Raw genomic sequence first — 128168 nt, forward strand, 5'->3', positions numbered from 1 at the left:
TATTGTCATTTCGGGGCCTTTTATAGCTGACAATGTGGTATGGACTTTGCTCATCATTTGAAGGCCACAGTGACCTATAGTCAAGGGTCTGGAAACAGTAATATATGCCAGACATGACCGATTCTGAAATCCACATGTCCTAAACGACAGATTGGGATTTAAGTCAAATTTTATTTTTTTGCAAAAATAATTTTGGTCATTTCATCGAGATTGGTTTTCATTATCGCTGTTATAATCCCGAGGGCCCTCCTAATAACTTTTGTAATGCCTTAGGGAAGTATTGGCTAATGATCGTTAATCTCTTTACCTGTGTTTTTAATTCACACCTGACTATTGATAACAAGCTCAGAACTAAAGTGTAAATAAACAAAATTCCATAACTGTCTTCATTATTTAATTGCAAAATGAAATTTTTGAACTAAGACAATTGATGTCAATTCTGATTTATAGTTTGTTAATTTCTTTGTCATTTTGGTCTCTTGTGGAGAGTTGTCTCATTGGCAATCATACCACATCTTCTTTTTTATATATAGATGAATAGTTTGATTGATTGATTGTTGTTTGCTTTACGTTGCATTAGAATAGATGAATAGGAAAATGAACCATACAGTACAACATACTAACAAAAACATGATACCAAACTTCAGGAGGCTCAGAATTGTAGTTCCTTACAAAAGTGTGACCAAAGTTTTAATGGATGAATGGACATCTGGACAAACTTTAACCAGTATCACTCCTCCTTTTCTTATCAGGGTTTAATTCCGGAGAAAAATTCGGTCTAAATATTTCACTTCCTTCATAATATACATTTGAAGTTCGGCAGATATTTTTTTCTACTTGATGTGTCTTAGAATAGCTTTAAGTTCACAACTTAATGTGGTTTAATGTGGTGTTAGCAAACATAAACTATGAAAAGGAAGAAGAGATACACGATAATCTTTCTTTGACAAGTTACCATCAAGTCTGACATACTTCAATTCTATGAAGGTACACCACATCATCTTAAACCAATCTTGAAATCTTTATATCCCAGAATATCTTTGTATTTATAATTGCACATAGTAGTATGCATTCAAAAGAGGCAGAATAAAGTTTACTATATATATATCAATATTTCTACTGTTTTATTGTCATTAAATATTGCATGTAGAAGAAACAAAACAATAATCCAGGAACATCTGATCAATAAGTTTTAGTATATATATATTCATGTCATTTGCTGGTATTTTTCTCAACAAAACATCAAATACTTAAATATATCATATTTTAACTGTGGACAAATCAACAAATCATCAAATATTCAAGTTATCACATTAATTTATCACAAATAACAATGCAAGTGACACTATCACATATCCTAAATAAGCTGGACTGTGTGCAATTAATACAATCCAAACAGCTTAATGGACCCATTCCTATTTGCAAATAAGATAAGTCACAATAGACTAACTCTCCAGAATGCTCGTTTGATTTATTTAACTAATATATTTCAGCAAAATTTATATAAAGACACATTTTTATATTTTTAATTGCATTTCTTTCATACAATAAATTAAAAGCACAGGACTAGAGTGCCACTATTCAACTGCCAAACTTGATTCCGATGTTACCATTTAGTATAGCTTGTTTACCTCTCCTTTTACCCTTTAACTTGGGCTTTAAGACCAAAATTGTTCATGAACTAAAATAGGTGTTCTACAACCCTGTTAAGTTTAAGAGGAGTTGTGCTAACAAGGCACATGAACAAAAAGATGAGATGTTTCCTATCTACCCCAAAAGTTTGGTTTGGGATTACAAAAATTAAATTGACTTTAATCTGTATAATTTAAAATCAACTATTTTAGACTGATCAAAGGAAAGACAAAATCATGCATAGACTATCTCTCAAATTTGACATTCAAATAATTATATTTATATACTAAAAGTTTATTGAATTCTCGATACTGTTTCTCCATCTGACATTGATATTTGTTGTTTTCTATGTCTGCTATCCTACAATGTCTATATCTTCTTCCTCGGGAGGGGGAGTTAACCGAGACATTGATAATACTTCTTCTTTGACAAACAATCCACTACGTTTTTCTTTAAGTATCTGTCTGTAATCTTTTCTCTGTCTTTGTCTATCAGCTCGCTGGCGGTTTTTCCTTTCCTGAGACATTTGTCGCTGAAATAGAATTTGAATATCAAATTGTATAATTTTGTATTAATTGCCTGCACTTGCTTTTATTTACACAAGGTTCTAAATTAGTGTTGCAGAGTGTAAGGAGGCTCGTGTAAGATAATAATCCAATGGCAGCACATCAGATGCAACAGTTAACTAAGATTTAGTCTTTGACAAAAAATTTAAGACTAGCATAATGGCTACATTTTTTCACTTTCCATTTCAGAAATAAATTCAAACTAGCACACATACACATCTGGGAAACAAATCACTGTTCAAGTCAGAAGCCTGTAATTTAGTAGTTGTTGGTTTGTTTTCTTGTTTGAATTGTTACCCATTTTTCATGTAGACATCTTTCATAGTTAATTATAGGTTTCTCAATTGCTGAAGGCCATATGGCATTTATGGTTACCAATTATCTTAGGTCCAAAATTATGTATATGCTGTTGAAAATAAAAGGCAATACCTTTTTACTTTTTTTGGGTGATGGCGTTGATACACCATTATCATCTGATTGGCAATCTGAACAAGAATGTGTCTTTATGTAATCTTGTATTTTCTCTATTTTTTCTTCTGTCATATTTGTTATATCTGCAAGCAAACAAGCAATGTTAATATAAGTATCAATTTCTGCACCCTCCAAAAATTGAGATTCATTCATTTTAGTAGTTTAATAGTTATTTAAATTAAGGAATGACAAATATTTTTCTGTTTATGAAGATTATTTTCTATGTTCAATAGACCATGAAATTCGGGTCAAAATTTAAATTTGGCATTACAATTAGAAAAATCATATCATAGGAAACATGTGTATTAAGTTTATCAGACTTCAACTTCCATCAAAATCTACCTTGATCAAAAACTTAACCCTGAAGTGGGAGACAGAAGATCCCACAGACCAGAAAACATAATGCCCCTCTACTATCAAAGGTAGGCATAAAAATATGGTGCACACTGAATAACCAAGTAGCCCATTATTCAAAATTGTACATCACATTTTTTTAGGTTACTTCAAATAGACAGAAAAATATTTGTCAGTCCGTATAATAAATTCTAAATCATAATTTTAAGAAGATTTATGAAAAAACGTTAATGACATCAAGGTCACATGACAAAATTATGTCCATGAGCTGACAGACCCTATACTTTCACCCAATCAGAAGATGTGTTACATCCAAAATTAAATTATTTTGAGATGAAAGCTGAATGAAGACCATATATTCTTAGTTTAAACAATATCACACACCCGTAATCATGCCATGGTGTAAATAAAATACTGCATAAATAGATAGTATCTCATTAATGCATATGGCAAAGGTTAAATGTAACGTATTTTAAATTACAAGTACTGCATGAATGTTGTCATATTACAAGAAATGTTCACTAAAAATATTGTAGATATTTGGTTAATGTGTTCCTGTTTACTTTTATGCTCCTTATGCTATACTAAAAACAATTTTTACATTAAAAAACACTTTTTTATTATTTTTTGGTGCAGCGAATTGAAGACTTTACAATGTGTGTTATCTTGCATTAAATCCACCAGTTCTATAAATACTGTTGGTCGTTTTTGAAGATAATTTCTGTGGCACTTAATCGAACCCTTGTCACCATGGTTACAGCAACAACAGCAAACCTTAAGTGCAGGTAAAAGACTCGTAAATCTTCACACTCTCATTTCTACAAGATTAATAAGATTTAAAAACCTGAAACAACTGTTTAACTTTTATTTTATTCATTATATTTTCTTTTATTATCCCCGTCATTCTGCCGTTAGTAATAGAAAATTAATTTGATGTAATATGTTATTTGAGTGTGATTGAAATAACTCATCTGTTCCCAAATTTGATGCTCTACATTTAAGTAACCATCACTTCCTTTCCTGAAATTCAATTTCTAAATCTTATAACATTTTTGCTATTTTGACTTTTTGAATTCAGGAAAATACAATGTGTGTTATCTTGCATTAAATCCACCAGTTCTATAAATACTGTTGGTCGTTTTTGAAGATAATTTCTGTGGCACTTAATCGAACCCTTGTCACCATGGTTACAGCAACAACAGCAAACCTTAAGTGCAGGTAAAAGTAAAACAAGAGGCTCTCAAGAGCCTGAATCGCTCACCTTAATTCTTTTGGTTAAATCTCGCATCAATGATTATTTTTGCTTTTCAATTTATTTAAATGTTTTTTTGGATCGTCCAATTTTCTTCAAAAGGCAAAAAAAATAATCATTTTCTCCTATGTTCTATTTTAGCCATAGTAGCTATGTTTCTTGACATACAAGGAAATAAAATATAAAATTTATACTAAATACTCTGAAACTCATTTAGCCTAAGTTTGGCTGAAATTGATACAGCAGTTTCAAAGGAGAAGATTTTTTAAAGTAAGTCAACATGATGAACAAATTGCGAAAAAAGTCCTTAAAGGGCAATAACTCCTTAAGGGGTCAATTGACAATTTTGGTCAAATTGACTTAATTGAAGATCTTACTTTGCTGAACATCATTGCTGTTTACAGTTTATTTCTATCTATAATTATTTTCAAGATAATAAACAAAAACAGCAAAATTTCCTTAAAATTACCAATTCAGGGGCAGCAGCCCAACAACAGGTTGTCTGATTCATCTGAAAATTTCAGGGCAGATACATTGTAGATCTTGACCTGATAAACAATATAGCCCCAGGTCAGATTTGCTCTAAATGCTTTGGTTTTTGAGTTATAAGCCAAAAACTGCATTTGACCCCTATGTTCTATTTTTAGCAATGGCGACCATGTTTGTTGATAGATCATAACTTCGGATACAATTTACAAACTAGATACCCTAAGGAACATTCAGTTAAAGTTTGGAAGTATTTAGCCCAGTAGTTTCAGAGAAGAATTTTGTAAAAGATTTTTAAGATTTACGAAAAATGGTTAAAAATTGACTATAAAGGGCAATAACTCCTAAAGGGGTCAACTGACCATTTCCGTCATTTGACTTATTTGAAAATCTTACTTTGCTGAACATTATTGCTGTTTACAGTTTATCTCTATCTATAATAATATTCAAGATAATAAACAAAAACAGCAAAATTTCCTTAAAATTATCAATTCAGGGGCAGCAACCCAACAACAGGTTGTCTGATTCATCTGAAAATTTCAGGGAAGATAGATCTTGACCTGATAAACAATATAGCCGCAGGTCAGATTTGCTCTAAATGCTTTGGTTTTTGAGTTATAAGCCAAAAACTGCATTTGACCCCTATGTTCTATTTTTAGCAACGGCGACCATGTTTGTTGATAGATCATAACTTCGGATACAATTTACAAACTAGATACCCTAAGGAACATTCAGTTAAAGTTTGAAAGTATTTTGCCCAGTAGTTTCAGAGGAGAAGATTTTTGTAAAAGATTACTAAGATTTACGAAAAATGGTTAAAAATTGACTATAAAGGGCAATAACTCCTAAAGGGGTCAACTGACCATTTCCATCATGTTGACTTATTTGTAAATCTTACTTTGCTGAACATTATTCCTGTTTACAGTTTATCTCTATCTATAATAATATTCAAGATAATAACCAAAAACAGCAAAATTTCCTTAAAATTACCAATTCAGGGGCAGCAACCCAACAATGGGTTGCCTGATTCATCTGAAAATTTCAGGGCAGATAGATCTTGACCTGATAAACAATATTACCCCATGTCAGATTTGCTCTAAATGCTTTGGTTTTTGAGTTATAAGCCAAAAACTGCATTTGACCCCTATGTTCTATTTTTAGCAATGGCAACCATGTTTGTTGATAGATCAAAACTTCGGATTCAATTTATAAATTAGATACCCTAAGGAACATTCAGTTAAAGTTTGAAAGTATTTGGCCCAGTAGTTTCAGAGGAGAAGATTCTTGAAATAGTTTACAACGACAGACGACGGACGCCAAGTGATGGCATAAGCTCACATGTCCCTTCGGGACAGGTGAGCTAAAAATATACAGCTAGTATATAGATGAGATGAATGTGCACAGGCCTATAGTTAGGATGTCTTTAAAGAAGGTTTATCTGGGTCATAGAGCTCCTACTTAAATATGAATCTTTATGTTAATAGTAGCTTTGTTATCATAGCTATATTAGAGCCAAGACTGAACCCAATCCCATGGCTAGGACTATGGTGCTATTCCAGAATAAAGAGAATTTCTCTAGCAAGTAAGGGGTGGGATGTAATATACTCACTGAACATCTTGAGTGATAAGTATTCTTAACCAGATGTTTAAAAATGCTTTGAAGTTTTATCATAGGACGCAGCCTTGTAAAAATCCACATACCAATATTTTTTAAAAGCTCCCTCTAAATTATTTTTCTTGTAGATAATTAAAACCCAAACAGCTTAACAAAAATACCTTCATTTCTCAAACTTAAATATAAGCTGTGTTTGATTGATCCTTTGCTAAAACTGATAAATTTATTGATGCATTGAAAAAAACAATTTAGGAGCAAAAAGCATCATTAATGTAATTAAAAATCTGTTACAAACCAAAAAGCATAAAACTAGTCTTACCTTTATTCTTTGATTAAAAAAATGACAATATGAAAGGATATTATTTCATAAGTTTTCTTCCATATTTGCAGCTGAATACAGCTATGCGTTATATATATGCCGCGAGGGCATTAGCCAGAATGGGTGTATCTAATTTAAACCAAGATATTATTGTCAATACAGAATGATAGTTTTCAATAATTTAGGGAAGGGTCTTTTAGCAATTTTATCACATTATTCAAAAGCATGATAAATGCAACTTTCATTTAACAATATCATGGTGGAAGTATGAATGTATGGAACATATACAATTTGTATCAAAAACTTATAAACATCTATTTCCTCATAAATTCTTTATTTATGCACACATAACATGAATAAGAGTGCATTGAAGAATGTATTCTAACAATTAAACTCCTATATGACAATTTACAAACCTATCAAGAACTGTTTATCTGTGGGTGATATTCGTGATTTAGGATCTATTATTCTTACAACTTCTAACTGTTCTCTAATTCCTAGATCACGACTAATTCTCTGACTTAGCTGGTCAACAACTATCACTTTCTCATCTTCATTTAATTCATTCCTGTAAATATATAATTTTTTAAACTTTAATAGTTTGTTGATGTTTATCATATCCATTTTTCTTCTTTTTTTTGTACATGAATTAAACCAGGCTAAATTATCTTGTTGTAATTGTTTAATAATTTTCATTCCAGAACCTTTTATTTATAGAATAACTAATCGAAGATTGAAAAAGTGACCGGACAACACATTAATTAATAAATGTGCATAGCACATGACTTAATTATCAGTATTATTTGGTCAAGAATTAAATATTTTTTTGACTTTTATTTTAAATCAAGATTTACACAGAGTAAGATTACTTAAATGAGAATGTATAAAAAAACATATGATAACTTTTCCTACCATTTCTTGTGTTTTCTGTTTTTAGAAGAATAATTAGAACAACTACTACAAGATAAATCTATACTGGATGGTTCAGCTGGAGGTATATTTCTGTCACAATTATCACATGATGAGTCAAGGTCGGTGTCAGTTATATCTTCAAGAACAACTTCAGAAAAATCTACAAAAAAAATCAAAAGAAATTGTATTATAAGGGAGACAACTCTGTTTATTCAAACTTTAAATGATACACATTGCTGAAGGATTTTTTGTCTTCAGGCTATTGTAGGAAAAAAATGTGCCAGAGCCTGAGGACACCACATGATTTTTTCTTTCTTCTGTTGGTGTAAAAAAACAAAGATCAGCAATCAGACTGGGGCGGAATATAAAATCCATCATTGATATTAGGATAATGTCCAATCATCATGTTGCTGTTATTACCAAGCTATAACAATAGGGTCAAAATAAATTCTCCATTTTGGATAAGAGTGGCACAGCATTTTTGAGATTTCTAAGAACACAATTGAAATAAAAATTAAATCATAACATTTGGTTGAGTCAAAGCAAAGTTGAGAGAGCAGAAAAGAAATCAGTATGGTTTACTTTCAAACAGCACTGTGATAATCAGTAAAGAAATTTATTTCTGTATCCATATGTTAAAACCAGAGTATAACATATCTATACACAGGTAGTTATCACATGGATAATTATTGTGGCACATTTTACACATACCCCTAATACTACAAAGTAAAGGAGCAAACCAAATGTGCTAAAATTAAAAATTGGTATTTGAAATATTTATTAATGTAAGTGTTTCTGCTGTAAATTTAAATGCAAAAGATTTTTTGTATTTTCACCTGGCTACTAATTGTGTCTAACAATTGTTTTATTTTTTATTTTAAAACTATCAGACAAATCTGTACAAAATATGTCCAGAATAATTCTTTATAGGAATTTCCTGGTAGGAATTATACTTTATGACCTTGAAAGAAAGTATTCAAAACCTGTAGAAAATTGAGGTCAAACACTACTAATATTTATTTCCTTTGTAACTTCAAGTCAGATTAATGGCATTGAACTGGTCAAGTAATCCATCATGACATGGCCATCTTTAACTGTCTACAGGCTATTGCAGAGGGAAACAATTTATGGGATGGTTTGATACCACACTATTTTTGTTGTTGAATAAATAGCCAAACTAACAGAGACCTACAAAACAAGCCATTCTGACATAGCAATCATCAGCAATCAGACTGGGCGGAATATTAAATCCATCATTGATACTAGGATAATGTCCAATCACCATGTTGCTGTTATTAGCTAACTATAACAATAGGGGCAAATTCAATCCTTGGTTTTGGATAAAATTAATGACACACCAGTTTTGATTTCTTGGAAAACAATTGAAATGAAAAAAGTTTTATAACACATGGTTGTGGCAAACCAAAGTTAAGAGAGCAATAACAGTAAATTCAGCAATTTTTAATCTATAAAGGGACATAACTAGAGAACAATAAAAGTGAGAGAATACAAGTTAGAGAAAGGAAAGAGATTTGTGGATTTTCATACAGACAAAGATAAATTTTTATGCAGTCATTATTTTTAGTTTTTTGTTTGCTCATGATTGATCACCTGGACTTATTGAAGAGCAAGTTAGTGCATTTCAAATATTGTGTATTTTATTTTTAACTATCATGCAAATCTGTACCAAATAAGGCCTGAATTATTCTTAATAGGACTTTCCTGACAATGTCATTGAACAGGTTGATTAACATGATTAATCCCCTTTCCAGAAACCATTCTTTTTCATATATAGCAATGATCAGCAATCAGACTGGGGCGGAATATTAAATCCATCATTGATACTAGGATATTGTCCAATCATCATGTTGCTGTTATTGCCTAGCTATAAAAGGGGCAAATTCAATTTCCATTCTCAATTTTATCTTTTTCATATGATTAAAAGATCGACGCGAATTTCAATTTGACAACCACTTATGAACAAATAACAATTCAGACGAACAGATTTTGCAGTAATGTTCATATACTGGTTCTTTTTCAAAAGCTTTCCACTTAAAATGTTTAGAAAGCAATATATGTCAAAAGAAAACATTAATGGTGTTATTTCAGGCAACATAAAAGAAATTTAAAATTGTATCCACGTGTTAAAACCAGAGTATAACATATATCTATACACAGGTAGTTATCACATGGATAATTATTGTAGCACATTTTACACATACCCCTAATACTACAAAGTAAAGGAGCAAACCAAATGTGCTAAAATTAAAAATTTGTAAAAAAAAAATTTAAATGTTAACCTCTCTGTTGTAATTGCAATAGATTTTTTCTTTGCTCACGTGGAATTATTAAATGCAGATCAAGTTATTTTGTGTTTTTGTAATTTTGTGCTTTTATTTTGAAAATTATCAGACAAATCTAGAACAAATATGGACAGAAATATTTCTAATAAGAATGATTTTCTATGGCTTGAAAGAAAGTATTTTACTTATAGAAGATTGAGGTCCAAAATTACTAAAATTCATTTCCTTTACAACTTTCAACTCAGCTGGACAATACTCATAAACCAAGATTTTTGCCAACCGCGATTTAACAGCTGGTCAATTTATTCCATTTCCATAAACTGTTATGACCACCTTTAACAACCTATTTGCTATTGTAAATAAAAATAAAAAATGTTTAAAATGGTAGAACAACACATCATGATCGATACTTTTACTGGGGAAAAAAAAGTCCCAACTAACAGAAACCTAGAATCAAAACAAGTAATTATAACATAGCAATGATCAGCAATCAGACTGGGGCGGAATATAAAATCCATCATTGATACTAGGATATTGTCCAATCATCATGTTGCTGTTAACACTCTTTTTAACTTAACTATAACGGTAGGGTCATATTCAATTTTCTGTCTTGGATAAAATGGCACAGCATTTTTTAAATATCTTCCAAAAACAATTGCAATGAAAATAGTTTCATCACATTTGATTGTGGCAAAGCAAAGTTGAGAGAACAGAAACAGCAAATTCAGCAATTTTGCATCTATAAAGGGACATAACTAAAGATAGAGAAAGTTCAATGTTTATGCTGTCTATGGATTCTAATTCAACATGTTCAATGTCCATCACATATCATGCCCAATTTCACATGATTTAAAGATAGAGGTGAATTCAAATTCTAATGGACAATACAGACACACAGATTTTGCAGGAACGTTATAATCTTAAAATCTTTAGGAATCAAAATATATGTCAAATGATTGCAAACATGTAATTTCAGGCAACATAGTCGTCAGGAAATCTTATGTTGTATCCACGTGTTGTTAAAACCAGAGTATAACATATCTATACACAGGTAGTTATCACATGGATAATTATTGTGGCACATTTTACACATACCCCTCATACTAAAAAGTAAAGGAGCAAACCAAATGTGCATATGATTGAAATTTGTTTATTTGAAAGAAGTATCCAATACAGGCCACTATTACAAAACATTGAGGACCAGCACAACTAACATATATTTTTTGTCATAACTGAAACCATGGATAAATGTCGTTGAACTGGTCAATTAATCCCTTAAGGGGGTTTGCGGGTCTAAATCATTTATATAGGATTTCTCTATATTTTTCTGTAAATGAACTTTATCTTATAGTTAATAGAAAAATGAAATAAAAAAGTGGGGTCATCGTTCGATTGCGCTCACAATCTGCCTTCGGAAGAAGCATACATTTTTGTAAAGGTGGGGATTTTCTGTTGAAGTGATAGGAGAAATGAAAGGTAATATCGAAATAAAAAATGAAATTTATTACAGAAATCGCTCAAATTTTAAAATAATTTAGTTTAAGTACAGCTTATATGGAAATTATATTAAAAAATATAGGTCACAGATGAGTTAAAAAAGATATTTCAATTTTAAAGCAAAAAAATGGCATTTTTGCACCAAAGGGAGATAATTTGGAGCTTTTTCAATGATATATACATTTTAAAAGTCACCTGGGGCCAAAACGAATTGATTTTTTGGAATAATTTTTTAACCATATGATTAAGTAACAACTACTAAAGGCAATTAATGAAATTTGTAATGAAAAATAAATGTTTGATATTTTTCTGAAAATCTTATACCCTCGAGCCTCCTTAAGCTTCTCATCAATCATTATGACCACCTTTAACAGCCTATTTGGTCCCTGAAAACACTTCTTAATTTTGAAAGGATTTTGTCAAAGTGTTTTCATGTTAATGAACAGACATGCGTTGACAGCTGCTTGCCGTAAATCTCCAAATCTGTAACCAATTACCCCTTTGAAATTTGGTTGTCAAGTAACTATGATATAGCAGTGATAAGCAATCAGACTGGGGCGGAATATAAAATCCATCATTGATACTAGGATAATGTCCAATCATCATGTTGCTGTTATTACCAAGCTATAACAATAGGGTCAAATTCTGTTCTCAGTTTTGGATAAGAACGGCATAGGCTTTTTGAGACTTTATGGAAAAATTCTATCAAAATGAATAAATGCAAGGTAACAAAAAATTGGTAAATTAATGTAAAATAAAAGAGGTTGTGTCCATGGTCAATTAATCCCCTTCAAACTTAAATACTATGACCTTTTACAAAAGTATCTAACAATTGTGACAATTATCACTATTTTACAGAACATTTGGGTCCAACATCAATAAATTGTTCATCTTTGTTCCTTCAACATAGATTAATGTCCTCATTTAATCCCCCTTCCACCAACTGGTATAACACACTTTAGCAGTGTATGGTCTATTGCAGGGGGAAACAATGTATAAGAGAGTTGGACATTAATCCCCCTTCCATCAACTGTTATGATACACTTTAACAGTGTATGGTCTATTGCAGGGGGAAACAATGTATAAGAGAGTTGGACATTAATCCCCCTTCCATCAACTGTTATGACACACTTTAACAGTGTATGGTCTATTGCAGGGGGAAACAATGTATAAGAGAGTTGGACTTTAATCCCCCTTCCATCAACTGTTATGACACACTTTAACAGTGTATGGTCTATTGCAGGGGGAAACAATGTATAGGAGGGTAGGACACCACATGATATTTGTTTCTGTAGGTGTAAAAAGCCATACTAATGGATATCTACAAAACAAGTTACTTTGACATAGCAATGATCAGCAATCAGACTGGGGCGGAATATAAAATCCATCACTGATACTAGGATAATGTCCAATCATCATGTTGCTGTTATTGCCAGTTATAACAGTGGGGGCAAATTCAATCATCGGTTTTATATAAACGGCACACCATTCTAAAGATTTCTTGGAACACGATTAAATTGAAAATAGATTAAGAACATTTTGTTGCGGTAAATCAAAGTTGAGCAGAAACAGGTAACTCAGCATTTTATTCCATCTATAAAAGGACTACAGAACAATAAAAGAGACAGCAAACTAAAAATTTAAGAAAGGAAAACCGATGATGGGATGTACAGACTGACAGACAACAGTAAATATTTATGTTTTCTATCTAATTCACTGACCATCACATATCATGCTCAATTTCTAATGATTAAAAGATAGAGATGAATTCCAATTTCACAACAACTGGTGAACAATGCAGATGAACAGATTTTGCAGGAACGTTATAAAGTGGTTCTTTTTCAGACATTCCAACTTTAAATCTTTAGGAAGCCATACATGTCAAAACTGCCTAAAAATGATATAATGTCAGGCAACATAGCCATTATGAAGGAAACTTTATTTTGTATCCACATGTTAAAACCAGAGTATAACATATCTATACACAGGTAGTTATCACATGGATAATTAGTGTGGCACATTTTACACATACCCCTAATACTACAAAGTAAAGGAGCAAACCAAACGTGCATATGATTAAATTGGTTATTTCGAAAAATTTAAATGTAAGCCTCTCTGTTATTATATTGTCAATGCAACAAATATTTTTTTTTTGGCTCACCTGGAAAAAAAAACCGTATGGCATTTTGAAGGTGAATAACCCACTAGGCCAAACAAAAATATATGTCTGTTTCCTGCTTCCAAGGCCAAAAAATCAGGGTCGGTAGGTCGGGATTTTTTTTTTTTTTTTTTTTGCACTTCCTGTCAGATTTGCAGTCGGTTATATGTCATGTTTGGTTAGGGTCCTGTACCCCTAAATGATTTAATCCCTTTAAAGAAGCTTTAATCGAATAATCCTCCAAGTGCTGACATTTTTAAACTCGCTTATTGTGGCACATTTGTGCTGGGAGCAGCCATTTTTTGTTTGGGCATAGTAAAATACGGATCTGGTTCGGACCGGAACCGATTTTTTTTTCCGGATTTGAATAAAAAGATTTAGGGTCGGGGGGTTTGAGTTGTCGGGAAACAGGAAACAGACATATATTTTTTTTTGGCCCTATATATTTTTCTTGGTGTTAAAATAGACCAACTAACAAAAAGCCTTCAAACAAAACCAGTAACTATGAAAGCAGTGATCAGCAATCAGACTGGGGCGGAATATAAAATCCATCATTGATACTAGGAGATTGTCCAATCATCATGTTGCTGTTATAACCTAGCTATAACAACAGGGGCATATTATATCCTCTGTTTTGGAGAAGAATGGCACAGCATTTTTGAGATTTCTTGGTACACAATTGAAATGAAAATAGTTTCAGAACATTTGGTTGGCAAAGTTGAAGGAGCAGAAACAGTTAATTCAGCATCTATAAAGAAACATAACTAGAGAACAATAAAAGTGAAGGCAAACTTATGATAAAAAAAGGTTCCAATTCCAGGATGTACATACAGACAGATAAGGGAAAATGTTTATGCTGTCTATGATTTCTGATTCCACATTAATCTCATATCATGCCCAATTTCATAACATTAAAAGATGAAGGTGAATTAACTAATGAATAATGCAGACAAACAGATTTTGCAGGAACATTGTCAACTGATTCATCTTCAAAACATTTCCACTTCAAATGTTTAGGGAACTACATGATTTTTTTTTCTTTAGCATAAAACGCCCTACCAACAGATACCTTACAACATAAGTAACTTTGATATCTTTAGCAGTGATCAGCAATCAGACTGGGGCGGAATATAAAATTCATCATTGATTATAGGATATTGTCCAATCATCATGTTGCTGTTATTACCTAGCTATATAATAGGGGCAAATTAAATTCTCTGTTTTAGATTAGAGGGCACAGCATTTTAAAGATTTCTTGAAAAACAACAAAATGAAAATGTGCATGGTTAAAACAGGCATAACAATTTGGTGGTCTGCTTCTACCATCCATGATAAAATTAAAATATAAGACTATGACAATGGGAAACAGATGTCAATGATTGTAAATATGCCCTAGTCCATAAATGTAATAGGTCCAATTTCATATGATTAAAAGCTAGAGGTGAATTCCAATTAACAACTACCAATGGGGATAGGTTGAACAGTACAGATTTTGCACGATTTTTTATAAACTGGTTCTGATTCCCACTTAAAACTTTTATGAAGTAGTACTTTGTAGAAATATTCTTATGTTGGTTTTCTTTTAAACTGACAATCTCACCAAAATTACTTGAGGAAACAATGAATGTCTAGAGAATGAAGAATGATGAAATTTCAGGCAACATAGCCATTATGAAGGAAACTTTATTTTGTATCCACATGTTAAAACCAGAGTATAACATATCTATACACAGGTAGTTATCACATGGATAATTATTGTGGCACATTTTACACATACTCCTAAAACTACAAAGTAAAGGAGCAAACCAAATGTGCATGTAAGTAAAAGTTGAAACGTTCAGTATTATGTAGTAAGCCATTGTGTTTTTTATTCAAATCTTTTTTGAAACTCTCAAGACCATTCTGTACCAATTATAGCCATAATCAATTATCCTTTGAAGGGCTTTCCTGATAAGAATTATTTTCTACTAACCCTCAACTCTAATACATTTCACTACATCTTTCAATAAATAGAGGATTGGGATTACATATTAATATTTTCTTTGCAACTTAACAATTTCATATATTAAAGTTGTAAATAAACTGATTATTTAATCAACTAATATGGCCACCCTTTACAATATACTACAAAAAGAACAAAAAATAAATCTAAATTCTGAATAAAAGTTAACATATCAAATGTTATATTGTAAAATGAAGGAGGTAAATCTCAATCAAGCAGCAACATATGAAATCCAAAGCAGACAAACAGATTTTTCTCTAATATTTCTCAACTGGTTCCTTTTCAAACTGACAATTCAGAAAATAATCTCTAGGAAGAAAAGAATACATCTTAGAACAATTCAAGGCAAACTTGACAGTTAGAAAGCCAGATTTTTATTTTTTGTATCCATATGTTAAAACCAGAGTATAAAATATCTATACACAGGTAGTTATCACATGGAGAATTATTGTGGCACATTTTACACATACCCCTAATACTAAAAAGTAAAGGAGCAAACCAAATGTGCATCACAAGACATGTACAGCTGCACACGATAGTTTTCTTCAACTTTACAAAGAAACATTCTTTCTATAGTGACACAAATATGTATGACTGGACACCAGGAGTGCAAATGTATCTTAAGTCTGCCTACTGAAATTGTTGCAATAAATTATCCACAAATACAATATTGAACCAGATGCTCCGCAGGGCGTAGCTTTATACGACCGCAGAGGTTGAACCCTGAACGGTTGGGGCAAGTATGGACACAACATTCCAGCTGGATTCCGCTCTAAATTTGGATTGTGATTAAATAGTTGACACAGCATAGGTTTCTGACACAGAATGAATGTATTCAAATGAACTTAAAATTTTTGTTTTCTCTTAGAGCAATTCACTATGCTGTTGAATATTATTCCTCTCAAAAAAAGGTTTGAAGAAATTTTCTTTTTATTTATGAAATTTCAAATGAGAAAAATTGAACCAAATTTTTTAATCACATCCCCTTTCCCTTATTCCAAAACTAATTTCAATTAAAATATTCTTATGGAGTTTGCAACAATTACTACTCATTTAAATACATCATAAAATATTAAGATGTAAAAAAACTGCTTGTTATCACTGAATGGTAAAGATTATTTAAATTTATCAGTTGGTAGTAAAAAGTGAATATAACAAAGATTTAAGTTGATTCTGGACAAAGAAAGATAACTCCAATTAAAAAAAATTATTGCAGATATTTCTTGCTTACTATACTGGACAAAGAAAGATAACTCTTAATTAAAAAAAAATTAGCTATTTCACAATATTGTGAAATAAGATATTTCTTGCCATTGCACAATACTGTGCAATTGAAAAGACTTGCTATTGCACAATACTTAATATAATAATTTTAGATCCTGATTTGGACCAACTTGAAAACTGGGCCCATAATCAAAAATCTAAGTACATGTTTAGATTCAGCATATCAAAGAGGCCCAAGAATTTAATTTTTGTTAAAATCAAACTTAGTTTAATTTTGGACCCTTTGCACTTTAATTTAGACCAATTTTAAAACTGGACCAAAAATTAAGAATCTACATACACAGTTAGATTTGGCATATCAAAGAACCCCAATTATTCAATTTTTGATGAAATCAAACAATGTTTAATTTTGGACCTAGATTTGGGCCAACTTGAAAACTGGGCCAATTATCAAAAATCTAAGTACATTTTTAGATTCAGCATATCAAAGAACCCAAAGGTTTCATTTTTTGTTAAAATCAAACTAAGTTTAATTTTGGACCCTTTGGACCTTAATGTAGACCAATTTGAAAACGGGACCAAAAATTAAGAATCTACATGCACAGTTAGATTCTGCATATAAAAGTACCCCAATTGTTCAATTTTGATGAAATCAAACAAAATTTAATTTTGGACCCTTTGGGCCCCTTTTTCCTTAACTGGTGGGACCAAAACTCCCGAAATCAATACCAACCTTCCTTTAATAGTCATAAACCTTGTGTTTAAATTTCATAGATTTCTATTTACTTATACTAACGCTATGGTGCGAAAACCAAGAAAAATGCTTATTTAGGTCCCTTTTTGGCCCCTAATTCCTAAACTGTTGGGACCGAAACTCCCAAAATCAATACCAACCTTCCTTTTGTGGTCATAAACATTGTGTCAAAATTTCATAGATTTCTAGTAACTTAAACTAAAGTTATAGTGCGAAAACCAAGAAAATGCTTATTTGGGCCCTTTTTGGCCCTTAATTCCTAAAATGTTGGGACCAAAACTCCCAAAATCAATACCAGCCTTCCTTTTATGGTCATAAACCTTGTGTTAAAATTTCATAGATTTCTATTCACTTTTACTAAAGTTAGAGTGCGAAAACTAAAAGTATTCGGACGACGATGACGACGACGCCAACGTGATAGCAATATACGACTAAAATTTTTTCAAAATTTGCAGTCGTATAAAAAGGAATTCAATCAGAGGACAGCAAAAAAGATCTGGTTGAAAAACTGACAGAATATCCTGTGTGCCTATGAAAAATGCCCAGGTGTTCAAGTGTTCTTCATAAAGCTTTGTTATATGTCTCGTAGTTTATAAAAAAATATAAAATACCTGTGTCTTTTATATCTTGTATAATACTGAGAACCGATGATGCAAGGTCACCAAACAGGTCAGCCTCTGTATCAGCATCAACATCAAGGTAAAGGTCATCACTACATTCAGAACTAGCAACACTGGTTCCTGTTGACAGGTTACAGTAATCATTGAACTGTCGTACTCTAAAATAAATAAACATACATTATCATGCATAAATATATTATGTAGTTAAAAACTTTAAAATTTACTATCTTAACAACATACAGAAACATATGTTTTTGTTTTATGTGATGACCAACATAAATAAAATCATGAAAATACAGGTCATATCCGACATTTTTTTGTTGTTTGTTTAAGATGCTATTTAGGAAATTATAAACATTTAGAACATAATTTTTTTCAAACTGCACAGGTTTGTTTGTACTTTTGTGTAGTTTTGAGGTGCAAACCCAGCCATTTTTGTCAAGTATTAGTTCTGGTGAACCTTAAACTAAATGGATACTGTGTGGACAGTCCGACACAATGCAGCAAAAAATTACTCAGCATCATCATGATCATGAATTTTCAAAATAAACATAACAAGAATGTGTCCTCAGTACACGAATGCCCCACTCGCACTATCATTTTCTATGTTCAGTGGACCGTGAAATTGGGGTAAAATCTCTAATTTGGCATTAAAATAGAAAGATATCACAGGGAACATGTGTACCAAGTTTGAAGTCGATTGGACTTCAACTTCATCAAAAACTATCTTGACCAAAAACTTTAACCTGAAGCGGGACAGACGGAAGCACAGACCAGAAAACATAATGCCCCTCTACTATCATAGGTGGGGCATTAAAATTGTTTTACATTGTCTTATTGGGGCCTTTTATAGCTGACTATGTGGTATGGGCTTTGTTCATTGTTGACGGCCGTACGGTGACCTATAGTTGTTAATGTTTGTGTCATTTTGATCTTTTGTGGATAGTTGTCTCATTGGCAATCATACCACATCTTCTTTTTTATATACTTGTATCTTGGTGCCATAATTTAATGGATTTTATGTAGAGTTCAATGAGAGTGAAGATCCGTTTGATCAATATGTCACATCTCTAGTTTTTTGGGGGGTAAAATGTAAGAAATTTTATAAGAGCATCTAAATTAAGAAAATGCTCCCGCTATAAATTTCTTTTTCATGTTGCATTACTACAAACCCAAAACTTAACATTTAAAGTGGTGGGTCTACTTGTAATGCTTCTAAAAAAGCATCAAAAAAAGTTCTTCTCCATACTTAGGTAGATATATTTTAAAGAAGTTTAGTGATCTAAAATAAAGACTGACCCACTTACAAAATAATGAGTGACTTCCTTACAAATTAAAATTTAAATTATGTGGCATTTACAGCAACAGTTGTAAAATTAATACACTGACAAGTCATGTATTACAGGGGTTGACACTAACTTTTGTAGGAAAAATTACATTCAGCATCTATTAGCCCAGTGAATGGGCCAACAGCTCTATGGGGGTCTGGGGTTGAAATTTAGATGCAAAATTCTGCATTCTGAGGCCCATTAAGGAAGATGTTTTCAGTCTGAAAAATAAGTATTTCATACTTGTTTTATCTTCATAAAAAAATTATTTAAGACCAAAAAAATCTGTTTGCAGGAATTTGTTTATCAAAACCTACATTTTTACTGTTTATGAATGATTGGCATAAGGCAGATTTTACAGTATTGTGTTCTGTCTCCTACTTTCATGTTGCTAATGTGACGGAGACAAAAATGAGTAACGTTAGCGACATTTGGACATGTCACATGAGCAACAACATCTTTAAAAGATAAAATGTATGCACACAGTGATGTTTAATATATGCCTGGAGTAATAAAATTGTACAGTCTGGTTTAGAATTTCTAAATATACAGAATGTCATTTGCAGGTGTACTTTATATCAAATGAATACACAAGAAACCAAAAAATTAGTAACGTTAGCGACATTTGGACATGTCACATGAGCAACAACATCTCTAAAAGTTAAAATGTATGCACACAGTGATGTTTAATATATGCCTGGAGTAATAAAATTGTACAGTCTGGTTTAGAATTTCTAAATATACAGAATGTCATTTGCAGGTGTACTTTATAACAAAGGAATACACAAGAAACCAATTTGTAATAGTAACATTAGCAACATCTACTATCATGACATTACGTTTTGTTGCTAACGTCTTTTTGATGGACGGAATACATTTAAGGTCCTCTTGTAACAATATTACATACAACTTACCTTCTTTGCTTCCCCATCATGTGAAGGAACTGACTCCGAATCTATTTCTGCAAAGGGCGATATCGTAACTCCTATACAGGAGAGTTACAGATCTAAATATATGTTGCTCATGTGACACTGATTTGGACAGAAACCTCGAGCAGTAACGTTCGCAAAAATTAAAACAGCCAATGATATTGATTCCTCAAGTCCTTTGACCCCCTTACGTCATCCAAATTTAATATGATTGCTATTTTCAATTATTTAAAAAACCCGGGGTAAAAATAACTACAATGGGCTGTCTGAGAACCAAAAAGAAAATTGCGATCGTGACATATCACAATGGACGGAAAAGACGTGACGTTAGCAACAATATTATTAAATTACCTTTTTTAGCCTTTACCAATAAAAATCTGCCTTAAAGTAATGATTAAAACACAAAAGAAGACTTTTTCTTAAAATATAAGTCCATGTTATTAGGCTCCACTTATAAATAATGCTTCAAAATTCCACTCCAAATAAGCTGGATGTCAGTAAAGTAGGTCATGATGTCTATTCCATGTCCAATATTTTGAAATTGAAAACCCTCTAATTCTAACATAAAACACAAACACAGAGTAATTTTTATGTTTATTTACTCAGAAAGACACATTTTATTCATTAACATAATGCATTACTCCATTACACAGTCTGTTTCACAGTTTCAGCAATTGCTTTTTTGATGGATACAAAAAAACAATAATTCCTTCTTATTGTAAAATCTGCCATAATTAACCTAAAGATTGATTGTGTTTACATTTTTAGTCATATTCAAGTTAGTTTCATTTTATGAAAAACTAAAAATTATCTCAAAGCATTTAATATCAAGACAACATTTCTTGCAATAATTTGAAGGATTTTTGCTGTAAAGTAATCAGGTCATTGGTTTTGTAAAAAAAAGTTCATCTTCTTCACCTTCCTCCTCTGACATGAAAGTACAACAGATTGATATTCAATGACAATTAAATTTACTAGCTCCTCAGGCTACCGTGCCACGTACATTTACTAGCCTGACACAAAAGTTACTACTAATACTAGTCTCGGGCTAGAGTTAGTGTCGAACCCTGTATAACAATTCATTGCAACAGTCAGTATTTGTAATCTCAAATCTTTTAACTATATTAGTTCTGAGAGTGTCAATGAGTTAGTATATTTTTTTTTATCAAACCTGTCTATTCCAGCTTCCTCAAATATATAGTATTCTGCATCATTTGTATTTCTTTCTGGTGAATAATTCCATGATTCTGGGGAGACATCTTTCAGTAGTATATTGTCCAGACACCAGGGACTGTAAAATATTATATTACTATTAGCTTTAATAATGCTGATCAAATGATATTTTTATGCTTTACCTTCTGATATTAAATAAACTTAATGGTTAAGCACAGCATTACTGAATTTCATCATGACTAGGAGCAAAGATTTATATTTGCAAAGACAACATATAAGGATCTAATTGCCATAATGTTTTTAATGTCAAGTTCAAGATTCTCAATTGGTCACATTCCTAGTTTGTATATTGAACAGATATCATAGATAAACAATTGTTTTGATAAAATGTTAGAAATTATTGAAGAGCATCTTAATTACTAAAATGCTCAAGCTATAAATTCTTTTTCTATTGCATTACTACAAACCCAAAACTAACATTTAAAGTGGTGGGTCTACTTGTAATGCGATGATCCATGCTCTGTATCAAATGCCTCTTTTGGACTTAAAGGAATAGATGCCTTTTGATTTGAAGGGGTTTTCTTGTTTTTGTAATAGAGGCAAAATATATTGTGCTGGAACTCAAAAATAATGCTGTTTTTTTTTAGTTTTCTTACTGTATGTTTGTGCATGCTCCTTCTTTCTTCAATTTTAAGAGAGATTTGGGGAACACATGCATTTTAAATTTCAATGAGACATCCTCAATTTTATTGCAGATTTTGATGTCAATAAAATCAGGTTTACCAAGAGGAGATGATGAACAAGAAATAACACTAGGTTTGTTAATTGTTGAAAAGCCTTATGGTGACCTCACGTAGTAAGATGTTATTTTCATTCGTCTCATTTGTTGGTGCATGTAGTTGCGAGACAGGATTGCTTCCCTTAGTAAATGTGATGGATACTTAGTCAGCAGTAAGCGGTTGAACTAAGGAAGTATTTCTATAGCTCAGTCGGATCATATAATAAACAGATAAAGGCAGCAGTGGTATACGGCTGTTCAATATTCATTTTCTGGAACCAATCCATTTTCTTTTTTAATAATTTTTTTTAACGACTTTGACTACCCATTAGAATCTTGTACAGTCAGGTCTGGTAAAGTTGAAGGGACAGCACTCTGATAGTTACATTTATAAGAGATATTAGTCATTACCGAATTTCTATATTTTTACAAAAAATATGAAAGTATTAACGTATTTCATGGAAAACACCATATTTTAAGAATGCAACTTAGCCGAATGTCATGTGTTACCAATTTCTAAACATGCCTTAAATCTAGCCGTTATAAAAGCAGTATTGGCAGTAACTATACTATATTATACATGTGTTTTACACGTGCAAGACGGGCACATATGATGCGATATATTTTTCAATTTGAATGCATGGGTGTCATAAATAAAAACCTTGGCATTGCCACTACGTTGTCTGTGAACATCCTGTAAGGCTGTGTGTATACTGTTATCTAAAATTCCTGGTTCAACATAGTAAAATTAGTTCTGTATTCAAACAACGTTGTAAGCACTACCACGGCACCGGTCTGAATCACCACGTGTAACATGTGAATAGTTATTAAGTCAACAATTTTCTGATTGGTCAATACACCTTCGTGTAATTCAGAGGTAATTTGCATATTTTCTTTTATATTATTCAATCTTGTTGAAATAAATGTGTATCCTGGCAGAATTAAAAGAATGTGAAAAATATATTAAACAAATCATGTTTTTATAACAATAATAAAGAATGAAGGACTTGTAATTTAGATCACTTAATTTCCTCTTTTTCGCGGAATATTTTCCATAGCCATTCAAATTCGTTGTTACAGATAATATATTTCTACCGTAGGGAGGCTATCGAAAGGGATGACAATACCCAAAAAAATAAATACCGCTCACATATTTTATATAACAAAGAGATTTTGCCTCATTTGAAAACTGCAAAATTTTATTTTGAATTGATGCATTATATTAAACATCTAAAAATATTTTTAGGAAAACTTTCAAAAAATGAATTTCTCTTCATGACGGGTTTGGTTTTGGTTTTAGAAAAATAGTCGTCATCTTTTTTGCGCTTAAAAAAATCACGAGAAATGCGTAAAATATCAAAATCAACATTGACATTGAAGAACACTTTCCAAAACATTTGAGCAGAACTAGAACAAAATGTTTGGATTGCTGATACCAGGACGTCTGGTAATTTTTTTCTTCATATGGTTTCTCTTGGACATGCTTTTTCCTGTACTTGAGTTAACGTCGTCATCAAATTTGTTTCTTGTGTGCATTATTCATCTTCACTAGAATGGGTTTTCCAGAAATTTCCAGACTCTTTCAAGTCTTTGGTATATCTCATAGATACCATGCAAACATTACAGAAAAGGGTCAACATCCACAGATCACCAAATCAAATAAAATTTATATTTCAACCTCTATTGGCCCTTATTTCACAAATAACACCTGTCACCTGGTTCTGAGAATCCGTGTCCGTTTGCGCCCATTCACATGCGCACCCACTCATGTTCGCCCCCTTTCACTTTCACACCCTACATGTTCGCACCCAACATGTTCGTGCCCAATTTTAATTGGTTTTATAGCTTTGTAATCAAGTTTTGGCAAATGTATTCTTATATTTGTTGTCATTGATTGTCTCACAATAAAGTGTAGAATAAATCTTAATCATGTTAAGGATAGTTTATTGTTAAAAAAAAATCCGTTTTAAATAAAGTGGGATTCTGTCAACTTTTTATTTTGTGTTGAATAACTCTTAATCATGTCTTGGTAAGTGTATTGCTATATTTTGTTTCATTCTGACTATGTTTTTTTTTGTGGGTTGAATAAATTTTATCATGTTTTGGTTATTATAGTGTATTGCTATATTTTATTGTTTCAGATCAAAGGGATCAAGCTGTTAAAAACAATTATCTGTTGTGTTTTTCATTTAAAATCTTGAATGTTTTACTTACATCAAAGCAATTTATAACAACAATCATGATTTTCCAATTATTCAACTGGAATTTGAATTAAAATTGGGCGTGAACCTGTAGAGTGCGAATGACCTTTGGTGCTAAAGTGTATTGGGCGCAAACGCACCTGATACTGGTTCTGCAACCTGGTTCTTGGTTGATCAAATTTTGTTTTGAACTGCAATAACCTGTGGCAGTTATTTTTTTACACAGGAGTGCAGCTGCCATAGTCTTTTCATCCATACTGCCAATTCTTGCATGTTTGGTGAAGTCGTTTCAGCAGTGATTTTGATGTTATTAGGTCTTGTAACTGTGTAAAGAGAGGAAAATATAATTGTTTTATAGAATCGGAACCATTTTATATTCATACACCTAATTGTTATTTGTCCACCATGACTGTACATCACAAAAGTTCCTTTAAAATTTTGACGACATATTCCAAAATATTTGACACCACACGACACAATGCAAAAGTGATTTTTATGTATGACGTCAAAATTTGAAGTGGAACAGAAGTGGGACAGATTCTTGGTTCAAAGTATATATATATATAATTTTAGTTTTAAGTAACAAAATGACAAATTGATACAGAATTTTAAGATTTTAGTGATTAAATTAAAGTGAAAGAGAAAAGGATGCATTTCATCAACTATTTTCATGTAAATAATTAAGCTAAATCCAACAGACCAGAGGCATGTAAACTTATCGTTACTTTAAAAGAGCACAGTGCAAATTCATCATAAAAGTATTTCCTTTCACCATTATGACAATGTTCACACTTTAAAGTAGCTATTACACAAAGCACATGGAAACTATTTGTTGTTTTTGATACAGTGAATTGATTTCAGCTCTAGTTTTGACACATAGAGATGATACTGACTAACAAATAAACAATACATTTCTATTTACAGGTGCAAGCTGAAGTACAACAGATAAATGAAACACATTTTGTATTTAATGTAGAAGATGCTGACAGCATTAATCACATAGCTGTTTTTCTGACAGGACAAACTCCTTTTCCTGATGGATATGGGGGAGCAGGTAAGTGTGACCCATGTTTTACTTTAACTTCTAAATTGTGTATGAGTCAGTCTAAAGTCAGTTTGATTGTAACTGCTTTTGTCCATTAAATATTTATATCAGACATATCATTCACAACTTGAATATAGATGAGGCCTTGTCATATGTACAGATGTACATATCTATTTTGCTGTTTTCTTATTTGCTGAAAGATCTTCAGATCAATACCCTTTATTTACGTTAATGGAAGTTTCCTTACTGTGTAGATTAAGCTGATATTATTTTTTGTTTGTTAAGTTTATCATGTTTATGAAATACAGATATTCATAATTACAAGTTTTGTTTTTTATTTCTATTGTTTCTCAGGGTTACCTTAACCTTACCAGTACTGTAATTGAAGGTCATAATGATGTAAAAAATCAAATATCAACAATGATCCTTTTTTTCAAGTTTAGGAATTTGCATAAGATAATTTCAATTAATTAGTATTTCTCTATTTGTTTTCAGTTTATTTCTCCTTCCCTAATCCTACAGGCCAGCAGTGGATATTACTGGGTGTCATAGCTAACCAAAAACCAAGTGCCATCTTTAAAGTCACAAACCTCAAATCAGGTAAATGTATTTTGTATAAAAGTAAGAATGATAACCAAGGAGTAATAAGCCACTATTGGTAAAGGAATCAGAAAGTGTAAAATTCAAGTTATAATGCAGTTTTAACAAAGACTATTTTTTGGGGGATATTGAGATCATAGACAGCTTAACATGTGTTTTCCCAATGTTTCCAATAGATCAGCCCAATATTTGTGATCAAAATTTGGTTTATAACCCCTACAGCTCTCGTGTGTTGCCTTCACTGTCATGAAAAAAAAAAAAAATACTATGGATATGTTCAATTTTTTATACGTTCATTTCATCCATGAACAATCATAGGTTGGAATCACTTGCCACAACAAATAGTTTCATGTAATACATGTTATTTTTGAAATGTAAAAATTGAAAATTGAAAATCTGAAAGTCCATAAGCATGATTAGAGGAACTTTAGGATATCAAATAGGTCTTTAAAAAAAGAGGGGTGATAGATACCAGAGGAACAGTCAAACTCATAAATCGAAAAATAAAATGACAACACCATGGCTTAAAATGAAAAAGACAAGCAGACAAACAATAGTACACATGACACAACATACAAAACTAAAGACCGACCAACACGAACCCCACCAAACACTGGGGGTAATCTCAGGTGCTCTGGAAGGGTAAGCATATCCTGCTCTTAAAGTAGCTGAAAGTGGTAAATGAGAATTAGTTCAGGCAAGTTATACTGACTTTATTGAACCATCAAGTTTTTGTAACTATGGAAGGTACAAATAATCAAAGGAAAATATCTTTTTGTATGCTTGTAAGCATAAAAACACATATAGCCTATTGAAAATGTCATGGTTTTTCTTTTTCATTGCAGCTACTGATAGTACAAATCCTTTTGGCCAATGTATTCCACACATGTCTCACATGGCACAGATAGGTATCTCTATAGAAACTCTGGAGGAACTTTCTCAGCAGACACCATCACCACAAGCTGCAGTCTCCACAGCCGAAACTTTTGTTGATTATTCAAGAAAGATGTTAGAGAACTTTTTCAACTTTGCTACTTCATTTACACAAACTCAAGCACAAATGTCACCAAACCCCACAGAAACATATGTTCCATTAAGTACAGTGCAGACTTGGTATGAGAACTTTGAACGAAGATTGCAACAGAATCCTTTCTTCTGGAGGTCATAATACAAATGTACATATTCCTTTCATTCATTTTTGTTAACAAAAATTCTTGATACTAATTTACATATGTATTTTCTCAGGACACATGAAATAACAGTGAATGTATTTGAATTTGCATTTACAATTTCTGTGAATAAAATAGAACTGACTTATAATAAGAAGCAAGGGTCCGGAAACGGTCATATTTGCCAGTCATGACCTAAACTGAAACTATAATGTCCTAAACTTTTAATTGGGATTTAGGTCAAATTTTATTTTTCAACCGTAATAATTTCGGTCATTTCGTTGAGATCGACTTTCAAAATCGCCATTTTGAACATATTTTTGTTTTGTTATCGACTTCCTGTAATTAAACTTCCACTTCATTAAAGTGTTATAATCCTGAGGGCCCTCCTAATAACTATATTAATGCCTCGGGGAGCTATTGGCTAATGATTGCTAATCTCTTTACCTGTGTTTTTAATTCACACCTGGCAATTAATCACAAGCTCCAAACTATTATAATAAAGAAATAAAAATTCCATACCAACTGGCTTCATTATTTAATTACTCAACAGGTCAGACAATTGTCAATTATGATTTATAATTAAATTAAAACTTGGTTTAATTTACGTAGAAAAAAATATTTTTTTACTTCTAACACACGTGCTTTGTTTACTATGTAATACGCATGTTTGAAATTCTCTTCCACAGATTTAGACAATTAATTGTAAATATAAAATAATTTCATTCTAAATAAAGCTAGTGCAACTATTTTAATTAATATTCTTACACTATTAAAGGTAAAATATTAAAAAGCCGATGATTTCCTGTGATTTGGATAAACAAAACTAATCCCGGAAATGAGTCTGGAATTGTTCGTTTTAGTATTGACGCAGTACATCCGGTTTGAATTTTGACTTCAGAATCAAAGGAAACGTAAGCAATAACTGAGAATATTATCGTTTTGAGTCATTAAAATCATTTTATTTATAAACTGTTGCCTTCCCTTAATTGCTCTTAAACAATTTTTTGAAAATGGTAGGACAAATCATGAAGTAAATGCGATGCAACAGTGAAACAAGTTTGTTGATGCTACGAACATGACGATCGAGTATGAGCATACTCGTAATGAGTCTCATGCAGTAATGTGATTTTGACAATCATTTTTTGAAAAGGGGCATCAACTTTTAAGTTGTATGAAAATGACCGAAATTAGGTGAAAAAATTTCCGGATCCTTGATAAGAAGGATGAGTTAAAATATAATTTAAAATGTGGGTTGCATGCATGCTCTTGTATACATTTATACTAACCATGTAAATAGTAACTGAACAGTCAAATTCAAAAGGTCAAATGAGCACTGTTGACTTTGATTTTTGTTCTTGTTTCAAAATTCCAATAGGGAACTTTAATATATTATATTGTTGTAGTAAATAAACCATTTAGATTTTTTTGACAAAAAAACAAATTAAGTTTAAATGAATTAAACTTTTTTCCCCATGTTCTTGGAGTTATGTCATGATTTTTCGCAGACTCATCTTTGTAGTTTTAGACACAGGCATTTGTCTCAGAAAAAAAATCCTATATACCTTAATATAACACAAGGTACTTAACTTGCATTTTAGAAAAATCTCAGGAGGTGACAAAGTTCCATTATATGCGGCTTTATAGGCCGTCAACCCCACTAAAACTTGTTATATCATAAATCTAAATTGATATATATGGTGTATAACATGCCTTCATTTGTTGTCGGAATCATCCGTATCAATTCTACCAAAGTATGTCAATCGTAATAATTTTGCAAACCGCTGAAGAATTAGCAATAAACGCGCCATGTCTTCTTGTATATCTCGGTTTTCGATTGGTCAGTTCTATAGGAAAGTCTCAATGATTCTCTGAGTTATCTGATCTTGTTTCATTTCATACATAAAGTCAAGAGAGAGTCTGCATGACATTGACATCATGGAAAAATTTGTAACTTATTAGACATACATTTTTACCACAAACAACACTTGTTAGATTTTTTTCACAGTATATTATACAATTTTACTAACTGTATGATAAGTTCTATTCATACGAAAACTAACAGTTTTTTTCTGTAACAATTTTTATAATTAATCATTTACTGCGAGACGTGTATTGCCAATTTTGTGTAGGTTACCAAAATAATTACAGTGTGGGGTTGACAGCCGAGACACAGCATTTTTAATGGAATTTCGTCACCGCTTGACATTTTTCATAATATCCTGACTGACTTATAATATCCTGACTAATCATGCTCATAATATCCTAACTTTGTATTTATTTGGCTTTTTAACTATTTTGATCTGAGCGTCACTGATGAGTCTTAAGTAGACGAATCGCGCGTCTGGCGTATAAAATTATAATCCTGGTACTTTTGATAACTAATTGCAAGTCATTGATTGTTTTACCAAAATATTTAGGAATGACTTTTGTAATAAATCTTGTCTATTTTGTTAAAAAAGACTAATAAATCAAACTGTTTTACCAGAACAGTATTGCTTTTATAAAATAACTATTTTTTTAATTGTTAATGATAACATTTGAAGCAAACAAACCTGTTTCATTCATGTGAATGCTACCAGTATTTGTTTTCCTATTCTAGATATCATGAAGGTTTGCTCTTATTGCTTGAAAAGTACAAACTGGAGGCATTTGATTTGATATTTAATTGATTTATTCTGTTTTGGGATACATCTTAAGAGTTTTAAATACGAATCTCCAAATATAACTTGTTTTACATTTACAATTGCCAACAGATAATAAATGCCAAAATTTAAAAAAAACTTTATTAAATAGTATATTATGTTTTGTCTAATAAAAACTGCACTGCCATGGGAAATAAATTAACAACACAACAGTAAAAAGTGTCATGTTCAATGTGCTATGTTAACTTTACATATTATAATACAGAATATAATTGTTGCAAAAAATAAATTCTACAAAAATTCCCAGTAAATAAAGTATCCAATGGATTCATTCATGCAAGCACTTCATGTGTATGTCAAATCGATTTATGAATGAAAATTATAAAAGAGAAGAGATCATTTTAGTCATAGTTTTGTTTGGAGTGAATAAGGTGGTACCTAACACTACAGGGAGATAACTCTGTAAAGTCAACTAAACGTTTTAATTAAGTTGTGTTGTAAAGGGAATATTAAGATTCTCAATGATCAAAATTGCTTCATATTCAGTGTAATTTTTCTGACTAAAAGGTTGGTTCCAAATTTTTGAAATTTTTATATTTTTGTTAAAGGGTCAAAGTAAATACATTGTTAAAATTTTATGAAAATTAAACGAGCCAAATTAAATTTAGTGAAAGTGTTAGGTACCACCTTAAATTAAACTAATTTTGTATTTATATTTCTAAACTAAAGCAATAACCAACCACATTGACCACAGTATGTATATATTTATAACTAATCCATTATTGCAGTACTATGTACTTGTTTTGTCATCATTGATTGTTTTAGAGATATATTTGTTATTCAACGCCGCATTAACCAAATTAACAAACTTGATAAAAGCATATAGTATGTTACAGAAGCTTTTACTTTGGTAAAGCTAGACAGGTTGTACATAAAGGGAAAGACTTAGAATGTTGCCACTGAAATAGTTAGGTACTTGAACACGAATAAACAGTTTTTTGAAACAGATGCTTTGTGAATTATTGATGAATTGATTGAAAAAAGTATATTACATTAAAAAAAAGAAACATACACATTATGACCATGTTTCTATAATGGTTTATTTGTTTGTAGCTTAGATAATGTTTACTTATTAATGATTTAAAAGTTGAAGAAGATGTGTTCATATTTTTATATGTGTTTTGAAAAGTGCTAGATATTGATGTTTAGTTTTGTTTATTGTAAAAAATTATGCTTTTGATTAGCTTGTTGTTTAGACAGTTGGAAATCCAATGGAACGTTTTACTTCCAGAAACTGTAAGATAAAACTATGGTGCAAATTTATATTTTTATAATGGAATGGCAAATTACAAATGTAAAATGTTTCGTCCTGTACATTCATGAAAAATAGGAAAAAACATGTAAACTATTTAAAGCATATCTTATTAAATGGCTTCATTATTTAACTTAGGCTTGATGTAACTTTTTTTTCCTGTTTTCATAAAGACCTGGGTTGCAACTGATAAATATATAATACACCTCTTCGTATGAATAAATTTTGGGCATGAATTGTGGTTAAAATCATTAATTAGGAATAGTAAATTAGGGATGTTTAAAGGAAATATTTAAAAAAAATCCTTCTTTGACAAGGATACATTAATCTGTGGCGTTAAAAGGTAGAAAGTTCAACTTCAATAACTTTTTATTGTTTAATTACTACAGAGCAATAAAGGACTGTTACTTGTACTTGTTGAATAAAACCATAGAAGGATAAAATGAATGGTTGAACCTCAGGTTAAATGTTCTTTGTCTGCTTTAGTTGTTATAAGGGTCACTAAAAATTAATAAATGCTTGCCATTCTAAAAGGACAGTTCATAATTTTTATAATTTTGTGCTATATGGATAATTTAAGGAACATCATATTGGGACATTTAGTATTGCTAAATCAGATGAAATCTTTTTTTTGTGATCTCAATTATCATATTTGCAATGCAGTATCATACATATTTCACATCATGTTGCAAAAAATAATTTAAATAATGATTATGAATGTCATCTATCTGTTTGATATTTACTTTGTCAAATATTTTAAGGAAGTTTGCTTGTCATGTTTTGGGATTGTTGTAAGAGTTTCGGAATACTCTGGTTTTATCCATTTAAATACTGTAAAAAAAAAAATGCCCATTGACCCCCATTTTTCTTTTAATAAATATTTTACTTGTATAATGATAAGCCATACGTAAAAGTCTTATGAAATTTAAATTATTTTTTTAATAGTTTTTGAGAACTTAAACTTGTCAATGATAAAGCTATGAAAAGTCAAGAGTGAATATTTTCCTGCCAAAATTTCAATCGCTAATATTTTGAAAACAAGCACATTGACCTATATATTTGTTTTGCTTTTTTGCTTTCTTTATTTATCCCCTATCAGTATAAAGTAGTGTTTTAAAAAGTTAATTATTTTGAAACTGAGAGGGGAACTCCCTTAAGTTTATTTATTTGCATTATAAAATCAAACTTTGATTGTTTCACTTTGCCATATGAAAAACTATATTAAAAAATCATGTGCCATTTATTTAACCATACCAGTCTGCTTGTTTGTGTAAAAGAGAAGACAATTGTTATGAATCACAATGAAGAATTAATACAAGTGCTTTTATATGTTTCATTATTAATGAAATGTTTTCCCTTAAGGAGTAGTAATAAAACTATGTTATTTGTGAACTGACTTATTTTGTACTCCATCTGATTTTGATTTGGAATATATAAAGGAATCCTTCTTGATCTAGGTTTTGATATTTTAAGGTTATCTGATGTAAAATCTGACCAATTTATCATTTTTTCTCACTCACCCACTCACCCTCTTCGTATCGGTCTGCACATAAGGCTACATTCAGTTCCCTCCAAATATCTGTCTTTTGCCTTTTCGATCTCCAATGAAGTTTTTCCAAGGTCTTTCATGTCAATTTTCTACCATTATATGCCAGGTCTCTTTTAGCCTCTCTTTGTTATCTACCATTAGGTGTCCATTGCAAAGCAATCTTGGTAATATCCTCATTTCCTTTCCTCAATACAACACCAACCCAACACCATTTCTTCTTTTAATCTATGTCTTTATACAACACAGATTGGTTTTGTGGTACAGGTCTTTGTAATGTATTAGTAGTTTTTGTTATTGGATCAGAAGATCTTACAGATTTTCATCAAGCAGTTATTTTGAAATGAGGAAAGCCTTAACATGTCTGATTGGGCAATTCTCCAGCATTCTTCTCCATATAGGACTGACTTCACATTACTTATGTATATTCTGATCTTCGTTTTCAGAGTGATTGAACAATTTTATATGAGCTGCAATTGGCAGAATGCATATATGGCTTTCCTAATTTCCGCCTGTTAAATTGGTTGCTTCCAAGATACTGGTATATAAATTCCTCAAATTCTTCCATTTTAATGAGCTTGGTCTTCTCATTTATTGTCAGGCCTATACTTTGTTATGTTTCATCAAGTCTGATGTTTTGTCCTGAAAGTAGTTGCTGCTGCTGGAAAGAAGGCAGATATTATCAGCAAGTTAATTCCCAAAGAAGGAATTCATGGTAAATCTGATGCCTGTGTCTTCATTTCCCAATGATGTTCCCATACACCAATGTGATAGGAGATCGGAGTTGTTATACACCAAGTTGTGCTCAAGATGCTACTTCAAACCATATTTCTGAGTGTTGACTCTTTATAATACAAGTCGTTCATAGTTGTCGAAGAAAGTTTGTAATTAGGTAATAAGATTTAATGGTTCACAATATGTTCTAAATGATGGCCCACTAGCAACTTCTTTAAAAGCTGTTAAAGGCTTTACGAAAGTCTATAAAATTCAAAACCACTCTATCTTTTGCTCTATAATATTTCTGATGGTAAAACTATGGCCGATAAAACCTCTATCTTATATAAACCCTGCCTGCTCTTTTCTCAGAATTTCCTCATCTACTAGTATTGTGTTTAAAAGTACTCTCATTAGTATCTTGCTAAAAAGTACTGACAGCAATGTTATACCAGGCCATTTGTTGCAGTTAATTTCATCTCCTTTCTTGTGTAGTTTTATGATGAAAACCTTCGCATGGTCCTTGTGGATAGTTTCATGTCTTCAGATATGTCTTAATTTTTTTCTCTGACATCAGTCTACTGTTCTTACTGCAGTATACTTTGAGATCACCTGGCCCAGTGAGCTATTCTCATCACTGGGTGTCTGTCGTCTTCTATTCTCGATGTCGTAAATTTTTACATTTTGAATTTCTTCTAGAGAACCACTGAAGTGAATGAAACAAAACATTGCATGAATATTTCCTATGAGGTGCTGGCCAAGTGTTGTTACTTTGTAGCTGATCCATCGTTCAAGGTGGCTGCCAGCGGGGGACTTCGTTTAAATAAGACCCTTTGGATAATTCATTCAAATGTCTTCTTTTTAGAGAACTGCTGAATGACATGAGACCAAACATAGCACAAATTTTCCTACTGAGGTGTTGACGAAGCGTTGTAACTTTGAAGCCGATCCATCATCCAAGATGACCACCATAGAGTGAACTAGTTACATATGACCCTTTATGAAATACATACAGAAGACTTCTGTTGAAGGACACCTGAATAGAATTAGATAAAACTTGGCATAAATGTTCCTTAGGAGATGCTGACCAAGTAACTCTGTCGGCGATCAATTACACAAGATGATCGCAAGCGGGGAACTTAGCTTAACAAAGGACCCTTTGGTAAAACAAATTTTGAAAAATATACTTTTGAAGAAACGATGAATGGATTGAAACCAAACATGGTATGAATAACATTAACAGTACCAATTTTCCTGCACCAGATGAGCATTTTGACAATACATGTCTCTTCAGTGATGCTCGTGGCCAAAATATATGAAATCCAAATCTAATATAAAAGATAAAGAGCTATAATCCAAAAGGTCAAAAAATTATAGCCAAATCTGTGAAAGGAATCCGAGCTGTGCATGAGGGAGATACATTCCTTAATTTATAATTATTTCTAACATTTTGTTACAGCAAATTTTAATAGGATGTTTCTTTTGAGGTCAGACAAATGTTGCAACTTTGAAGCTAAGTTGTCATTCAAGATGGCTGCCAGCATAAGAAGACATAAGCACTATTGTTATTTGACTTACAGTTTCAATGAATTAATTGGTAATTTCTGTAAAATTTAAAAAGGTCTTCTGCTTTTGATTAAATATAAACAGAGTCAATATTAAACTTTTTTTCACAATTGATTCAGTTGATTTGAGATCATATTATGATATATACATTAAGTGTTACTATAACGATCTCCTTTTTATACGACTGCAAAAACAGAAAAAATTTTGGTCGTATATTGGTATCAAGTCTGCATTGTCGTCTGTGGCGTCCGAATACTTTTAGTTTTCGCACTCTAACTTTAGTTTTAGTCAATAGAAATCTATGAAATTTGTACACAAGGTTTATGACCACAAAAGGAAGGTTGGGACTGATTTGGAAGTTTTGGTCCCAACAGTTTAGAAATTAGGGGCCAAAAAGGGCCCAATTTGGCATTTTCTTGGTTTTAGCACTATAACTTTAGTTTAAGGCAATAGAAAAGTATGAAATTTTGACACAAGCTTTATGACTACAAAAGAAAGGTTGGGATTGATTTTGGGAGTTTTGTTCCCAACAGTTTAGGAATAAGGGGCCACAAAAGGGCCCAAATAAGCAGCATTCTTGGTTTTCGCATAATAACTTTAGTATAAGTAAATTGAAATCAATGAAATTTAAACACAAGGTTTATGAACACAAAAGAAAGGTTGGAATTGATTTTAGGAGTTGAAGTCCCAACAGTTTATGAATAAGGGACTAAAAAGGGGACCAAATAAGCATTTTTCTTGGTTTTTCGCCCCATAACTTTAGTATAAGTAAATAGAAATCTATGAAATTACAAGGTTTATGACCATAAGAGGAAGGTTGGGATTGATTTTGGGAGTTTTGGTCCCAACTAATTAGGGGTCAAAAGGGGCCAAAATTAAACTTTGTTTGATTACATCAAAAATTGAACTATTGGGGTTCTCTGATATACCGAACCTATTTAGATTCTTAATTTTTGGTCCCGTTTTCAAATTGGTCTACATCCAAAGGGTACAAAATTAAACTTAGTTTGATTTTAACAAAAAATGAATTCTTGGGGATCTTTGATATGCTGAATCTAAACATGTACTTCGTTTTTTTTATTTATGGGCCCAGTTTTCAAGTTGGTCCAAATCAGGGTCCAAAATTAAACTCTTTTTTTTGTTTGATTTCAACAAAAATTGAATTCTTGGGGTTCTTTGATATGATGAATCTAACCATGTATTTAGATTTTGAATATTGGAATACCACAAAGGGATGGTAAGAAGTGTATTTGGAAGTTATGGCTCTTACCGTTAAGGAATAAGGTTAAAAAAAGGGGGGAAAGGGTTTCCAGGTTAATGGACAATTACAAAACATAATAAAAAAGCAGTGTAAGGTTGGTTATTGAAATTCATTTTAATATATCACCTAAACTGCTCTTTAATAAATTATATATATTGGAAATTTGTCAAAAACTTTATTATTAATAAATTCCATTGGAAATTTGCCAAAAACTTTAGGTTAATGAACTTCATTTGAAATTTGCTAATATAAAATGTTGCATTGGAGTTATCTTTCTTTGTCCAGAATAGTAGTTTAATTAACTTAAATCATGACTATGACATTTTATGATTTCTGATGTATTTAAATGAGTAGTTATTGTTGAAAACTCCATAAGAAATTTGATTTGATATCAATTTTTGGAATAAGGATAAGAGGGGGGAGGTGAAAAAAAATGTTGGGGTTTAATTTTTCTTATTTCAGATTTCAGAAATGAAAAAGAAAATTTCTTCAAATATCAAAGGCTTAATATTCAACAGCATACTGAATTGATCAAAAGCAAAAAAAACCAACATTTTAAGTTCATTAGACCACATTCATTCTGTGTCAGAAACCTATACTGTGTCAACTATTTAATCACAATCCATATTCAGAGCTGTATCCAATTTGAATGTTGTGTCCATACTAGCCCCAACCGTTCAGGGTTCGACCTCTGCGGTCATATAAAGCTGCGCCCTGTGGAGCATCTGGTTATTACTGTGTTGGTCGAAGCTCGGCCATGCTTTAAAAATGCTTTTAGTAATGTTGACTATTCCCTGTATTTGATTTATTGTCTTTATGACGATTTGTGATTTCTAAATAATTCTTTCCTGTTGCTTCCACTTGTTCTTTACCAGACCCAAGTGATTGCCTGGTTTTATATTTGAGTTTAACCTTTGGTACTGCCTGTTTGCTCTTTTTTGTATCATATTCTCTAAGTTGGGATCTTTGTTGTGGTCTCTGCTGTGTGATCTCTTTAACAACTCCATTGTGTACAGCACTTTCATTATGTGGTTTTCATGCTATGTTGTTAGTGCTGTTTCTAGCCTTTTGATTAAGATTTCTATTATCATTATGATTATTGGCATTTGTCATCTGACGTGCAGCAGCAAATACATATCTTCATTAGCTATTGACATGGTATGTTTGCACCTTTTTTTATGAAGTAGATGTATTTTATTTGAGAAGTCTTTGTTTTGTTCTCTCTTTAAATGCGACAACCTGTTCGTTTTGCTCATTCGTGTCCTTTTTGTTTGTCTTTTTTGTCGAGCCTTCGACTTTAGTCGAAAAAGCGAGACTAAGCGATCCTACATTCCGTCGTCGTCGGTGTCGTCGGCGGCGTCAACAAATATTCACTCTGTGGTTAAAGTTTTTGAAATTTTAATAACTTTCTTAAACTATACTGGATTTCTACCAAACTTGCACAGAAGCTTGTTTATGATCATAAGATAGTATCCAGAAGTAAATTTTGTAAAAATAAAATTCCATTTTTTCCGTATTTTACTTATAAATAGACTTAGTTTTTTTCTGCGGGGAAACATAACATTCACTCTGTGGTTAAAGTTTTTAGAATTTTAATAACTTTCTTAAACTATCCTGGGTTTGTACCAAACTTGGACAGAAGCTTGTTTATGATCATAAGATAGTATCCAGAAGTAAATTTTGTAAAAATATAAATCCATTTTTTCCTTTTTTTACTTTTAAATGGACTTAGTTTTTCTACGGGGAAACATTACATTCACTCTGTGGTTAAAGTTTTTAAAATTTTGATAACTTTCTTAAACTATCCTGGTTTTGTACCAAACTTGGACAAAAGCTTATTTATGATCATAAAATAGTATCCAGAAGTAAATTTTGTAAAATGATAACTCTATTTTTTCTGTATTTTATTTTTAAATGGACTTAGATTTTCTTTAAGTTAACATTAAACACAGTTTGCAGTTAAAGTTTTCAAAACATTCATCAGATTTATTAACTATCCTAGATTTTTACCAAACTTAGACAGAAGCTTCTTACAATCATAAGATGATATCAAGAGGAACATTTTTATTTATTTTTTTCTCATTTTTGTTGAGCTTGCGATTTACCTCAAAAGAAGGCGAGACACTGGGTTCCGCGGAACCCTTACAAATTTTTTCTTACTTTCTGGTAGATTTGTGCATTTGGAGTTTGTTGTGTGTCAACTATTATGCTAGAACCTTTCACTGTTGGGGAGTGCCGTACAAGTAGATATTATTTACTAGTAATTGTTTCATCTCTAACTATGCTCGTCGATTGTACTTTTGGTGTTTCTACAACAGCTGATTTTACACACGTTTCACCATTCTAATGTGTTCTTGTATCTACTAAACTTTTCTCTATCCCTGTTGGCGACATTGTCTTATGTTTGTTTTATTATTTATGTCTATATATTCTACCTATTGTTTTTGTGAATCATTTCCAAAGTGATTACACTGGTCCAATGTGTTGGCTTTGTTTAATAGAGCATGCTACTTAAGTTGTAAGGATTTGTTTCTATGAAAGTGCCAACTTCACAATTGTCAATCGACACATCTAGATTTAGCTTACCTCCTATACAGTTCTAGGAATATGATTGGTTAAAAGCGTCCGCGTGGAGACCGTATATATTTCATATTTGGTTAGTAGGGAGGCGGGGCTTAATGTAGTTTCTTAATGCTTACGAAATTGAGTACGTGCTCATTTTTATAAGTCACTAGTCTAAATATAACACGTCACCCAATATATACCGTATAAGGTCACTAGCACACTATGTGACTAAAGGGGGACGAAAGATATAAGAGGGACAGTCAAACTCACAAATCGAAAACAAACTGACAACGCCATGGCTAAAAAGGAAAAAGACGAACGGACAAATAGTACCTTCTTTGTCAATATCTATTTCAGGAATAAACATACTAATTATAAAAAAAAGAAGATGTGGTATGATTGCCAATGAGACAACTGTCCACAAGAGACCAAAATGACACAGACATTAACAACTATAGGTCATCGTACGGCCTTCAACAATGAGCAAAGCCCATACCGCATAGCCAACTATAAAAGGCCCCGATATGACAATGTAAAATAATTCAAACGAGAAAACAAACGGCCTTATTTAAATTAAAAAAACAAACGACAACCACTGAATTACAGGCTCCTGATTTGGGACAGACACATACATAAATAATGTGGCGGGGTTAAACATGTAAGCGGGATCCCAACCCTCCCCTAACCTGGGACAGTTGTATACCAGTACAACATAAGAACGAACTATAAAAATAAGTTCATTAGGATCAAGATCTAAAATTTTGCATAACACACTCTTGTATACCATATTTTCGGTAACATATCTATATTTCTCATTAGTGACGTTTGAAACCTTTTATTTGAAATATGATAGTATATAACTTGAAAAGCAATAGTAAACGAGAGGAAAAAAACACCACTACAACTGATACCTGATAAGATACAGAGAAACGCCTATGTTTATAAGAGGTTTATCATTTGGTAACCTTACTAGCTGTAAATAAATTATCTTGTAGGTAGATAGCTATCAAAGGTACCAGGATTATAATTTAATACGTCAGACGCGCGTTTCGTCTACATAAGACTCACCAGTGACGCTCAGAATAATTTTTTTTTAAGCCAAACAAGTACAAAGTTGAAGAGCATTGAGGAAATTTATATGATGTCCACATAATCGGTATTCATATCAACACCAAAGAGCTGACTACTAGGCTGGTGATACCCTCGGAAAAGAATTTGTTTATGGTATCGATTGCTACAGGTAATATGTAGATTTCTGGTATTGATTGCTACAGGTAAAAGGTAGATTTCTGGTATCCATTGCTACAGGTAATAGGTAGATTTTTGGTATCGATGGCTAAGGTAACAGATAGATTTCTGGTATCGATTGCTAAGGTAACAGATAGATTTCTGGTATCGATTGCTACAGGTAAAAGGTAGATTTTTGGTATCCATTGCTACAGGTAACAGGTAGATTTCTGGTATTGATTGCTACAGGTAAAAGGTAGATTTCTGGTATCCATTGCTACAGGTAATAGGTAGATTTTTGGTATCGATTGCTACAGGTAATAGGTAGATTTCTGGTATCGATTGCTACAGGTAATATGCAGATTTTTGGTATCCATTGCTACAGGTAATAGGTAGATTTCTGGTATCCATTGCTACAGGTAATAGGTAGATTTTTGGTATCCATTGCTACAGGTAACAGGTAGATTTCTGGTATTGATTGCTACAGGTAAAAGGTAGATTTCTGGTATCCATTGCTACAGGTAATAGGTAGATTTTTGGTATCGATGGCTAAGGTAACAGATAGATTTCTGGTATCGATTGCTAAGGTAACAGATAGATTTCTGGTATCGATTGCTACAGGTAAAAGGTAGATTTTTGGTATCCATTGCTACAGGTAACAGGTAGATTTCTGGTATTGATTGCTACAGGTAAAAGGTAGATTTCTGGTATCCATTGCTACAGGTAATATGTAGATTTTTGGTATCCATTGCTACAGGAAAAAGGTAGATTTCTGGTATCCATTGCTACAGGTAATAGGTAGATTTCTGGTATCCATTGCTACAGGTAATATGTAGATTTCTGGTATCGATTGCTAAGGTAACAGATAGGTTTCTGGTATCGATTGCTAAGGTAACAGATAGGTTTCTGGTATCGATTGCTACAGGTATAAGATTATAAGACTTTGTCATTATTATAGAATAAGCTCAACTAAAAAAAGCTTTAATTTGTTTTGTAATGGTCAACATTTGCTTTTAAATATACCGTACAGCGGGTTATTTTCGCGGGGTGTAAATTGAACACAATCGCCAATATAAATTCCGCCAATTTAATGAATGTACATACAAAGGTATTAAATCCACCAAAAATTGTAACCGCCAAAATATTTCTTGTACCTAATTTAATGAAAATCGCGAAATTTTACACCCACGAAAATAACCCGCTATACGGTATAAAGTCTTATCCTCACAAAGAGTGAAACAATATAAATGACGGAAGCCATCACACAAAAGCTTAACTGCAACAACGTTCGAAGAAATAGATTGTTCATTCAATTAGTTAAAGTTGATGAAATGATATCAAATTTCAGAAGAATGAAACGATCTTCAAACAATGAAAAAGGTAAAAAGGATTTGTGTACCCTCGAGCCTCTTAAACACGGCCGACACTCGGCTAACCGAGAGATTGGTCAGTTAATCTTTATTGAGTATGCGGCTATATGGGCGATGGGTCTGTTAATCGGGTTGGTTATACGTCTGTTAAGAGTAAAACGCACAACTTAATGTTAAACTCTATAAAAGATACAGATTTTTGGCATATTATGAGAACCAAATCAAAAAAAGAAAAGTGTCTGACAAAATGATGTCGATAGAACATTTTCCCCCTGTTAAAACATTTCGTAGTTCGTGCAGTTTTCAGTAAAACTAAAAGGCGTCGTGCAAGTATGTAGTATTTATGCTTATAAGCATAGCAATTTTTAAAAATGAAAGGCGAAACAAACAATTTTAGATATCATTTAAAGGACACAAAATGACACTTTGCTTCTAAAAAATAGTTGACATTAGTAAATATTTCATAATTGTGAATATCACGTTAATAGTACCACGTTTTAGTGAAAAAGTTAAGAATTAGATGTTCTTGAGTAAAAAAAAATGACAATACGGTGCAACAGTATCTTTTTTTATTTATTTTGACTTTCTTTGCATTTTATTAAAGGGTGTGTCACTTCAATATAGCGTGATATAGTTTGCCCGCTGGAATAGGTATGAATCTATTATTAACCTTTTCAATCAGACTAAATTTACAACATCATTTTAAAGAAGTAAATGGAAAGATGCGAATCCAGCTACATTTGGTTATTTTTAATTTTAATTCATTTTATTCCGTTTAGTTCCTTTCTACATAAGTGCAGAGGAGAACTGCAGTTGTCCGCATGTAAACGTCTAGCATGTGTCACCAATATGAGTACATCCGCGGCAATCCATTACTGTTACAACACACAGGGGTGTTTCAAGTCTGTATTCTTAAACAATTATTATTTTTCTCTTTATTTCTAGCAATGTATCACTCTCTACTGTCCTTATCCATTATTCTATATTCTGCGTCTCCATCCAGATTCTCGTGTATATCATGAAGGTCCGGATTGTTGGAATATTTTTGTATTCTTTAAATTTCTATGTTACTTTTCTCTACATTTTATTTATTTTACTGATTATTCTTTCTATATTCTTTATATTTTAGCATCCCAATTTATTTTACTTACTGATGGTTTAGTTACATTACGACGTTTATCTCTGATTTATAAACTAGTAACCAACGTGGATGACATATTGGTGTCATTCATCACAACGAAACAGAATCACATGATATATGCGACCATTCTTGGATGAAATTAATATTACTTTAATATTACGCTTTTTGAAACCATTTTTATCAATTTTCAATGTTCATTGTCTAAATTGTTCATTGCTAATGTGTTGTTTCCATATATTTTATGTTTCATTCAATGCTCATGTGTTGTTTCCGTATATTTTATGTTTCATTGCGCATGTGTTGTTTCCGTATATTTTAGCCGTTCGTCTTGAGCCTATCCATTTGATACGATAACATCCCATATAGCAATAAAATTATACTATTATTGCCATTCACAACTCTCAACAGACCAATTAACAGACCGGGTTTTATACATCCGACCCATTAACAGACTAGGTTTTAAACAAAAATTGATTAACGTCACCAAAATACAGATTTTCGTGTAGATTTTTCACACAATGATATCAATTTGGTTAACAAACATAATGCCTGTCTTTTTTCGATGTTCAAAATATTGCATGCAAGTAAATTCAACCAACGTGTCATTTTGTGTACTTTTTGTGTGTGTAAAATGTGTATAAATTTATTGATGAGTAACACGCCTTTTCATTTTATAGATCGTACATCGAAGCTAGAAAAATAATAATTACACCACTGGGTTCGGTACATTGAATTGTTTTGTTAGACATAAATATTTTTTTATGATAAACATATATTTAAAAAGTTATACAATGAAACATGTTGACCTGTCAATGATGTTCTCGATAACACCTGATTAACAGACTTTAGCCAACCCTATTAACAGACCCACCGCCGATATAGCCGCAAACTCAATATAGATTAACCGACCAATCTCTCGGTTAACCGAGTGTCAGCCGTGTTAAAGCACCGCACCTTCCATGCACGGACTAACAGATAACATGAATTTTTAATTTTATTTGTGAGCTTCATAATCAGAATTAACATAGGAATTAGGATTTCTGTTTCTAATAAGAGTTTAGTTTAGACAAAATGTGAGGAGTCCTAAATTCAATTTTAGTTTAATAGTGTTTTACTTGTGTTTTTGTCGTTCTTCTGTTAATGTAAATACTATTGAACTAACTGTTACCTCGCCAGTGAATGCACATGAAGCGCCAGTTTACAAATTAAATTGTGTTTTCAATTTAGCAATTTTGAATACAATAAAGTTAATTAGATATATGTGTCTTGCACTTTTAAGAAATATTTAAAGAAGTTAAATCAGTCTGCAATTTATGGACAAAAAGAAGTAATAGTTTCAAACATTATTCGTACAATGTATCAAAACAGGAACTTAAGATAATTATTGTGGAGAACAGCTGATGATGTATTTATACGTATGAAGTATAATTCATATTGCTACTCGTTTTTTTTAATTTAAAAAAAAAAAGCAGCTGAATTTCCAAAATTGCGCCTATTGCTTTAAAATCATAGTTGTAATATGCATAACTGGTCGAAGGTGTAATTCGTTAAGTTGTTTAATTTATTAAAATTGTCATGAGAGGTGACGGCCCTTAGGTGACATACTTATCTCATTACCTGGACATTTTTATCGTCGTACATCATCAGTGACTTACAACTAATTAAGATCTAGTAAGATATTTACAGGTCTAACAAAGGTTCTTAGAGTACAGAATGTAGGATATAAAGGTGTTAGCTTGTCTAGTATAAAGGTAAGCAAATAAATTAATAAAATAGACAAACAAATATGGAAATTCAGAAATAAATATGCGAGAATCTGCAGGGAGCGTCATAACGATAAAGAACAAGAGTCTACCGTAAATACATCAAAATCAATAGCCTTACGGGAGAGTATTTAAGAGTAGAACGAAGCACGATCACTTCGTATGAAAAAAATAAATTATTTTCGTGTCCCGAGAATTTAAGTATGTTGTGATTGAACACTTGAGTGCGTAGTTCATGTATTTATGTCATGTATCTATCTATATATATATATATATATGGGAGTATTGGAGAAAAAATATATGGATCTACCTTAAAAAAAGTTAACCAGCCTTATACAAATCAGATGCGAACAGATATTAAAGGGTGAAGTCGAAAAGCATTTGCGGATCCAGGGGGGTCCGGGGTTGGAACCCCCTTTTTTAATGGGGTTATATAGCTGGAACCCCCCTCCCCCTTTATCCTGGGTTGGGATCCCCCTTTTTAAAATGGCTTGACCCGCCATTGAAAAGAGACCGTCATGATTTATACAAAAATTGAAAAACGACGAAAAGACAATCGACAGTTTACAAAACACTACATACGAAACCAAATCTTGCGCAAACCTATTACATATTCAGCTAATATTCTACATCAATGGAAACTGTATCAACCTTCATTTGACAGGAATTACCAATTCGAAAAAAAAAAAATTTGATTTAATTGTTGAAAAACTTGTGTTGCATTGCCGTTGAAGGCGCATTCGAACAGAAATTTGCACTCTTTGTCAGTATTTGTTTTGTTTTAATATATGCATTCAATCATACGTTATCAAATTGTTTTGATCTGTATAAGAAAGGCATGCACGTTAAAAACTGTTTTGATAAAATATTCATTTTTCGAGAAAGCCTTGCGATATAGAAGATATGTATGTCCATCAATTTCACCCTGTAAGTTTCCATTACCTTATAAATAATAACACATCGAACCAGTTGTACAGATTAAAAAATATGGGAAATGTCACATCAGAAAATAAATGCGAAATGGTTGTCTTCGTCTTTCTGTGGTATGTACGTACGTCCGAATAATTAAGGATTACATTATCTTTAATTCTGACCGCGGATATAAATGGAGAGTTCCTATTCGTATATTACTTCAAGTTAAAAAAAAATGAACATTTACATATTGGTTTCAACTTATTCTGTACCGTAATATTTATTTCTAGGGAAATTATATTTCCAGAATATTTTTTTCCTTTTGAAACTTACATTATGGAGAAACTTCTATCACGAAGGAACTTCTATTCCGTGACAGAGTACGATCTGTTATAGATATATAATCATATAATTATCTATGATTATAAGTCATCCCTGGGATATCATATGACTGGAATACGAACATAATCTCCAAACTACAACATGTGCTCTACAGATTAGACTGTACAAATGTAATAATCATATCTACATATCGCTCTTTGATACATATTTATTCAGAACCCCTTTATTTACGCTTATGTATGATGTGATGGCTTCGAGTTTCTTAAATGCATACTTAATGCATGTATACTTAAACATGCAGAATCAGAAATTGAAAAATATTTGAATATTGTTTAGGTTGACGTTGAAAACTGTGTCTATTCATCTAAATATACTCTATATTGTATACAACTGTATCATAACTGCCTCTTATGATTGGATAGACTATCTTTGAAGTGTTATTGATAAGCAATCTCAAGAATCCGATTGTAAGTAGGTAATCTATTGCATAACACAATTAAACCATCTCTAATTCATTTCCTTTCCTCCAATAATTAACTTTCCGATACATTCCACGTTTTATTTGTAAACATTCTCACTTCTATCGTCTAAGAGAAGGGAGAAGAACATCCTTAATGATCCTCATGACATTTATCGGAGGATAAAATATCACCAATGAGTAATATTAAGAATATTTTTCTAGAGGCAACTTGAGGGCATTGAAATTACTATATAATTACAAACGTCATTAAAGAAACATTAAATGATTAGATTTGCAGTAGTTTACTCCTTCCATGTGTTCGATATTTCGTCATTACTTTATTTTGGAAAATTCGATTTATTTAAATGCAACTCTATTGAAATTAACAATTTTTGAAGTCATATTCCGTTATTTTCACAAATAAGACGTGTTTATTATAAGAAGATACATATGTTACAGTTTTCCTCCTTAAATTCCAAATTATCAGACGATTCAGCTGATAACCCTCCTCAGCACGGCACCTCACCGAACTGATATGTATCATTTCTATCTATGTATTGTACACACAACAGTTGGCAGTGATCGTGTTAATTTCTACAGAGGCTACCTTCAAATTTATTCTTAACTGGAATATACTTCCTACATAATGTAGTCAAAACTAGGCTCTTAGGTAAGTTATAAAATTGCGATATATGTCTAAATATTTAATTTTGCCTCGAATTAAATCTATAGATTGTAACTTATCAAAACTGATTAGTTCTGAAGCATGTGCAGTATCAAAAGCTATTTAGCAGTACAGAAAGTATCTTTGTGAGAAAAAAACCAAACTGTCTGTTTTCTGGATTGATCTACAAAAAGTATGTCTTTACAAACTGTGAAAAGTTACGTAACTTTGGATATGAAAGTAAACACTTGCATATATTTTTGACATAAAACAGATGACAAAATTCCAGATAATACAAAAACGATGTATTTGAACTGAAGGCTGTTTTATGTGTTATATCTCATATGCTATCTCGAATATTTTTTCTTGGACATGGTAATATGGTCAGCTTCTGGACACAATGTAATTTAATCAAAATATTATAGACTTGTTGAAGGCCGTACGGTGACCTATAGTTGTTAATGTCTGTGTCATTTTGGTCTTTTGTGGATAGTTGTCTCATTGGCAATCATACCACATCTTCTTTTTTTATAAGTAGTTGGACATAATTATGTTAGTGTGTTTATAGTTGCAACAAAGTGCAACTTTTAATGAAAATATTTGATAAACGTTGATTGCTTTAACTGTTTGCAATTAAGCAATAAATGCATATGGTTGAGAATGTTTGCTCAGACTATTAGTTTTTATTGTTGTAAGTGCCCTTGTAATTTTCCGCTTTTGATAATACACCTCTCATTGTCAGAGTAAATGCATTTTACAGTCAGAAAGTTTTTGTTTTGTAAATATCAAACGGAAAGCAATCTATTTCAGTACTACTGGCATTTAACTAAAATTCTCAACAAATCTATTTTGCAACCTTTCCATTCTACCAATTATAGCAGCTAGAATATTTCATGTATTTTTGGATAGAAAATTTTAATGAATGAAAAGAATTAAAGCATATTGACTGTTTGGTATACACATTCCTCATCGTGCATTCTATACATTAAACACAGCAGAGCAACGTTACGATACGACACAAGACAGATGTTTACAGATCTGTTTGGTTGACAGAAATGATTTTATCTAACAAATATATACTGTACTTGTGAAAAAGATCTATTAAAGATAAAAGTTTTTACGGGCTGACTTTGGACATAAAGACAAATTTCTTGTTGCTATGATAAGTCTCATGTTTTATTCCTTCAAACCAATTAAATATCAGTTATACCAGAGATTACATACAATGGTGACTTGAGCTGTAAAGGAACTCATATTATTAATTCCATTAGTATATCGACAAAAAATGTCAAGGTCCATGATACTATATTAAGTATAAATGTCTAATTAATACAAATGTGTATTGTTTATTACATTGTCACATACCATATAGATACATAGAAATATTAGAGACATGTCATTTGATGATATATATGCTTGTCTTAACCATGCACCTCCTACCAACAAACAAGGTTATCCAAGTTCATAACAACTTACACCCCATGTTTATTGTTCATGGTACAAGATAAAGGCATATAAACATGTTTGAGAACGAACATCCCTTAGAAAAAAATATGTCTTCATAGAAACAAATATACTTTTACTTAATTCTACGTCATTTGGTCTCTGGTGAAGATTTGTCTCATTGGCAATCATACCACATATTCTAATTTTCATATTCGAAAATTCTCCGACCCATCCATGATAAATCAAGCACCGCATGAAGTACGGACTTCACAGAAGTAAATCGACTATGTGTATTCGTTCGATTCCTACAAACAAGGTTTGGATGCTTAGTAACATAAAGTGTGTTCCATAAGCTGATTTGAATGCATAGTTAGACATAAAGTGTGATCCTTAAGCAAGAATTAAAATGCATAGTTAGACATAAAGTGTGGTCCATAAGCAAGAATTAAAATGTAAAGTTAGACATAAAGTGTGATCCTTAAGCAAGATTTAAAATGCATAGTTAGACATTAAGCGTGGTCCCTAAGCACGGTTTAAACATTCAAAAATGTTAATAAAACATAAAGTGTGATCCCTAAGCAAGGTTCAAATGCATCATTGGACATAAAGTGTGATCCCTAAGACAGATTAAAATGCATAATTAGACATAGTTTTATGTAATCCCTAAGCAAGATCTAAAATGCATAGTTATACATTAAGTGTGATCCATAAGCAAGGTTTAAACATTTAAGTGCTTAGTAAAACATACAATGTGATCCCTAAGCAAGATTTAAATGCTTAATAAAACATAATGTATGATCCCTTAACAACGTTAAGACGGATGTTTATTAAATATATTGTGTCATCATTATACAAGACTTTAATGCTTAGTTTAAATTATAAAATGTGGTCCCTCAACAAGGTTTTGGTGCTACGTAAAATATGAAGTGTGGTACCTAAACAAAGTTTGAATGCTTATAAAACAGAATAGGTGGTATGATTGCCAATGGGTCAACTGACCACAAGAGACCAAAATGGCACAGACAATAACAACTGTAGGTCTCTGTACGGCCTTCAACAATGAGCAAAGCCCATACCAGCTATAAAAGGCCCAGATATGACAATGCAAAACAATTCAAACGAGAAAACTAAACTAACGGCCTTATTTATATAATAAAAAAAATGAACGAAAAACATAAAATAAAGCTGTCAATTCGCTCTCAAGAACTTTTTATGTATGTTCAAACCGGCGTTTTGCATTTGCGCCGATCTGCATTTCATTTGCGCCGATTTTTTCTTTCATTTGCGCCGATTTTTATTTTCATTTGCGCCGATTTTTTTTACAGGTAAATTACAGGTGAACAGATATAAGAAGATGTGGTATGAGTGCTAATGAGAGAACTCTCCATCCAAGTAATGTTATTTTTCATTCATTATAGACCTCTTCCGTTAGCCACTTGTACAAATTTAATGAATTATCAATCATAACATGTAAATAACTGATGTCCCCTGCTCACCACGGGGAGGTAGAAGAAGGCCTACAAGATACATCTCCAGACTTTTCCTTGACCGTACCCGTAGTTCTTTAGCCTCTGTCTGTCGGACATCTGCCACATAGTTATGCTCGTTCTGTGTTTTGACAATAGAATCCGTGGTGACTTTGGCTTTACACGATTTTATGGTACATTGGTAAGATATGTTGTTATGTTTCAGGACACTGACATTCCGGTATGTATGGCCGTCGATGATTAAATACTTGACTCATCGGCCCGTTTCAGTGTGCAATATGTCCATCGTGTTACAACGAAGTTCCAGAACAATATGAATCAAAATTAACATAACTGAACAACATTTATAACCAGATTGTACCAATGGTATAGTACAGTACCTGTACAAGTATTAACTTACCTGTAAATCTAATTAGGAGCAATTATAAAATCGGCGCAAATGAAAAAATGAAATCGGCGCAAATGAAAGAATGAATATTTTCAAAATCGGCGCAAATGTCATACGCCCGTTCAAACTTGGAAATTACTTGTTAAGAAATATCTGCTATTAGTGATTGGATTGATAGTTAAAACTTTGGTAAAACATTTAATTTGGTTTCCCGTAATTATGTACTGCCTCAGGGAAAACGTATCTCTCGGTTTTGGTTGTCCAGTTTTAGACTCTCTAATCTATTAATTATGTATTGGTATCTAAATTTCTTAAAGGTGATTTTTTGTGTTTTTAGAATAGACATAAAATTTACTTCGGACCAATACTGACTCCTCGTGAATCTTCACATTTGTATGCTATATATCTTGTGCTATTCGGTCTCTTCTGAGGCCAGAGGGTGTAGGCTGTATTGTGGTTATACCTCTAAATGTTCTTTCGTCATAATTGAATTTGGTAAAAAAAACTACCAGTAAACTTACAAAAAGGGGGAGGTATGTTTTTTCGTAAAATAACATTCTAATTCCCTATTAGATGATAGATATTGTGGTCAAGCACATGAAAAAAAATCAGACTTTAGATTTTCCCCGTACAAAGTTTAAATTTTCAAAAAGATAAAAATTTGATTGATATATCGTGGATAAACTAAAAAAAAATCTGACTCGGACACAAAAACCATTCCCCCTTGAAGTCAAATGGTTGCTCGCGTAAGGACAAAGCGGTTGTAAAAAAATGAGAACAAAAACCTTAGCAATGTACAAGTAGTCTGTAGCCATCTATTCAGTCTTGTTTTAATCAAGATGATTGATAATTGACCGCATGGTTATATTGTAGGTGTGCATTGTTTTCATTATATTAATTAGATACACAATAATAAATCAATGTACACACACTTAGACATTGATAGATAAACATCTTGTCCTTATGTCCTAAGGCTTTATTTTTTCTTATATATGTATATATATATATATATATATAAACTACGAAATGCAAAATTCAATCTGTTTAGACTTAAATCTGACAAAATGACTTTCATTTGAGGAAATATAAAACAAAATCTTTTAAACTAACACCATATTACCGGCTATCGAAAGGCAGATGCAATAGAACTATGTACATATGCAAAACAGATCAACACTTACGATTTCCAATGGCAAAGTCCATTGGATTTAAATGGCAAAGGGAAAAGCAAAAACAATATCTTCTTGTACCAAAATCAGTTTTGTCTGAATAGTGTATCTAATGGCAATAGGGAATACATGTTGTAGTGCTAGCCGGTAATAGGGTGACACTCTACATTATCAAATGACCCAGAAAAGTATCCTTATACAGACAATATTGCTGTCTGTCTGCAATGAAATGTCTGCAAATTTCTATAGAATTTATTTAATTCTAGAACGTCTGCGAATTATGCGGAAGCAGGCATATCATTGCTTAACCGAGAGATGGTTTTACCGTACAACTGATTTGTTTACATGACGTTGATAGGTGTGAATATTGACAGGTTTTCAAGAGACAATGACATTTCTTATACACAAGACGGGAAGTTTTATGTAGTAATCCATGCTGCTAATGTGTAAACAAGGAAACATAATTATCACAAGAACCTTAAGTTATCCTGGCATCACTGTTGGTCATACACAATTAAGAACTGGGGGCAGCTGATATACAATATAAAACAATCATATTTGTATTTTTTTCCCACAGGTATATGTTCATTTATGGAATCTTTAAATCTGCTATAGGACTAAAGTGCATGTAAGTACAATATTTATAGACATCTTTCAATTGGCTCTTGCTTATACCAAAACATGTATTACAATTATAAATACCAGTGACGGATCCGGGAATAATTGAAAAGAGGGGTGGGGTTGTAAATCGACCGAATTTTTTGGTCGGTATCTGTAACTAATTACCGTTGTCAAAACAGATTTTATTTATTGAAAAAGAACAATTGAAACAATGTAATTTTTGTTTTTTTGTCGATTTTTCTTCTTGTAATGGCTTTTAAATAGTAAATGAACAATTATCTGTTATTTGCCGATGTTTTTTTAAACAATAAAAACATATGATATTAGTAATGGTATAATGATAATACCGTTCTATTGCTGACGTCATGACAATTTTATATATATGGAATCTTGTAAATCGGGTTTGCTAATAGCAACTCGAAGCTATCAATTAAACGGATGATTTAGCTAAACATTCATTTCTTACACTTGGGAGTTGAATTCGAGAATCGAAGAAGCAAAAGTAAATATTATTAAATAGCACAGGAAATAGTATGTTTATGTGTAGCAAAATACATGAAATTAAGGTATGCAATTAAGCATTTTGTCTGTCATTCAGCATTATTAATTTGCTGGTTGGAGAGTAATTACTTCTTTTGATCATCGTGTTACATATGCACCAAAATAGACACACAAAACACCACTGCGTGCGATTGCTTTCATCAGTCTTTCACCATGTATACACCTTACATAAATGATACAAGTGGTAGATCAGACTCATACTCGGTAGACAAACATACTTAAACATCAAGTACCTTAACAATCATTTAAAACTTTTGCATGTTTAAAATGTCCACAGACAGAAATTTGTTCCCAGCAACGTAATTTAATTGGGAATATTACCAATATTTGAATAAAAAATGAACAGTTATATTTACTTTCGTATACTATTTTTAAGTTAAAATGTATGAACAGATGTTTACAAGTTGGGTGATGCATCACATTGTACCATTGCGTATATATTGAAACATATTATATTTGTGTATGAAATCTGCGATCACTACATGACTTAAAGCTTTAACAAATATGATATATCTGTAATAATGATTTGCGAATTAAGAAAACGATCATGATTTATTTCCAGTTATAAAACCTGAATATTTCAATAAATCCTAGTTCTTCCGATGTCTTTAGTTCTATATAGGGCATGTGATCTTGTTACATAGTTTTATATAGGGTTTTCATAGTACGTTGTCTTTCAGATGACTTATTCGAGATTATTTAAATCCGTAGCGAACTTCTCGCATCTAAATTCTTCTAATCAACAAGAACAACAATTAGGGTCTAGAACATGTATTTTGGTCGTTTGATTTCTATTACCTTGTTTACTGGTGTGAAATCCTCTTACTGATGTGCATTTACGAAACATACCAACTTTACTATACAAAATATTGTCTTATCCAATCAGAACACCGTTGTTCATGTTGAATTTTAGATAAGAAGGAAAGCAATAAATTCTGACGATGAATTTCCGCAGAAAACATTGTTGTAATGAAGACAATATCAAACATTATAAACAGAGGTGTACAAAAATACTTAACTCCAAAGTATATCGAATAGCTGAAAAGTAAAAAAACAAACAAACACCAACCTGACATAGCCAAACGTTTGGGTATATCAGCCAACGCCACGACAGGAAAACAACTGTCTTTTTAAAAGTTATTCATGACTTCGTGTCGGCATTTTCCCGAAAATACCAAGTAATAAAACATAATTTTAATTTTCGTTGTAATAAAAAACCTCCACCTAAAATAAAATTAAGCCCAACTTAGCAGAAAATCTAAAATGAGATCAGAGCTCGTGCGAACATCTACTGATGAATACGCACATCTGTTTCTAAACTCATGATCAGACAAGCTTTTTGGAAAGATTGTAGTTGGTAAATTTCTATGAATCAAATATCAGCACAAGATCTGCAACAATATACTTGCCTTTCTTATCAATGTGCTCTTTTTCAACATCTACAATTATGAAACAAGTGAAATGTTTACGAATAACTGTCAGTATACTGATTCCCCATATGTGTTGATTTTCGTTCCTCGGCAGTTATGCGAACAATGACAATCACATGCAATCATGACAATGGCATGTTTGTAACCGGGATTTAATGACAAAATAGTGTTTGAGGTCTACTAAAGGAGCATGTTGGAAATTTAAAGTTTAATCACAAAATATTCCGACAGTCTAAAGTCTGGTACTAAACTTATAGGTTACCAAACTCTATTCAAGGAATTAGCCTCAAGGTGAAAAAATTCATCAGCTGGTCATTTCATTATTGTTTTCGAATTTTGCCGTTCATGCAAATGAAACAGATCAACTTATTACTCATAGCTGCATAGATATGTCACTGTTAGGAGGAACAAAATTCATGTGTTTTCACTAATAGTAGAAGAATTAATGTTCGAAAAATATTACAAGAAGCAACTGTTAAATTTCGGGTTATTTCAATACAGCCAACCGAACATTCGACGACGGTTATGAACCTGCTTTACATGCACTCCTTTATATATACTAGACAGAAGATGTGTCTGGTTTTCTCATTTCATATAATATTCTTAGCCATCTTGCTACAAATACGTTACTGCGTAGATAAATAACCATCTTTTAATGAGTTTTACATTAGCTACCTGCAGACAAATGCATATAGTTATTTTTATTATAATTTCCGTAATTTTACCACCTACAGCTTCCAGATAAATATAGACACTGCAATATTGCACGACAAAATAACACGTGGATCACTTGTTTTTGTATACATATAATTTACGTTCAATCAGTTTAAAATGTATTTTGTCGTAACAATCTTTTCATTTATGTTGTACTTTAAATCTGTACTATACAGTATCAAGAAATCATAACACTATTTGCATACGTATGGAATAGATTATTACTTCAAAAATATCTTAAAGTCAAAGAAACTCAATAATTCATTTTTTTTCAATTTTCAGATACACCCAACATGGCAGAGGGAAATTGTGCGAAATGCTCCAGATATCTCCTTATTGTTTTTAATTTCTTATTTTGGGTAAGTTTAATCAGTATGCATCTATTGCAACAACAAACAGAAAATTAACTTTCAAGATAAAAGTTATCAAAAAGTCATGAAGATGAGATACATAAAAGGATATTATAGATACTTGGTACTATTTTTCCACATCACAACAGTGTGTGTCGCGAATAAGATTGACTTACTGTCTGTCTACACGGATTTGGACATGGATATTATTTTGTTAGCTTTACTCGCAGAACCCCTTTAGTGTTAACTTAATTTACATATAGTTTTTTATAACTATTTTTGTTCTCTGTGTTTACTGACAAACGCAAATTTTTTTTTAATAAAGGTATGATAACCAGGACTATTCATTACAATCAACAATGATCAATATATGCCTAGAGCAGATGTAGTCGCAAAAATAATGGCAAGAAATCATTCATTTGAATATTCAATTTTATCAATCAGAACAAGCAGTTTACATGAAGGGGCCCCATTAGAAACTAGCGTTAGAGCTTCATTGGTTATTCCTGATAAAATCTCAGCATTTTTTTCCATACACAAAAGATATTATACTCACCAAATGCTCTATTTTATCAAGTTTGTGTTAGTATGTTGTCTTTCTGTATCTTATATTGTGTACTGTAAAACATATATGCTTGATATTTGATTGAATAAAATATCAGTATTGTTATTATTGGGTTTTTTAAAAATAATTTCATAAAACACATTGTTTTTTAAAGGTATGCGGTGGAGGATTATTAGGAATAGGACTATGGTTACGTTTTGACAATGACATATATAAGAAACTTGAAGATACTGTACAGTTAGAGTTAGATCTACCATCTGACGTTATTTATCCTGCTGCTTATGCGTTAATAGCAGCTGGTGGATTTATATTTCTAACTGGTTTCTGTGGTTGCTGTGGTGCCATTAGAGAGAGCTTTTGTATGCTTGGAGTGGTAAGTAGAATTATAAGTGAACGTGTTTCCTCCTCCCAATCCAGCTCATCCCCTACTCCTTTTCATTATCATCATCATCACCGTGTTTAAAATCTGATCACGTCTATACTAAAAGATTGTCGTCGGTCCGCCTCATAGGTAGTACTTTTTTGTAATCAAATAAAAAATATACATTTTAAAAAGTTCGTTCTAGTTATTAAATTTGGACAACTTAATATCTACAACAACTTTTAAAATTGATTTGAAACCTTTCGTTGATGACAATCTTCTTATAGATATTTGTTAAAACCAATTTATTGCTGAACCAGAAACCAAAGAAATTCAAACACGACAAGAAAGTGTAACCTTTATCACCTTTTCAATGGACAACTATTGTGACAGCAAAGTATAGAGGCTTCTACAGATTCTATGAGTTACATAAGCCTCCTCTTGAAACCAGTGTAAATAGGTGAACGGTGCATTAGAATCTATTGCAGCGAATTTGCAGTGTATTCAGTTCAATGACGTATCTCTAAGTTTGTAATTTTATTTCAATCTGAAAATTGGTAGATAGAAACAAATTCTAACCGAAAAGTACATCTTAATCAACTGTTAATACTTAATCGGCATTGATCTTAATCTACCACTAAATTTTACTTCAATATTCACTGTCTAGCTTATTAGATAAAAAGGTGTCTGATCGCAAAACTGATTCAGTTAGTAACCACTAATGACGTCATAAGCTGAAAGGTGTCAGCTGTTAACATATTTTTATATATATTTGACGCGTTTATGAGAAAGAATTTGTTTAAATTAGTTTTTTCTTTTTTTATGTGTAAAAAATATCATTTATCTTCCACTAACACATTAATAAAAAAAAAGCGGAAATAACAGTTTTCAGGACATACATCATGTACCGACACAAACACTCAAACACACGCAAGCGAGACTCTCGCATGCACTCGTCCCCTCCCCCCCAAAAAAAAAAAACAAAAAAAAACCCAACAGGGATTATATTACGTCAAAAAAGCAAAAAGGCATTCGGGGAATTCTTATTTGTTTAATATACATTTGAAAGAAAACTGTAGAAGTCCCTTAGGATAATGAAATATGACAGAGAAACAACTAAATTTGCGCGAAGACAGCTCATGCAGCTGTTTTAATACCATAGTGTGACTTCCCATGTACATTATGTGTTTAAATCCTTCCAGCAAATCAGCAAATAGAGAATTAGAATAACACACGTTTCTATGTATATAAGATTTTTGTTTGTTTTTGTAGTTGGTATTTTGTTAATGTCAGTAACATTATTTGATTTGAATTATATTCAGCCCTTCTAACGATTACCAATTCTGTTTCCAAATTTACGTCTGCATTAAACAAATCCTTTATTTTTCTGTTTCAGTATATTACATGTTTAATTATTGTGATATTAGCAGAATTAGCAGCAGGGATTTATTTAGCTATTCAGAGAGCAGATGTAAGTAACAATATGTTGTTTTTCCAAATATACGTTTTTTTTGGTATTTTGAATATTTCAACAACGATTCAGTAACATCAGTATTGACAACCACTTGACGAGGTTAGACTAAATTCTTGAGCACCACCTTCTTTATCTTAATAAGTAGAACGATACAATTCACATATATAATGAAACACTAGAAATATAATAGGAAATATCAGGAACTCTATTGTATTTGTGTCAAGACATTTTAGGCTATGGGTATATTTGTTTATGGTTAGAAATCATGTTCTTAAAGTTTTCAGAGGCTTTAGAGGGCATCTTTTCGTTTGCTATTTACTCCTCTGTTATCATTCCATAATACAGCTTAATATTATAGTAAAGCGTTTTTTTTGTAAAGCGTTTTTAATGTGTATTGCCTGCTATCTTAAGGTTAGACATTGCAATAAAGTTTAAGTAATTATTAGATTAGATCTCAAGGAAATATCATTTCCCACTCTTTTGACAAGCAATTTGAACCATAGTGACGTGTTATCTCAAGTCACTGACGTAATAAGTATTTATCTTAAAATAAATGAGAATAGATTCTTTGGTTTATTTGACGTAATGGTCGTATTTGATTGGTTATCGGAACAAACTGATATTTTTCACATTGAAAATGTAGTTAAACACGTGTTAATCAATAAAGAAATATTAGAAAAGGCAAACTAACTGACATTCTGCATTTAACTCAAGAGATTAAAATACACTTTTTAATTTTCATGATACTTACATTTGACTATTCAATAAGTTTGATAGTAGGTGCATTTTTTGAGAAAAAGGATTTTAAGCTCAACTAAGTTCCAATTGTGCGTCGTTTGTTATTACCTTGGTTAATTTAGTTGGAAGCCACACTGTATTTTATTGTGTGTTTCGATTGTACGCAATACGGTCTTAGAGAGAGGAAGTTTGTTCACACATAACACTGGGAACGTATGAACATTATGTGTATGTAACAATTCATGATATATCCATTGTATTTTATAAGTTATATGTTTATTTGTTTGTTTTTTGTTTTTGTTTTGCGGAGGATTTGATATAAGTGGTATATGTTGTTTGTTGTACTCTCCGTTTTTTAAATTCCTCAATGCTCTTCTTGAATAAGATTTTCAGAGCTTAATCATGTTAACACAAAAGACGTTTGTCTGGCTAACTATTTGTCCAAAATACAGGACTCCGATGCAAGTTAGAAGAAACGTTAAGTTAATGCCCTTGTCTAACTATTCTCTTCTTTAAAATACATGTCTTATGACGATGTAGATTTTAAATAATTTGTGCATACCAATTAAGCGATTATAAATGTATACATGACTTTTGACCATAACAAGGGTACCTATACGAATGACAGAAATTAGGACAAACTAGCATTAGAACATATAAACTAAAGAAAGTCCATTGAAAAGAATGCTTACTAGTTTCATATCTGCAATTCCCCATACATGCCCTAGTGTGTCACAATTTTTATCTCACAGAAAGAATTAATTGTTCAAAGACGGCATTATACCGATTGACCTTGGGTTAACCGGTATAGGTAATTCATAAAAATCAACTCGAGATTGGTCAACTGGACAACCCTAAAAAATGTGTAAAAAATATTAAGAACACAGGATTCTGGAAATAAAGGCAACAGCAGTATACCGCTGTTCAAAACTCATAAATCTATGGACAAAAAACAAAATCGGGATAACAAACTAAAACTGAGGGAAAGCGACATTCTGAATTGCATGTTAACCTCTTATTATAAAAAAAGCAACAAACAAACAAAAAAAAATAATGTGGAACGATAAATTGCCTAGAGTACTTTGATGAAAAGTGGTTGATGATAACAATCAATTATACCTTACATTTCTGTGATATATTTTGTTTATTGGTTGTTACTATTATGACTAAGATCAAATAAAACTAAATTGTATATTAATTATATATCATGATATGTCTTATTTATTACGTTATATAATTACATGAACATAACAAAATGATGAAACAGGTATACATATATTAATTAAGTTTTATAACTAATTTTGATATTTCAGCTTGAAGATATGTTCCATACTCACTTATTATCAGAAGTGAGAAATTATACGATAGATAATAATTCTTCAATGGATTACATACAGAAACAGGTACTCGTTATTGCAATCAACTACAATATGTATTTATCAGAAAAGTGATTAGTTTTAAATTAGTTGCATCCTATGCGCTGTCTGGTGAACATTCAAAATAAAAATGTGAAGAAAATTGTACGAGTAAGAACAACATAACCTAAAAAGACCTATAAAAAGATATAGCAAAATCCAGCTAAGTTTAACTTTGCAAAAGTTGATCAGAATATTTTGATAAAAAGAAACTAACTGTTATATATTATTTATACTTGTGTTACAAGTAATGGTAAAACCAATTCACACAATACCCAAATGCAGGTAATGGATTTGTTTTGATAAATTATCCAACAACATTTTATCTTGCACATACTCATAAAGTAATTACAGTTAGTTTTGCATTCAAAACGTGTCATGTTGTATAGTTTATGCATCAACATTGATGACGTTATTTCTTTTTCTGTATTCTTTGCAAGTACATTCATCTGTGAAACGCCAAAATATAAAACAAAACATTTTGTATTGCAGTTCCAGTGTTGTGGATCAAGGAATTATTCAGAATACGAAGAAAGTATTCAATTCAGAACAGGACAAGAGGTAACGTTATTTACATTGTAAAACCACAATCTTTGCAGAGTAAATATGATTATTTGAATGCGGTTCAGTGCAGATGAACGACTTTAATATGACAGAAGCAATGACAAAGTCCAAACAAGTAATTTAAAAGTCTTGAAAGCTATGATGAAGGCGTAAAATAGTACGTCACTTATTTTTTAACTTATCAATCACCATGAAACTTACAAATCTGTTTTAATTACATAACTGTTTATGGCATAGCATAACACACAACACATTTTATCTCTTCGAATTGTTTAAGTGGCTACATACTAGAAGACCAAACCAACAATTTTTGTCTTATTTTTGAATAATAACGCGTACGGTCCTGCAATAAAAACCAAAGAACCTTTTGAAATTGCGAGAAAAAAAATATTGGTATGCAGTTGTAAGGAAACATAGCCTGCCAAAATGTTAAGTTCTGCATTTGAATCATTATTATGTCTTTTCTTTATCAGGTATTGCAAACCATCTTTTGACTCTAAAATCGATAACGACCTATTTTAACTGTTTCATATAGCGAGCGTTGAAGCTCAGGAACCGTTAATGTGAATAAAAATGTGTATTTTACTGCTTTAGTCAGACTTTTAGACAAAATACATATCCCAGAAGATTATTCACCCCATTTGGTTAGGAATATGACTATGCTTAAGTCAGGAATATGTCAGTTGTTCTTTTGCCGTTTTTTTTCAATGTTTTTTTTCAACAAGGATCTTTTTTTATGACTGTGCATAACACTTTACGGAAATCAGTTGAGCCAATCTAAACTTTAAAATCAAAATAAAATTTATGCAGACCAGACAGACAGACTTTTATTTTATAAGAAAACTAGCTGGTGTAGTATTATAAAATCATCAGACCCAATGGCATTGAACCATCATTCATTTCACAAACAAAAGTGAAACGGAATAAGTCATGTAAATCCAATCTTTTGATGTACCAATTACAAATATAAATTATCACTTGCTTAAAGAAAGATTTGATTGTTTTCATGGACTTTTAGAAATAACGAATAAGTGGCAACAAATCTTTTGAGATCCTTTTCACGATCATCAAAACGCTGTACATGATCGTTCACGAAATAAAATATGAAATTTTACAAATATAATTGTTCGCAAAAATTCTGAATAAAAAAACTTCTCAAAATAATTATAAGAACTAATCAAGCAGAATGATATTTTTTTTTAAAGAAAAAGACGTTTATGTATTAAAAATTTGAAAAAAATCATATTTGTTAGCTTTCCTTTTCTCTCAAAACTTTCAAAGATCAACCTGCCTTTTGTAGTTGTGTATAAACGGTGTATTATGTTAATAAGGTTTAGTGTGTGGTCAGTTAATTACAATTTTATCGTGTAAATCATTGGATTTTTTTACCAAAATTTGTATTCAAAATTGTTGTACAAGTTATAAGTGAATTTTGGTCAAATTTTGTACAAATTATAATTTGTACAGCCACGTTTTGTACAAATTATAATTTGTACAAAGTCAAAATACAAATTATAATTTGTACAAAATGATAACTTGTACACAACATATATATATATATGATACCAAGGGTTCTCCATTAGCTAACATGCAAGTCCTTTTGTAAAATTTAAAGAATAAACTTTTATATTTTATCATTCTACTGCATAATTATTCATTCCAGGATATACAATTAACCAAAAGTTATCGTACTTTTAAACAGAATTTTAAAGAGTCATTGACATAAAATATAGCTCTTTTGAAATAAAAGGAAAAAACCAAACTGAAATCATTGGCGATATATTATTCTTGAATTAAAGGCAATAACAGTTTACTGATGTTCCAATATATCAACGATGGATATATATTTTGAAAAACATGAAAAAGCAATTGTTAAGAATTTTTTTTATTTTATTTAACACGAGACGCTAAGATAAATTAAAAAAATAGAAAGAAACTGATAGTTTCAAAATCTATAATAATGTAAATATCTACAAATACAAAGTATCGAGACAGTAGGCTAAACAGTTCGTATAAAGTATCTCCTTAAGATGTTTTTAATTGTTATGTACTAAAAATCTATTAGCTGTATGACTCATTGTTGTAGAATGATCCTCGCCAATTGTATTGCTTCAACAGAGATTATAACATAGCGCACAGAGAAAACTTGAACTAAGATAAAGAAAGCAAACACGGTTTTGTTAATGAATAGTTAATTACTCGGAAAATATGTATCTCTTCAATATTGTAGTAGTTATAATCATTTACCACAGACAACACAACTGGTAAAAATGAATAAATACACAAAAGTCAACAAAGCACTATATACCCCTTTTAAAAAGTGGAGAGTGATCTTGGGTCCTCTATAATAGAGTAAGAAATTAATGCGCCATTTGTGGCACCTGTCGTGTTTGTAATGTTTGTGTTTACGTATTTCCATGTATACATTGATTCTATATACAGAAAAGAGTAGGTTGCCAATACAAATTAAAAAAACCCGCACTTAAATGGTTTTCAATTTATGTCTTTAGAATCATAATAGGGTATCTATTTCTTTTTCAGAGTTCATGGGTAGTTCCAGAGAGTTGTTGTAAATCCAATATCGCAAAATGTCAGAAGGAAGCTGAACTGCGAGTTGAATTTCCATCTCAACTATATAGTGAGGTATACAAAAGTTGTAAATGGACTCTTTAGCTAATACCTCTTTTTTTAATTTATTATATGGATTTTACGATACTATTATTTTGTCTTCGGTCAAGATGAGTTAAAGTGTAAAGTATCAGTTTTGAGGCTTGGTCTGTTGTTTGAGTATCAATACAAGCGTTCTTATAGACCAGTTTCACGTGGAAATTAAACAAAGTATTAGATGAATGTGCAATTCACAACATAACGTTTGTAATCTTTTGATTGGTTATCGAAAAAGGAATGAATAATATATTTTACAGAATGTGGACGTGTCTAATTTAAACATGATATTCCTTGCTAATTATAGGAATTTTATACGAATAATCTTATACGAATCAGAATCTATATTATTTCAATGTAAGTAAGCATCGTAAGGTTTAAATCAATGATCAACACTGTAGTGAAAGTCGAGTATTTCCACACATTGTCAACATAATAAATTATATGCGGCTGTCAAATAAGTGAGAGGTTTAGCTAGTTTTAATACCAGTTTTAATCCACCATTTTCTAAATAAGAAAATACTTGTACCAAGTCAGGAATTTGACAGTTGTTATCTATTCGTTTGATGTGTTTGAGCTTTTTGCCATTTGAGGAGGGATTTTTCGTTTTAATTGCTATGGTGTTCGGTATTTATATCATTAAACTGTTTAACAGCTCGATAATGACAATAATCGATTAATTCGTTTTTGGATATTAATTAATATTAATAATAAATCATCTTAACCGTTTTCTCGAAAACGAATATACCAATTGGCCAATAGAAAAATCATAAATGAATGTACAAAGATAACATTCCTGTCCAAGAGACATTTCATTTTGTCTTCCTAATGGAATATCATAATGATTTAGAAATATTAGTTATGTCTTATCATAAAAGAGGGGCGAAAAATTCCAACGGATAGTCAAATTTCCTTTCTAATGCTAATTAAGGGAGATAACAAATCGTTCCATCACATGACACTTGCTCTTCCATCAAGACAATGTAATATTGGTTAATAGCGATAAAACAAATGATATCGAATGTACTTTGTTTACATTGGTGCATAATGCAGAAGTCCATTATTCAAAACTTTCACAAGTAAAGCACTGATTACCATTAAAAAACAAAAAACCTTGAAATATTGACACAACTTAATTTGATTGTTTCTAAATATATAAAATCTTCTTTTGACAAACTATTTCTTATTTCATATATTTAAATGTATTCGAGTTATTTACCTTTGTATAGTAGAATTAACTCTTTACAGTGAAGATCGTTCAAACGATGATATTATTATTTCATCATTCGTCAACTGTGCCTTTTTCCGTCTTACACATAGACTTAAACGTATTTTTATGCATTTGTTTGCTGAATCAATAGTGTAGCATAATGGCAATGCTGATATCGACTTTGAAGATACCGTAGATGCCATATATAGATATAAGAAGATGTGGTATGAGTACCAATGAGACAACTCTCATCTAAGTCATTTTAATAAAAGTAAGTCATTATAGGTCAAACTTCAGTCTTCAACACAGAGCCTTGGCTCACACAGAACAGAAATATATATAAATAAAACTACGAGAAACGAGAATCATTTATGAACCACATCAACAAACGACAACCACTGAACACCAGGTTCCCGATCAAGGACAGGTGTTAACAAACACATCGGGTCTAAGTGCTCCAACAGGTATCAACCCTACCCTGAAACAATAGTGTAACGTCACAGAATAGAAAGACACTGTAAAATATCAATTGAAATGGTTTAAGTTAACTAAAGGAAACAAACAAGTGAACATGAGACCGTTGGTTTTCCCGTTTGAATGGTTTTACACTAGTAATTTTGGGGCCCTTTATAGCTTGTTGTTCGGTGTGAGCCAAGGCTCCGTGTTGAAGGCCGTACTTTAACCTATAATGGTTTAATTTTTAAATTGTTATTTGGATGGAGAGTTGTCTCATTGGCACTCACACCACATCTTCCTATATCTATACACTGAACAAACAAATCCGAATCATGACACAATGTAAACACAAAATCAACAAAACAACTGACATATGTTTGTTAGTCGGACATAGAATGCATATCGTCACTAGACATTCTATTAACCATTATGAAATGTAATTATGATTTAGCCTAATGCTGTAAGCTAGGTAAATTGTTAAACAGCATTTAGTGCAATAAAGATGATTTAATTGTTTAAAAAAAAAAAGTAATTATGATTATGATTTATGGTTAATGCTATTAAGATAAATAATTGTTTCCTTTACCCTGCCTTGTCTTTTTTTTTTCACGAGAAGCAAAATTAGCATGAAATATGAAACGTCAACATAAGTGCATACAAATCCAGTATGAACGAAATTATAGTCTTTTCGACCAATTGATGTATAACCCAATCCAAATATACTGTAACAAATGTTGTATTACTTTTATAGGGTTGTCATACGGTGATACTTGATTGGTTTATTACAAATAGCGCTGTGTTGGTAGGAGTAGCTGGCGGTATAGCATGCTTTGGGGTAGGTTTGACATATATTATGTAAAGCAAAAAAGAAATTTCATCTCTTTAAAGATGAAACAAATAAATATTAGGTATTACCATTGGAAAAAGCAAATGTATGGGATCGTTGATAAATCAAAAGGGCTTCATTAAAAACCCACACCAAATTGTACAATATTATCATGGTTATAATGTGAATCTTAACATGTTGAAAAATTATTCATTCTATGAATATGTGTTACAAAATAGATTTGAATTGATGACCAATAATCTCTTGTTTTTTTTTAATAATAATATTTTATACACGTCTTTTATCATGACTGGGACTATGCAATATCCCTGTAAAATCTGTTACAAAAAAGTCATGAACATCATTTGTACCGATACAGATTGACTCCGTGTATTAAGTTAAATGCGTATAATTTAATTTTGGATGTAACGCGTCTTTTGAATTGCTGACGTTATTTTGTTATCAGCCCATATACATAATTTAGTCATGTGACTGTGACGTCATCAACGTTTTTTCATGGTTTTCTACGGTTAAATGGAATCTAGAATTAATTTATAAGAAATGACTGTAATATTTTTTCTATTTATTCGAGATAACATAAAAAATGTGGTGCACACTGTTAAATAACCCGCTTCGCGCGTTATTTAGTTTGCACCACATTTTTTATGTTATTTCTTCATAGATAGAAAAAAATATTACTGTCTTTCCTTAATTAACAATATATGAACTCAAAATCATATGACCTGGAATTCGAAGTTGCTATCCATTGGATAAAATATGCTATGCACTGAAAAATTTAGCATTAAAGTTTTATCTATATTTGTCATGATATTTTTAACATAAACAAACTGTCACTATAGTGTATTCATGTAGTTTAAGCTCTTTTTCCAATGTTCATGGGATGTAAAATATTCCGACCTTAGTATAAATATATTTTAATTCTTTAAATTTTCTTACATTTTACAGATCCTTGGAATAATATTTGCGTCAATTTTGTGTCGGAACCGGACAGAATATTATGACTGGGAATAATAAATGTTAACAGTGTGTTCACAGTTCAGTTTATTTCTATTGTGAGGAATTTTCTTTGACGTTTGCTGCAATTAACATTGGGCCGAAATTTTGTACAACGATATCATATGCAACAAACAATTGATGCTATGCAAATGGTATTATAGAATACTATATATGAAGAAAATCGATTTGTGCAAGACATACTATATTAATCGTTTGATTATATATGAGAACAAAATATCAACATACTTATGGAATATTGATATGCAACAAGCATTGTTCATCGATCATCATGTAGTACATTATATACCTTTATTATTGAAACAAAACGAAATACTCATAATTGTGTAATAACAATAGAAGGCAGGTGTCTTGTGTTAAATTTAGAAGTGTTGGTGAGAACTCGATTGTCTATTTAAAATGATTCACAATGCTTTTGGTTAGTATCAAAAGTACATGTAATCTATACAGTACAGCCATGGATTATTTTCCAAGATAAATATCACTATTAGGTTTTAGTTAAAAAGATATCTTTATATTGATTTTGGTCAACCTATCTATACACACAATGCCCATTATAATCATATGTTGTATCAACATGATATAAGTTGAATTTTAGTTTAGTTTTGTTAATGATAAGATATGCAGGTTATACGCAGATGAGAGCCCCGCGTACTAAAAAGTATAAAACAACCATATGGTGTTAACAATAAACAAGTGCGTTTACATTATAATAAGTTATAAAATCAGCAGACTCTAAAAAGTTGTAAATATATCTAATCGAAAATTATATCAAAAGGTCTACTTGTTTGAACAAGACCTTTTTTTTGTGTGAATTTGTTATATAATTTGCCTATTCCGTACTTTATTTGGCTTCAAACACTTACTACAGTCAGACATCAATTTTTATGATCCACAAACTATCAATTCTCAAAATAAATGCATCGACCATGTCTGGAATTAGTTCGTAAAACAATTAGATTTTTTATTAGACACCATAACTGGTATTTATATTGGCTTTTGTTCCTTCATAATTTTGTAAAGATATTTCTTAATCTAAAAACAGTCTGAAGAAGGATATTTGTTTTACTGCTTTGAAGCAATTTTATAGATTTGTTAAGGACATGCAGCACATTTGTTTGCTTTGAATAATATTTTTTTGCAGCATTTTTCATATACATGTACATATATCATTTTCATCAAACGATATTCAGATAGTTATCAGGTTTGATATGCAAGTGAAGGCTCTGATTTATTTTCAATAAATGTTTGCAATACGGTGTTAAATGATCTTGATTTATGCAAAATTTGACGTTGAAATTTGAAAACAAATAATGTGATCTCATGTCAGACATATAATGTACCATGGAAACAAGTTATTCTTTCTTATTTGTTGAAAGCTTTACGACTCTGATTATTGAAACGTCCTGCTTATATGGGGACAATATTTTCATAAGCATGACGGTTTAAATGAGTGGGTAACAATTGACTCATCATGGCTTGAACTTTAATCGTGACACTGTTGTACGATTATTATTCTCAAAAAGTCGCAAATTTTAAGTTTTTGAACAAATAAAGGCTTTCCTCTTAGTTATAAGAGAGGGGCAAAATATACAAGAGGGACACTTAAACTCATGAATCGAAAATAATTTGACAACACCATGGCTAAGAAATAAACGACAAACAGAAAAATATTAGTATACTTAACACAACATAGAAAACTAAAAACTTAAAACTTAATTCTTTATGATGTTAAATACACAGCAATCAATTTATCAATAAGTTCCTGCGTTAGTTTTAAACACTGATTTTTGTTTGTTTTTAGTTTTAAAAAGTAACAATTGTCTACACCTACAGTTAGGGATAACTACGACAGGTATGATGTGAAGGGTCGTCTCAAAAGTAAAAATTGAAAATAATACTATTCATCACTAAGAGATTTTATGCTTAAAATTTATTTCATTGAGAATGATATAACTTTCCAACATAGTAAAATGGTATGCATTTTTAAATATAAAAAGAAAAAACAAAGATCAACTCATTTTCTTTATGGTGAAAAAAACAAGAAAAATCAGATAAAAAAATCCAAAAACAAACCCCAGCGATCTCTGATCGTCTTAAAAGGAATCAAATATGAAGGCGAAGCATAATTTCCTCCGTGTGAAGGCCGTAATCAGTATTAACATTTTCATGTCTTTATTCAGGCGCACATAACATGCGACGGGGATTTACTAATCTAGTTAGATAAAACAAATCCCTTATTCATGGTCATAGACGAAATTTAAAAAGAATCATTAGTACGAATTTTTTTAAAAGATTATAAAACTGGCAAAGATTTGTCAAGGCAAAAAGAAACAGCGAAACAATTTCTTACATGTTGACAAAATAAAATATGGCATTGACAGTGTAACATATTAAACCACCAAAACTTGATCAACACGGACCCAATTAAACTCTATTGCTAAGCATGTCCCGCTTCTTGCAAGAAACTCAGAGTTTATTTTCGAGAACAGGGGAATGGCTCTACGATAAAAGAACAAGGTCTGTTTGTTTTTTGGAACACGGGCAATTATATTGTACAATCAGTTCGTGAGGACAACCATATAGTTAAATGAGGGGATAAAATAAGTCATTGGACCCTTACTTAGCCCTATCCAAAAAGAATTTACAATGACAAAGCTCTATAGTAACTAGTATGTTGAATTATACATTTCATACGTAGGTATGTACTGCTTAAATGTTGATACATCTCCTCTAATTCAAGAAGGAAGTACACCAACTTAAAAAGTTATCTTGATCTTTCTGTCAACATTTGAAATCAATATGTTTAACCCCTCCCAAAATTAAATATATACATCGGGTAAGGTTAAGATCGTTTAAAAAAAGTCTCGACCGTGTTAACAAGTGTGTTAACAGACGGACAGACAGGCCAGCAATAATGTTTCAGAAATTCTCGGCAAACAAAAATGTTCAACAAAACCTGGCAAAATATATTATATGATAAATGATATATAGTCTTTGTATTGATTTTTTGGTTTAACAAATATGAGATCAATTTATATACATTCAAGTTACACAACTAGAACCTTAAAAAAGTTGAGGACATCTCATAAATATATTCATTTGACAAAAATATGAGTTATTTTGTGTTTCAAGTAAAACGTTTCCCAGTTATTCGATGACCCAACCGTCCTATTGTAATTGGGTGTTTTGTCATTTTAAGCAGAGCTTAAACTTGCTGGATAACCATATGCATTATTAGCCATTGTTCTTTAAAAATTTGCATGTTGAACAATAAGCAAAATATATAGATTAACGAATGTTTTATTGGTCGTCTTTTTTATCCCAGAAATTAAATAATTCCGTTTAGAAAAACCGTTCTATTTATATACCAGTTTCATTTTGTTTTATTATTCACTCATTGGAGTCGATTTTAAGAATTGAACGATGGACAAATAGTGCGTGAATTTTTCTTGCTACCTGATTGGAAGATATTACGAGACGTGAATAATCAAAGTTTATTGATTGGTTAGGACAATCCAAACCTAGTAAATGTCCTTCAAACCCGTACAGTATCGAATTTTGGCACTTAGATTTTACACAGGTAACTTTTAACTATAAATATGCGAATTTTCTGGAGTAAACAACAACGTTAAACGATATATACTACTTTATAACATGTGACCTCTCCTGTGTGGTAAAATTTGTTGATTGATGCACGTGGTTATTCTAGTAAATGAATTAATCTTCAAAGCGAGAGCACTTTCCATTTTCATCAGCTAAGAGTCGAATAGCCCTTTTAAAAGGCTAATGCTTGTTATGATGATCAAATTGATTGTGTGTACATTGACTTAATGCTTTGCTACAGTAACACAACTAACTTTCACGATAGTGTTGATCATTGTTGAAGGCCTTACAATGACACTTAGATGCTTACATCGAAATAATAAAGATTCTGATGGGTAGGTGTTTTATTTGCAATCTTACCACCTTATCTCATGTTATATAGACAACGATTTAAATGTTTATTTATGTACAATTTTAAAGTCATATCTGAAAAAGCGGGTTGGATAAATACAATCTTTTTGTTGGATTCGTGCTAAGTATTTATTAATTAAAGTTTGCTTGAAGAAAAAGAAAGTAATATTCCTGAAATTAAAACTATGGTAGATTATCACGTTTTTTCTGTGATTTAATACAATCAAAAATCTCAATATTAGTACTATATTACAAAATATCTTTACATTTTCATATCATCAAAAGAAGCAAAAAAAAAAAAAGCTTTTCTGTTTGATGCTATTATCCTTTGAAGCATGATTTATTTACTAGAAAGTTGTCATATTTCTTCTTCATATGCTTGATCCTTGTTTGATATAGATATTAGATGCGTCTTAAAATTCTTTTGTTAAAGAATTTGAACAGTCAACTTTTTTTTCAAAGTATATTATGTAAGCTTAAGTTTTAAAATTTAATGTATATGTTTGATGAGTGATCTGGAAAAAAATCGCGAATTTTTCCCTTTAATATTATATTGTCATAAAAAGATTTCTGTTGAAGTTATGTCGGAACTTTAATCATACGAAAATACATCGTAAATAGTTCGTTCGTCCTTCCCATTCGGGGACATGATGTTGTCTTTTTTTTGTGGTGAGAGTGATTGATTTTCACTTGACCTTTGTAGTCTTTTCTCTTATTTGTTTGGTAATCGCTATTGATCGACAGATAAACAAATGTGTTAGCTAGAAAAACATAATCCAAATTTTAGTCAATTTAAGCAGTATTCCATAGATGTCCATTTCATGTGAATTCGACGAAGAAGACTGATTAAGGAAACACATAATAACTGAAATAGAAAAAAAAAACCAAAACAGCTTAAAATTAAATAATAATTTTTCCTAAGAAGAAAACTATAAAAACGTAGTTCTATGATAATTATTAGTTATGAAAAAGGGGGGTTGACATTGAAGCAAAAAAACCTTCATGGATATGCCAAAAATAAATATGTATAGCTAGAAAAAAAATAGATCATATGATGATACATAGTTATGAAAATGGGAGTTAGAATATGCTTGATAGTGAAAGTCGCATTGAATCACTAATTCCATCATTTACTAATATACTCAGTCAACAGTAGTTTACATTTGGCTTTATAACTATTTTGATCAATTATATGGTCTTTCATTACATTTTTTGTAGACAATTCTGTAAATTTTTCGAAAAACTAAAGACTTTGTAATCCCGGGAATAGATGGCCCTAGCCGTATTTTGCACAACTTTTGTATCCTAAATGCTCTTCAACTTTGTACTAGTTTGCCTTTATAACTATACACATAGAAAAAAGTATTGCAACACCAAATTGAAATTGAAATTAAAAAAACACTTTTTTATTTTTTTGTGATATAATTTGGTAAAATAGAACTACTTAAACATCATTTAAGTTTCACATGAGTTTAATCAATAAAATATCGACTGGGTAAGTTTTTATCTGCACATGCAGCTACTGTACCCGTAAACAGCAAAACAGATGTTTTCACCCTCATTGTTTTCAACACTTTAAATAACTAAGTTTTAAAGTTATGTGATTGACACCTTGTTGAAGACTTTTTTGTGGACTTCGGCTGTTATCTGGTCTTTGGTCGTCTTGTTGTCTCTTTGACACATTCCCCATTTCCATTCTCAATTTTATAATAAGTCCAAATATAAAAAAATAGGGGTATATCAATCAGTCAACAGTGTGTTATAGTCTTAATCACAATAAAAACAAACGAATACTATTAGCAGAAACAAAAGACAAGAATACAAAACGTAATACGATCAGACAAAGGATATATCACTTCTGATAAATGCGACAGTTGGAAAGTTTGACTTATAACATTTGTCAAAGATAAAAGATTGAAGTCGTCTATCAGTGTCAGTATCGTGGAAGAGATTAAGACATGGAGCAGACCTCCTTGTGTTAAATATGAGCACCACAGTTCGTTAATTTCATGCAGCATAAGTCCTGCGAGCTGCTCTATTAATCCATTGTTGTTGATAAATAAACTCATCAAAAGGTACGCCAGACGCAATTTTCGTCTGCAAAATACTCATCAGTGACTCTCAATTTAAAATAGTATAAAATGTGTGTATACATCTATATATACTGTAAGCTAACTTGTAATTGATATTAAATATTTTAAAAAAATGTATGGTATTTTCAAATTCTATATATACATGTTTATCTGTCCTGTGTCACTTAAAGTTTAATCCATTGGTTTTGATATTCTCCTATCTATAGATTTTAGTAAATATGTGAACAGACAGTAGTTTTTAAGTTTGTTAACACGAAACTTAACATTATTATTGTTCCTTCAAATTACAAAATATTCTGACTATACTTATTTGTATAAATGATTAAAATGATAACGTCCAAGATTACCTCTTGTTTTTTTCTGAGTTCGTGTTGCTCATGTTTTTGTTTACTGTGTCGTGTCGTTTTTTATGTGCGGTTGTTCGCTTTTGGTCCTTGTCTTTTTTTTACCAGATAGTAATTGTTTGGTACAGTTTTATTAGCTTGTCCAACATATTGATTGAGATCACCACAGTCCATGTTGAGAGACGGCCTACTGTTACAGTCGAAGGATAACAGTACAGAAGGCAGTACAGATCAGGTTTTAAATTAAGATAGCAGTAGTATACTGGTGTTTAAAAGTCATAAATTAGCTGCGAAAAAACAAATCTATGTTACAAACTAAAAACCGAGGGAAATGCATCAACTATAAGAGGAAACAAGTGAACAAGAACACTGAAATGCAACAAATACAAACGCCAACATACAAAGAAACTCACTTTGTAATAACAACTGTCATATTCCTGACTTAGTATAGGACATTTTACGAAAAAAATGCTGGGTTGAACCTGGTTTAATGGTTTTATAAAATCCTCACTAGTTCTGTTTGTATTAATAATGTCTTTTTGATCCGATGGATGTATATTATTGCAGTCATAAAATACACTTTTCTTCTAGGAAGTTTTGGTATACATTTTTGTATTAAAGCAATACAGGCAAAACAAAAATTTGAAAATACACTAAACAATTCGTACAATACATAGCATGACCAGGTACGACAGATGTATTGTAAAATCATCAGTTACTCGGGTATATAGTATGGAACGCCATGACTGCCTTATGTTAATGATCAGCATTATATTCAGTGCTCACAACATTATATGTAGTGCTAACACCATTATATGCAGTGCTCACAACATTATATAAAGTGCTCACACCATTATATGCAGTGTTCACATCATTATATGCAGTGCTCATAACATTATATGCAGTGCTCACAACATTATATTAAGTGCTCACAACATTATATTAAGTGTTCACAACCTAATATTAAGTGCTCACAACATTATATGCAGTGCTCACAACATTATATGCAGTGCTCACACCATTATATGCAGTGATCACAAAATTATATAAAGTGCTCACACCATTATATGCAGTGTTCACATCATCATATGCAGTGCTCACAACATTATATACAGTGCTCACAACATTATATTAAGTGCTCACAACATTATATTAAGTGATCACAACATTATACGCAGTGGTCCAAACATTATATGCAGTGGTCACAACATTATATGAAGTGGTCAAAACATTATATGAAGTGGTCAAAACATTATATGAAGTGGTCAAAACATTATATGAAGTGCTCACAACATTATACGTTTTTTGTTGTATGATGAGATTGATGTATGATGAGATTGATGAATGGTGAGATCATTCGGTTAACTTCGTTTTTTAGCGGAAATTACCGAGTCCATAATTGGTGATCAATTACGGTAAATTAATGCCCAGCAAACAATTTAAACAGTTATTATAATATATGTTATCATTAAGGCAGTATACAATATTTAAAACTGATTGAAATAAGTAAATTTAGAAGTATGATCAATTTAACACAAATTTATTCCATACCAGGGCATTATAAACTTATTTTGAGGATCAGTTTCGCCATATTCACAACTTAATATGTATATATATATTTAAGTGTTTTTTAAATTGCTTCGCCGAAGGCAGTTGGATACGACCGCAGAGGTCCAACTCTAAACCGTTCGGACAAAAATGGACACACTATTTACGCTTAATTCAGGTCTGAATTTGGAATGTAATTAAATATTTGACACATAATAGGTTTCTGACACACAATAACTGTAGTCAAAGAACTACAAAATTGGTTATATAATTTGAATATATACTTAATTTTTGCCCCATCCCCTCCAAAAATTAAAAGAATACCCTCCTTTTTTTGTTGTTTTGTGCAATATACTATGCTGTTTCATACTGACCCCAACCTCAAGAAAAAAAATGTATCCCCCACTTTTTTCTTTTTAATTTCTGAAATCTGATATGGGGGAAAAATCTGTACACATAATTTTAAAGCAGTGTAAGGGAGGTAGAGGCATGATTTTTTTATTAGTTGTTAATGGCTTTGAACTAGCTGCCAGATAACTGCGAGTACTTTCAGGTCTGTTCATTGTGTCGGGATGTATAAGTACCCGGCCACGTTCACTTTTATTTTTTGTCTATCTGATGAGTTAAGCCTTTGTCAGCTGATTTTTATAGTTCGTTCTTATGTTGTACTGTTATACCACTGTCCCAGGTTAGGGGAGGGTTGGGATCCCGCTAAAATGTTAAACCCCGCCACATTATTTATGTTTGTGCCTGTCCCAAGTCAGGAGCCTGTAATTCAGTGGTTGTCGTTTTTTTTTATGTGTTACATATTTGTTTTTCGTTCATTTTTTTACATAAATAAGGCCGTTAGTTTTCTCGCTTGAATTGTTTTACATTGTCTTTTCGGGGCCTTTTATAGCTGACTATATGCGGTATGGGCTTTGCTCATTGTCGAAGGCCGTACGGTGACCTATAATTGTTAATGTTTGTGTCATTTTGGTCTTTTATGGATAGTTGTCTAATTGGCAATCATACCACATCTTTTTTTTTTATATAATCAAACATGTCTGGATTACCTCAATATATTTGGATGACCTTCCCTACACTGGTTTTAAATTGTCTTAATTGACCATTAACCAAGAAGCCCTTGTTTTTCCCTCATTTTTGCCTCTAATTCCTAAACGGTTTGAGCCATAACACCTCCCCCTCCCAGCAAATCATATTCATCCCTTTTATAGTTGGAAACTTGTGGTATAATTTCAGAGAGATTCATACACTTGATGACTGGAAACTACAACATTATTTCGACCCCCTTTTTGGCCCCTAATTCCTAAACAGTTAAGACCATTCACCCCCCCCCCCCCTCAATCAATCCCAAACCTTGTGTTAAAATTTAATTTACTTATACAAAAGTTATTATCCGGAAAACATCTGTCTTCGGCGACGTGATAGCAATATACGACCATTTTTTTTCATTTTGTTTTTGCAGTCGTATTAAAACATGTGGATTTATACACATATATTGTGTATTTCTGAATAATAAATATATTCAGATTACTCGGGATTGTAATTAAGATATGTAATTGGTATTTTTCAAGGAGAACCAAATATCTGTCAGAAGTATACTGTTCATTGCATTTTTTTTTAACAATGTTGGTCAGCAATTGCAAATAGAATTTTACTTAAACATTTACGATTTTCAATCATATTTGAAAAAGGCATGTCACAGCAATGTTTGGTGCAAAATAACTAGTTTGTGAATTTAAATTCGTTTAAGAATATAATTCGCCCCTGACTCTGCTATACATAAAAGTCAAATTAGTTTCGACAACTTTTCATTTTTTCCCCGTGAGTGATCGATATCCATGAGAAAGAAGCCCAACATTGACAGAAACAATCAAGAACCGTTGTCAAATGTAACTTTCCAGATAACGAAAAAAATTTTCAGATATGAAATTTTCAACCTTTTACATTAATCCTAACATGGGATATGGAAAAAAAATTGGTAGCAAAAATAACAGAAATCCCCAGACTACAGACAAGCTTGTATGTGAGAAGAATTAGAACGCCAATAACAACAACGAGAAGAATTCACAGTAAAACAATATTAGAAGTTCTCCATTAATATAACTATATTACAATTATATACTGACATAATAGCGAGTATCGTTGTATTTTGTGCTTCTGTTACAAAAAAAAATTAAATGGTGTGGACTTTAAATAAAATCAAAGAAGTGCTCAGCAACAAATAGCATTCCTCTTTTATATGTTGTTGTTATCATCTGGACCTAAACACAAATTTGAATCTTTTTTCGAGGTCCATTGTTTTCAAAGAAGTGCGATCTAAAAGATATTATTCTTTTATGACTTGTAGTTGATTATATTTTGTATCTTAATGTACCTTAATCAGAATTGATTTAGTTCAAGTAGTTATCAAAGGTACCAGGATTATAATTTAATACGCCAGATGCTCGTTTCGTCTACATACGACTCATATCAAAATAACTATAAATCCAAACAAGTATAAAGTTGAAGAGCATTGAAAATGACTCTTTTTCATGGACAATCGCTACTATCCAATAATAGTAAATCATTCTTTTTTTACTCATAGTTTGTTTCAATCTTTACCTAAATGCAAAACTTAGATACATGTGTTTTTTAGTAGTTGTTAGTGGCTTTGACTAGCTGTCAGTAACTGCGAGTACTCTCAGATCAGTACTTATAGTGTCTTTTTGTTGTTGGGATATACAAGTACCCGCCCACGTCCCCTCTTTTTTCTTGTTAGTTGTATTTATATTTGTACCCATCTGACCAGTTAAGCCTTTCACAACTGATTTGCATAGTTCGTTCTTATGTTGTTATGTTACGCCACTGTCCCAGGTTAGAGGGAGGGTTGGTATCCCGCTAACATGTTAAAACCCGCCACATTCTGTATATATGTGGCTGTCCAAAGTCAGGAGGAGCCTATATTTCAGTGGTTGGCATTTGTTAATGTGTTATATACATGTTAATTTTTCGATCGTTTGTTTGTACATAAATTAGGAATGTTTTACGTTTATCATTTCGGGGCCATCTATAGCTGACTATGCGGTATGGGCTTTGCTCATTGTTGAAAGCCGTCCTGTGGGCGTTTAGTTGTTAGTTTCTGTGATGTGATTTTGTCTCTTGTTGAAAGTTGTTTCATTGGCAAGCATACCACTTTTTTTTTATATATATTGACCGTGCAAACTGACGAACAAACGTATTAAACGTTTTATTCATTCCCACAAACTCAGCTTTCATAAGAGATGATAACTTCAAATGAAAATGTTAAACTGGGTCTTGAAAAGGTAATTTGTTTTTATGAAAGTTTATATTTCTATATCAGACTGCTGATCATATTTAGAAGACAAACTACTAAAAAAGCTTGTAAAAAATTGGAATAATAGATGTAAAGTAATGTTAAACACCTACAATGAAATGCTTTAAACTGCATTTTCCATATCTGTTAGATACCTATACATGTAAAAATGCCAAATTCTGAAAATTGATGCCAAACATTACTCTTTAGTATAATGTTGTGAGCACTTAATATAATGTTGTGAGCACTTAATATAATGTTGTGAGCACTGCATATAATGTTGTGAGCACTGCATATAATTGTGTGAGCACTGCATATAATGGTGTGACCGCTGCATATAATGGTGTGAGCAATGCCAATCATTAACATAAGGCAGTCATGGCGTTCCATACTATAGCTTGTTTATTGGTATAATTAAATAACTCAAAAACTATCAAACTTATAATTATTTGTAATCTTTATTATCTTTTTAACAAGATTTACATTTATCATCCTTACCATATACGTATAATCTATAGGTTAATTTATTTGTATATAAAGTATATTACAGTGTAATTTCAAATCAAAATATTCATACCAGATACACGCATAATCTCTTGGACTTTTCAATTTAAATGGTTTTTAACTGCATATTTGAATTGGCTTCCCAAATGTTGTTATTTTGGCGTCACTTGTGAGTTTTCTAAAGACGAAACGTGAGGCTTGCGTACCAAAACTATAAACCGTATATCTGTCTTGAGTTCTACTTGACATTATACGGGATAGTAGAATGTTTGTAGACAATGCCTTCAGTATGTGTTTCCCAACATGCTTATCAGGACTTACGCAAAAGCTAAATTTGTATATCTGTACTGTTTTGAAAAAAAAAAATCATACCAAACAACATGGACATCCACAAAGAACACGATTTGTAATGAACAGTTAATCCACAACTTTGTGTTTGAATTCTTGAAGCATTATATCTCCTCCTTAAATGTTTTAAGTCTCTTTCGCTTTTAAAAATGAGATGGACGAGCGCGACTGCACACATAAAGTTGAAACGTTGTTATTTTGGAATGACGCTGGAATTGAAAGTAAGTTTCTGTAGGAGTTCTCCGCTTTCCATAAAAAATCAACACTATAAATAGAAAAAAGGGCGAAACATACCAAAGGGACAGTCGTGTGACTAGAACGTGTCTGATATTGCATCTATTCTTTTTTTTTTATGTAATCTAAATAATTCTTGTATGGCAAATCGCTCTAGGGAAAAAAATGAGCAATGAGCAAAGTGCATGTAATAAAATAATGTGTCTTAATGCTTAATGGAATATTAAAACACCATGGAAATGGCCTAAATATAGTGCCCAGTTTAAAGCAAAAATCATCAATATTCCAAAATTCTTCTTTCACATAAAAAGTTTCCTTTATAGTTATACCATAAATCAAACCAAGCATAGCGTTCCTGTGTTCTCATAGCAATATTTTCTCTAGCGCCAACCTCATAATTTGTCATATCAGGCTGAGTTGGAGCCCAATTAAAATAAGACATAATTGATCCATCGTTGTAGTACCAATACTCATCTACTGCAATATGAGATCCTTGGAAAAAGAACCATGTAGAAGTTTCGAACTGATCTAGAAAATTGTAACAAGAAAAGAAATAATTTATGAATATATTTGTTTTCAATTTGGTTTGTTCTTAATGTGTTGTTCCTATTGTATTGAATGATGCATGCATATCAGAAGACAAATACTCTGTTGATGCATTTTATCTCGATCCATTTTGTAATTTTAAAACTCATCTGTATCTTTAAGGTAGATTTATTTCAATTTTATTTTAGAGAAACGATAAACTAGGGTCGCCTTATTTTGATATGAGCGTCACTGATGAGTCTTATGTAGACGAAACGCGCGTCTGGCGTACTAAATTATAATCCTGGTACCTTTGATAACAATTTCCACTCTTTACTGAGGTCTTATGCACATTAGACTATTCTAATCTAACAGAATATTGACATTTCTTTTGTCTTTCGAAAGTTAAAACTGATTTAGTACGTTCGTTTTGAAGTTCAAAACAGTAAAATTACACAGGTAACCCGGTATAAAATCTACTAAGATTTAAAAACAGTATTGAAATAAGCATTTTTACTAGTTATTAATTGTGCATCTTGTGCTCTACAATTTATACAATTAATGTTATTTCTTTTTGATTATTGATTTTGTATATCTGTTTTGATCATGTTCGAATTATTAAATAGTTGTTACAACTTTAAACTCTTTTATAAGTCAACAAAAATACTGGAACTAGAATGATGGGATTGGTTCAAAATCAAAATATACACCAGGAAAAAAATTATCGAACCTCCCTTATTTCTCTCACAAACCATATTGTATGTACATGTGATAAGATGTATGGATATGCAATAAATGAATCGTGTTATTTCGTCATTGACTTTCATATATGATATAGAAAGGTCGAAGAATAATGATAAATTTCGTTCCGTTATTCTTTTTTTTGGACAAATTAGAAGTTGTGAGAACAAACCATGAACAATGCTTAACTTTAGATGATTACAGTGAAACAAATGCAACATCACAGTCCTGTTCGTTTGGAAAGCAATAATATATGTCAGTGGTTGCAATAAACATTACAATGTCCAATACCGCTCTAAACTACCGTCCACATGAATCACCGATGCTTACCTTTCTAAATCTATGGACCAATCTTTGCCTTTGTGTAGTGCAAATAATTATGTCAATACTATAGCTAATTAAAAAGAAGAGGAACCTTCACCATTTGGTTCCCGACGTCCAATAATAATCTAGATGTGCTCTATTGATGATTTATCTCAAGTGGTGATTCATGTATGGCTAAGACTACTACAACAACAACAAATTCAAGCATCTGTGATTCGTGCAAACGGTGTTTTCACACGGTATTGAACATTGTTGTGTTTTGTTTTACCATTGACGCATATTCTTGTTTCACATAAAAGAAAATTGATTTAGGAACGTCTACATGAAGTTCCTATATTGTTAAAGATTGACCTTTTTTGTACCCTTGTTCTGCTCTTATTTAATTTAATTGCAAAATTTGTAAAGTTTTAAGCCATAAATGATACTATTATATGTTATAATATTTTTGTTATTGAGAAAAACCAAGGTGTGAAAGCATCATTCTTTTTTTATTTGATGGTCTTATAAAATATTTTGGAACGTTAAGGTTACATAGTTACCTAAGCAGGTAACCAGTAAATAACAGTGTAAAAATTGGGTTGTTTATTTCCGGTGATAATTACTTTCTTATATGCAATGAAATGTAGTGTGAAGTGTTCACTGTAGCACTGGAAATGATTAAGCTTTATACATGCAAAGTATTTCTTTGGTTGAAATAAAGGTAAATACTGAACAATTTTTTGAAAAGTGCAAATTTAACAAAGACTAATAGGAAAAAATCAATGGTGGTATTACATCTATAAGAATAAACAGTTGTTTAATATAGTTGATACTCACTAGACAAGATGTGATACGGAAAGTAAAAATGATAATAGTATTACAAATTATTATTTTGAAAACAATATTCTACAGCTTGTAATACATGTACAGATTACGTATAAAAATTTCGGACTTAATAAGGTTTAAACTATTGCTTTTACAAAGTCTATATACATCAAAGAAAAAAACTTGAAAATTAATATAACAGTTTCTAAATACGAATCTAAAAAAAGATACATGTGAGTTTATAACCAAAACATTGAAAAGATCTATGATTTTTATGCTCCAACACTTAAAGTTTTCAACAGGGTATTTTGTTTTAATGTTAAATGGATGGTTTAGTGAAACGATGAGATATTATAATTTAGGCAAGTCGGACCAATAACATCATACGCTCGATGATAAAGTTGTGGTTTGAAAACCAACTGAATTTGAAAAAAGTTTTCCGTTATAAAAAATACAAACCAAGAAAATCTGCAACATGTTGTTGTTTTTTGTCTGAATCAATTTTCATCAGTTCACCACCTTCATCTTCACAGATAGAATTATAATCAATATATAATATGGAATTGTTCTGCATGTGGAGTTTGTAGCAACTGTGAAATATTTTGCTGTACACATATCCAGATTTTCTGGGACATCGTTCTAACAAAAGAAAAATCACAATATGTGTTATTCATTTACGTGTTTATACTGTCGCCTTAGTTTCAACACTAGTTTTATAAAACAAATATAAGATAATTTTATGAAGGAAAAATAATACTAAAAATATGAATGCCACCTGATACTGTCTCGTTTTTTGCATCAATATAAACTTTGAAATTATTTTTTATTTAATAGTATTTAAAATTATATCAGAAAAATATTGCAATAAGACAAACATATGTTTTCCATAAAAAAGAAAAGTGTACTAGCAAAATTAATACAATTGTTGAGAAATATTTCCCCATAGAAAATAGTGTAGACTATATCTACTGCTTCATCGTCGATTTGTCAAAGTCAGGACACCAATGAATAAACTCATCATAATAACCAGGATTCAATTTTGTATTTACGCCAGACGCGCGTTTCTTCTTCAATAGATTCATCAGTGACGCTCGAATTCAAAAATGATAAAATGGTCAAATAAAGTTCTAAGTTAAAGATAATTGAAGATCAAAATTTATAAAAGTTTGCCATATACAGCTTAAGTTATCTATTCCTGGTGTACAAACGCCGTAGTATTTCAAAAATTCAAAAGTTTTCAAAACAATTAATATTTAAATATGACCATAGCGATGATAATTTATGTAAGCACAGACCATTTCATCGTTCCAGTACACTTAAGGTCAACCAAAATGTCAGGTTGAGTCCATGTTTGTAGCGATTTCATGGTCTGTGTATCTGTCTCTCCATGTCCTATTACTTGTAAATACGAAATCAGTTCCCGGTTGCTGATTCCTTGTTTTGATACTATCAAATATTTGAACTGAAACTTTATTTCTCTTGGGCGTGTCGAAAAATTCAATTTGCTTTATGAAGGACAAGGTTTTCCAAATGTTAGGGAAAAAGATATGGGAATCAAATAGATGTGCCCGTAGAAAAGTAGGGCAAATGTGCTATAAACGATGCCATCCAAATCTTATTTGTATAAATAAACGATTTGTTTAGGAAATGTGTGCTTAACATTTAAAAATATTATGTAATATTTCAATGTAATGTGCCTTATATTTTAAACTATTGTGCTTATCATTTTATTAAATTGTGCTCATCATTTTAATATATTAAGGTTATAATGTCAATATTTTGTGTTAAACATTTAACAGTCTATGTTTGTTAGGATGTTTTAATATAGTTTTATAAATTACTTAAATTTTATTAATTTTCTTTATGCATAATCTAATTCTTCATTTCAGTTATTATGTTTAATCCCTGATTTTATTCTAGTGATTATACGTACATAATCTCTGAACATTTGAGTAATTGTATATTATCCATAAACTCTCTAGTATTCTACATAATCCATTAAAATAAAAATTATTCTACATAATCCATTAACATATAAGGTATCTACATAATCAATTAAAATATAAGGTATTCTACATAATCACTGATTGTACAAATTCACTGAAACATATATAAGGTAAATATTTGGAATTCAAAATGACTTATACCATAAAAAAACATACAAGACTTATAAAGGTCACAGGCTCTAAACTTGGGACAGGCGCAACAATGTGGTTGGGTTAAATATGTTTTGTGAGATCCCAACCGTCCCCGATACCTCTAGCCATTGTAGAATAAAAAAAAACACATAGCAATCCGCCAAGTAAAATCAATTTTAAAAGAAGGTCGAGTCCGATGTCAGGATAAGTAACAAAAACAAAAAAAACATCATTACATATATGAATGAACATTTAGATAATTGTACAACTTCAAACAATGAACAAAGCTTACAACGTAAAGTCAGTCATACAATTTGTCTGAAAACTTTTGTATTAAGTCTTTAATGTACCTCATTTGAAAAAGTATACCACAAAGGGGTTTATCTGAACAATAATTTTCATTCCTGCTCTGCCTTCCTTCCTATCGTCTCATTTGACAAGTTTTCTTAGGTCAATTTAATTGTAATAATTATATTATTTGTCTTACTAAAGTGATTGTATACATTACAGCCGAGTACTAGTATGTCGACAAGTAACACTAACATTTATCCAGATACTTATAAACAAAATTTAACAACTGTTTCTTACCGTCTAAAATTAGATAATAGTTCCACCCATCAGCACTTTGTCCTATTGCTGAAGGTCTCCTTATGTATCCAGTGTTAATGCAAATGCACTTTTGAGCAGCTGCATAGTAGAACAGAGACATAGACTCATCCATTGTACCACAATGCGATGTGCATTCAGCATGGCTGCCATAAGCTAGTTGAAAAATAGGTGCATCGATGAACCAATCTTTCAAATGTACTTGGTTTTCGCCTTTGAGAACAACTGTACCCTCCGCCCAATATAAGAACATGAAATTGAAAAATGCTAAAAGCATGAGTATGTTTTTTCCTATCATTCCCTTAAAAATAAAATAGCTTAATGAAGGTAAATGTTATATGCTGTCTCAATCGGTTAAAATATACTGTCAGATCACATTAAATTTATATATTTAAATCTTATTGACCATTGGAGAAATCCAAGCAAAATTTTATTCTTTCGCTGATTGGATATTGATGTGTTAGAAATTGTCATTGCGATACTCTTCCCTATTTATAAGAAATTTTATGAAAGATATCATTAACCTGCGAAAAGTCTAATTGAAATGAAAAACAAATGCATTATTAGTTACAGAGTGTGTAATTGTCCTAATACGAGAATTTATCGGGTAAATAAAATTCATATCGGGTGAGGCGAAGCCAAACCCGATATGAATTTTATTGACCCGATAAATTCCGTATTAGGACAGTTGAACACTGTGTAACGAATTTATTCTGATTTTATTATATAACATATTATTATATTTAAATTCAATATAAGGACAATATCAACCAAATATATTTTAGATATTTAATCTAAAACTGTGAAAAATTAAAATATGAGGACCATGAAGCAACTCATTTTTTTATCAGGTCAATGGTATAAGGGAAATAATCCCAATTGACGTAATAAATAAGGGAGATATTTCCTATTTACGTAATAAAAAATTGTACTGAAATTTATTAGGACAATATCAGCCAATCAAATTGCGAGAAATTACTCTAAATCAGGATAAAGCCTGTTACCAAGTCATTTTTCATTTTATTTTTTTGAATATTTATTAATAAAATAAACTCGTCATTGATGCCAGGACTAAATTTTATATATACGCCAGACGCGCGTTTCGTCTATAAAAGACTCATCAGTAACGCTCGAAACCCCAAAAAGTTAAAAAGGCAAAATAAAGTACGAAGTTAAAACTAAATGAACTTTGTTATTTAATTTCCTTTGCATTGAAACACAGAAGAATACTGTATGTATTAAATACTAGTGAAAAATTACAATGATTTAAACAGAAATATTTTTGTTCTGATAACTATTTTCTGATGTAGTTACGTGTACAATAAATCATTTATTTCTTATCTTTCCATCATTTATTTGTTTTGTGCATGTTTCTGCTCAAAAGGAATTTGAATCTTACTTTAATTTGTACGGAAAATACTAATTTTGTTCTTCATTCAGATGTCACGTTTATGACATGATTCAACTGTCAAATATTTAGATCCAAACCAGCTACCCTATCGGATTAAATTCACAAAATAATGATGTTTTCATCATCAAAATTATTTGCACTTAATTCTTCTATAGCTACCTCAAAAGATTGAAATTTATAACCCCATGCTTTTATTTATTTAAAAAAAAATTACATTGATTTCAATTAAGAATTTCTTAGGAGTAGAATGTAAGATCTTGATGATCAAGGATCGAAAGTACACGTGGTCTTAGTATTATACTTGTACGCAGTAACGTTGTTTCCTGTTATGTTATCTGCTTTTTTTCTCCTCCTCATAATAATTTTGCATCGAGAACTAGAAGAAATAGACGCGCGTTTCGTCTACATAAGACTCATCCGTGGCGCTCAGATCAAAATAGTTATAAAGCCAAACAAGTAAATAGTTGAAGAGCATTCAAGACCAAAAATTTCAAAAAATTGTGCCAAATACGGCTTAATAATCTATTTGTAGATAATAAAATCCTTAGGTATAAATTAAACATATTTGATACAATACTAGTTCAATGTAACTGTAATAAATAAGAACATATCACAGTAAAATTTCGAATTTCAGTAGCTGACTAGACACATGTGCAGTTGTGTTTTCATAACGTAGCAGCAAGAAAAGAGGGACGAAAGATACCATAAAGACAGTCAAGCATTTGTCGCAAAAGTTCGCGTTTTTGCAAACATAGGAAGAAATAGAAGAAAAAAATAATTTAGTGGCGCTCACATGGCTAATACGCTTTCGCACATTTCATAAATCTTTTTATTAAATTCATTCTTTGTTTTCTGGGTTTACCGTCAGGATTGTAGTGAGTTTCTTGTTGCTCAAGTATTAGTTTTCTCAATAGTGATTTTGTTATCTTGTTTTTCGTTTGTTTCTTCGATTAATACATTTTTGTTGTCAGTTTGTCTCAACTTATTATGAGTTTGAAATGTTCCCTTGGTAACTTAATTCCTTTTTAACGAATGACTATATATATAGTGTTGGGTAAGTTTTTCGATGGTCATGTTTGTGCATAGTTTGAGTTTGAATGAATATAACAGGCTGAAAATATGAAGCAAATTCGGGTAAAATACTTCATCCTCCCTGGAACATACACATGGCCAAAGTTACGATTTTTACAACAAGCACTGATTTGGATGTCATCCTGATTTAAAAGGCCAGATAGTTTCGTTACAAAGAACAATTGTCGTCGGAAATATATGGTTCCTTATGATATTATTATAATTATTTAAATTAATTGATCTAACAAAAGCTACATTTGAAAATAAAAGCTAATTAAATATTTTATTATAGTCACCTCTCTACAATTTACAAACATGAATACAATAGATACAACATGTTTTAATTAAAAGTACAAAACAATCTTAAAAACATTCGAGAGTCACTCTGAAAAAATTTATGGGAGACTTTTACATAAAAATAGACAAATAGATTAAAATATAAACCATTTTCTTTTTATATATATAAAACATTCTTCCTTTAAAATAAAATATCATTGCAGATTTTGGAAGAATAAAAGCACAAATTTTCATTTGTAAATAAAAATATAAATTTTTCATTATCATTTTAGTCTAAAAAAAACACTATTAAAGAAACTACTCTAGTAAACACCTCTTGTCTTACATGTGAATATAGAAGGCATTTGAGTAAAACATGTTTATCATCTTCAATGAGTTTCTGTTGCATACAAGAATCATTAAAACAAAATCTATTTTCATGTTAAACCCCTTCATATTTGCCAATTTTAATTCTAATCGGCGCCGTAACACAGCGAAATTTAGCGTAGGCGCTTTTATATTTTCCTGGCATATGAACACTAGAATAATATTATGTTTTTTTATTCGAGTTTTATGTTTCAGAAATACAAAAATAATCAATACTCCAAGATTCTTATTTCACACAAGAATGCTCCTTTATAGGTAAACCATAAATCATGCCATTTATAGCCCTCATAGCCATTCATTCCAATGGTTTCTTCATCATCCCAATATGAAGACGAACTGATCTAAAAAAATAAACAAAGCCAGAAGTAATTTCAAAATTTATTTGATTCGTTGTTTGTTTCAGATTTATTGTTCTTATGATATCGAATTATGTATTTATATCAGGAGATATTGTGCCGATGTATCATGTCAACATCTTTTATGTTTCAGAAATACAAAAATCATCAATATTCCAAGATTCTTATTTCACACAAGAATGCTCCTTTATAGGTAAACCATAAATCATGCCATTTATAGCCCTCATAGCCATTCATTCCAATGGTTTCTTCATCATCCCAATATGAAGACGAACTGATCTAAAAAAATAAACAAAGCCAGAAGTAATTTCAAAATTTATTTGATTCGTTGTTTGTTTCAGATTTATTGTTCTTATGATATCGTATTATGCATTTATATCAGGAGATATTGTGCCGATGTATCATGTCAACATCTTTTATGTTTCACTCTTTAATGAGGTATTATGTACCATTTTGACAAGTCTATTTATATATTCATCAAACAGAATAGTGATTTTTCATGTTAACGTCAAAACTGATTTGATATAAAAGAAGGAAATGTTAAAGAAATAATTGATGCATACTATACTTTATTGTAGTTTTAACATGGATCGGCATTATTTTCGGGATTATTTTTGCCCAAGCGATTGTGAGGGCTAAAATAACACGAATATATTGCCTACCCATGTTAAACTACAATAAAGTATAGCTTGCATCAATTATTTTGATTCTGATTAGGATAATAAAGGTAATTTCTATGTCCGATGTGTATGAGTGAAGCGCGTTTGTGTATGAACTTCCATGAATCTCCCTTTTTTTTGGTAATCAAGCAAACGAATGGTATGTAATTTTTCAGAGGGAGGAGTTTTGAACAGCCAGAATGAATGTGTGTCGTATCTAGTTCAAATATGTCAATTTCGAATTGCAACACATTACAGTCATGAAATTTTAACAACATGTGCATCATTTGTGAGTTTGGAAGTGTTTCAAGTTAATGAAGTGCATGACAATTTGATAAAGTTCATTACTCAATAGTCAACATACGCATGTGCAAACATATTTTATTGGATATAGAGCATGGGTTTATTCACAAAGCGAAATAAGCACTTCATATTAGAATAAGTATTACATATGTTTTTTGTTTGTTTTCAAAAGTAGAAGTAAACAAGGATTCAGGTATAAAATAACTTCGATTTGAAATACTAATGTTATTAGCAGTGAAATTGATTAAGTTAATGATATTTCTGTTTGCTTATTGTTTTTGTTGAGTCAGTTTTAACCGTGTGCAGGATTATTAATATTTGTTACAATATTTAACTGGTACACTAAATATGAATAACACACATTTGTTTTTAAATACTGGATTTATGAGGGTAATAGTGGCAAAGTGTCGGACAATATTATTAAATTTTATGATAATTTTCCCTTTCCTCAGTTGTATTGGCGGTAAAATTCATATGTATAAATAGTTATATAATATTGTGGACACAGACCAAACGAAATACAGAAGGAACAAATATTTCGAATTGTTATTGAGGAAAAACATTTTAATCCGAAAAATGATAATCTAATTTTGAAACTGTATCTCTGAAGGTCTAATCTATATAAAAACGAGAAACGCAAAACACTTATGAACCACATCAACAAACGACAACTCTGAGTAACAGGTTTCTGACTAGTACAGGTTCAAACAAACGCAGCGTGTATAAATGTGTTAACAGGCGCCAACCTTACTCTGACCTGAAATAATGGTGTTAATACACAACATAGAACGACACACTACAAAATATCAAATGAGATGACTTAACTTAATCAAAATACATATAAAAAAACCAGTAAACATACACAGAACGAATATATTTCTTTGACACAATGTAAATACAGAATAAATGAAAAAAAGCTTGTTATAGATATTATAAAATAAATTTCAATGATTGGATTGGTATATAAAATAAACTGTTTGAATTGGTAAGGAGTGAAATATTGGTTTTATAAAGTCTATGTTTATCAAAGCATAGGCATGAAACATATAGAAAAGATTTTAATTTTAAAAAGGATACTTTTGGGTTTTAATAACCAAAAACCTAGAAAAAGTATAAGAGTTCAAAATTTCAACACTATGAATCTTAAACAGATAATATTTTTTTGTGGAACTTACAAAACAAAAGTAAAATCATAAAAACTACTGAACTCTGAGAAAAATTCAAAACAGAAAGTCCCTTATCAAATAAAAAAATCAGAAGCTCAAACACATCAGATGACTGAATAACAACTATCATATTCACGACTTGGTACGGGCATTTTCTTGGCAAATGGTGGATTTAAATTGACAAGAGAAGGTTTGAAACATTTGAGGGAACTCGATTCAATTATTTCATGGTCTCGAATGTGGATATCGATGTATGGTTTGAAGACGAAATATTTTCAAATGAATAAAACAAACGAAATTGAAACATCGAAAAATACAAACCAAGAAAATCTGAAATATGTTGTTGTTTCTTCTCTGAATCAATTTTCATCAGTTCTCCTCCTTCATTTCCACAGATAGGACTATAATCATCATATGATAAGGAAGAGTTTTTCTCATGGAACTTGTAGCAACTGTGAAATATTTTGCTGTACACATAGCCAGATACCCTGGGACATCGTTCTAATAATAGAAAAAAACACCCCAATGCGTTTAATATATTTACTTATTTATACTGTCGCCTAAATTTAAATGCTAGCTTTGAAGAACAAATAAATAGTTCAGATTACTGTATATTTAGAAAATAATTGTATTGTATTTTAAACTTGGCCTCCGTAAAACGTACATTTTGCTGAATCAAAATGAGTGTTTCTCGCAACGCGTGGTGGAGCTTGGTAAAAGGATATTTGCGAAAGTAAAATCAACGTTTTACGAGATCAAGCTTAAATTAAAATACTGTTATCTCCATTCTGATGCAGCATATTAAAATGTAGACATTTTAATTATTTTTTTGACTTAAAATGACATAAATGAAAAAGTTAGCGAAACTTCATGTGAAACCAAATTCATAGTCGTACTCATTATACTAGACGTATAAATAGCTTTCGTTCGCTTCAGAATGGTTTAAACTTTTACAAAAAAAAAAGATATTTAGGCTCAAAATTTACTTTCATGTTTATTTTGTGAGAAATTAAGTACATAAAAATTATAGGAATTCCAAGTGGTGGCGTTCTTATTCACGAACTAGATGAACGTGGAATTTACCTCTTCAAAATATTGGTTAACATTCATTGAAAATTAACGTTACAAACGAATTGCATTAGATGAGAAATGAGCGTGCATTAATTATTACGAATCACTGTTTACTGGTTATTATGCGCAATCTGAATAATGCGATAGTAAACATTTTATGAAGGCAAATTACTACTAAAATGATGGATTCGAACCTGATACTGTCTCATTCTTTGAATCAATATAAACATTACAATTATTTTTTATAAACAGTGTTTAAAATTATGTAAGAAAAAAATGCAACTGTTTTTTTCCTCAAAACATATATTGTAGGCTACTGTTTCCTCTCTGATAAGTCTAAGTTAGGACAACAATAAAACTGCTTATCCTTGTCAACCCAGAAGTTAGACTGAGTCCATGTTTGTAGCGTTTTAGTGGTCTGTGTATCCTTGTCAACCCAGATGTAAGACTGAGTCCATGTTTGTAGCGTTTTAGTGGTCTGTGTATCCTTGTCAACCCAGATGTAAGACTGAGTCCATGTTTGTAGCGTTTTAGTGGTCTGTGTATCCCTGTCAACCCAGATGTAAGACTGAGTCCATGTTTGTAGCGTTTCAGTGGTCTGTGTATCCCTGTCAACCCAGATGTAAGACTGAGTCCATGTTTGTAGCGTTTTAGAGGTCTGTGTATCCCTGTCAAACCAGATGTAAGACTGATTCCATGTTTGTAGCGTTTTAGAGGTCTGTGTATCCCTGTCAACCCAGATGTAAGACTGAGTCCATGTTTGTAGCGTTTTAGTGGTCTGTGTATCCTTTTCAACCCAGATGTAAGACTGAGTCCATGTTTGTACCGTTTTAGTGGTCTGTGTATCCTTGTCAACCCAGATGTAAGACTGAGTCCATGTTTGTAGCGTTTTAGTGGTCTGTGTATCCCTGTCAACCCAGATGTAAGACTGAGTCCATGTTTGTAGCGTTTCAGTGGTCTGTGTATCCCTGTCAACCCAGATGTAAGACTGAGTCCATGTTTGTAGCGTTTTAGAGGTCTGTGTATCCCTGTCAAACCAGATGTAAGACTGATTCCATGTTTGTAGCGTTTTAGTGGTCTGTGTATCCCTGTCAACCCAGATGTAAGACTGAGTCCATGTTTGTAGCGTTTTAGTGGTCTGTGTATCCTTGTCAACCCAGATGTAAGACTGAGTCCATGTTTGTAGCGTTTTAGTGGTCTGTGTATCTTTGTCAACCCAGATGTATGAATGAGTCCATGTTTGTAGCGTTTTAGTGGTCTTTGTATCCTTGTCAACCCAGATGTAAGACTGAGTCCATGTTTGTAGCGTTTTAGTGGTCTTTGTATCCTTGTCAACCCAGATGTAAGACTGAGTCCATGTTTGTAGCGTTTTAGTGGTCTGTGTATCCTTGTCAACCCAGATGTAAGACTGAGTCCATGTTTGTAGCGTTTTAGTGGTCTGTGTATCCTTGTCAACCCAGATGTAAGACTGAGTCCATTTTTGTAGCGTTTTAGTGGTCTTTGTATCCTTGTCAACTCAGATGTAAGATTGAGTCCATGTTTGTAGCGTTTTAGTGGTCTTTGTATCCTTGTCAATCCAGATGTAAGATTGAGCCCATGTTTGTAGCGTTTTAGTGGTCTTTGTATCCTTGTCAACCCAGATGTAAGACTGAGTCCATGTTTGTAGCGTTTTAGTGGTCTTTGTATCCTTGTCAACCCAGATGTAAGACTGAGTCCATGTTTGTAGCGTTTTAGTGGTCTGTGTATCCTTGTCAACTCAAATGTAAGACTGCGTCCATGTTTGTAGCGTTTTAGAGGTCTGTGTATCCTTGTCAACCCAGATGTAAGACTGAGTCCATGTTTGTAGCATTTTAGTTTTCTGTGTATCCTTGTCAACCCAGATGTAAGACTGAGTCCATGTTTGTAGCGTTTTAGTGGTCTGTGTATCCTTGTCAACCCAGATGTAAGACTGATTCCATGTTTGTAGCGTTTTAGTGGTCTGTGTATCCCTGTCAACCCAGATGTAAGACTGAGTCCATGTTTGTAGCGTTTTAGTGGTCTGTGTATCTTTGTCAACCCAGATGTAAGACTGAGTCCATGTTTGTAGCGTTTTAGTGGTCTGTGTATCCTTGTCAACCCAAATGTAAGACTGAGTCCATGTTTGTAGCGTTTTAGTGGTCTGTGTATCCCTGTCAACCCAGATGCAAGACTGAGTCCATGTTTGTAGCGTTTCAGTGGTCTGTGTATCCCTGTCAACCCAGATGTAAGACTGAGTCCATGTTTGTAGCGTTTTAGAGGTCTGTGTATTCCTGTCAAACCAGATGTAAGACTGATTCCATGTTTGTAGCGTTTTAGTGGTCTGTGTATCCCTGTCAACCCAGATGTAAGACTGAGTCCATGTTTGTAGCGTTTTAGTGGTCTGTGTATCCTTGTCAACCCAGATGTAAGACTGAGTCCATGTTTGTAGCGTTTTAGTGGTCTGTGTATCTTTGTCAACCCAGATGTATGAATGAGTCCATGTTTGTAGCGTTTTAGTGGTTTTTGTATCCTTGTCAACCCAGATGTAAGACTGAGTCCATGTTTGTAGCGTTTTAGTGGTCTTTGTATCCTTGTCAACCCAGATGTAAGACTGAGTCCATGTTTGTAGCGTTTTAGTGGTCTGTGTATCCTTGTCAACCCAGATGTAAGACTGAGTCCATGTTTGTAGCGTTTTAGTGGTCTGTGTATCCTTGTCAACCCAGATGTAAGACTGAGTCCATTTTTGTAGCGTTTTAGTGGTCTTTGTATCCTTGTCAACTCAGATGTAAGATTGAGTCCATGTTTGTAGCGTTTTAGTGGTCTTTGTATCCTTGTCAATCCAGATGTAAGATTGAGCCCATGTTTGTAGCGTTTTAGTGGTCTTTGTATCCTTGTCAACCCAGATGTAAGACTGAGTCCATGTTTGTAGCGTTTTAGTGGTCTTTGTATCCTTGTCAACCCAGATGTAAGACTGAGTCCATGTTTGTAGCGTTTTAGTGGTCTGTGTATCCTTGTCAACTCAAATGTAAGACTGCGTCCATGTTTGTAGCGTTTTAGAGGTCTGTGTATCCTTGTCAACCCAGATGTAAGACTGAGTCCATGTTTGTAGCATTTTAGTTTTCTGTGTATCCTTGTCAACCCAGATGTAAGACTGAGTCCATGTTTGTAGCGTTTTAGTGGTCTGTGTATCCTTGTCAATCCAGATGTAAGACTGAGTCCATGTTTGTAGCGTTTTAGTGGTCTTTGTATACTTGTCAACCCAGATGTAAGACTGAGTCCATGTTTGTAGCGTTTTATTGGTCTTTTTACCTGTTGGTGACCTTCTGCTGTTGTGTTTTTTTTATTTTGGTCGGGTTGTTGTCTCTTTGACACATTCCCCATTTCCATTCTCAATTTTATTGTCAACCCAGATGTAAGACTGAGTCCATGTTTGTAGCGTTTTAGTGGTCTCTGTATCCTTGTCAACCCAGATGTAAGACTGAGTCCATGTTTGCACGTTTTAGTGGTCTTTGTATCCTTGTCAACCCAGATGTAAGACTTAGTCCATGTTATTAGCGTTTAAGTGGTCTGTGTATCCTTGTCAACCCAGATGTAAGACTGAGTCCATGTTTGAAGCGTTTTAGTGGTCTGTGTATCCTTGTCAACCCAGATGTAAGATTGAGCCCATGTTTGTAGCGTTTTAGTGGTCTGTGTATCCTTGTCAACACAGATGTAAGACTGAGTCCATGTTTGTAGCGTTTTAGTGGTCTTTGTATCTTGAAAGATTATTGTATGTTCCACACAAATGTATAAAAATTATGAATATTTAGTTGGGATCAGTGTTATCTTCTCATTTAAACTGAAATTATGTGTCAAGTCATGACTATGAACCGTTATAGTTGTTGTGGAAGCCAGGAGTAGATATTTGTATTTCTCCTTCAAATTTTACATGCTAGGTTTGAATACAACATTCTTTGTTGTATAGAAGTTATATACCCATATTTAAATTATCTTTGATCAAAAGTATGTGGATTTCAATTATGTTTGATTAATTATAAGTGGTATATAAATTCTTATTTTCAATAATTCAATAATTGATATTGAGAAGAAATAATATTGATAAGTTCGATGAGCATTATTAGGTGTGTATATGTTACATGCATTTCTAAATTTAGGCATTTTGTAAATTGACTGAAATTTCAGGCAATTTAGAAAATGCCTAACCTTGACAGGCATTCAACAAAATAACTAAAAATACCTAGTCATTTTGTAAAATGACTGAAATTTCGTGGCAAAATTCCACAAAATGCCTGTTGAGTTTTAGGCAATTGGTAGAAGGATATTATTTAGATACATATTACAAAAGTGGACAAAAAATATCTTTCAAAAAATAACTAATAGTTCGTTAGAATTAATTGATTCTCCAAAAACCAGATGTTAGGTTTCTATGTTCTTTTAAGTGAAACTACGTTAAGTATGTACTCACTCTGTATTTCAGATACCAATATTGAATATATGAATATTTTGTCAAAATGGCAGATGGACAAATTGTTTTGCATTAGAACAAAATTTGCAATCGAAATTTTAGAAAATCTAGATTCATAACAGTAAAGTAAAACATATGAAGTAGAGAAAAAAATCGTCTTGAATTGACTGAATGCTTATTTTTGGGCTTTAGTCATAAACATGTCATACATTTTAAAGACATGAACAATTTGCTTATAATTCGTTATAGTTATTTCTACAGTGGATTGTGATTTTACTTTTTTTTACCTAAATAAATGACAGAAGTTTAGACAGGAGCTTGCAATTGAAATGAAGTTCTTTATGACTGGAACAAAAAATTCCTGTGCAGAACAACCAGGTTGATTGCCAGGGCAACATCTCCAAATGTTCCATGGAGAACATGTTTGTGAAATTTAACAGACGAAGACTGAAGACAGCCGCCATATTGATAAGAAAAGCTCACTTGGTCCCTTTGGCTAGGAGAGAAAAAATAAGAGTGATTTTACAGGAGAGGTATCTCCAGCTAAAGAGGGATTACCGGTCAAGGGCAGATCATGCTCCAGTCCATTTAATGCTTTAAGTCAAAAGATGCAGTTCAAACTTTTAAAGGTAAATATTTAGAACAAAAAATGATTAGATGGATTACCTTGGATAAGTGTTATCACCGAGCGTCACTGAAGAGACGTGTATTATTGAAATGCGCATCTGGTGCCAGAAAATTGGTACCGTTAATGGTATTTCTACCACTGGGTCGATGCCTCTACTGGTGGACTGTTAGTCCCCAAGGGTATCACCAGCCAGGTAGCCAGTACTTTGGTACTGGCACGAACATACGGTTTTGTTTTGTGTTATTAAAATTTTCTGTTACAAAATTTTAGAAACTATTATGAATTAAGGAATGTATCTCCTTCATGGAAAGGTCTGATTACTTTCACGGATTTGGCTTTACGTTTTGGACCTTTTTAATTATAGCTCTTTGTCTTTTATATAAGCTTTGGATTTCAAAGATTTTGGCCACGATCATCACTGAAGAGACATGTATTGTCGAAATGCGCATCTGGTGCAGGAAGATTTGTACCGTTAATGTAATTACCTTATTTGACAATCGTATGTATTAAACAATTATATATCATGTTATATAGTGTTATTTGCGAAAAATACTAGTCAAGGATCGGTTGAATTACCCAAGCTGCTAGGCGAGGGAATGGTCGCAATGAAAATGTCTTTTCATCGGGAAATCGTACTACCGCGAGAATTATACATGTACGTATGCATTGGTGTATTCCGTATCAACATCTCAAATAATACACGATGGTCTTGATGTATAGATTCTGCGTACTGATGTTGTTTATCATCTTAACAACATGTTTTACTGTTCTTTCATTTGTCTTTGTTCTATTATTAATATTACTTTTACTGTTGAATGGTTTTATGTGATGTCCGTTTGACGTGGCTCGGTACTTATACATCTCGTCAATGTGTGTGTATTGGCTTTCATTTTTTGTTGGTTTGTTTTGTATATGCGACTCTTTGTATTCTTTTGTTCTTATTACGTGACTCTGTACTTCAAAAGATCCCGTCAGTATTATTTTGGTCTATTATATGTCATTATGATATATTTCTATTATGAATTACTATATACGTTGAACCACAAACGTCAAAATCATTCAATCGCGTAGTGGAATTAACTATTTTTGGATTCTCATAAATTCTACCTATAACTTTTAGACTAGTTTAAATCTCGGTCTATTTCTGTAATTTGTTCTTACATACTTTTGATTTTTTAACTCTGTATGCTTACATTGCCTATGTAAATTTTGAAACTGTTTGTATGCACACTGAACGACAACTTTATGTGAAGTATACAAATTTTATGACGTCAGACACTCAAATCAATCCATGTGTTCGTAGATAGATGATTTTGTGTTCTGTTAAATTGTCCCTTTTAAAATTGTTATGCGATGATGACTGTTGATTTGCATATCTTTGACAGTTTTCGGTTTAGCTCAATCAATAGTACTTAACCATGTTGTCTTAATAATCGGGATAAAGTTAGAAACGGCAGAGAAGGGTCTTTGAGGCAAATTCACCGGCAATGGTAAAAAACAGGCGAATTCGTTTGTAATGAGGAAAATATGTTTGAATATGCGACAAATACACTAGCTTCAACTTTTAACTTGTTTGGCCTTATAACTTTTTTGATCTGCGCGTCACTGATGAGTCTTATGTAGACCAAAATCGTGTCTGGCGTATTAAATTATAAGCATGGTAACTTTGGTAACAAATAACAACCAATCAAAATCCGGCAGTCGGATATAGGGTGTAATTATGATACAAATGGGTTTTAGTTTGTAATGTAAAATTTTATAAACAATAAAGCTGTATAATGTCAACATGCACAAGCGAATCGTTTAGCTGAGATATGATAACGCAATATGATGAATGAATGGGTATATTTTTGCAGAGAGACGGAATTTATGTTGCTTTTATTTAAATCAACGCCATTCAGACTCTTATAGACAGTTTTGGGCAGTTATATCACATTCAATTATTTCTATATTGTTATGCGAGTTTAACCACACTTGTATTGGTAGTGTTAATTAGTTCTATAGTTCTGCATGCGAATCCAATCTCAGGCAAAATGTAACAATTGGTAAAAGAATCCAATCGGTAAAAGCAAATTATCCGAGTATTTGGGTATCTGAAGATCAAAGACAGGGCTATCATGCATATTGCACTCGTAAGTGAATACATAGACATATTGTATCGGTCAACCAATGGTGTCAAATTCATTTTTTTCCCCCACAATATTCTATTTGAGCAGCTATTAGCAACGATAGGTCATCGTACAACCTTCAACAAGGAGCAAATCTTACAACGTATATTCAGTAATATAAATTTGTGTGAAAACAGTATTAAAAGTCCTCAATATACCACGTTTGAAGAAGCATAACAAAAAAGATTTTATCTGAACAATAATACATATATTTTTAATCCGGGTTACAAACTAAAACCGCGGGAAACACATCAGCTATAAGAGAAAAACAAAGGAACAACAGGAACACTGACGTGCAACAAGAACAAACGAACTATGTGATAATAACTGCAATATTCCTTACTAAGTACAGGACATTTTAAGAAAATGGTGGGTTGAACCTGGTTTAAAGGGTAGCCAATCCTCCGGTTTACTTATATTATTGTCTAACTTAGATGCGTGTATATAGTTCAGCAGTTTAGTATGTCGATAAGTTACACTGATACTTTCCCAGATACTTATATACAAAATTGAACAACTGTTTCTTACCATCTAAAATAAGATAATAGTTCCAGCCAGCACCACTTTGTCCTAGTGCTGAAGGTCTTTTTATGTATCCATAGTTGCTGCAAATATACTTTTGAGCAGCTCCATTGTAGAACATAGACATAGACTCATCCATGATACCACAATGCGATGTACATGCATCAAGACTGCCATGAACTAGTGGAATAGGTTCACCGATGAACCAATCTTTCATATGTACTTGATTTATTCATTTGAAGGTAGCTGTACCCTCCAACCAAGGAAAGAAATTCAAACTTGTGCAAAACAAGAGCAATAAAGTGCATGTTTCTAACATCCCCTTTTTAAATCAAATAGCTAACTTAGGGTAGATGTTAAATTTTGTATCAGTCTGTTTGTATCAAAACTTTCAGATCACATTGAAATGTTGTTTAAGAAAGTGGTCGTAGTATTCTTCGTTCTTTATTTGAAATTATGTAATATGCAATCTTATTGAACATTTGACATATCCACACGAAATATTATTCTTACGCTGATTGGATATTTGTGCGTTTGAAATTGTTATTGAAACGCTTTTTGTAATTATCAAGACTGTTACATGAAAGCTATCATTAACCTTTAAAAACTTTTTGAAAGGCAAAACAAAACTAAACAAACGAATATTTAAGACATTTACACCATTTTTCGTTCAATCAGATAAATATATTCAACTATTCTCATTGGCGTAGACACAGTCATATCATCGTCGAAATGGAAATCTAATATTTTTAAGTGTGCATAATTTTGTTACAGTTAACAAAATTGATCAACGGAAAACCGATACTACAAAATTCCGGGACAAATATTATCAGACAAATGAAGTATATACAGATTTTGTTTTCATACAAAACCTATGAAATACGCTTGATTGATTATTTAAATTTGCATCTTAGGGTTTTGTTCCAAATAGTATACCCCCTATAGCCATAAGAGCTCTGCAGAGGAAAGTACACGTTAAAGTTATACATCGATTTAAATCCACATAAAGGTAACTTTGAATAATTTGATGTACTGTATAAAAGTACATTTAATCATCGATAAAGATATAACACAACAGATAAACTGATCTATTAAGCATTACAATTGTTACTATGGCAACATTATTTTTTGTATTTATCAGGAATATCTTTGGTGGAAATTTATTGGGATCTCCATAATTTTTTCCATGTCTGTTAGCCTCTTGGTCTTTAGCGGAATCATCAGCATACTTATAGTATCCTTTGTCGCTTACTATCCCAACTATATTTTTAATTTTTCCGACGTAGTCGGTATAGTTTCGGTTTGTGCCCTTTGAACTTAAGGACGCTTAACTATGGCAACAGAATACGCATGCTCGAAAATCCTTTCTGTGATTGGACAAAATGCTGTCATGGTGGGTGATTTGATTGTGCTTGAAAAAAAGTCTCGAAAATTATATTGTGATGGAAAGCAAGTGAAAAACTATAAATATTTGAACAAGATCTCACCAAGATTTATATTTTTATTAAAATAATTGTTCTCCAATAGCTCTTTGTATCCATGACAGCTGTATATTCGTGACAGTTATATAATTTTTAATGTAAACTTTGTTGTACGAACGCACATGAATTTTAGAACGCACCTACGCATGTGAGATTTTCGAGGGGTTTTGGTGAATGTAAACAGAAAGATACTACTTATACTACCAATAGTTTCTAGCTTTGTTAACCATGAATTAAGTTTAATGTAAACAGTAGTAAATGTATATTTGTTTATTGTTATTTGTACTGGATTTTTTGACAAATATTGTTTTTAGGTGTCATCACAATATTCTTAATAATATATGTTATTGCCTTGATATAACCAGACTTAGTAAAGAATTTCTTGTAGTTACATTCAGATGGAGATTTTATAAAAGAGGTCCGGCATCATTAAGACATTGTGCTTCTGAAGTTTATCGAAATGATAGATTTAAACATATACTCAAATTTAAATACGTTGGATATCTTTTTTAGAGATGTTCTTGTTTCAAATGCCTTTTAATAAGCCTCTCTTGCATCACTAAAGCGCAAGCAAAAATACAGATTCAAATTAAAAAAAAAAACTTTTTCTTATTAATTGTCTAGTCTTGATTTGATTGACAAATGAAATATTTGATGAATGTTTCGTTTCCTTCTTCAATCTTAAGTTTGCCCATGCCAAAGATTTTGAAACTTATATACAAAATGCTTATTACCACAAAATATAGATCCAGTTTGGATGTTGGTGGTGTCACTTTAACCATTCTAGAGTTGTGCCCGTTAACAAATGGAAAAATTGCTTAATTTTTCGTTTCCGTTCTCAAAATTTAGTAAGCCTCGACCAAATGTTAGGAAACTTATACCCAATGATGTTTACTACAAAATATAGATCACGTTTGAAATTTGATTGTCACTCTTACTGTTCAAGAGTTTAACCCTTTACAAATGGAAAAAATGCTGAATTTTTCGTTTCTGTTCTTAAACTTAAGTTTGCTTCAACCAAATGTTATAAAACTTATACACAATACTTATAACCAAAATAATCAGATCAAGTACACATTTGGGTAGCGTCACTTTTACCGTTCCTTAGTTGTGTCCTTTTTGTTTTTACTTTAAATGATATGCAAAAAGGTGGGGGCATTATCTGTGTCCAATTGACACATTCCACATTTATTTTCTGTAAGTGAAGTATTAATCAGTGTGGTAACTATGAACAAATTGGTCAGTGGATATAAACTCATCATAGATACCAGGTTATTACTGCTAAAATGCGCATGATATCCTGAAGAGTGAGTATAAATGTTATAGTGATATGCCTATCTCTATCATCATTTCTTGTATCTTTTCAACATTGTATTAACGTATTTTTTGTCTTAGTAATCTTAGAATATCTATGACACAGTTATCATTCAAATATAAGTTTTAGCATTTCAAAGTCATAAAAGGTAAAAAAAAATAAAAAATAAATTATTCGTTTCAATAACAAAAATAAGATTACTTAATATACATTGAAGTTACACAACTAGAACCTTTAAAGGTAAATCTCTTGTAATGTTTATTGACTCGTGCTTTTATGACTTGGTTGATCTTATTAAACATCTATGTGAAAGATGACACCAAATATGTACCATTTACAAAAACAATATTCCGACCCTTCTTTCCTCGTTCAGGACTTATCAACGCACCTTATCTACCCGAGAAGGATACTAAAAGACACTGGAACTGCGTACAATTCTTGTAAAATGAAGACGTTGAGGTTTTTACTGTTTGTGATGGTCACTTTTCAATCAACCTTTCTTGACTGTCCCTTAGGTATCTTTCGTCCCTCTTTTCTTCCAAAAAATACTATTGTGTTTTATGTTGCTCTAATCGACAGTGAATTAAACTTTCAATCTGCTAAAACAGTAAAGATGTTCGTTAGTTCTTTTTTTATAAATTCAAGTCCTGTTTTGCCTATCAATTGAACTACATATACAGTTTTAATTCATTATACAAGACATGTGAGGTTTTGTTTCAAGTGATGTTAGTAAAAATGTTCTCCCGTTATTCGATGACCTTACATATTGTAATCTCGTACATTTTTTTTTAGCATGGGGAATTTGATGGATAACCATTGGCATAGTCAGTTATTTGTTCATTTAAGATCACATGTAGAACATTTAACAAAAGATATAAATTCACGAATGTTCGATTTGTCGCCCTTCTCACCCAAGAAATGAAAGTAGACCATATGATGGTTCGTAGTTGTGAAAACGGGGGTTAGAATATACTTGATATAAAAAGTCGCATTGAAACACTTAAACCGTCATTTACTAATATATACTAGTCAACAAAAGAAACGATACAAGACTTTTTTTCTAATTAAAGATAGGGTTTTCCGTTCATTGGACCAATATTGAAGGTAGTAATACTTAATCATTATGTAAATATAAATCGGTTTAAAAAAAATATTTTTTTGCTTTCGTGACTTTTTTTCGCGATTTGTTTGTTTTTACAAAATTTACATAAAACGACAATTTTAAAAACAGATGTTCCAACTAATGATGCCAACCTCTAATTGAAAGGTAAAGACAGTGTTTGCCATCAATTTGTTTTTTAAAAATCATACAGTTTGTTCGTTTATTTGTTAAGCAAAGTTCGGCCCCACGAGAAATCGTTAAAATGTATACATTATCAGCTGATTTACCATAGACAGTATGTGTAGAGTGATATTCAAAAAGCGGCAACAACCTTAAAACTTATCCGAAAGGTTCAAAATTTAATGTGTGTTGTTTTCATATCTAAAGCATTGATTTGAGACTAAAATAAAAAAAAATTTAACTTTTTGAGATTTCAAGAAACACTTTTTTCCCAAATTTGAAAAAAAACAATATTTAAATCCATTAGTTACAACATGAACATAACTTGATTAGCATATTGAATATTTTAAAACAAATTTGAAATCTTATCTAGTATTTAAAAAAATATGTGTCGATTTTTATTAAATTTTCTGCAAAACTAATTTTGTCCTATAATCGTTGACACGGAATTTAGATACTTTCCGACACATTTTGATTTTCATTATCACATGTGCATACATTACAAATAAAAGCTTTTTAAAAAAGTGTATCTCATTTTGTTTTATATTTAAAACTTTTTGGTAAATTTTATTTCAAAGTCGTGTATCGTTTCTTTTGTTGACTAGTATATTTATGCAAAAGTTGTTTCATTTATTTTCGTGGGTACCAATTTTCGTGGATCGCGAAAAACTCACATATTCGAGGATATTTAAATTCGTTGTGTTGGAAAAGTTTGCATGCATTCCTTTGGTAAATTTGTATTCCGTTGAACATTTAAATTCGTGGTTCCCCTGTTCCCACGAAATCCACGAAAATTGGTATCCAACGAATATTAATGAATCCACAGTATTTGAGATACAGAAATATTGTATCTGTCACCCAATGTGTGACGGTGACAGTAAAATTTATGCTGTGTCCTTTGTCCTCGTAATTCCAGAGTAGCATGTTTTTGTGCAAGGAGCACACCGCGGCTAATAAATCCGTATAGTTTCAACATATACACTAGAGCAACATTTACATTATTGGGTACTTACATTATTTGCCTTAGCTGATTAAAGAATGCACACATATATTGGATACTGTCGAGCTAATCTTTATGTATGTGTTTGATTTGTTATTGCCACAACGTAATCGTTTTCGTTTGTAATAAATAAAACCATATATACTTTTAATGATAGAATTAGAAATGAAATTTCCAATAAGAAAAAAAAAGAAACAAGCAACATTTGTTAGAATATCGATGGATGGAAAAATATTAAAAAATGTTTTCCATGTTAAAACAACCAAAAAACATGAAATGAAAGAATTCTGTCATTATGGAAAATGCCAACACAGTGGAACTTGTCTACATATAGTACTATTTGAATACAAAAATCATCAATATTTCAAGATTCTTCTTTCACACAAAAATGCTCCTTTATAGTATAACCATATATCATGCCATTTATAGCCATCATATCTTTTCATACCAATGGTTTCATCAACACGATGTAAAGTCATGTCAGGCTGAGTTGGGTGCCAATTAAAATATGACATAATTGACCCATCGTTATAGTACCAATGTAACTCGTCTGTACGATGATATCCTTGGAACAAAATCCATGTTGTAATTTGGAACTGATCTACAAAATTAAAACAACGACAGCAGTAATTTACAAAATGCATTTGTTTCGTGTTTTGTTTTTGATTTATTGTTCCTATTGTATCGAATAATGCATTAATATCAGTAGACACATTCTCTGTCTATGTATCCTGTCTCTCTCCATTTTTCAATTAAATCATCTGTTTCCCTTAAGGTAAATTAACAGCAAATTAATTTTCAACGAAAAACTACAGTCAGCTCTTATGATCCATTCTTTAATTGGGTCTTATTGACATAAGTCTATTTATAAATCAAACAGAATATTGACTATATATTTGTCATTCGGACGTCAAAACTGATTTAACATTTTGAATGAAATTTTTAGAATCAAATTCGTTTTTGGTTTGTTTTCTAAACAGTGGAACTAGACAGGAACATGGTTTAAAATGACATATATTTGAAAATAATAATGTTATAATTAGTGAAATTGATTCCGTTAATGTTATTTTTGTTTGCTAATTGGTTTTTTTTAGTCAGTTTAGTCAGTTTTAACCATGTGTTGGATTGGTGATAGTTGTAACAATAATTAACTCGTTTATTAGAAACAAAATAAGAACAACACACATGTTTTTTAAATACTGGAATTATGAGGGAGATGGTGGTTAAACTTAAGACTATATTTTAGGATCATTTTTACATTCATCAGTTGTATTTGCATTAATTTCATATACATAAATAGTTATTTAATATTGTGGATACAGTTAAGACAGAACGTAATAGGGAAGGATAAAATATTTCGAATTATTATTTATGAAAAAAAAATTGATTTTCATCCGAATAATAATGATATATTTTTAAATAGATATAGCAAGATGTGATAAGAGTGCCAATAAGACAACTCCCCATCCAGGTCACAATATGTAAAAGTAAACCATTATTGGTCAAAGTACGGAATTCAACACGTAGCCTTGGCTTACATTGAACAGCAAGCTATAAAGAGCCCAGAAAATTACTAGTGTAAAACCATTCAAACTTGAAAACCAACGGTCTAATCTATATAAAAACGAGAAAACGAGAAACACTTATGAACCACATCAACAAACGACAACCACTGAAGAACAAGTTCCTGACTAAAGACAGGTGGGTGCAAACAAATGCAACGGGTTTAAACTTTTTTACCCTAACTTGAAATAAAAGTGTAACATCACAACATAGAAAGACACTATAAAATATCAATCAAAAGACAGATTTACAAAAACAAGTAACATACTCTGAACGAATAAATTTGATCTATAACACAATGTAAATAAAAAAATAATAAAAAAACAAACTTGTTATAGATATTAAGAAATTAAATTTTGGGATTAAACTATTGGTTTTATAAAGTCTACGTTTATCAAAGCATAAATATGAAACTTATAGAAAAGATACATAACATGAATTTAAAAAAAATATACTTTTGGGTTTATAATCAATAACTAGAAAAAGTTTAAGAATTTAGAAATTTCAACACTATAAATCTTAAACAGAGTATTTATTTTCTTTTTATTATGTCGAACTGATAAGAGACGGTGTGATATATTTTAGGGTAGTAGATTCAATTACTTCATGGTCTAGAAGAAGGGAATCGATGTATGGTTTGAAAACAAAATATTTTCAAACGGGTGAAAAAGATATTGAAACAAGTTTTCTTTTTAAAAAATACAAACCAAGAAAATCTGCAATATGTTGTTGTTTCTTCTCTGAATCAATTTTCATAAGTTCACCTCCTTCATTTACACAGATAGGACTATAATCAGCATATGATAAGGAAGCGTTTTCCGGGTGGAGCTTGTAGCAACTGTTAAATATTTTGCTATACACATAGCCAGATTCTCTGGAACAGCGTTCTAATAAAGGAAAAACACAACATGTTTTACACATTTACGTGTGTATACTGTCGCCTCAATTTAAACACTAGTTTAACAAAAAAAAAAAAAAAAAAAAAGAATTCAGGTTACTGTAAATTTTGAAATAATGCGTGCATTTATGATTGAGAATCATTGATTATTGGTAAATACGCGCAATCTAAATAATGCGATTGCAAACATTTTATGAAGGAAAATTACTACTGAAATTTGAATGTCTCATTGTTTGCATCAATCTAAACTTGCAATGGATTTTGAACTTACAGTATTCAAATTTATTCAGGAAAATACTGCAATGATACGAATAAATATAATGTTTGGCATAAAAAGAGACATGTTTACTAGTAAAATTAATACAATTGTTGTTGGAAAATATTCCCCCCCCTCAAAAACTTTATTGAAGCCTACTGCTCCATTACTGATAGTCAAATATAGGACAACAATAAAACCTGCTTGAGATCTGGAGCTGACATGTCAGTAACTGGTAGTAGTCCTCTGTTAATTTATGTATAATTGTAATTTTGCTAAGTTTCTTTTGTTACCTATTCTTACATCGGACTTGGACTTCTTCTGAACTGACTTTTACTATGATGCGTGTTGATGTGTGTTTGTTTATTCTACATTGGCAAGAGGTTAAAGGGGAAGGTTGAGATCTAACAAAACATGATTAACCCTCGATTTTTTTGCGCCTGTTCCAAGTCATGAGCCTCTGGCCTTTGTTAGTCTTTTATGTTTTGTAATTGTTGTTCATTTATATGTTTTGGAATTTAGTGTAACGTCCATTTTCACTGAACTAGTACACATTTTTATTTAGGGGCCAGCTGAAGCCGGCCTCCTGGTGCGGGATTTTCTCGCTGTATTGAAGATCCATTGGTGGCCTGCGGATGTTATCTTGATAGATAACTGTCTGTCCATACAAATGTACATACATAAAGGATATTTAGTTGGAATCAATGTAACCTTCTCGTTAAAACTGAAAGTATGTCCCTTATCATGACATAGCACAGGTGCAGTTGTTGGGGAATCCAGGAGCGGTTATTTCTATTTTTCCTTGAAGAAATATTTTACATGCTAGGTTTGAATATAGCTATCTTGGATGTATGAAAGTTATATCTCTATGTTTAAATCATATTTAATCAAAAGCATGTTGATTTTATTTAATTGTGCTTATGTAGTAGATGAAATTTTATGTTCAAGAATTCAATAATTGATTACTGAACAGAAATAGTTATAAGTTCGATGAGCTAAAGGTGTGTATAAAAGGTAAATATTTGTAATACAAAATGACTAAAATCAATTTCTTTGGATAAGTATTGTTAACGGAGTTTCAACATTATCACATAACCTTATTATACCAATGTATCTTTTTGAAACAAATAGGTTTTAGTTTTGTAATGGTAAATTTTATATACGTTAAGGCAATATAATGTGAACATGCACAACAGCATTTAGCTGAACTATATTAACGCAATACGGTGGATAAATGGCTATATTACTGCTAATAAATTTGGAATTTGTGTTGCTTATATTTATATCGACGTAATTCAGACTCTTAAAGATGGTTATATCTTGAGCAATTATACAACATCCACTTATTTTTATATTGCTGAGCGAGTCCAACTACATTTAGTAGTGTTAGTTTGTTCAGCAGTTCTGCATGTGAATCCATTCTCAGGCAAAATGTTACAATCGGGAATAGAACACATTCGGTAAAAGGACAGATAATGCGACTATTTGAGTATCTGAAGATTAAAGGCTGGGACATCATAGCACTAGCAAGTTAATACATAGACATACTGTATCGGTCAACCAATTATTGATGGGGTCGATTTCAGTCGTTTTTCCACATTATTATATTTGAACAGCTTTATGCAACTATCTATAGGTCATCGTTCAACCTTCAACAATGAACAAGGCTTATAACGTATAGTCAGTTATATAAATTTGTCCGAAAAAATTACATTAAGTCTTCAATATACCACGTTTGAAGCAGCATAACAAAAAGGACTTTATCTGAATAATTATTTTCATTTATGCTTGAGCTTCCTTTTTATAGTCTCCTTTTTCGAGTTTTCGTATGTCAATTTCATTGGAAAAGTTATATTGTTTTCTTACTTAAATGATTGTTTACAGTACAGCAGAGTATGTCGACAAAAAACCCTAATACATATTCAGATACTTACTACTTCAATACAGAATTTAACAAACGTTTCTTACCGTTTAAAATCAAATAATAGTTCCACCCAGCAACAATTTGTCCTAATGCTGAAGGTCTCTTTATGTATCCAGTGTTTATGCAGATGCACTTTTGAGCAGCTTCATTGTAGAACATAGACATAGACTCATCCATAATAACACAATGCGATGTGCATGCAGCAAGGCTTCCATGAGCAACTGGAAACAAAGGTTCATCAATGAACCAGTCTTTCAAATGTACTTGATTTTCGCCTTTGAGGACAGCTGTACCCTCCAACAAAGGAAAGAAAATCAAATTGAGGCAAAATAATAGCATTAATGTGCTTTTTTCTAAAATCCCTTTTTTAAAAAGCTTAATCAAGGTGAATGCTATAATTTGTATCAATCGTTCTCCGAATAAACTTTCAGACCACATTTATTTGATACATACACTGTAAGAAAGCGGTCGTAGTACGATTCGTGTTTTATTTGAAAATAGTTAATGTGAATTAGACCTAATTCGCTATTAGACACAACCCCGCGAAATGTTATTTTCTCGCTGATTGGATATTCATGTCTTTGATATTGTCATTTAGATCCTATTCGTTATTTATAAGAATTTTTATGAAAGCTATCATTTACATAAAAATAGACTAACTGAAATGTTAGAAGGATTACAAAGGCTCATTCTGTTACCAAATAATTTTCATGTTAAATCTTTTTGTTTAGAAGAATCATTGATAAAACTAAACTTTTCGGTGGATAGTTGCCCGTTGGCAATCATACAACATTTCCTTATTTACATATTCTATAAAAATATATTACAAATCAGTCAGTGGCGCGTGGAAGTCCTCAAGAATACAGTATTTTTTTCGGGTGCTGACAGGATACACATAATCGTTATTAGTTTAAACTTCAGGATACTTATGCAAGCACATTTTATAAACAATGATTTTTTACGTTTTTTTTGTGTATGTTTTTACTTTAAATTGGGCTTTATCGCTGATCTTGTTTCTGGGTACAAAATTCTGGTTTTACATATTTCACCTTTAGCAATATTAGGATAACTGTTTGAACGATTCCATATATTATGTTTTAGGTTATTTTACATTCATTGTGTAGTTTATGTATATTATTAAGATGGTTGTCTGCGAGAAATTAAATCATTTTTCTAATAATGTAACTAATTTCGAAACCAATATAAACATAGTGAACATATATATTATATTTAACTGTGTAATTTTATCGGAATGTGAATGACAACATACACCTAAAATTCATTTTGGCCTACCTTTACACATGATATGTGCACGGAAATTTCTTCCATTGACCAACATAATTTAATTTGGATTATGGCAATGATATATAAATTGTGTTTTGATGTAATGTGATAGGATTTAATGTGATATGCTTTGCTTCTTCTCTTACAGTACATTATTTGACATCAGGTTTGTACACATTAAAAGCTTCTAGTCTAGTCAGAGCTGAAGTACAGCTAGCATATCCCATCATATAATTTCAACTAACAAATACAACTGATTTACACTACAATTGTTGAACTATATATATAGATATATATAAACGAGTCTAAATTGAAAACTACGTTCAAACCTATGACTGCGTTGGATAAAAACCGCAATTTTTATACGTGTGCATGTCAAACAAATTTCGTTGTAGAAGGGTCTAAAAACAGCACAAACAACATTTTCCAAAAGACCAAAAGAGTGAAAAAGTATATTTTAACAAAACGCATTTGACTAACAGGTCGAACAACTGATGTTCTTTAACCCTGCTGACTGCCATTGGCGATTGCCAAATAAAATTGATCACAAGATGTAACAAAATGGATCTTAATATGAATTTAATACGTCACGGAAAAAAATAATTGTTAACTTGTGGACAGGATGTTGTGCCACAAACATTCGGTGTCAATACTTCTTTAGTACACCATATCCGGATTTCGACAATAAATGTCTCTTCAGTGATGTTAGGGATCGAAACGGTATATATATTAATTTATTAAATGTCATTCCAGTCCTTTCAACTAGCACAATTAATGAAACCGGTGTAGATTTTGCAAAGATGATGGACAGTGGCGGATCCAGGGGGTGTCCCTTTTATAAATGACTGGATCCGCTCCTGATGAAAGTGTTTAACGACATTGACTGGCTATACAGATCTCGAAAGGTTGGCTCGGTGCCCAAAGTGTTTGATGAGCGTTTAAATATTTTCATGCATAACGATGGAACGTTGGAAAGGACGGTATCCAGTTTGGTTTGATAAGATCTTTTAGGTATGCTGACTATTTTGTTGTTGTTTACTGCCTTCACAGCGGCTGCTTTCAGGGCAAGATGCAACGTATGTGCGATTGGTTATCAAATAATACAAAAATAATGCATGAAACGTTGAAGAAGAAATCATTTCATCAAATAGATGGGATTTTCACTTTCGACACGAATAGGTCGAGTTGACATTTCTGTCATCGGAGATAGTATTGAGATAAATGGGATAAAACGGACCGTCAAAAGGGTCTAGAGAAGCACATCAGTAGAACCTTAACATTAATAAGTAATACTTACTAACATTTCTCTAATTGATAAACTATAGAACTGAAATTTCACAAAGATAACGGTAAATAATTTTGTTGATAAGGTGATGCTGGTTAAATTGGCGCGAAAAAATATTCTCACTCCTATTGCTTCAGGTAAAAACAAATGAATATAATTGAATTCGACTACAGTTCAGCATAAAAAAACGTGAATTTGCAAAAGCCTGGTAATATGTTAATGATAAAGTGTGTATAAGTTTTCGTAAACGAAGTTACCCGTATACTTCACCAAGAATTACATTTGAGCGCAAAGATCAGTATGTGTGATTCGGTTTATGTAACATCGTAGAACTCAGGGTGTTTACATTAACGGAATGTTTTGCGTTGCTATTAAATCATTGAGGCCACGTGATTGAGGCCATCTATTTTTATTGCGGGTTCCACATATTTAAATCGAAATTATAGAAAAAATGGAATGTTGTGAGCAGAATCAAAACAGAAATGATGAACACTGCAAAATTTCCAGCAAAAGATAAATAGGATGGAGGAATTGTGTATTCACATTATTTGTAAAACTCTCCTTATTCCTGTGAAGCGTGTGCTTTACATCGAGGCTTATTATGCTAATCATCGACGCCACAATACTTCAACCAACCAGACAATGTTTATTTGGGGCATTCGATCTATTTTAACTCAGATTTTGGAATATTTTAATCCAAAATTATAGCAAAATGGAATGTTGTTAGTACATATGAAATAGAAAATGATGAATACTTTGAGCCCAAGATAATTTGGATGGGGGTTCTGTGTATTCACATTATTTGCACAACTCTCCTTACTGATGCCATATATTGGAATTTCCGTGACCTAAATGGTTCGCGAAAATTAATATTTTTATATAAAGTATAGTAACAAGCTGAAGTTGACATTTTACAGAAATCTTATACATCCTTCCTGTTTTCAAGTTTTCGTACATGGCTTAAAGCCTTATCGGATAAATGTTTTTGTCATATTGAAATTTCCCGTTTAAGTAACAACAAATCCCAAAAAGTTATATTGTTTTATCATCTTAATGTTAGTATCATTGTAAGAAAATCAGAGTTGTTCTGGCTTCCGTTAAAAAAAAACACCTCACTAAGACTTAAATTTTGACAACATTCCTTTCAAGTTCCAAGCCTTACAATAATCATGGAAAGCATTGAGTTGAGTCTGCAGGTCCTGTGCTGTTTTAGCCAACAACACCGTGTCATCTGCAAACAATATAACAAAACACTTAAGATATATGTATAATTCTCTTTCCAGATCTTCTAGTATAGTTCTGTTGAGTCATGTAATATTTCTAGTTACTAAAAAATTATTTTAGTCAAACAAAAGTAAATAAAATAGGAAAGGTGATAAGTTTTCTCCTTGTCGAACACCATTGTCACAAGCAAGCAAAGTATTCCGAATTATCATTACTATCGTGTATCATCGGTACAGCTTTGTAGGTACTTCGAAGCATCAAAACTATATACCGTACATTCATTTTACTATGCACCGTACAGAAGGATTCATGTGGTCAGCTATACACAACGCTTCTTGTCGGAATAAAATATCGAAAAATAACATATGTACAAAATATTTCAATACCAATTATTAAAACAGCTATACTTATAACGCAAAAACAGTGGCCTTCTATCAGAAAAAGAGTTGCAATGCATATAGAATCATATCGGATGAGACGAGCGCCAACTTCTTTGACAAGTATTTGCACATGTTTTTAGTAAGGATTCTTGTTTTAGGCAAATAGTGAGACTTCTCTAATCACCAACCTACGACAAAATCATTTCTTAAAACAACAAATATGTTTAGATTGAAGTTCACATTGATATAATGTAAACAAAACAAAGATTTTCGTACCGTGTCAGAAGAAAAATCGATCACGACCCCTTGGTTAGTACCTATATCCGCTGTACCGATGATACAAAGAGACGCCAGCGAGTGGGAAAGTGTTGAAACAAAGAGTGATGAAACAGTTATAAGGTGGACACAGTAATAACAAAGTTTATGCTTTTTTTTTAAAGAGACGAAAAAGAGGAACAAAATGCAAAAGACAGGCGTCACCCCATTCATCTCGAAAATAAAAATATTAAATACCCTAAATTGAAAAAAAGTGTGGCAAAGTGTGATTTTCAGTGGTTTGTCCCCCTTTTAACTCAATAACTGTATCGTCTACGTAAAATCCGTTGCCATTTCCGAAAAGAATCAAAATAAGTACCACAAAGGTAAAATCCGATATAATCGGACGAAAAATTAAATCTAAAACACTTCATCAGGAATCAACCCCTTATATCTCAGAAATCGTTGACGCTACTCCAAATCTGTTGACATACTAGTACTAATCTTTCAGAATTGTATAAGCAATTAAAAAAATCTCCCTGAAAATAAGTTGAAAATAAACAATCTGTTTATGCCAATATGTGCTCATTGTTGAAGACCGTATGGTGACCTATAGTTATTAGTTTCTGTGTAATTTGGTCTGTTGTGGAGAGTTGTCTCATTAGCAAAGATACCACTTTTTCATTTTTTATAATTTCCCACATAGCCATTTCGCATTTTGTGGGCACTACGTCGATTAAGCTTGCAGTCTTCGGAATTGGATATTTTCTCACATAATTGGCGTTTTCTGTGGAAAAAAAGATTGGTTCAAAGACAAATTAAAAGTCCTATCACACATATTTCCGACTTGGTATGGTTTTAGAGGAGTTGCAGCTCAATGAAATCGGTCTACTCCTTTAGTAGCATAGATTATATGATATACTAGATGTAATATCATTGTACATATTCAATACTACATTATACATCTTACCATTTATAGATTAATATTATTCAATTACATTTAATAAAACAAACCATCTAGCCATAGTATGCATCAGTAGATAATTTTATAGCTATTGTTATGAAATATTTTTGAAACAGACTGTGATTTCAATGGTGTCTTTTGCAATGAATAGAAATAAGCAGATGTGGTATGAGAGCCAAAGAGACAACTCTCCATCCAAGTCATAATTTGTAAGAGGAAACAATTATAGGTCATAGTACGAGCCTATGCTTAAACCGAATAGCAAGTTATAAAAGGCTCTTATTTGTTATCATTTTCTCCACAGCCCGAGATTTCTTCAACTAGCTCCTTTATTAACTGATTTTAATCTTCAACCGAAATGTTTGAAACGTTGATTTTGTTAAATTGCTTTGTCTCAATTCCCCTATAAATTGCACTTTCGCTAGCGATAGACACATATTTGAGCCGGGTTAATAGCTGTTTACAGAAGCAGATCGGAATCAGTTATGACGTAGACAGTAATCATTCTAATCGTAATCATGTTCATTGACCATAACGACGATGAAAGCACATCATATAATGACGTTTCGACATCATATAATGAAGTAAAACTAACCATATAATATAAGATTACAAGCACATAATATAATGACACAACCACATCATATAAAGATGTTTGCAAGTAATATAACGGAAACTGCACATCATATAAGGATATGTACACACCATATAAGGATCTTTGCACATCCTATAAGGATCTTTGCACATAATATAAGTACTTTTGCACATCATGTAATAATGTTTGCACATCATATAAGAATGTTTGCACGTCATATAAGAATGTTTACACATCATTTACGTATATTTGCACATCATATAAGTATATTTGAACATCATATTAGTATATTTGTACATCATATGAGTATATATGCACATCATTTAAGTATGTTTGCATATACTGTAATGATATTTGCACAGCATATAAGGATATTTGCACATCATATAAGAATATTTGCACATCATATATAGGTGTTTGCACATCATATAATGACAAGTGCACATTATAAAAGGTAAAAGCACAGCATATAAAGGTAAATGCACATCATATAAAGGTAAATGCACATCATATAATGAAAATGGTCATAACAAGACAGTGTTGGCGTTCATATTGAAACACTAAAACCGTCATTTCCTAATATATTTAGGCAAAAGTTGTTTATTACTGTCCATATCTCATAACTCGTTTTAGAAGATACAAATCAACCAAACAAATACATCCTTCGTGAATCGTATGGACTTTAAAAGGAGCGGGACCTGGTTCATCTACAAAAATGCAAGCATGAACTGACAAGTCCAATCAAAACTCAGGCAAACTGTCACAAGCTATCAATTAATGAGAAGACGACTATAGATTCTGGTATTGGAAGAACTATAACTGTGAATTTGAGATACAGACATATTGTATCTGTCACCCAATGTGTGATGGTGACAGTACAATTTATGCTGTGTCCTTTGTCCTCGTAATTCCAGAGTAGCAAGTTTTTGTGCTAGGAGCACCAAGGGCTAATAAATCCGTATAGTTTCAACATACACACTAGAGCATCATTTAAATTACTGAGTACTTACATTATTTGCCTTAGCTGATTAATGAATGCACACATACCTTTCATACTGTCGAGCTAATCTATATTTATGTGTTTGATTTGTTATTGTTATTACCACAACGTAATCGTTTTCGTTTGTAATAAATAAAACCATATATACTTTAATAATAGAATTAGAAATGAAATTTCCAATAAGAAAAAAAGAAACAAGCAACATTTGATGCTGAATTCACATCTCATGTTAGTCATTTTCATAAACTAATGGCAGCAGAAATAAAGAGGAAAACCCAGATTGCATGGCCAAAAGAAAAAAAAAACAACAAAAAGAACACCACAAAGAAAACTGAGCTACAATAATCTAACAAAAAGATCAGAATAAAATCAGCACTTTGGAACGGAAAGCAGATCCTGATCCACTCGGGGTAGCCATCATGGTGATCGTGGTAAGTTAAAAGTTTGCGAAACGTCGCATTCGGTGATGTTACAATCTAGGAAAAGAGGACGCAATTTTGGCCATAATTTAGTAAATGGATTTTCAAAAGTTCTCAATTCACTGTGGTCACTGTTTATGTTTAAGTCAAGATATGAGGCCGACAAACTGTATCTGTTGTGATCAATAAAGTACCCAAACTTTGAACTATTTTTTAAGCAACCATCTTCTATATAGCGTGATTAAAAAAAGGTAGTACTAACTGTGTTTTAATAATTCTTGAGAAGTAAAATAACAAAAATACTGAACTCCGAGGAATTTTTTTAAACGGAAACCCCCTAAGCAAATGGCAAAATCAAAAGCTCAAACACTTCAAACGAATGGATAACATATTCCTGACTTGGTACAATATGATATACAGTGTATATTGAGAACATATTTGCTACATTTGAAGGAAGCATCTTCAGTAGACAATCGGCTCTTTAAACTTTAAGCAACTCTTCATAGTCTACCTCCTATGCAACAGGTCGGTAGAATGATAAACACAACTAGTTAATAGAAAAGAGACGATTGTCAACTGAAGATGCTTCCTTAAATTTTAGCAAATATGTTCTCAATATACCCTGTATATCATATTGTTCACATAAATTTGTGTTTTTGCTAGTAGTTTTTTTTACTTAACTTTAATTTCCTTTAAGAATCTTGCAGTTTTGATTTCGAAAGTAGTCTCATTTTTAAAGATAAAACAGTTTTATCGAAAAAGATATGTAATTAAAGTAATAAGAAACCTCAAATTAAAAAAAAATATGCATATGTTTTTTATAACTAAATAAATAGTTTTCATTATACAAATTATGTTCATATACTTTTATTTGAAGAAAGTTCTTTAATTTGACCACATTTAAATGAATTTTACTTATTTTTAATTGCTTGCTCCCAGGAAGCAATTCGCCGACATATTTTTCGTATGCATAGTGACCTGAGCGTAACCCTCCTCGTAAAAGTCCGGTGATCGCAATACGCATGAATCTGTCATTAGAATAAACAATTATCTGATTGTACATGTTAAACACGTGCTCAATATCCATGCTTTTTTGTTATTTGTTTATTATAAGGTGACAATCGGTAAACTTCGGCTTCAAAACACGGCATTTAATGAGCAGCCATATTTGTTAAATCATAACAAACAGAGAGAAAAAAAATTTGACGATTATACGATATGTTTGCGTAAAAAATCATAAAATTGTGGACAGAGGACTAAGTTAATGATTTGTAAATGCATCGGTTCAAGAATTGGATAAACATTATGTTTCACCACTCACTGGTTTCATATGACTTTAAATATTATTTTGTATGAATATTCTTTCAGTTCCCATTTTTTCTACCTTTTTTAACCATCGTCAATTCTGAAAACAGCAGACAAATTTGTACATAGTTTGAATGCAATTAAATACCCTGCCTCGTCCTCGTCCGGTCTGTTTTTTTTTAATATGTTTTTTCTGCTTTGAATCGATCTGATGAGTTACGCCCTTTACAACTGATTTTTATAGTTTGTTCTTATGTTGTTCTCTTACACTACGGCCTCTGGTTAATGGGAGGGTGCGCCAGCAAACAAGTTAAGGGTATATAGTACTAAGTATGTGTTATTTGTTTAAGTCAATTAACAAATCTCATTCTCATTCTCATTCTCATTCTGCATTATTTGTCTCACATCTTGAAAACAATAATAGATTTAAAAATCCGTCGCAAAACAATGATCAGTAATACAAGATATATGTTTTGGACAGTAGTGAGAATCCAGGCTAATATGGGATCTTGTTCGCTTTGAAGTAGAATGCCATTATCGTTTGATGAAGATATTCTTAAATATTAAAATGTTTTATGTTTTCTTGGTATTACAATTGGATCAACTTTATCGCTTTTAGATAAAAAAAAAAAGACCCAAACAACACTGGCAAATATGTACATAAACTCAGTTGTTGCTCTTTGATAAATTGCAGCAGTAATATTACATATCAAGATTAGATAATTCTATTTTTTTTTAGATCTAAATAATTTTCAAATTGAAAACAAAAAGGTGTAGGCTCATGCTTTTGTTTTGTCGCAACGGGTAATGATTTATAAATTGCCTAGAACGACATCCAACTTTTAAGACAAATTAACTACTATTTTATTTTATTTCGTAATCACATATTTAACTTCACATAGGATTTGTTCGTCGGTCAACTGACAGTTTTGTAAGTTATAAACGTATTACTTAGCTGTATACCAGTACATTTTTGTCTTATCTTTCTTATACACGAGCGAGCGTTCTTTATTTTAATTTAAAAGGTCTTATCAACTTCTCAATAACACAGCAAGCCGTTCTTACGAGTAACAAAATTATTGATAAGAATTATAACTGCATTCACAGTTATTCCATTTAGATTACCGGATCCGCTTAATGTACGTTTTTGCAGTCAGAGATAAGTTTTTTTGTATATTTAAAAGCAATACAAACAATCGACAAAATTTGTAAGTACACTAAACAATTTGTACAATACATGCATGACAAGGTACGACAGATGTATTGTAAAATCAGCAGTCACTCGAGTATAAAGCTTGTTTATTGAGATAATTGCATAAGCCAACCATAAAGCTATAAAAGCTATTTGCATAGTTTATTGTTTTTTTGACAAGATTTACATTTGTCATCTTTCTCATACACGTATACATCAATATGCGTACATATTTGCATTTAAAGTATATTGCAGTTTAATATTTCAAATCAAAACATCCGTACCATATGTTAAGTAGAAACCATGATTAAGACAATAAGTCAATGTTTTTTCTTTATTCAGGAATACATATTTTAATTGATAAAACCTCATTATGGAGTACACGATTAGTTAAGAATAAAAAGAGTACACGATTAGTTAAGAATAAAAAAAAATCTCTATTAGACAACACCAGATATCCTAAATCATGACTTTTTATTTTAGTTAAGATTATAAAACATAAAGAGAACAAATCAGCTTGCCATCTTTTAAAGATGGCCTGTAGTAGATGCATATGCACCTTCGTTTAATAAAACGTATGATACAAGTTTTATTTATAAATGTGACGTATATCTTTAAAAGCATTCAGCCGATACCATCGAGTGTAAAATTTAAATAAAGTCTATTTCATTCAGAAACTCCTGCATGTGGAAGACATATCACCCAGTTGATACGATATTATAGAGCTTGCATTTCCTCTCATGATTTCATTGATAGAGGGTTGATGCTTACAAGGAATATATTGAATCAAGAGTTCTAAGTTGTGAAGTTGAATTCATACCTTAGAACATTTACGGACGTCATCAAGAGTTGGTTGACCATTATTGAATATCTGTTGCACAGATGACAACGGATCTGTTCCATCTGTTACTAATACAATCCCGTCTTCTTTTACTGGAATGTGACCTACCTATCTTAACACCACTACAGACACCAGGGTTGTACTTCTATTAGCAACACGGTGGGTGGCACACGAGAAGGATCTGCTTACTTTTCAAAAGCACCTGATATCAACCCAGGTTTAAGGTGAGGTTCGTGTTCTTCAGTCCTTAGTTTTCCATGTTGTGTTTTGTATACTGTTGTTTGTCTTTTAATCGTTTTGGTTTTTTGAAATGGCATTGTTGATTGTTTGCGACTTATGAGTTTGAATGTGCCTGTGGTATATTTCGCCAATTTTAAGACGACATCCAGATTCTCGACGAATAAATATATATATATTTTTTCGCTTAATCGATTTATGACTATTGAACAGCTCTAAACTACTGTTGCCCTTTATTCAGTACAATCACATAAAGTATGAACTGGATCATCTCTTGATTTTAACACCTTATTTCTGTCCAGTATCGATGATAACGCAAATTCATTTCTTACCATTACTAGTGTTTCTTATTATAATCATAAAGAATAATTCAGTGTTAATTTGGCCCATTTAAATAAGTAATAACTTCTAGCCAAATTACTGTTTGCATAATGTTTGATTTTGTATATGTTATAATAAATAAAACCTTTATAAAGGTATAATATCTGCTAGCCTTATTTGCATAAATTCTTGGACTTTTCAGTTTTAAATGCGTTGTCTTTATAGTTTTAAATATAATAGAATTTTATGCAAATGTGATACAGGTGACAGGTTTACCTAGCTATAAAACCAGTTTTAATCCACCGTTTCCGACCAAGTCAGGTATATGACAGTTGTTTTCCATTCGTTAGATCTGTTTATGCTTTTGATTTTGCCATTTGATAAGGTCTTTCCGTTTAAATTGTCCTTGGAGTTCGTTTTTTTTTTTGCTGGCGTCGAAATAACAACCAGACATATTAATCTTTAGACATCCCTGTGTTATAACAACCAATAAAGTGATAGTTTAAAATTTAAGCTGATTTAATCTGCATCTCTGTAATTGTTTTTTTAATAAAACATCAGATTAAATAACATCGACATCCACAAAAAGATGATTTCTTATGAATAATTGATATACAACTTATTTTGTAATATACATATATGTTTGATTTATTAGTTTAATTTTGATATGACGATGTCCACTTTTATCATTTATTCAATCTTCTGTCTGGTTTTGTTTTATCGCATTCATGTTCTAATCACAACATAGCATAAGATAAACGTGCGTGACTTCACAAACGTTGTATTTTAAGCAAAAGCTGGGATTTAAAATCAATTTGTTGTTGGAGTTCTGCGGTAGGCAAATAAATCTTCTTTAAATTATTCGATGTGTATGTTGGAATTGTGAACGTTTTCAATTGTTTAAATCAAAATTGCTGCTTTTCGAATGTGTCTGATATTTCATCTATAGTTTTAAGAATCTAAATAGTTCCTTCATGGTAAATCGATAGATAGAAAAATATTAAAAATTGTTTTCCATGTTGAAACAACGGAAGAACATGAAATGAAGGAATTCTGTCTTCATGGAAAATGACAACACAGTGGAACTTGTCTACATATAGTCATATTTGAATACAAAAATCATCAATATTTCAAGATTCTTTTTTCACACAAAAATGCTCCTTTATAGGTTAACCATAGATCATGCCATTTATAGCCATCATATCTTTTCATACCAATGATTTCGTCAACCTGATGTAAAGTCTTTTCAGGCTGAGTTGGGTGCCAATTAAAATAAGACATAATTGACCCATCGTTATAGTACCAATGTAACTCGTCTGTACGATGATATCCTTGGAACAAAATCCATGTTGTAATTTGGAACTGATCTAGAAAAATAAAAGAACGACAGCAGTAATTTACCAAATTTATTTGTTCCGTGTTTTGTTTTTGATTTATTGTTCCTATTGTATCGAATAATGCATTCATATCATTCGACACATTCTCTGTCTGTGTATCCTGTCTCTCTCCATTTTTCAATTAACTGACCAGTTTCCCTTAAGGTAAATTAACAGCAAATTTATTTTCAACGAAAAACTACAGTCATCTCTTATGATCCATTCTTTTATTGGGTCTTATTGACATAAGTCTATTTATATACATCAAACAGAATATTGACTATTTATTTGTCATTCGGACGTCAAAACTGATTTAACATTTAAGAAGGAAATGTTTAGAATTAAATTAGTTTTTGGTTTGTTTTCTAAACAGTAGAACTAGACAGGAACCCAGTTTAAAATGACATATGTTTGAAAATAATAATGTTATATGTAGCGAAATTGATTCCGTTAATGTTATTTCTGTTTGCTAATTGTTTTAGTTTAATCAGTTTTTACCGGTTGTTGGATTGATGATAGTTGTTACAATAATTAACTAGTTTATTAGAAACAAAATAAAAACAACACACATGTTTTTTAAATACTGGAATTATAATGGTGATGGTGGTTAAACTTAATACAATATTATATTTTAGGATCAATTTTACATTCCTCAGTTGTATTTGCAGTAAATTCAAATGCATACATAGTTATTTAATATTGTGGATACAGATCAAGACAGATCGAACGTAATAAAGAAGAATAAAATATTTCAAATTATTATTCATGAAAAAAAATAATTATTGAATAGATATAGCAAGATGTGGTAAGAGTGCCAATGAGAAAACTCCCCATCCAAGTCACAATATGTAAAAGAAAACCATTATAGGTCAAATACGGTATTCAACATGTAGCCTCGGCCTACACTGAACAGCAAGGTATAAAGGACCCCGAAAATGACAAATTCAAACTGGAAAACCAACGGTCTAATCTATATAAAAACGAGAAACAGCGAGAAACACTTATGAACCACATCAACAAACGACAACTACTAAAGAACAAGTTCCTGACTAAGGACAGGTGGGTGCAAACAAATGCAACGGGTTTAAACTTTTTAACAGGCGCTATTCTTTACCCTTACTTGAAATAATAGTGTAACATCACAACATAGAAAGACACACTATAAAATATCAATTGAAATGGCTTAACTCAATAAAAAACAGATTTACAAAAACAAGTAAACATACTCTCAACGAATAAATTTGATCGATATAAAAAAGAAGATGTGGTATGATTGCCAATGAGACAACTATCCACAAAAGACCAAAATGACACAAACATTAACAATTATAGGTCACTGTACGGCCTTCAACAATGAGCAAAGCCCATACCGCATATAGTCAGCTATAAAAGGCCCCGAAAAGACAATGTAAAACAATTTAAGCGAGAAAACTAACGGCCTTAATTATGTAAAAAAATGAACGAAAATCAAATATGTAACACATAAACAAACGACAACCACTGAATTACAGGCTGCTGACTTTGGACGGGCACATACATAAATAATGTGGCGGGGTTAAACATGTTAGCGGGATCCCAACCCTTCCCCTAACATGGGACAGTGGTATAGCAGTACAACATAAGAACGAACTATAAAAATCAGTTGAAAAAGGCTAAACTCATCAGATAGACAAAAAATAAAAGTGGACGTGGCCAGGTACTTGTACATCCCGACACAAAAAGACCCAATGAACAGATCTGAGAGTACTCGCAGTTATTTGACAGCTAGTTCAAAGCCATAAACAACTAATAAAAAAATCATGCCTCTAAGACTTAGCAATCAATCCGTACACATCCAACATACAATGGATTTAGTGTAAAGACGTCATACACAGCCAGAGAAAAACATGAACTTGTGCAATGCCAAGTTACAGGTGTCGACAGCTTGTAGATCCATGAAAATGTATATGTATATAACATATCAGTAATATTTAGTTAGCTTTTAATCTTCTTATAACAAAGTCAATATTTATACCAATAAAACAATATTCAATGATCTTATCACAGTGTTGAATAGGTAACCTTTAAGAATAAGTTTATTTAAAGGAGCAACAAGTTTACATGGATCATTTCTAAATTTCCGGGCATGGTTAACAACATTTCCGTAAAAATGAGGATGTGCTATCCCGTTTGAAATAAGTTTTCTACAGGTACAATCAAACTTCAAAACCAAATCTTTATATCTATGGAAAAATTTAGTAAAGGTTTTAAGTAATTTATGGTAACGATATCCCTGGTTTAATAATTTATCAGTAATACATAGGTTACGTTCGTTAAAATCAAAAACGTCACAACAGACATGGGCATAGCGAACAAGTTGTGAAATATAAACACCGTAAGATGGTGCCAAAGGAACATCACCATTTAAAAATGGAAAATTAACAATAGGGAACGAAAAATCGTCTCTTTTGTCGTAAATTTTAGTGTGTAGTTTCCCGTTTAAAACCGAAATATCTAAATCCAGGAAAGGACAGTTATTACCGAATACATTTGATTTATTAAAAGTAAGTTCCTTGGGGTAAATTTCAGCAGTATATTGAGAAAATTCTTGATAATTTAAGGTGGTACCTAACACTACAGGGAGATAACTCTGTAAAATCAGCTAAACGTTTTAATTACGTTGTGTTGTTAAAGGGATATTAAGCTTCTCAAAGATCAAAATGAGTGTTTGTCAAACTGCTATATAACCAGTGTAATTTTTCTGATAAAACGGTTGGTTCAAAATTTTTAAATTTTTTATGTTTTTGTCAAAGGGTCAAAGTAAATACTTTGTCAAAATCTTAAGAAAATTAAACGAGCCAAATTAGTTTTAGTTAAAGTGTTGGGTACCACCTTAACGAAAAAATATCATCAAGATAACGGTAAGTGTTGTTGAATTTATCAATTAAATGCAATTTCGACGGATCTTTACTGAGTTTAGTCATAAACTGTGATTCGTAACAGTACAAAAACAAGTATGCTATTAAAGGGGTACAATTAGTGGCCATGGGGATACCTACAACCTGTCGATAAACTTTGTTGCCGAAACGTACGTTAATATTAACAAGGAGAATATTAACAGCCTCAATCATCTCATCACACCTACAGTAAGTATATCTAGCATATTTAGCTTTCTCATTAGAGAAGAACAATGCAAATAAAAAATTAATAAAAAAACAACTTGTAATAGATATTATGTAATGAAATGTTTGGATTGATACGGATTAAACTATTGGTATAAAGTCTACCTTTATCAAAGCATAAATATGAAACTTAAAGAAAAGATACATAACATGAATTTAAAAAAGATAAACTTTTGAGTTTTATAACCAATAACTAGAAAAAGTTTAAGAATTTAGAAACTTCAACACTATAAATCTTAAACAGAGTATTTTCTTTTTATTAAGTCGAACTGATAAGAGACAGTGTGATATATTTTAGGGAAGTCGATTCAATTGCTTCATGGTCTAGAAAGTGGGAATCGATTTATCATGGTTTGAAAACAAAATATTTTCAAACGGATGAAAAAAAAAAAGATATTGAACCAAGTTTTCTTTTTAAAAAATACAAACCAAGAAAATCTGTAATATGTTGTTGTTTCTTTTCTGAATCAATTTTCATAAGTTCACCTCCTTCATTTCCACAGAAAGGACTATAATCAGCATATGATAAGGAAGCGTTTTCCGGGTGGAGCTTGTAGCAACTGTTAAATATTTTGCTATACACATAGCCAGATTCTCTGGAACAGCGTTCTAATAAAGGAAAAACACAATATGTTTTACACATTTACGTGTTTATACTGTCGCTTAAATTTAAACACTAGTTTAACAAAAATAAAAAAATAAAAAAATTCAGGTTACTGCAAATTCAGAAATAATGCGTGCATTTATGATTGTGAATCATTGATTACTGGTAAATATGCGCAGTCTAAATAATGCGATTGCAAACATTTTTTGAAGGAAAATTACTACTTAAATTTGAATGTCTCATTGTTTGCATCAATATAAACTTGCAATGGATTTTGAACTTACAGTTTTCAAATTTAATCAGGAAAATACTGCAATGAGACGAAAAAATATAATGTTTTGCATAAAAGAGACATGTTTACTAGTAAAATTAATACAATTGTTGTTTGCAAATATTACCCCCCTGAAAAACTTTATTGAAGCCTACTGCTCCATTACTGATAATAGTCAAAGTTAGGACAACAAAAAAACCTGCTTGAGATCTGGAGCTGACATGTCAGTAACTGGTAGTAGTCCTGTGTTAATTTATGTATCATTGTAACTTTGCTAAGTTTCTTTTGTTACCTATTCTGACATCGGACTAAGACTTCTTTTTAATTGAGTTTTACTAAGGTGCGTTTTGATGTGTGTTTGTTTATTCTACATTGGCTAGTGGTAAAAGGGAAGGGTTGAGATCTAACAAAACATGAATAACCCCCGTATTTTCTTTGCGCCTGTCCTAAGTCAGGAGCCTCTTCTCTTGCCTTAATGTTTTTTAATTGGTGTTTATTTATATGTTTTAGAATTTAGTGTGACGTCCATTTTCACTGAACCAGTACACATTTTTATTTAGGGGCCAGCTGAAGCCGGCCTGCTGGTGCAGGATTTTCTCGCTGTATTGAAGATCCATTGGTGGTTTGCGGATGTTATCTTGATAGATAACTGTATGTCCATACAAATGTACATACATAAAGGATATTTAGTAAGAATCAATGTTACCTTTCTTATTAAAACTGAAAGAATGTCCCTTATCATGACATAAAACAGTTGCAGTTGTCGGGGAAGCCAGGAGCGGTTATTTCTATTTTCCCTTGAAGAAATATTTGACATGCTAGGTTTGAATATAGCTGTCTTGGATGTATGAAAGTTATATCTCTATGTTTAAATCATATTTAATCAAATGCATGTTGATTTCATTTAATTGTGCTTATGTAGTAGATGAAATTGTATATTCAAGAATTCAATAATTGATTACTGAACAGAAAATAGTTATAAGTTCGATGAGCTAAAGGTGTGTATAAAAGGTAAATATTTGAAATACAAAATGACTAAATCAATTTCTTTGGATAAGTATTGTTACCGGAGTTCCAACATTATCACATTACCTTATTATACCTTTTGATACAAATGGGATTTAGTTTTGTAATGGTAAATTTTATATACGTTAAGGCCGTATAATGTGAACATGCACGACAGCAACATTTAGCTGAGATATACGGTGGATAAATGGCTATATCACTGCTAATTAATGGGAAATTGTGTTGCTTATATATATATCGACGTAATTCAGACTCTTAAAGATGATTATATTTTGGGCAATTATACCACATCCACTTATTTCTATATTGCTGAGCGAGTCCAACCACACTTGGTAGTGTTAGCTAGTTCAGCAGTTTTGCATAGAAATCCACTCTCAGGCAAAGTGTTACAATCGGGAATAGAACACATTCGATAAAAGGAAAGATTATGCGACTATTTGAGTATCTGAAAATCAAAGGCTGGGAAATCATAGCACTATCAAGTTAATACATAGACATACTGTATCGGTCAACCAATTTTTGATGGGGTCGATTTCAGTCGTTTTTCCACATTATTATATTCGAACAGCTATAAGCAACTAACTATAGGTCATCGTACAACCTTCAACAATGAACAAAGCTTATAACGTATAGTCAGTTATATGATTTGTCGGAAAACAATTATATTAAGTCTTCAATATACCACGTTTGAAGCAGACTAACAAAAAGGACTTTATCTGAACAATTATTTCCATTTATGCTTGACCTTCCTTTTTATGTCATTTCCATTGGAATAGTTCTATTGTGTTCTTACTTAAATGATTGTATACAATACAGCAGAGTATGTCGACAAAAAACCCTAACACATATTCAGATACTTCCTACTAAAATACCGAAGTTAACAAACGTTTCTTACCGTCTAAAATCAAATAATAGTTCCACCCAGCAACACTTTGACCTAATGCTGAAGGTCTCTTTATGTATCCAGTGTTAATGCAAATACACTTTTGAGCAGGTCCATTGTAGAACATAGACATAGACTCATCCATAATAGCACAATGCGATGTGCATGCAGCAAGGCTTCCATGAGCAAATGGAAAAAAAGGTTCATCGATGAACCAGTCTTTCAAATGTACTTGATTTTCTCCTTTGAGGACAGCTGTACCCTCCAACCAAGGAAAGAAAATCAAATTGAGGCTAAATAATAGCATTATTGTGCTTTTTTTTTTTCTAAAATCCCTTTTTTAAAAAGCTTAATCAAGGTGAATGTTATTATTTGTATCAATCGTTTTCCGAATAAACTTTCAGACCACATTCATTTGATACATAAGAAAGCGGTCGTAGTACGCTTCGTGTTTTATTTGAAAATAGTTAATGTGAATTAGACCTCATTCGCTATTAGACACATCCCCGCGAAATGTTATTTTCTCGCTGATTGGATATTCATGTCTTTGATATTGTCATTTAGATCCTATTCGTTATTTATAAGAACTTTTATGAAAGCTATCATTTACATAAAAATAGACTAACTGAAATGTTAGAAGGATTCAAAGGGTCATTCTGTAACCAAATAATTTTTATTTTAATTCCTTTTGTTTAGAAGAATCATTGATAAAACTTCACTTTTTCGGTGGATAGTTGCCCGTTGGCAATCATACCACATTTCCTTATTTACATATTCTATAAAAATATATTACAAATCAGTCAGTGGCGCGCGGAAGTCCTCAAGAAGACAGTATTATTTTTTCGGGTGCTGACAGGATACACATAATTTGTATTAGTTTAAACTTCAGGATACTTATGCAAGCAAATTTTATAAACAATGATTTTTTACGTTTTTTTATGTTTTTACTTTACATTGGGCTTTATCGCTGATCTTATTTCTTGTGCAAAATTATGGTTTTACATATTTCACCTTTATCAATATTAGGATAACTGTTTGAACGATTCCATATATTATGTTTTAGGTTATTTTACATTCATTGTCTAGTTTATGTATATTAATATGGTTGTCTGCGAGAAATAAATCATTTTTCTAATCCTGTTACTAAATTCGAAACCAATATAAACATAGTGAACATATATATTATATTTAACTGTGTAATTTTATCGGAATGTGTATGACAAAATACACCTAAAATTTATTTCGGCCTACCCCGTTTACACATGATATTTGCACGGAAATTTCTTCCATTGACCAATATAATTTAATTTGGATTATTGAAATGAGATATAAATTGGGTTTTGATGTAATGTGATAGGATTTAATGTGATATACTTTGCTTCTTCTCCTACAGTACATTATTTGACATCAGGTTTGTACACATTAAAAGTGTCTATTCTAATCAGAACTGAACTACAGCTAGCATATCCCATCATGTAATTTCAACCAAGAAATACAACTAATTAAAACTA

At 31.7% G+C, this 128168-nt stretch overlaps 4 protein-coding genes across 7 annotated transcripts; 2 read left to right on the forward strand and 2 right to left on the reverse strand.

Annotated features, from left to right (window-relative positions):
* Positions 1-1103: 1103 nt before the first annotated feature.
* Positions 1104-23213, reverse strand: LOC134685572 (protein FAM199X-like). The gene is made up of 7 exons (XM_063545385.1): positions 23035-23213; positions 21594-21713; positions 18157-18323; positions 7608-7767; positions 7112-7263; positions 2628-2752; positions 1104-2164 (listed from the first exon to the last, which is right to left on the reverse strand). The coding sequence occupies exons 1-7, from the start codon at positions 23064-23066 to the stop codon at positions 1988-1990; spliced, it is 933 nt and encodes a 310-aa protein (XP_063401455.1). The 5' UTR covers positions 23067-23213; the 3' UTR covers positions 1104-1987.
* A 471-nt stretch (positions 23214-23684) lies between these two features.
* Positions 23685-27553, forward strand: LOC134685573 (protein Hikeshi-like). Its single transcript, XM_063545386.1, has 4 exons — positions 23685-23820; positions 25499-25628; positions 26115-26219; positions 27065-27553. The coding sequence occupies exons 1-4, from the start codon at positions 23791-23793 to the stop codon at positions 27385-27387; spliced, it is 588 nt and encodes a 195-aa protein (XP_063401456.1). The 5' UTR covers positions 23685-23790; the 3' UTR covers positions 27388-27553.
* A 16787-nt stretch (positions 27554-44340) lies between these two features.
* Positions 44341-67616, forward strand: LOC134685574 (tetraspanin-11-like). Of its 4 annotated transcripts, none has more exons than XM_063545388.1 (10): positions 44341-44486; positions 51944-51994; positions 54975-55051; positions 55762-55980; positions 57365-57439; positions 59494-59583; positions 60088-60156; positions 62701-62802; positions 65241-65324; positions 66282-67616. In XM_063545388.1, the coding sequence occupies exons 3-10, from the start codon at positions 54986-54988 to the stop codon at positions 66345-66347; spliced, it is 771 nt and encodes a 256-aa protein (XP_063401458.1). In that variant the 5' UTR covers positions 44341-44486; positions 51944-51994; positions 54975-54985; the 3' UTR covers positions 66348-67616. The 4 variants fall into 4 exon arrangements, with proteins under 4 accessions (XP_063401458.1, XP_063401460.1, XP_063401459.1 ...); XM_063545389.1 differs by lacking the exon at positions 44341-44486 and adding an exon at positions 46717-46885 and having other exon boundaries at positions 51945-51994; XM_063545387.1 differs by lacking the exon at positions 44341-44486 and adding an exon at positions 46717-46882.
* An 11358-nt stretch (positions 67617-78974) lies between these two features.
* LOC134684555 (uncharacterized) lies at positions 78975-83950 on the reverse strand. The gene is made up of 3 exons (XM_063543849.1): positions 83818-83950; positions 81551-81730; positions 78975-79225 (listed from the first exon to the last, which is right to left on the reverse strand). The coding sequence occupies exons 1-3, from the start codon at positions 83948-83950 to the stop codon at positions 78975-78977; spliced, it is 564 nt and encodes a 187-aa protein (XP_063399919.1).
* Between the last annotated feature and the right edge of the window lie 44218 nt (positions 83951-128168).

Source organism: Mytilus trossulus, chromosome 9, assembly GCF_036588685.1.
Source record: "Mytilus trossulus isolate FHL-02 chromosome 9, PNRI_Mtr1.1.1.hap1, whole genome shotgun sequence".
Classification (NCBI taxonomy): Eukaryota; Metazoa; Mollusca; class Bivalvia; order Mytilida; family Mytilidae; genus Mytilus; species Mytilus trossulus.

Bases quoted from the DNA above. Each gene is read 5' to 3' on its own strand.
- LOC134685572 (XM_063545385.1), bottom strand. From the start codon at position 23,066: ATGTTCACAGACAACGTAGTGGCAATGCCAAG. The intron at 7,768-18,156 runs GTATTTTATATT...TTTTTTTTGTAG, and splicing joins ACAAGATATAAAAGACACAG to ATTTTTCTGAAGTTGTTCTT. The intron at 2,753-7,111 runs GTTTGTAAATTG...GTTTGCTTGCAG, and splicing joins AGATAAACAGTTCTTGATAG to ATATAACAAATATGACAGAA.
- LOC134685573 (XM_063545386.1), top strand. From the start codon at position 23,791: ATGTTTGGATTGCTGATACCAGGACGTCTG. The intron at 23,821-25,498 runs GTAATTTTTTTC...TTCTATTTACAG, and splicing joins TGCTGATACCAGGACGTCTG to GTGCAAGCTGAAGTACAACA. The intron at 26,220-27,064 runs GTAAATGTATTT...TTTTCATTGCAG, and splicing joins AGTCACAAACCTCAAATCAG to CTACTGATAGTACAAATCCT.
- LOC134685574 (XM_063545388.1), top strand. From the start codon at position 54,986: ATGGCAGAGGGAAATTGTGCGAAATGCTCCAGATATCTCCTTATTGTT. The intron at 55,981-57,364 runs GTAAGTAGAATT...TTTCTGTTTCAG, and splicing joins GCTTTTGTATGCTTGGAGTG to TATATTACATGTTTAATTAT. The intron at 57,440-59,493 runs GTAAGTAACAAT...TTGATATTTCAG, and splicing joins TAGCTATTCAGAGAGCAGAT to CTTGAAGATATGTTCCATAC.
- LOC134684555 (XM_063543849.1), bottom strand. From the start codon at position 83,950: ATGGATGAGTCTATGTCTCTGTTCTACTATGCAGCTGCTCAAAAGTGC. The intron at 81,731-83,817 runs GTAAGAAACAGT...TTCTTTTGTTAG, and splicing joins CTATTATCTAATTTTAGACG to AACGATGTCCCAGAAAATCT. The intron at 79,226-81,550 runs GTTTGTATTTTT...ACAATTTTCTAG, and splicing joins ACATGTTGCAGATTTTCTTG to ATCAGTTCGAAACTTCTACA.